Source organism: Podarcis tiliguerta (genome assembly GCF_965153285.1).
Source record: "Podarcis tiliguerta genome assembly, chromosome: 11".
Taxonomy (NCBI): domain Eukaryota; kingdom Metazoa; phylum Chordata; class Lepidosauria; order Squamata; family Lacertidae; genus Podarcis; species Podarcis tiliguerta.
In genome coordinates this window covers 15,607,045-15,751,223 of record NC_139544.1, presented here as the reverse complement: position 1 = coordinate 15,751,223, position 144,179 = coordinate 15,607,045, and the positions used below count along the sequence as shown (strand labels likewise).

Genomic DNA, 144,179 nt, shown 5'->3' with positions numbered 1-144,179 from the left:
TGTGATAAAAAGCCTTCTGTTTCGACCGCCAAAACTCTCAGGGGTGCATTTGCAACCGTTTCGCACCATTTTTGAGGGAATTCCCGAAAGTCAGATTTTTGATGAAATTGTGACCCCGGGGCTTAGGCATTTTTTCAAAAAAATATTTTTCTTCTGGTTAAGTTGTCGAAGGCTGATTTCTTTTCCTGTGATGAAAAGCCTTCTGTTTTGACCGCCAAAACTCTCAGGGGAGCATTTGCAACCGTTTGGCACCATTTTTGATTCATTTGGAGAACGTCAGATTTTTGATGAAATAGTGACCCCGGGGCTTAGGGATTTTTTCAAAAAAATCTTTTTCTGTCGGTTATGTAGTTAAGAGCTGGTTTCTTGTCCTGTGATAAAAAGCCTTCTGTTTCAACCGCCAAACCTCTCAGGGGCACATTTGCAACCGTTTGGCACCATTTTTGAGTGAATTCCCGAAAGTCAGCATTATGATGAAATTGTGACCCCGGGTTAGGGATTTTTTCAAAATATCTTTTTCTGCCGGTTAAGTGGTCGAGGGCTGATTTATTGTCCTGTGGTAAAAAGCCTTCTGTTTTGACTGCCAAACCTCTCAGGGAAGCATTTGCAACCGTTTGGCACCATTTTTGAGTGAATTCCTGAAAGTCAGATTTTTGATGAAATTGTGACCCTGGGGCTTAGGGATTTTTTCAAAAAATACTTTTCTGCTGGTTAAGTTGTCAAGGGCTGATTTCTTTTCCTGTGATGAAAAGCCTTCTGTTTCGACCGCCAAACCTCTCAGGGGAGCATTTGCAACCGTTTGGCACTATCTTTGAGTGAATTCCCGAAAGTCAGGTTTTTGATGAAATTGTGACCCCAGGGCTTAGGGATTTTTTCAAAAAAAATCTTTTTCTGGTCCTGAATGGGGTAACTGTGCTCTGAATGGTGTAACTGTGCCCCCGAAGGACCAGGTGTACAGCTTGGGAGTCATTTTGGACTCACAGTTTTCCCTGGAGGCACAGGTGAGTTCTACTTCCAGGGGAGCTGTCTACAAGCTCCATGTGGTATACTGGCCTACCAGCCAGTTCACTGTTTTGCCAGAGTGGTACATGCTCAAGTTGTCTCCCGCTTGGACTACTGCAATGCACTCTACGTGGGGCTACCTTTGAAGGAAACTACAAGTAATCCAGAATGCAGCTGCCAGACTGCTGACTGGGAGCGGCCGCCAGGACCATATAACACCAGTCCTAGAAGATCTACATTGGCTCCTGGTACATTTCCAAGCATAATTCCAGGTGTTAGTGCTGACTTTTAAAGCCCTAAATTGTGGATTGTGATACATATGTAGCAGTCAAGTACAGCATTCCTTGTTTTCCTAGAGTGGACATGCAGGAAAATGTTTGGTCCATTCAGTCGAAAACTCCCTGTTTCCTCTTAGCTGGAACATCCTTCCTTTGCATGTGACTGAATGTGGGCGTGACCTTAACTGTCCAAGTAACAAAAGGACAAGAGACAGCACATTCTCTCTCTTTTTGACTTCCTCCATCATTGGACCAGCTTTTTAGCTAGAAATGCTCTGTTGGCTTTTAGCCAACAGAGGACACTGGGATTGTCCCCATATGGGATAGATTCACATACCTATATCTGTAACTAATTCTGCCTTCAGGAAGCCCACTGTGAACTGATGCGAGTAAACTTCTTTTATATGCTTTAAACAAGATTGTGACGTGTTTATTCTTTTAAGAGGGATACCTAATAGTGAGAGGCTTACACAAGCCCGCAATCAGCTATCCACTGTGCATTTAAAGGGGGAATGTAAAACTCTTCTAAGTAAAATAACTTGCTAGCGCAAGTTAGGAAGGATATTAATAAACAATATATCCTCTCCTGCCTCCCTGAACATTCCCACATAAATGTCTTTGGCCCTGTATACCTGAAGGAGCCCTGTATACCTGAAGGAGCCCTGTATACCTGAGCCCTGTATACCTGAAGGTGCAGGCAAGGAGGCTGAGATCAGAATCATCTTTATGCTTCCTAGTAAAGGCTGCACTAAGAGACCAGGAACCATGATTAAATGTTGCCTTGGAGCCAAGCTTGCAGAAGCTATGAGAGGGGCAACGAGACACACCATTGGAGTATAATGTTTTGCACCCCCTCCATTGCAGGCTTCCAGGTGTAAATGTGTGTTAATAAACCATATTTCCCAAAGACACCAGCCTCTGCTGTGTCTCGATCTTCCCAATGGGAAAACAATTCTGGGTAAGTGCCTAGAACCCCTGGCGTCTTGTGGAGATTGGGGTGAGGTGCAACAGTAATATTCCATCTCTTGTCCATCTCTAAGAGATATCCATGTACTGAGATGAGCTGTAGGAAGTGATACAACAAGCATTGTCGAGTCATTAAGTGGTTGGGAAAGAGTGCTCAGTCCATAGCTGTCAACTTACAGATTTGAAAATAAGGGACCAGCAGCCTTGAAAATAAGGGATCAGCAGCCAAAATAAGGGATTTTCTGGGCACGGGTATGTTCAACTTCTGAGCCCCTCCGAGCCAAAGGCAGAAAGCCCAGCCAGCAGCCAAACGAAGCCTCAAGCGGTGGTTCCCACAGCGCAGCAACCCAGCAAAGGGGATGCAGCAAGGTAAACCACCGTCACCTCTCCGCTGGGAAGCGCTGAGCAAAAGCGAGTCCCCAGGCAACGCGGCTGATTTGATCGGCACAAGGCATGCAAGCTCCACCCCCCCCAGTCGTTCTTAGACTCCTTATTGGGTGAGCAACGCAGCCAAGCCTCCCTCCTCCCTGGCCGGCAGGGAGGGAGGGAGACGAGCTGATTCCTTTGAAACCCGGGAAATTTAAGGAACATCATCAATAAGGGACAGCAGCGGGACACGGCACTGGGATAAGGGACTTTCCCGCCAAATAAGGGACAGTTGACAGCTATGGCTCAGTCCCAGCTGCATAAACATCTTGGATTATCTGTTGGTTTCTAGGAACACCTTTCTCACTTAAAAAAATATATTCGCTGTGTGAACCAATAAATGAGCTAGCCGTACGAGGAGATAGTTCCCGCTATACTTTTTCTATGCACATATCTCTTCCTCCATTCTCTTCTCCTCATTTCCTTTGGAGGACAAAGAGAAGGAGAGAAATGGAACAAGGGACAATGGCAGAAAAGATTCAGAGATAGAACTTATCCCCTCTGTGGTCCTTGCCTTCTCTCTCCTGTGATGATTCCTCAATGGGCTGTTTTTGAAGAATTGGCCTCTTGATTCCGCTCCCTCTAAAGTTGTTCTTTTGAGGGGGGGGGACCTAGGGTTTTCCCCTGGCCTGCTAGTAGTTCCCTCTTGCCCTTATATGATATCTTTTTGGCTTACAGAAGGATCAGAAGTCACTCCTGAAATTCACAAATAGAATAAATGATAGCACATAATTTCTCTTGGAGTTTAGTTCATTTATATGAAAATGTGTATGTTTACATATTCAGATGAACTGTTTTGCTCCTTTATTCCTAGGGAAAGAGTCTTAAAAGGCGAGGGTGTAGGAAGGAATTAGTAAATATTTGAACATTTAAATTCCACCCCCACTCCATTAGTCTAGTCCATACTCGCCAACCAGTTTTTACAGTGCTCTTAAAAAGAAGAGTCTTTAATACCATTTGGAATTTTTATGGCATTGCACTCCCATGGGAAACAGTCAAAAGTAAATTTACAGAAATTATTAAGAGCCTGGGAAAAAAACACAGTTACAAGCTGTCAAACATAAAACAGTATCTGGCTATTACTGGAAGTATTTATAAAACCACAGCTGTGGAATAAAAACGTATGCATTTAAGTTTCAGTACAGGAAGCACTGTGGTTGTCTTCAGCGATAAACAGGAAAAAAACACTTTCTGGATGCCTGTCAAATGCAAATATATTTCTCTGAGCAAAAATTAAAAGGGGTTTTAAAAGAAGAAAAGGGGGAGTGGAGTTGTTGAAATCAACAGAATGCATAGCTGAATTCTCATACCCACCAAGTGTCCTGGAAAATATGGGACATCCCATTTTTTGCAAGCAAGAACACAATGGCCATTTTGAGTGCTGCTGTCACCTATGCTGTACTTTTGCATGCCGTGCTCTCTCCCCGAAAAATGCTTTTTCACAGCAAGATCATGGCACAAGTCACATGACTTGCCCAGGGGTGTGTCCTGAAAGATGCTAGTCCCAGTTTCTGAAATTAAGAAGTTGGACAGTATGAAATCTGGGTTTCTAAAAGCATCAAGGAAGTCCATCTAAAAAAGAGAATGAAATGTCCATCTATACCCTGATGAGGCCCTGACTTCATACCTTAAGGACCAAGAGGGATTCCTTATTCAGAGGTGGACTTGGGAAATCTTTGGTAATATTGCACCCTGTGTGAGGCCAAAATCTGGTGCCCCAAAATGGATCTTCCTGATTTTGGGCTCCCTTGACCCAGCGCCCTGTGCAGCCTTCACCACCCTAAACCAGGCACGGTCTTATGTTGAGCTTTCTATGCCATTCAGGGTACAAATGTTGCAAGTGCTTATATGTAAAATGGTTTAACATTAGGAAATGCATTTAAACAGGTACCTTCAAGCTTTTCAGACCCAGGACCCACTTTTAAGCCAAATATTCATTCAGGGACCCATTTCCTAATCGTTTACCCTATATTTGCATGATATTCATGCTCCCATTGCAACCTACTTTGCATCAGGCTGTGATCCACTAGTGGTCGCAGCCAGCACTGTCTTTAGCATATGCACTGCTGGGGTGCAAAGATCTGCCCAGCGCCCCCAAATTTATTTAGCCCCCAAATTAACTTTTATTATGCTTATGTCATAATAAAACATATTTTTTTTTATTACGCCTTATCTCTTGTTTATGAAAGAAAGGAAGAAAAAGAAACAAACTTTTTTATTTGTTCATTGATTTCCAATACACTTATATTTAAGTATACAACAACACCACACTTAAACTTATAAGTATTGTTTAGGCACCTACTTAGGAGAAACATCAGTCATGTCAAAGGTGCCACTGACCCCGCTGCCGCATAGCAGCTTAATAATAATAATAATAATAATAATAATAATAATTTATTATTTATACCCCGCTCATCTGGCTGGGCTTCCCCAGCCACTCTGGGCGGCTTCCAAAAAAAATTTAAAATACCGTAATACATCAAACATTAAAAGCTTCCCTAAACAGGACTGCCTTCAGATGTCTTCTAAAAGTCTGGTAGTTGTTGTTCTCTTTGACATCTAATGGGAGGGCGTTCCACAGGGAGGGCGCCACTACCGAGAAGGCCCTCTGCCTGGTTCCCTGTAACTTGGCTTCTCGCAGTGAGGGAGCCGCTAGAAGGCCCTGGGTGCTGGACCTCAGTGTCCAGGTAGAACGATGAAGGTGGACCGAGGCCATTTAGGGCTTTAAATGCGTAACATAATATTTTGAAGTAAGAGTTAATTTCGCGTGCATGGCGCCGTTGTGAATGACACGCACAGTCATTGAGTCTGACAAGCGCCACCATGAATGAGAAGCGCCGCCACTGGCGAGGCGCGTATTTGGTAAATGAGTGCACAAAGTCAAAAGTCCTTTAGTGAAACAGTAGGTATACATTTCGGTAATACATAGGTATATATGTATTTTGTTTTTCTAGCTGGATCAGAATTATTTATTATTTCATAACAGGTAGATAATTACTGTAAGAGCATAGGCGACTTCAGCGGTGGGTGCCTGGCGCCCCCCAGAATTTGGCACCCGGGTGCCCCACACCCCTTGCACCCCCAGGTAAAGACGGCCCTGGTCGCAGCCCACCAGTTATAGACAGGTGTTTGAAAATACTATTTAGAGACTCAATATACCTGCCAGTCACTGCTGACTAGCTACTCGGCTGATTGAGAAGAAATGATTCTCAAAGGTAAAGGTGCTGATTTAAAGGAAGAAACAACAACCACTTGTGTCCTCAGGAAAGTTTTCTTCACGTGTGTGTGCTCCCCCCCCCCCCAGTGAGGTCACCCAAAACCAGCCTCTGTGTCTTTATAATAACATTCATGCTGTTTAAAGTTGAATGGCTCCTTTTGCTTCCCAGCGATGAATTTAGTCCCAGTTGTGGTTGCCTTTTAAAATGTAAATACTCAGACAAAAGGTGACTACAAAGATATCCTCGCAGTGGAATGATTAGCATTATCTGTCTTCAGGAAGCGGGGCTGGGGGCTGGGGAGATGAAATAAATGCTCCCTTTCCCTGAAGTCCGTGGCAGAAGCAATGCATATTCTTCTGAGAAAGGAGCTAGTTAGGCGAAGGTTATACAGAATGACTCCTGGCAGACAACGCTCTCTGTCCCGCTTTCTCTCTTTCCCCCTCATCTGAAATTCATGAAGATGAAGTGCTGCTTTTGTTTCCCGTCTCTGAGATGAGCCCCACTACTCTTGCCAAAAGCAAGCTAACACGGCGTAATTGTTTTTCATCTAAATTGCATGTCCAACCTGCTTAGTCTTCAAAGAACATTGATGATACAGCTTTGATACCCAACAGCGGACTGACAATGTACAGGGCACACACGCAGATGGTCATGATGAGCATTTTTAATCATCACTTTATCTTTTCAGTGTGTGCCTGCGAAACAATGGAAGGGGAGGGAGAGGAGCCAAGTGCTGGGAGGAGGAGGGAGAGCAGGACACAGAGGATGCAGGAAGGGGGAATATTCATGAGACCAACGTGCTTCCTTCCCTCATTGATGAGAAGGCCTTTTCAAAACAAACAAGGAAATCGGCAGTTTGGAAAGAAGCTTCCCTGGAGCTGTTTTTAATCTGTTACACTCCCATACAATAGAGAAGGTTACAAAGTGAATGAAAATATAACCAGGGAAGACAAAGGAAGCCCTCTATCCCTATCTGGAGAGTAGGCTGTTTATTTAAGCACAAAAGCAAATTTAGATTAGCTTTACATAAGAATGCATTTGCAAACTGGAATTGCATTATCGCCCCTTCCCTCGCCCTCCACAGCTCTATAACCAATCGGAGATCAAGATTACTCTGGCAGCCTTTGTAACCTGTCGGTAAGTGGTCCGGATGATAAATGAGACGTTAATGTTATGATTTTCTGCACACACACACACACACACACACACCTTACATACAGCCAAACTGTTTAATGATGATGCTCGCTGGTCTCCTTTGCATCACTTGGTGGCAATGCGATTTGGTGTTACCTACCCTAGATGTGATATAAGCTCCAAAGAGGCTTGCGTGAAGTGAATAAAATAACCAAGGAGTTGTTATCTGAATTCATTCTCAGAGGTGGGAAGGCACAGCGGGAAAAGCATGAGGCTTGCATTATTGATCGCTGTGCTCCATTGTGTAATCTGGATCTAGGACAGGAGGCCTGCTTCCACTTTGCTGTTTTGTTCCGGTTAATTTAATTCTTCTTACCCAGTTTAAGCCATTGTTTTCTAATCACGGGCACTATGCGGTACAGAGAGCGGGGGTGGGGAGGGTGGACTGCTTACATGAAATATCCCCCCCCACACACACACACATCTTTTTTGAAAGTTTAAAAGTACATAATTATATGTGCACTAAACATGATGAGATGCAAATAAAAGAGAAAAAGAGAAACAACACCCTTGTAGAAGGGAAAGTAAAGGGGGGTGGGGGGAAACCCAAAACTGTATACTTTACAAAATTGTTATTGTACTTCACCAGATCTTAACCTATCGCAGTATTTGTGAGAATGGATTCCAAATATCATTGAATTTGTCCATGGCAAGTCTGTGTTTATAAAAGAGGTTTAAAGACTCTCTCAAGGCAAATCTTAAAAAAATGCAGTATAAACACCAACAACTGGGAAACACTGGCCTGCGAGCGCTACAATTGGAGAACGGCCTTGACCAAAGGTGTAATGGGTTGTGAAGACGCTCAAACTCAGGACAAAAGGGAGAAACATGCTAAGAGGAAGGCACACTTGGCATACCCTCACCATGATCAGCTCCCACCCAGAAATCTATGTTCCCACTGTGGAAAGGATATGTGGATCCAGAATTGGCCTCCATAGTCACTGACGGACTCACTGTTAAGACTGTGTTCATGGAAGACAATCTTACTCGGCTACGAGTGGTCGCCAAACAAGAAGATATGCAAGTTGTTCATACAGTATGTTGTGAGTTTATAGAAGTCTTCAATGTAATTGTAAAAATGTGGCTCCCCTTCTACGATTGGGCTGCATATATCAAACATGGAAAGGTGGCACCTGGGTTATCCCTGCTGCTTTCTGTAATCACTGCATGAGCCAAGCACGAGAGATTTCTAATTCAAGACCAAGCGGTGTATGCTACAGTGTGCCCATAATATGCAAGAAAGCAACCCTGCTTAGGAGGTCCGGGTGTGTATCTCTGCTCTGTGCAGACCTATAAGAAAAGCAGTATACTTCAAATATTCAGCACACGTTATTGTATTCCCTTTGGGGTCTGTGGAACTGTTGGCTAACTTAGGTCCAAGAAGAGAAGAGAAACCCACCTCAATGACCAAATACCCACCTAATCTTCTCCAGATGAGGCTGACACTGGAAATGCGGGCACTGTACAAGGGTTCCAAGCAACACACACACAAAAGACCAAAGATATGAGAACATAGTAAGAGTCTTGCTGGATCTGACTAATGCCCCATCTAATCCGACATCCTACAACATTCTCCACTGTGTTTCAGTTCCCCAAAGGAACACAGACGCTGGGCGAGTGCCTGGAACCCCCTGGAATCTTGCAGAGAGTTGGGGTGGCACCCAGCTTTTGTAACAATATATTCATGCTAAGTACTGGCGAGTAGAGTCCTGTATATTCCTGGTTGGGGAGGGGGGGGAATTTCAGTACCAATTTGAAAACATCCATTCAAGCGCTGGGCTATCTCCAAACCTTTCATAGGTGGCTCAGATTATTTTAGAGCTATCTTTGGCCCCCTGCTGAAATAAGCAGACAGAAGGGCAAAGGTAAGCAACTGCTGTTTCATTTGAGGACTATTGATCTTATTGACTGGGTCACCAAAGTCCTGCAGTGCATTAAGTAAGGAGGGAAAACTGAAAATTACATTAATTCAAATGGCTAAATCAATATTTAAACAGTGTAGTTAGTGGTAGTTTATTTCATGCACACCTTTAATGAAGCTGAAGTGAACTCAAACGGTTTGAAGGACATCTACTGTATATTAAGGGTGAGTAATTTCTGAAAACATCCATTTCAAGGCCTTCTTATAATAGGGGTTCTTTTCTGGTTTCTGGCTGGCATGTTGAGGTTCCCCTAAATGGGATGTGTTTATCAGGGAGGGGGACTCATAATGTCATCATCTTTTTGTTCCAGAGGTTCCAGACATGGTCCAAGAAGGGACTGTAGCTCAGTGGGAGAGAAGCTTCTCCACTTGCAAGGTAAAAGGTGAAGGCCCCCTGGACGGTTAAGTCCAGTCAAAGGTGACTATGGGCTTGCGGCTCTGTTTGCATGACGGACACCTGTGTCATTCCCCACCTCCCCAAACCTATTAAATGTTTACCATGCAAACCTGTGATGGCCTGGGAATCCGATTCAGAGGCTGAACCTGAGGAATCCCAGCCTGCACAGGAGTCCCCGCCTCCAGGGCCGGCTGAGCTGGGGCAGGGGCTTGAACCTGAAGGGCCCTCACCTGTGCCGGATCCCCAGGAGCAGACACCAGATGAATCCGCTCTGGCTCCGGAGGTGATGGAGGACCCATTGCCTGCAGGTGCTCTTCTTCCAGCCCTGTCAGGGGAAGGTGAGGTTGCCTCTGGGTCCAGTAACCCTCCAGCCTCTCCGGACCTGCAGAGGCTCAGGGCAGAGAGGCGGAGGGAACTAAGTTCTCTCAGGAGGAGTGCTCGCCTTAAGGCCAGGAGAGGCAAGTCACCTGTGGGCCAGGACCGCCCTATGCCTCAGAGGAGATAAAGGCCAGACAGCCCAGTCCCAGGTTGCGGGAGCAACATTGTTGGTAACCTGTTCCTGCCGGCACTCTGACCTGCTCTCCTGAGTTCCACACCCGACTCCTCGCTTTGGACCTCGCTTCGCCCCTGACGGACAGCCTCCTTACCCTCGACCTAGGACTGGGGATGTGAGGGCGATCTGGCTGTGGCATCTGTCACCCCATTGATGATTGATCACCTAGGACCGGACTTAGACCACGCCGCACAATAACTCCCCCCCCCCCCGGGACCAGCACAAAACCGCTCACAATTGGGTTGTTTAACTTGGTAAGTTTAATGTGCACAGGTTCAATGGACAGATCCCATGGAGAAGCAGATTAGGCTCAGAGGCTGCAGCATAGCAGAGACCATCCTGTGCTTCAGTCAGAATTCAGTTCTCGGTCTCATCAACATTACCCAATATGTTGTACGCTGGCTTCAAGTGCCTTTCACCAGTCTCCTTTTGACCATGATGAGTGAGCCTAAATCTGGGGTGTAAGGGACGGGGCATGAGCCAGTGAACCCCTGTGAGATAAAATTCCCATGTGGCGGAAATGACTGGCAGAATCTGAGACCAGGGAGAAGAGTCGGTGGAAGAAGATTAGAAAAAAATTAAAGTATATTTACAGAAATACTGCAAAATTAATGAATGTTAGAAGAATGCTGGAATGAAGTTATATGGTTTTAGCAGAAATGTTATAAAGAATTAAGCAATTGAAATTGAACTAGAATACAAAAAAGGGAGGTGTGAGGAAGTCGATGAAACAAGTAAATGAAAGGTAAAGATATGGAAATTGGATGTGTTTTTAAATGTTTTTGTTTTTCTTGTTGTTTTGATGTGTTATTCTTTTTCTTTTTGTTTTTATTTTTGATGTATTGTTTGTTAAATCCTTTATTGTTTTTCTTTCTTTCTTTCTTTCTTTCTGTAACTATTAAACTTCTAATAAATATTATTTTAAAAAAGAGAGAGATAAAATTCCCATGGAGGGTTCATACCAAATTCTCAATGAGCCAGACTTTATCCAGTAATGCATTACCAGATAGAGTCTGTGAGAGCATTCCATTAGCGCACACCCTATATATAGGAAATATACATCATCAGAGGTGCCAGCTTCTGGGAGGCCAACTCTTTTGGAGGCAAACCAAGGTTCGCAAAAATCGGGGTCAAGCAGTCGGCTCCTCCTGCATGGCAGGGGGTTGGACTAGATAACCCATGGGTCTGAGATGGAAAGAAGATAAAGTCCCTACCAGAGAAGAATGGCAGATGAAGTCAATGGACTATGCCGAAATGGCTAAAATGACTGGAAGAGTCAGAAATCAGGAAGACCAAAAGTTTAATATGGAATGGGGGAAATTGATAACCTATCTTAAAGACCACTCTAAATAGTTAAAATCGTTAGTAGGATTGGAATATCACTCGTAGTTTAAGGTTTGGATTACCATAAAAGATGTGGGAGGAAATGATTAATAATAGGACCCGCAAAGGGGAGGATGGAAGTCCAGGAGATTCCTTGGAATCTTCTTTTTATGATTTATGTTTGGTATATCTCTGTAAAATTTTAAGTTGAAAAATCAAATCAAATCAATCAATCAATCAATCAATAAGATAACCCATGGGTCCCTTTCAACTCTGAGATTCTATGACTCCTGCGGGGGAGGAGGAGGGGGAGGAGGAGGAGGAGGAGGAAGAGTGGAAAGTACCCCCCCAGCGCGCGCCAGCCAGTGGTGGTGGAAAAACCTCCAACCATTGAAGTCATGTTGTTCAGCTCCACTCCCTGGCTCCTCCCAATCTCCCCCACAAGTTGGTGCCTCTGTATATCATCTTAGTTGTTTCTATTCCAGCCCACCACCTGCTGCTGCCACCACAACATCTCTCAGCTAAGCATAGTTCTTGAAATTGGTACTTCTTCAATCCGAGCTTCTTCTCTCTCTCTCTTTTTTTGCTGCACTTGCATAACCCTCCTTGCAACTTATGTGGAATTGTTTATCACGCTAGCAGTCAGCCATTAAGGTCCTCCTGAACGGGCTCTTACCAGTTTTGTGGTCAGGCCACACTCTTGCGTAGTGAGATTGGCCTTCCTGGGAATGGGTCGCGCAGAATCTCCACCTCACCTCCGAGGAAGACTGCTGCACATGTGACATCTTCTCACGGATACTATATTTGAAAGAAAGCATGGCAAAGCAGCCCTGAATATCCATTACAGTGGACGCTTGGGTTGCAAAAGTGATCTGTGCGGGAAGCATGTTCGCAACCCACAGCATTCACAAACCACAGTGCTGCGTCTGCGCACAAGCGGGTTACGTTTCAGTGCTTCTGCACATGCGCAAAGCACAATTTAGCGCTTCTGCGCATGCGCTGAAACCCAGAAGTAACCTGTTCCAGTACTTCCAGGTTTGGCGCAGTGCGCAACCCGAAATTGCACAACCCGAAGCATCTGCAACCCAAGGTATGACTGTATAGCTGGCAATAGTTGAAGGAAACTGGTGCAGCACTGATAAACATTTAAAAGGGGCAGGGAGCAGCCTGTTATGTACCATTATGCTGCATAGTTTAGTTGTTTTGTTAACAGTGTTACATAGATGGTAATTGTTTTATTTTTGATTGTTTTATTTGTTCAGTATTCTATACGATCCATGCTGTATTCGTGATGTTCTATTATGTTATTTTTATCTTTTGTTTGCAAGCCGCTTTGGGATTTATTTGAATAAAAAGCCGGAAAGGAACAAAATCAATCAAACAATGTAATATTGCACACTATAGACATCGTATTGCAGATTTCTGCAGAATCACCAGGTCCACTTGCCTGTTCGTGTTTCAAAAATGGATCATATAAGGGGGAGAGGGCCCAATGCAATCTTTGCAGAGCTAATATTTTGGTGCCAGAATGAATGCAATGTTTCTGCCTGACTTCCATGGCTCCTTGGCACATTAGTTCATGGTGGTGGTGAGGAGGGGGGTAGTTTCTTTCATACTCTTCCATCTTTGAAAGCATCCACTGTGGCCTAATTATTTTCACTTAAAATGCTCGTATCGTCCTCTTTTTTTAAAATTCATGATTCTTATCAGCATGCTTCAGAAAGGTTTTACAGCTCCTTTGAAGATTTGTTAGGAATCGCGCGAGTAAAGGAAGCGTCATGTTTTCATAACGCCTGGGTCCTGGGGGCTCTTGAAAGACACAGTAATTGTGAATCAAGGAATAATACGCTCCTATGAAATGAGTTTTTAATTACTGCAGTGCACTGAGATGGTTCACTGGGGCCATAAATGTCATAGCAGAATATATTGGCTAACGCTGCTCACATCTTCTCCTAAATGCAGACTGAATTCCTTTCTTTTGTAGATTTGCAAAGTGGCAAAGGGTGAATTCATGGGAATTGCTCCTGATTTATCCTGTGAGAGCCAGAGCTTTCATTAGGTATCGCATGCTTTTGTTGTCATGTTCGAAGTTGTCTTCTGCTGCCTTTTAATGGTTATCTTACAGGGTGTCATGCAAATGTTTTCTGACCATTAAGCATGACCGCAAAAAGCTTTATATAACCTCACAGGGTTCTTATGAAGATAATAGGGGGAAGAAGACTTTGTACGCCACTTTGGGCTCCTTAAAAGAAACCTTCTCAACACGCTGCAAGATTTGCCATGTTATGAAATGGTGGCTGCAATAGTGAAGCGGCCGTGGTTTCGCCTAGTTACACTATTTAAAGAACATTATCTTAATATTTGTGGAATGTGGGGTTATAGATACCCCTCTAAGTATGGGTGTGGCTGTATTTGCCGTGGTAAAATTCGGACCTCTGGAGAAGCTGGAAACATGGCTGTGAAAATTTATGCAGTTTGATATTTGACAGCCTTAATACTGTTATAGCGGGGGGTGCGGGAGCAGTCTAGATGATGATCTGTTTGACATTAGAATCTATGAAATGAAAGCTGCTGAACGACTCAGACTAGTCCCTTTGTCAGGTTAAGTTGGCCAGTTAAGTGGTCCCATCAGCATCTCAAAAACTCCTCTAGTTGCCATAGCGACAGCTAAGTGATGATGCTGTAGAAACATTGTAGGCATTTCCTCCATTCTCCTCACCAGGTTGGAGGCCACATCACCCTAGGATGGGAAACAATAGGCCAAGCGGGGGATGAGAGTGTGCAAGTTTGGGCTGATGCTGAAAAATGGAGGCACAAGGCCTTCTCTTGCTCTGTGCAAGACCCCAAAGCTGTGGCTTGGGGGTCTCCCTGGGAACTTAATTGGGGGTGGAATCTGCTGGAGTGTTAATGCTGTGACACCCACCCCCAAATCCTATACTGAGGTTGTATATGTGTGTGAATAAAACCAAAAATCCTAATGACACCACAGTCCCCATTGAGCTTCATTCCAAGGAAACGGAACCATAACAAACACATTAGTTTTTCATTGTTTACGCCAGGCGTCAGCAAACTTTTTCAGCAGGGGGCCAGTCCACTGTCCCTCGCACCTTGGGGGGGGGGCGGACTACTATATTGGGGGGGGAATAATAATGAACGAATTTCTATGCCCCACAAATAACCCAGAGATGCATTTTAAATAAAAGCACACATTGTACTCATGTAAAAACACGCTGATTCCTGGACTGTCCGCAGGCCGGATTGAGAAGGCAATTGGGCCGGATCCAGCCCCCAGGCCTTAGTTTGCCTACCCATAGCTTATGCCAATGACTTAAAAGATATATGTAGTTTGTTTGGGGTTTTTTGCCATCCTGCCCTGCAGTTTTTCTTAATGCTTGTGGGTTTGCCCACCCCAACCCAAGAGCTTTCCTTTCAGCAGAAAATACTGTATTCATTAAAATGGAAAATCACAGTGCCTGCCGCTTAACTGAATGTAGTGGGAGAAAGAAGTGATGTCTTAGTAGGCAGCGCGATTCCGTGATCTCCCTGACAGTTTCCCTTTTGTCTGGTGCAAAACCGAGGCTCTCTTGACGAGGGAGTGTTGCACATGGAAATGAGTGTTGCTTGAGGAGAGTGAGTTATTTTCAGTTATCATTAAAATGATACACCAGGGGTTTGATTTACATAAAACCTGATTAAATTTAGTATCTGCTCATGTATCGCTGCTAAATCAATGTCACTTCATCAGCGCATAAAGATTACCTTCCTTGTTCCTCCCGTTAGAGCACCGAAATCCTGCCTTTCCTTTCTTTATTATTATTTTTTAAAGAGCAGAGCTGCATGTGCAAAGCCCCAAGTTACAATAGCAGGAATCGCCTTTTTTTATTATTATTAATTTCTAGCCTTGATGATTACAGCCAAAAACTAGAAACGAAAAACATGGCTCTGTTCAAAGACTCAGATAATGGAGAGTAAAGGGGCCCTTAAATAAACGGAGCTATCGTTTTTTAAACATGTGTTGGGATGGTTTTCTTGTTGAATCTTGGGGGGGGGGGGGGCGAAATAGACATTTACTTTATCCGTGACTGGTGTCAGGGAGCTGACAAGGAGAACAGGTTGTTCACAGATCAGAGAAAGACAGGGAAGCACCAGCTAACCTGCAGTTACAGTGGTACCTCGGGTTAAGTACTTAATTTGTTAAGGAGGTTCGTACTTAACCTGAAACGGTTCTTAACCTGAAGCACCACTTTAGCTAATGGGGCCTCCTGCTGCTGCCGCGCTGCTGGAGCACGATTTCTGTTCTCATCCTGAAGCAAAGTTCTTAACCCGAGGTAATATTTCTGGGTTAGCAGAATCTGTAACCTGAAGCGTATGTAACCTGAAACATATGTAATCCGAGGTACCACTGTAGTTTCTTTATTAAGGAAGCAGAACAGAGAACATACGGAGACTTCTGAGTTGCTCGCACTGGCTTGTAGCTTCCCCACCACCACCAGTCTCTATCCCTCTGTGTCAGGCCCCTCCCTCTGTCTACAGCAGGTTTCCTCAAACTTGGCACTCCAGATGTTTTGGGCCTACAACTCCCATGATCCCTAGCTAGCAGGACCAGCGGTCAGGGATGATGGGAATTGTAGTCTCAAAATATCTGGAGGGCCGAGTTTGAGGAAGCCTGGTCTACAGCCAGCCGCAAAGGATCCTCTCTGTTTCTGCCTGGCTCTCTGCTTGGTGACATGCAATAGTTTGTTCTGGGAGTGTGGGGGGCTTATGGGCTCTAAGCCAGTGATGGCCAAACTTGGCTCTCCAGCTCTTTTGGGACTACAACTCCCATCATCCCTAGCTAACAGGACCAGTGGTCAGGGATGATGGGAACTGTAGTCCCAAAACAGCTGGAGGGCCAAGTTTGGACATCATTGCAAGCAGAAAAGCTATCAGTGTGGCTCTGTGGTGGAGTTGCCAAGCCTGATTCTTGTCTCTGCCCTGTGCTGAGGCCACTGTCTGTTTCCTCCTCTTCATCATCCTTCATGCTCCCAGCCTCCAGTACCTCCCAGCACATCCCCTCCTCTGGGGTGTGGCTGGTTTCCCCCCACCAGGAGCCCAGGTCCAGATACTCTCCCTCTGTGCTATCGCTGGAGGCTCTGGGTCAGGTGGTTTCCACCATTCCTCCTCATCCAGCCATCTGACACCTGGTAAGTTCAGTGTTGTATGTTACCCCTGATCCAGAGGTCATGAGGTCCACAAACCTTTCCATAGAAAAAAAATCTGTTTTGACAGCACTAATTATCCAAATCAGCACCCCAAATAAAAATTATGGCTATTACTGCTGAGAAAACTTTTCCACTGGGTCACAGCTAAAGGGTAGAGCCTTTGTTTTGTACACAGAAAGTCCCTTTTGTCCCTGGCATCTCTAGGCCAGGCCTGGGAAAGATTCCTGAAGTAACAACAACAACAACAACAACAACAACAACAACAACAACAACAATAATAATTTATTATTTATCCTCTGTCCATCTGGCCAAGCCTACCCAGCCACTCTGACGGCTCCCAACAGAATATTAAAAACATGATAAAAGATCAAACATTAAAAACTTTCCTAAACAATGCTGCTTTCAGATGTCTTCTACAAGTCAGAGAGTTGTTTATTTCCTCGACATCTGATGGGAGGGCATTCCACAGGGCAGGCGCCACCACTGAGAAGGCCCTCTGCCTGGTTTCCTGCAACCTCACTTCTCGCAGTGAGGGAACTGCCAGAAGGCCCTTGGAGCTGGACCTCAGTGTCCAGGATGAATGATGGGGGTGGAGATGCTCCTTCAGGTCTACTGGGCCAAGGCTGTTTAGTGTGAGAGCCACCACCAGTTATTGTACAATATGAAATTTGGCAGACCAAGGATTTGGCCGTGAGCATCCTTCCTCTCACAGGCAAGCATATGAACTTCTTGACCTCTAAGAGAGGTGGTTTCTTGTGCAACCTTATACTTCATCTTACAAATTAATAACTTGTCGCAATGGACTACGAACTGTAGGTATTCATCATCTTTCCCCACCCCTCAATGGCTGAATTTCTGATTTCATTTGCATATCTGCTATTCCTTCACAGGAAATAAGGCTGGACCGGCTACATTGTTCTCAAAAGATGTAATCAGCTAGAAGAGCAACAGCAAAATTGAAGGCAGGAGCTCCTCTTTTAATTTGCAGCGAGTGCACCTGAGAAGAAGACGAGAAGTTCTTTTTACCAGTAACAACACAGCGAACTCAATGTAATGTCGTTGGCAAGACGCCTCTCATAACATGCTCTTTGTTGCCATTAATCTGTGGCCTTGCCCCGAACAGCGCTAGGCATCCAGGAGAAAAACTATAATGGAAACATGTAGGTTTAATGAACCAGGAGCATTGTCATGCATTGCAGAACAGCTACAAGCTAGAGCACGGTTGAGGAAACTTTATGAGGCCAAGGGCCACATTCCCATCTGGGAAAGCTTCTGAGGGCCACATAGCAGTGGTGGGCAAGGCTGGAGGCCAAAGCAGGGGAAGCAGCAAATGTAATTTTACCTTTGCTGCAGTACCCTAGTAGCTCTCTATACTGCATCCAAGCAAGTAGGAGGTATCGTCATATTATACTTCAAGGGGAAGGGGGTGGGTTTACTGATTATTATCATTATTTTATGCATTTTGCGTTTTTATGTTGTAAACCACCCTATGATCTTGGGGTGAAGGGTGTAGAAAGAGCAACCCTAACAAGTAAAATTAGATATCAAGAAAAGAGGATTGGAAACTATTATTACGTAGATTGTTTGAAAAATCATTGTAAAAATGTTTTTTAAAAATGAGTCAGTTTGGAGTAAGCTCAGCAGTTAATCATTGCATGGAGGAAAATATAGACGTAAGATTGAATAGGGAAAAATGCAGAGCAGCAACTGTTAATTTAAGGAAACTATGGAAGGATGGAATGGAAGTCAACCATATTCTTTCTTCTTCTTTTTTCTGTTTGTATTTTGGAAATTTTATTTGAAAATGAAAAGGGTACGATATAAATGTAATAAATATATGAGGACACATTCCACCCAGGCAAAAATACTCCAGAAATTTAGGACGTAGGGCTGGTGTTGCCTGCAAAGAATGCAGGAAATTCAGGAAAGGGGGGCCAGAGAAAATCCCAAAGGCCAGACAGAAATGCATGAAAGGGTCCTGGGACAGCGGGTCCCAGTTTCTGCATCAGAGCAACATTATTCTAAGGGAGGCTTACTCGCCCTCGGGAACCACTGGGGACTCTGCAACTACAATACGATGCAGAATGCAGGGAGAGTGACAGGGGGCGCTGAATTTGGGGGTTGTTGTTGTTTAATGTTTAAATTTTTTATTTTTTACCAACAACCAAAACACAAACAGTGACACCTCCCAGGCGGCTGATACATTGGGTGTACATAATCAATATTAACATATTCAAATCAACCATATGTACAGTTTTATATACATTAACACTCCTCCATCCACAAGGTTTATTTAACTTTTAACATTTTAATTGCCCCAAATTGTTCAAACCTACCCAAATAATTCAATATCTTCTCAAACCAATCTTCCTTTTTCTCGTTGACCTTAAACCCTTTCATTCTGTGTATCTTCACAGTTAGATATTCTAAAATTATAATATTATTCAGTTTTTTCCTCCATTGGTTCACCCCTAGCTCTTCTGCATTTTTCCAATTATTCGCTATAACCTGCCTGGCTGCAGTTACCTTCAATTTTACCCATTTACATTCCTCTTTTGTTTTTAACTCAGTGCTACTCAGACTAATAGGGACACGGGTGGAGCTGTGGGTTAAACCACAGAGGCTAGGACTTGCCGATCAGAAGGTTGGCGGTTCGAATCCCTGTGGCGGGGTGAGCTCCCGTCGTTCGGTCCCTGCTCCTGCCCACCTAGCAGTTTGAAAGCACGTCAAAGTGCAAGTAGATAAATAGGCACTGCTCCAGCGGGAAGGTAAACGGCGTTTCCGTGCTCTGCTCTGGTTCACCAGAAGTGGCTTTGTCATGCTGGCCACATGACCTGGAAGCTGTACGCCGGCTCCCTCGGCCAATAAAGCGAGATGAGCGCTGCAACCCTAGAGTCAGCCACGACTGGACCTAATGGTCAGGGGTCCCTTTACCTTTACCTTACTCAGACTACTAAGAACAATTAATTTAAATATTCCCACCTTCCTACCCACAATTCCCGATATTTCTATACCAATCTGTTTCCAAAATTCATTAACTAACGGACGATCCCACCACATATGACTGTACATTCCTATCACTCCATATTGCCTCCAACAATTCTTCCAGATTTTGTAATATGATATAACCTTACAGGTGTATAATACCATTTTTGTAAAAACTTCAACTCCTGTTCCTGGATTATCCTAGAGGCCGCAACAATGGGTGGTTGCCGAAAGATTCTTTCCCATTCTTCATCTAAAATCTGTTCCAGAATTTCTAACTTCCAATATTCTTTCAAACTTTCCTTTGGTGATTTCGTTGGGGGGGGGGTTGCACAGGGTGCCCCTGACATTTAAGACCCTTGGATACATCACTGCTCTGGTCCCATCTAGTAAAGGTAAAGGGACCCCTGACCATTAGGTCCAGTCGTGACCGACTCTGGGGTTGCGACGTTCATCTCGCTTTATTGGCCGAGGGAGCCGGCGTACAGCTTCCGGGTCATGTGGCCAGCATGACTAAGCCGCTTCTGGCAAACCAGAGCAGCGCACGGAAACACCGTTTACCTTCCTGCACGAGCGGTACCTATTTATCTACTTGCACTCTGACATCCTTTCTAATTGCTAGGTTGGCAGGAGCAGGGACCAAGGAACGGGAGCTCACCCCGTCGTGGGGATTCGAACCGCCGACCTTCTGATCGGCAAGTCCTAGGCTCTGTGGTTTAACCCTCAGTGCCACCCGCGTCCCTTTGGTCCCATCTAATTCTCTCCAATTCCATTTCACTCAAATCGCTTCCTAGAACTCCACAGCCTGTAGCACAGATTCGTGTCTGGCGTGTCAGGTTTTAACCAGGGCACCTCTTAAAAACATTTATTTTAGCAAAGAGTCAACTTAAACATTTCTTTGCCCGAAGCAGCAGCAAATTACACGCTCCTGTTTGTTGACAGCTATGGCAACATTGTTAAGAAATGTAAAGGAGCACTTATCTCGCCACATTCATACGTCCAACTGCTTAACATCAGGCATAACGATTTTCTGAGAATTTGATCAAAGGCGTGGAGTTTTCCACTCTCTGTGACATCCTTTCAGTCTTTGAGGGGGGGAGAGGGGAACCAGCCCAGAATGCATACCATATAAAATTAAGCCTCATTTTAATTATCTTGCTGCCTGTTTCCCTGGCTTAATTAACTTTTCTGAGTGCTTTTCTTCACCGTGTTGCAGGCTGGATCCATTTTTGCCTTATTCAGCATTTCCTCCTTTCCTGCTGTCGTTCCTAGGACAACGGAAAGCTTTTTACGGCCCTAATTGCTATGCCAAAGACAGAGATATGAGATGTGAAAGACAAGCTGTAACAAAAATTGGGGGAGTGCAGCTGTGCATACTAATGGAAGGAGAGGAGTCTACGTGTGCTGAGGGGTAATCCCTTCCAGCCTGTAAATGAACTGACTTTAAATATTTAATTATCTTGTTAAGTAAATTCAGATTACGGGACTCAAATCCTAGTCATTACAGGTCATCAGGCTGTTTTAGACGGAGTACAAATTGACTGGTAATAATCTGTGGTGATCAAATAAGTTTAGAATAAAATAACACCAGGTTTACATACTCGAGCTTTTTATTCCTAATATCCATGCAGATCCTCCTGCGATTTGCAAAGGCAGGAGTTAACATCTAGGAATACAGCTTTGCATATCGGGTTGGGGAATACAGGTCAGAAGCTGGTAAGAGTTGTTAGAAAACAGACGCACAGTTCTGCCCCCTGAATTTCACCTTCTGCTTCGGGTACATAAGCGGTTCTTCCACTTTAGCTACCTGATAAGTACGTATATCAGCTAGTCAAGCCACTATTATTTTTTCATTTTAATATTGAACTGGTGCCGTATTATGGCCAGATTTCTTCCAGTGAAGCAAAGCAATGCTCTAAAGCCCAATTCCGATGTCTCACAGAGCCACTTTTTGCTCACACAGATGTTCCCAGCATTGCCATTTGCACCAGGAGTGCAACATATGGGGGGGGGGGAAGCTTATGAATCTCAGTCCACACAGTTTCAAGAGCTTGGTCTGAGGACTGCCAATGACACAGGGCCCATGAGTGCATTTGCAAAGTGGAGAAATTATGGTGTGCACCACACAGATTAACACACAGCAGCTAAGCCAAGCACTGCATCCTAGCAACATTTAAACCAATGAACGCCAGAGATGTTTACGGTTGATGTTTTTTTAAATTGTGTTTTGTGGATATTTAGGGATTGGTTTTATTAAATGTTATAGGGACGTGGGTGGCGCTGTGGGTTAAACCACAGAGGCTAGGACTTGCCAATCAGAAGTCTGGCAGTTCGAATCCCCGTGACGGGGTGAGCTCCCGTTGCTCGGTCCCTGCTCCTGCCAACCTAGCAGTTCGAAAGCCCGTCCAAGTGCAAGTAGATAAATAGGTACTGCTCCAGCGGGAAGGTAAACGGCATTTCCATGCGCTGCTCTAGTTTGCCAAAAGCGGCTTAGTCATGCTGGCCACATGACCCGGAAGCTGTACGCCAGCTCCCTCAGCCAATAAAGCGAGATGAGCGCCGCAACCCCAGAGTCGGCCACGACTGGACCTAATGGTCAGGGGTCCCTTTACCTTTTTATTAAATGTTGAATATTGTAAGCCGCCTTGACTTACTTTACCAAACTGCGAAGTATACATATTTAAATAAATCAAATAAATGAATTGGCTACAAGAGAAAACTTTCCCCAAGTCTAATTTCAGCAGAGTAATGGGTGGCAGAAAAGATTTGGCAGGCATCAGGGAAGGGCGAATGTAGACCTGCAGGCATCACATCAGTGACCCACAACCTTGACCACGAAACAGCAAGAAAGAGGTGTTTTTTTCTGCTCCGTACCATATTCCAACCCACCCGTTCTTTTTTACATCCAACATTACAGGCAAAGTGAGAGAGTTTGGATTTGATATCCCTCCTTTCACTCCCTTTAAGGAGTCTCAAAGCAGCTAACATTCTCCTTTCCCTTCCTCCCCCACAACAAACACTCTGTGAGGTGAGTGGGGCGGAGAGACTTCAGAGAAGTGTGACTAGCCCAAGGTCACCCAGCAGCTGCATGTGGAGGAGCGGAGACGCGAACCCGATTCCCCAGATTACGAGACTACCCCTCTTAACCACTACACCACACTGGCATTCCACCCTTGCTCCCAACCCTCCATCCAAATTGGATGCCAGGACTGTGCCTACTTTGTAAACACAAATTCCATGTGCATTAAATTCTGAACCAACCTGAACAGTGAAATAATCCTGGAAACAAAATGCCGCTTGGCTGAGATCCTATACACCCTTATTCAGGAATGCGCCTCACTGAACTCAATGAGGCGTTATTTATTTTATTTTATTTTATTTTATTTTATTTTATTTATTTTAAATTCATTCACACCAATAATATTCTTGCAAATATTAGAATTTTACACAAGATTCTTCCGAGTCTTAGGACTTCCCTCTTCCACTGCATATTTTAAGTCCATCCTGCTTTCAGTTCTCCGTTATATCCAAAGTCTTTGTGTCATTGCAAGAGTTACGGTGGTACCTCTGGTTACGAACTTAATTCGCTCCGGAGGTCCATTTGTAACCCAAAATCATTCTTAACATGAAGTGCCCTTTTGCTAATGGCGCCTCCTGCTGCTGCCGCGCCGCTGGCACGTGACTTCCGCTCATATCCCGAGGCAAAGTTCGCAACCAGGAGCAACTACTTCCGGGTTAGCGGAGCTCATAACCCAAAGCCTGCATAGCCAGAGGTACCACTATATTTAAAGCCTGCCAAAGAGTTCAAGTGTTTACAGTGGTCTTTTAAAGACAACCTATATTTGTCCCATTCTCTGCTGAAGTTTTGATCTGCCTGATTTCTGATTTCCCCGGTCAGTCTTGCCATCTCTGCATAATCCAAAAATTTCATCTGCCGGTCTGCCCTCGTGGTCTCTTGTCATCCTTCCAGCTCTGGGCTAGCAGCATCCTTGCAGCTGTTGTAACGTACATAAACACTCTTTTCAGATCCTTTGGTTTCTCTGCGCCTACAATTCCTAACAAAAAGGCTTCTGGGTTTTTTTTAATTTAAAAATAATATTTACTAAAAATTTCCAATCAAACCAAATTATATATTCCAAATTATACAAATTATCCAATAATCAAACATATCCCAATGTTATGCCTAATTATAAATTATTATTATTTTTTAGCTATCTTCCCATGCTTCGAGATCGGAGGGAATCCTAATCATCTCATATTTCTACTGCATTTCAAAATATTACAATAATTCCCTTAATACATTCTGATGTTAATCCTTCATTATTTTCAACAGCCTCTGCGTTCATTCTGCAAGTGAGTTTAAGTCCAAATAAAATGTTTCTGTGTGGATTTTGTCTTTACTCTTCTTCTTTATAGTCCAAAACTGTAGTCCAAGATTCCCCTCTGTAAATTCACATCCTCTCTTCAAAAACTGGTGTTTCTGCCAAATCAGTCCAAGAGTCTTCCACTGCAGGTAGCTGCCATATCGACACACAGTCCAGATAAAATCAAATCATGGCGTCTGCCCAATGTTGTTCCTTAACCAGCTGCTATTCAAACATTAACTTTTCCCGGGGAGGGGGGTTACCAAGTAAACTGGAAGTACAAGTATCGACTTCTGGTTTTTTAACAAAGGTTATTTTTTTAAAAAAAATTCAATTCATTATATATCATTTCCCAGAATTCCTTTACCACTTTACAATTCCACCACATATGGTAAAAGGTTCCCCTCCTTTTCCTTACATTTCCAACAGACTTTTGAACTTGCCCTATACATTTTCGCTCATTTACTACGGGTTAAATACCAGCGATACATCATTTTCATATAATTTTCTTTCAATGTGTAACATGCTGTAAATTTCAAATCCTCTCTCCATAGTTTTTCCCATGCTGCAAACTGTATATTATACCCAAAATCTCTTGCCCATTGAATCATAACTGATTTAACGTCTTCATCTTTGGCAAACCCTTCCAAAAATCATTTATACATTTTAGAATGTCGTTTCACATTATTTTGTAACAGCCAGCAGGTTTTGCAAAAGAGCCCTTGCAGCTTTTCGACCTCTTCAGTGGGCAAGGGAGGCACCAAAACGACAACCCACAACATGCAGCTCAGGAGAAGGCACATTTCCCAGCAGACCGTGTGGCCGAAAGTGAAGTAGGAACCCTCTTCGGCTACCTTCTACAGCCAGAATGTGTAGGGGCACTTCTCGACACACAGCCTTCCAAATTTCAGCTTGAAAGCTCAGTCCATTGAACTGAAAGCAGCTCCAGCGGTAACCGAGGCTTGGAGGTGGAGAGGCACCCCTCGTCCAACTTGCGCCCTTAAAATTTTTGCATCTGGGGCAAGTACCTTCAGGGCTGTCTTAAGTATATCCAGCGCTGGTTTCCCAGAGTTGCTGACCTTTTTACAGCACTGACGGCAGCTTTGTGGGGCTGGAGGAGGCGGGCAGCGGCTGGAGGGCAACTCCTCTGGCAGGGAAAAGGCGGAGGCTCCGGCAGCGGCGCTGCTTCAGTTAGGCGGGCGAGGGCGGTGAGCTGATGCTGGGAGGTGCCATGTCCAGCCTCTGTCTCTTCCTGGTGCCCTCCAGAACTTAGCGCCCTGGCACCCCGTGCCACTTGCCTCTATGGACAAGACGGCCCTGAGTAGAATCATAGAATCATAGAGTTGGAAGAGACCACAAGGGCCATTGAGTCCAACCCCCTGCCAAGCAGGAAACACCATCAGAGCACTCCTAACATATGGTTGTCAAGCCTCTGCTTAAAGACCTCCAAAGAAGGAGACTCCACCACACTCCTTGGCAGCAAATTCCACTGTCGAACAGCTCTTACTGTCAGGAAGTTCTTCCTTATGTTTAGGTGGAATCTTCTTTCTTGTAGTTTGGATCCATTGCTCCGTGTCCGCTTCTCTGGAGCAGCAGAAAACAACCTTTCTCCCTCCTCTATGTGACATCCTTTTATATATTTGAACATGGCTATCATATCACCCCTTAACCTCCTCTTCTCCAGGCTAAACATGCCCAGCTCCCTTAGCTGTTCCTCATAAGGCATCGTTTCCAGGCCTTTGACCATTTTGGTTGCCCTCCTCTGGACACGTTCCAGTTTGTCAGTGTCCCTTCTTGAACTGTGGTGCCCAGAACTGCACACAGTACTCCAGGTGAGGTCTGACCAGAGCAGAATACAGTGGCACTATTACTTCCCTTGATCTAGATGCTATACTCCTATTGATGCAGCCCAGAATTGCATTGGCTTTTTTAGCTGCCGCGTCACACTGTTGGCTCATGTCAAGTTTGTGGTCAACCAAGACTCCTAGATCCTTTTCACATGTACTGCTCTCAAGCCAGGTGTCACCCATCTTGTATTTGTGCCTCTCATTTTTTTTGCCCAAGTGCAATACTTTACATTTCTCCCTGTTAAAATTCCTAGTGGCAACCTGTATGCTACACCACTGGGAAAGTGACAAGGCAAAAAAAAAAGCGCTTGAAAGTGTAGACCATGCCTGGAAATCACGGAGGAATTATTTTGTACGGACAAGCCCTTGCAGTAACATCCACTTGTTGAATTATATTATATTGTTTGCCAACAGTCTTCTAGGCACCGCATGCACAATAGTAGTTGAGCTATATTGTGCTCAGGGGGCCCACTGTCTTTCTTGGACGGGCAATGGAGGAATGGAAAAATGAGGTCAGGAACCCAATCTGAAACAATAAAAAGGGATTTCTTGAAGCCAGGTGACAACGATTCAGCCAAGGAAACGGCCTCTGCAGTCCAAAAGCATTCGGATTTCATCACATTTTGAAGTTTTAACGTTGCGGCTGCTTTTGCTTTTCGGTGTCTCTTGGCTTTTGACAATGTCCAGATCAAATTTCATTTGAGCTCTAAATCACGCCGTCTAGTGCTACATTTCCTTGTAAATCGTGGAGAGCCTGCCTCTGTGATTCAGATAAAACAGTAAAAGCGCCCACAGAGAGGGAATCCATTTGTCTCGCAGAAATCCGCAAAGCCCCCCTCCTTCCGTGGCTTGATTGCAAGACAACACTAAATTAGCGTCTTGGTCTTTGCACATCAATTAGACAAGGCATCGACATCACACAGCCGAGTGTGTTACAGTGGAGTTAAAAGGCAGCGGCTTTTGTGTTTTCCTACAGTGACCTCTGTCTGAAATCCCACTAACATCTGGTTATTTACAATTCAATCTGCTTGGAATCGTCCTGTTGGCTGCCAAAGCACTCTCTCAGCATCACAGAACCAATTAAGGCCACCATAAATAAGAGCAGCCCAGAGCTGAGGGGAGGGATGTTGCCTTATCCGTTGCTCTTGTCCGGCAGCATTCGATTTGCTCAAAGTGAACATTAACAGCGCTAGTGTCTAATTGTGTTCAGCTGCCTGGAAACAATTCCCTCCCATTGCCAAATCTTCGAGCTCGTCTTTCAATAAAAAAGAAAAGAAACATGGGGTGGAGAAATATGGCGCTTGGGTGGTTGGGTAGCATCCTGCAGGTTTGGGAAGGGTATTCCCTGAGCGAGGAAATCTTGCAACACTGTGCCCTCCTAATAACCAAGAAGAAGCAGGAGTCAGGTCAACTTCAGTGATTGTATGTACAGTGGTACCTCAGGTTACATACGCTTCAGGTTAGACTCCGCTAACCCAGAAATAGTGCTTCAGGTTAAGGACTTTGCTTCAGGATGAGAACAGAAATCGTGCTCTGGCGGCGCAGCAGTAGCAGGAGGCCCCATTAGCTAAAGTGGTCTTCAGGTTAAAACAGTTTCAGGTTAAGAACGGACCTCCGGAACGAATTAAGTACTTAACCTGATGTACCACTGTACTTAACCTGAGGTACCACTGTATCTTAAAAAACAGATCAGTGGCTCTGCAAAGCATCTAGGACTTGCTAGACAGGCAAGGCTAAGTGTCCAACTCATTTCCACTCAACTACAGAGGGAATCGTTCCCAATGAGACATGGAGTTTTCCCAGACCCTCCAAGTGTCCCTATTTTCCAGGGACAGTCTCAGATTCATGGAAGCCACCCAGGTTTCTGATTTGATCATGGAACGGCATGCTTTTCCTTAGGACGTCTCAATTTTCATCGGAGAAATGTTGGAGGGTATGGAGTTATCCAACCCATGAGCCATGTAAAGGCAGCCCTGTGTATGGAAGATTTTTAATGTTTAATGTTTTATTATGTTTTTATATTTGTTGGAAGCTGCCCAGAGTAGCTGGGGCAGCCCAGTAAGGTGGGAAGGGTATAAATAGAAGAAGAAGAAGAAGAAGAAGAAGAAGAAGAAGAAGAAGAAGAAGAAGAAATTTTCATTGGAGAAATGTTGGAGGGTATGAGTTGCTATCACAAACCAGACATGTGGTTTCTTTAAGGGACAGGCCATACACACTAAAGGTCACTTTCTATAGCTTCCCCTGTTCCCTTGGGTGGTACTGTATATGGCCACTAATGGGCAATTGTTGCTATGTCCTCCATCAACACAGGGCTGTAAAGAGTCGCCATACACTACATCAACACATCTGAACCCCAACCCAACCCTGTCCGTGTCTTTGAGTACACAAGGCTGCTGATTCATGGAGTCGTTGTTTTGACTCCTAACATATTGGGAGCAAGTCTTGCCCAGATCGGAAAACGATGGTGGAAATCATTTTGTTCAGCAATGAATGCTGTTAGATCTCATTTGGATTAAAATAATAATAATAATCCTCTCCTGCAGCTCATGAATTTTGTGCGCCTGATGCTCAGAAGCTGCCCGGCATCTTTTTCAGGCTGGCTGTAGCTCTTAATAGAAAAAAAAAACCCATTGTGTTCCATTTGTCTAAATGCAAACGCATCATCCGCTGAAGCCACTAAGAGCTTATTGGATATGTTCGGTTGAGTCGAGTCCGCTTCGTTTCGCTTCTGCCCTCATTAGCAGGTTGTCTGGCAGTCAATGGAAATACAATAAAACCTCTGAATTTCAGTAGGCAAGAAAAGGCAATGCAGAGCTAAAGAGAGCGAGAAAAGTAAATCAACCCGAAAAACACCTTTACATGCTCAACAATTTGCCTTTTTTCTGTTGCTATTACATAGTTATGCCCTATTCACTGGAAGTCTTTATTGCAGCCTATCATTTTACAGTCGCATGGAGGTGCCATCCAGTTCATAAAAGCTATCGGCAGTTGTCACTGATTTCTGTTTTCTGCATTCGTTTCCTGTCGTGTGAGGTACGAGGACATTTGAAGCTATAACCAAAGCTAAACGTAAGCGGTGAGAATTGCATGCTATCCTGCCAACACTTATTATAACTGCTCCAAAATACAATGGAAAGATCTCTAACTGTGCTTTCCAAAGCTGGTTTTTATCACTGAGAGCCCTATAGTGTCTGATTAGAATAAACCACATGGATTTACACCATCCTCCTTGTACTTAAAAATAATGCATTATCTGTTGCAGGTACACAATCGGAATCTTTTTAATATACTGGATTTTTAAAATTGTGCAGTGAATGTTAGAAAAGGAGAGGGGGACTATAACTTTGTTGAGACAAGGAGGCTGAGTAAGATTGTCTTCCATAAACACAGTTTTAACAGTGAGTCTGTAAGTGACTGTGGAGGCCAATTCTGGATCTGCATGTCCTTCTACAGTGGGGACATGAGTTTCTGGAAGGCAGATGATCACAGTGAGGGTTTGCCAAGCGTGTCTTCGTCTTAGCACGTTTCTCCCTTTCGTCCTGAGTTCGAGCGTCCTCAAAGCCCATGACACCTTTGGTAAAGGCTATTCTCCAATACTAGCGCTCACAAGCCAGTGTTTCCCAGGTATTGGTGTTTAACTACATTTTTTTAAGATTTGCCTTGAGAGAGTCTTTCAACCTCTTTAAACACTTTCCATTTTTAACTTTGGAATAAGTAGATGCTTTGGAAGACGATCATCAGGCATTCGCACAACATGGCCAGTGTTTCCCAGTTGTAAGTGTTTATACTACTTTTGTTAGATTTTCCTTGAGAGAGTCTTTGAACCTCTTTTGTTGACCACCAGCATTATGCTTTCCATTTTTAAGTTACTTTGGAAGACGATCATCAGGCATCCAAACAACATGACCAGTCCAACAAAGCTGATGGTGAAGAATCATTGCTTCGACACTGGTGATCTTTGCTTCTTCCAGTACACTGGCATTAGTTCGCCTGTCTTCCCAAGTGGTGTGTAGAATTTCGGAGACTCCGTTGATGGAACCTTTTGAGGAGTTGGAGGTAACTTTGTTGAGACAAGGAGATAGACTGAGCATCACTGAGAGCACAGGCACCGGTTGGCCCCCAATATTGGTATCTTCCAATGCTACACTGGCCAGACTGGTGCCTCCTAGCGGACAGCTGCCCCAGCCTCTGAAGTGTCGGGAGATGGCACTCAGGCTGCTGCAGTCTTCTGCTAGACTGTGCCAATCCCGCTGAGCCCTCTGATAAGGAATATTGAGGGGGCTGGTGACACCTCTGCCCCCTAGAATTGGAGTGCCTGATTCAGATCAAGGGAGAGCTGGCCACTGGATGATCAGCACTCCAACATGCCTTATAATAGTAACACATACAGTAGACCACTGCTTTACTAGCAAAATCTGAGATCAATTGGTTGCAAGTATGGACTCTTTCACTGCAATAATGTACAGACTGAAGCAGTCTATAGTACTAGACCAGGGGTCAGCAAACTTTTTCAGCAGGGGGCCTGTCCACTGTTCCTCAGACCTTGTGGGAGGCCGGACTATATTTCTTTTGGGGGGGGGGGGATGAATGAATTCCTATGCCCCACAAATAACCCAGAGATGCATTTTAAATAAAAGCACACATTCTACTCATGTAAAAACACCAGGCAGGCCCCACAAATAACCCAGAGATGCATTTTAAATAAAAGCACACATTCTACTCATGTAAAAACACCAGGCAGGCCCCTCAAATAACCCAGAGATGCATTTAAAATAAAAGAACACATTCTACTCATGTAAAAACACCAGGCAGGCCCCACAAATAACCCAGAGATGCATTTAAAATAAAAGAACACATTCTACTCATGTAAAAACACCAGGCAGGCCCCACAAATAACCCAGAGATGCATTTAAAATAAAAGGACACATTCTACTCATGTAAAAACACGCTGATTCCTGGACTGTCCACGGGCCGGATTTAGAAGGCGATTGGGCCAGATCCGGCCCCTGGGCCTTAGTTTGCCATGTCCTAGACTTTGGCTCGTTATCAATTTGACTCTAACGATTGATGCGTTGACACTTTAGTTACAAATTGGCCTTTTGTTACCAACAATTGCCACATTTTGATATGGATTTATGCTAATTTTCAACACATCAGCCAGAACTGTTTTTATTTTGCCGGGTTGGACTTCTTTGGTATTACTGTGCTGTTGCCCCACCTAAGCTTCTTTTTGCATCTTTGGTTCGAGATATGAAATTTGCCTCTCAAATCCAAATTCGTCACAATTCAAATAAACGGGCTCACCACACAATTTTGCCAAGCCAAATTAAATGTGATACTTGAAGAGAACAGTAGATGGCATAACTACACTGTGATGTTGAGGGAAGCTTTGGCACGGCTTCTTGTTCTCAATAGGAAGAATAATAATCCCGTCACTACTAACCACTTTCAAGTCTTGTTGATTCTCATAGGAGAGAACTGAGCATGGACTTAACTCTCTCATTGAAATCAATAGGAGTTTAAACAGTTTATCTGGACTGTTTGCAAAACTATTTTCCTTTTCATTGAACCATACAGACCCTGGGCAAGTCACTGAGAATAAAACCAGGCATTTGTTGTTGTTGTTTAGTCGTTTAGTCGTGTCTGACTCTTCGTGGCCCCATGGCCCAGAGCACACCAGGCACTCCTGTCTTCCACTGCCTCCTGCAGTTTGGTCAGACTCATGTTTGTAGCTTCGAAGACACTATCCAACCATCTCGTCCTCTGTCGTCCCCTTCTCCTTGTGCCCTCCATCTTTCCCAACATCAGGGTCTTTTCCAGGGAGTCTTCTCTTCTCATGAGGTGGCCAAAGTATTGGAACCTCAGCTTCACGATCTGTCCTTCCAGTGAGCACTCAGGGCTGATTTCCTTCAGAATGGATAGGTTTGATCTTCTTGCAGTCCATGGGACTCTCAAGAGTCTCCTCCAGCACCATAATTCAAAAGCATCAATTCTTCGGCGATCAGCCTTCTTTATGGTCCAGCTCTCACTTCCATACATCACTACTGGGAAAACCATAGCTTTTACTATACAGACCTTTGTTGGCAAGGTGATGTCTCTACTTTTTAAGTAGACCAGGCATAGAGACTACCAAATCAAATACCATACCCTCCAACATTTCTCCAGTGAAAATAAAGGTAAAGGTAAAGGGACCCCTGACAGTTAAGTCCAGTCACAAATGACTCTGGGGTTGTGGCGCTCGTCTTGCTTTACAGGCTGAGGGAGCCAGCGTTTGTCTGCTCTGCAGACAGTTTTTCCACGTCACATGGCCAGCATGACTAAGCCACTTCTGGCGCAATGTAACACCGACAGCAGAGCAGTGCATGGAAATGCCGTTTACCTTCCAACCGGAGCGGTACCTATTAATTTACTTGCACTTGACGTGCTTTCAAACTGCTAAGTTAGCAGGAGCTTGGACCAAGCAACGGGAGCTCACCCCGCTGCAGGGATTCGAATCACCGACCTTTTAATCGGCAAGCCCTAGGCTCAGACCACAGCACCACCCGTGTCCCAATGAAAATAGGGACATCCTATTCAATAATACTGATAACAATAACAATAATGCCCCACCCATCTAACTGGGTTGCCATAGCCACACGGGGCGGCTTCCAATGTATATGATAATGCTATAAAACATTAAGAACTTCCTATACAGATGTCTTCTAAATGGTGTATAGTTACTTATCTCCTTGGCTCAGGGGTCACATAACTCCATACCCTCCAACATTTCTCCGATGAAAATAGGGACATCCTAAGGAAAAGCTTGCCAACAAAGGTCCGTATAGTAAAAGCTATGGTTTTCCCAGTAGTGATGTATGGAAGTGAGAGCTGGACCATAAAGAAGGCTGATCGCCGAAGAATTGATGCTTTTGAATTATGGTGCTGGAGGAGACTCTTGAGAGTCCCATGGACTGCAAGAAGATCAAACCGATCCATTCTGAAGGAAATCAGCCCTGAGTGCTCAGTAGATTAATGGCCATTTAAATGCCTAAAGGTTTATTACTGATAAATTGCCTAAAGACAGGCATTGTTTTAAACGGCTATTGTTCTTTTCATAAGCACTGTATCCTACTCCTAACAACACCTTATGTACACAATATAGAGCACGAAACTATTTTCCTTTCTTTAAAAAAAAGAAAGAAAGAAAAATCTCAGGATTTTACATAAACAAAAGCTGTCCATATATTTAATGCAATTCATTTTTGAAAGTTGAAACAAAATGTTAGCATTTGACAGCTGAGTTATTATGAATTCATTATTTCTTCTTCTTCTTCTTCTTCATCTTCTTCTTCTTCTTCTTCTGCAATCACTCGTAGCCGAGTAAGATTGTCTTCCATAAACACGGTTTTAACAATGAGTCTGTAAGTGACTGTGGAGGCCAATTCTGGATCCACACGTCCTTCCACAGTGGGGGCATTAGTTTCCAGGTGGGAGTTGATCACGGTGTGGATTTGCCAAGCGTGCCTTCCTCTTAGCACATTTCTCCCTTGCGTCCTGAGTTCGAGTGTCTTCAAAGCCCATGATACCTTTGTTAAAGGCTGTTCTCCAATTGGAGCGCTCACAGGCCAGTGTTTCCCAGTTGTCAGTGTTTATACTACATTTTTTAGATTTGCCTTGAGACAGTCTTTAAACCTCTTTTGTTGACCACCAGCATTACGCTTTCCATTTTTAAGTTCGGAATAGAGTAGTTGCTTTGGAAGACAATCATCAGGCATCCGTACAACATGACCAGTCCAACGAAGTTAATGTTGAAGAATCATTGCTTCAACACTGGTGATCTTTGCTTCTTCCAGGACACTGATATTAGTTCGCCTGTCTTCCCAAGTGATGTGTAAAATTTTTCAGAGACACCGTTGACAACCTTACTATATGCTTGTGAAACATGGACCACTTATAAACGCCATCCATTATATCATCATTATATTGACAGCACATCCTTCTATCCTTGATTTAAAGCTTATATTAATACATGTTAATGTGGATTCCAGCTATTTAAGCATTCTTTGTACATGAGTATGTATTGCTTTCTTGGCATTATTGCTCATTTAATTACCCCAGATTTCAATAGTTCATCCTGTGCGAGCATCAGTGGAAACTCTGGAGCTCTAGGTGTAACTGTACTCCCTATGGCATAAGGCAAGACTGACCATTCACATGGGAAGGAAATTAACCTGAAGAGCCAAATGGCTTTGAGAAGTTTCTACTGCAGCTAGCTATGTGGCAGAAGAGACAAGCCACTTTAACACCTGGCATGCCTCTTCAGCCAAGTTCACAAGTTCTCAAGTGCATAAAACATGTTAAAATCACCTACTTGTTCATAGAATCATAGAATCATAGAGTTGGAAGAGACCACAAGGGCCATCGAGTCCAACCCCCTGCCAAGCAGGAAACACCATCAGAGCACTCCTGACATATGGTTGTCAAGCCTCTGCTTAAAGACCTCCAAAGAAGGAGACTCCACCACACTCCTTGGCAGCAAATTCCACTGTCGAACAGCTCTTACTGTCAGGAAATTCTTCCTAATGTTTAGGTGGAATCTTCTTTCTTGTAGTTTGGATCCATTGTTCCATGTCCGCTTCTCTGGAGCAGCAGAAAACAACCTTTCTCCCTCCTCTATGTGACATGCTTTTATATATTTGAACATGGCTATCATATCACCCCTTAACCTCCTCTTCTCCAGGCTAAACATGCCCAGCTCCCTTAGCCGTTCCTCATAAGGCATCGTTATGTTTCTCCTCCTCTTGTTCCTTGGTGGTCTAGGCTTGCATCTCTTTACAAAATTAGAATTATTTTTGAAAATGCATCTTGTGGACAAAGTACAATCAAGTGTGTTAGATAATTGCATTATATTGTGCACAATTCATAATGAATTGGATTCCTTCCTAACTAGAAGCAAATCCATCATTAGTACATTATCACCGACTGGAAACTGTGATCGAGCATAAGCTTTCCATCAGCTAAGACTTAGAGATTGTTATCACAATTCATTATGAATAACTCCATTCACGATCATCAGATGTGTTGATGAATCAGTCATACTATGCCACGCTTTGAGGCTTTTGTATGAGTCACTGCTTACAGAGGTGGTGAGCACACAAACACCCCCCAAAAAACATGAAAGATTTGTTTCAGAAGGCATATAACTCAGCTGACAACTAGGACTCACCTTTCCTACAGAAGAAACGGGATTATTATTATTATTTTAAAAAACGAAATCTTCCCACCACTCTTCAGAATAAATAGAAGATTAAGTTTTGTGTAAGTCGTTGGGTATTATTTTTGTCCAAGCCTTTGAAAATCCCCTTTATTATTTTCCCTAGGACATATCCATCTCCAAACAGTGCTTGATAAACCGCAGGATGTCATAACCATCAGATTTGATGGATAAATACTCTGCTATATGTCAGCTTCTTTTCAACAGTGTGCAGTTTGTCTAGATAGATTGATACCGGCAGGCTTTTCAAATCACTCCTTCACAGTTTTGACGCAAGACCTTGCCTTCTTGTTGGGTGTTTCTTTGATCCGGCAACTGTTTTGTACGTTTTCTCTTTAAGTATCTCCGTTCCAGCAGAGACATGGATTCTACCATTTGGTAGAACTTGCAATTTGCCCTCCAAAGTAAACATAAGTCTTTGTCTCTGTGCAACATAGATTGTCAAGCTAGGCTTGTGTATTGAAAATATCTGTATTCCACCTTTCTATATATAAAAAATCAAGGCAGCCAACAGCATCAGAATGATCAAAACAAGCAATCAATGAATTAATGGACAACAGCAATACATGTAAAATATTTGTGCCACCTTTGTTGTGCAAATAACACAACCTTTGTTGTTTTGTTGCCACAGGGTAACCTGTCTACCTATCTGGGAGTTAAAGCAGAGCATCGCCTCATATGGGTAAGGTCTCAAGGCACATGAAACCAAGCCTTATGAAGAATGGTTGAGGGAGTTGGGCATGTTTTGCCTGGAATAGATGAGACTGTGAGGAGATAGGATAGGCATCTTCAAATATCTTAAGGCCTGTCACATGGAAGAGGGAGCAAGCTTGTTTTCTCCTGCTCTGGAGGGTAGGACTCAAATCAATGGCTTCAAGTTACAAGGAAGTCTTAGGATTCTTTTCCTGTGTTGCAGTCATGGGATTGTTTTTATCACATGATGGTGTATGTTTTCATCCCACATTGTGGCAAGTGATGGAGACAGGATGTTTGGATTACTGTGTTTCTGTGATGTAGGACTTTTGTCCTTTGTTCTCTCTTTCTTTGCTGTCTGATACTGAAGAGGAAGGAGCTGTGTTATGATGCTCCAAGTGTATAAATGTAAATAAACATCGTTTAGCCAAAATGCTGCGCTACTGAGTCTGAACGCTGACTGCCTATACTATGCTGATCCTAAAGTGTGCTGATGCCTCTGAGGTATCAGTCACTGTGATGTTTGGGCTGGAGAAAGATTTTAAATCTTCCGAACGAACCACCAGGAGGGAGAGACATGCCAGTCGGGCATGTGTCTCTGCTGGACTCCTACTCGTGTGTAGGACCTCCTGACAGAAAGGAGATTCCAACTAAATACAGTGGTACCTCGGGTTACATACACTTCAGGTTACATACGCTTCAGGTTACAGACTCCGCTAACCCAGAAATAGTACCTCAGGTTAAGAACTTTGCTTCAGGATAAGAACAGAAATCGTGCTCCGGCAGCGTGGCAGCAGCAGGAGGCCCCATTAGCTAAAGCGGTGCTTCAGGTTAAGAACAGTTTCAGGTTAAGAACGGACCTCCAGAACGAATTAAGTACTTAACCCGAGGTCCCCCTGTATTAGGGAAAACTTTCTGACAGGAAGAGCTGTTCAACAGTGGAACAGTCTCCCTCGGGAGATTGCGGACTCTCCTTCATTGGAGGTTTTTAAGCAGAGGTTGGATGACCATCTGTCATGGAAGCTTTGGCTGAGATTTCTGCATTGCAGGCGGTTGCACTTTGAACTAGATGGCCTTTGGGGTCCCTTCCAACTCTACAATTCTATGAAGCCACCACTTTGCTAAAGCTAAGCAGGTCTGGGTCTCATCAGTGACTGGACTAGAGACATCCTGGGAACCACTTGTGATTAAACATTATAGAACATTATATTTAATAACCTTTAGGAGATCAATGTAGATCCAGCTCAGAGTTCTTATAGTGTTAAAAGAGAGCAGGTCTCAGGCTTGTAAAGTACAGTGGTACCTCAGGTTACAAACACTTCAGGTTACAGACTCCGCTAACCCAGAAGTAGTACCTCGGGTTAAGAACTTTACCTCAGGATGAGAACAGAAATCGCGCGGTGGCAGCACGGCGGCAGCAGGAGGCCCCATTAGCTAAAGTATTACCTCAGGTTAAGAACGGTTTCAGGTTAAGAACAGACCTCCGGAACAAATTAAGTTCTTAACCAGAGGTACCACTGTACAATGCAACTAGATGGACTTATTTTGCCAAAACATTGCAAATACTAATAAGCATTTTTTTAAAATGCCGTTTGGTTTATGATACTCTGTGTACTCTGTTTAATCTTCATTTGAATCATGTTTGAGACAAAACTGATGAAAGGCTTTAAGTATTGGAACGAAACGAGCAAATAGCAAGGGATGTTTTGTGTGGGAAAGCATTCCACATTGTGGAAACTTCCTGGCCAGCTTAAATGCTCAGAAATGCTACCAGCCTCACGGCATAAATGCAATCGAACCTCTGGCTCTTTCAAACTGCGTTGATATTGATCGCTGAAGGGGATGCAGCTTTCCAATTCCTCAAGGCGTGTGTGTGAGAGGGAGGGAAAGAGAGAGAACAACCGAGAACGCAGACACAGTTGCACACATGATTCATCTTATTGGACAGACATTGTTTTATTGCTGCTGTCTTGTGCTTGTATATTGGCCCCAGAAAAAAACGTTTCTCTATACTCCATACCTTCCTTAATGGAAGTTCTCTCTGTCTCGACGGGCGTGAAGTCAGGACTAAAAATCATGTCTCTTTACTTCAGGTGTGAGGAACCTGTAGTCCTCTAGATGATGCTAGGCGATGGCTCCTCTTCTCCCAGACCATTGGGGGGGGGCACAGCAGGTATCCCATGCCTGCTTTACTTGAAGATACCTTCATGCAAGCTTTGTCGTGAGATATACCAGCCAAGTCAAAACTCATCTCCGAGTCACATAAAGCTTTGTGCAATCTGGCCAAAGGCAACGACTTGAAGCATAGTCGCCTCGTGTTCTGACTCCAGGGCTAGGCCCCAAAACAGTTTTCTGCCAGAAGTAAAGGACAAGATGGCATTCCCTCCCTATTCCACATACGGAAGCCAGTCCTCAAGGTGGGCTCCTGTCTGCCACATCTAGTCTTGAGGCATTGATGGGTAGGTCTAAGGAAGCCCCTGCTCATCTTCTAGACACCTTCTTCGTGTGCCTCCTCCATGAGAGATCTGGAGATTGGCAACATGAGAGCAGGGCCTTCTCTGCAGTGGCTCCCCATTTGTGAAATACTCTCCCCAATGAGGTTTGGCTGGTGCCTTTAGGCACCAGGCAAAAACGTTCCTCTTTAACCAGACCTTGGCTGATTGACATTCAGTGCCTGTGCTGGCCCCGTGGGCTAACTGAGAGGCGAGGTCCAAGTACAGTCTGAGGTCGAAGGTGCAATAGGGAGGCAGTCCGTAGAAGTTGAAGCTGGGTGCAGGGCAGGGAGTCGGGTGAGGTCAGGAGCTCCGGCACGAAAGCAGGACAGGATTCAGGCAGGAACTGTCAACCAACAATGTTGCTCCAGCAACTTGGAACTGGGGCTGGCTGGCTTTTATCTGCCCCGAGGCACAGGGCAGCCCCGATCCTCAGGTGACTCGCCTCTCCTGGCCTGGAGGCGAGCACTCCTCCTCCGGGAACTTAGTTCCCTCCGCCTCTCTGTCCTGAGCCGCTGCAGCTCAGGAGAGGCTGGAGGGTTACCGGACCCAGAGGCAGCCTCAGCTTCCCCTGACAGAGCTGAGAGTGGAGCACCTGCAGGCAATGGGTCCTCCACCCCCTCAGGAGCCAGAGCAGACTCAGCTGATGCCTGCACCTGAGGATCCAGCACAGGTGAGGACCCTTCAGGCTCATGCCCCAGCCCTGGCTCAGCTTGTTCTGGAGGTGGGGAATCCTGTGCAGGCTGGGATTCCTCAGGTTCAGCACCTGAGTTCCGAATCCCAGGCCATCACAATGCCCTTTTAAAATGTGTTGTGGAAGGGAAAATTATTGGGTTGGTTTTGTTTTTATTATGTATTTTCTGGTTGTTTGTTTTTAATATGTTGTGAACTGCCCTGAGATTTCTGGTTATAGGGTGGTAAACAAATCAAATAAAGACAGACAGACAGACAGACAGACAGACTGACCAGGGGCGGAGTAAGGGGGATGCGGTGGGGGCGGGTTGCCCCGGGTGCCAACACTGAGGGGGGTGACAAAATGTTAGGCAGCACTCACTGCGGGGCCTGCAGCACGCCTGAGCCTTGCGTCTCTCCTGGGAGTGACGCTGTGGCTTGGGCGTCCACAAGCTTCGTGCTGCCCCAAATGGTCCACCCGCTGCCTCCCCCTCAGCTGTAGGGCGACTGAGTGGCAGGCAGACTCCTCGGTGGCCCCACGGAGCGCCCTGCCCCGTCTGGCCCTGCCCCTGGGCACAGGGCACAAGCGCCGCCCCAGGCACCCAATCGGCTTGCTCCGTCACTGTGACTGACTGACTTTCTTAAACATGGGTCCCAGGTATTCTTCATTTCCCATCGCCCCTGACCACTGGCCATGCTGGCGAGGAATGATGGGAGTTGTAGTCCAACAACATCTAGGGACCCACGGTTGGGAAAGGTTGGAATTTGGGGGATGGCAAGCAAGGAAGGGCTCCAACTCAGGGCTCCTCTTAAGAAAAAATAGAAAGCAAGGTGGAATCCAATTGTGCATCTCCTGTAGTTTTTGAGTCTGACCTTGAGTTCTGAAAGCTCCTCAGATTCTTTGGTAGGGGTTTTCCCCAGCCCTGTGCCAACCTTTGATACAACATGTACTTTGCTACTTAGCCTTGATCTCACCGAAATCAGCGGATTTAGCAGGGTTCAACGGGAGGCAGGATTTACCAGTGCTTAGAATACCCAGACTCAGTTTACTGCACAGATTTGGCAAACTGTGTTTAGCAATGCCGCTCTGTATAGAAGCGGGTTAATGAGCCATGTTGCGAGAGTACAGCTTTCAAATACTGCTTCGTTTACCAAAGGAATATGTTTAAATAGCTCGATTTCTTAGCCACCTTAGCGGTATATTAGTATTACTAATACCTAGGTCTTAGTACTAAGTAAATAAGGCTACCTTCAGACAGGTACACAAGAGGCATGTGACATTGTTCAAATAGGTAACTTATTAACTCATAAAGAAAACTCCTTCCTGAACTAGGTTCAGCATAAAAATTGACATCAAATATCAGCAAACACCTGTGCTGCGGAAGGATATGTCTGGGAACAGATGAGAAGCATTTATTCTTTTCCCAACGGCCATTTAATTTTGTTAAAATGGTTAAGAAGATGCATGATCTACAAGACTTGGACTTTCATTTTAAGCGACGGTCTCGCTCCCGCAAGTCAAGCGATGACCCTCCTCCCCTCAGCGCTGCCGAGAGTACTGGATCGGTGTTCATCAGGTATGTTTAAAAGATTCTTTCCAATCGTTCCATGAGTATTTTGACCTAATGGTTTATAATTATGACCTTACCGATGACACAATGGATTATTATCTACTGCTTCTAAGTGGGTCACTCAGTGTAGCTGATACATTTCTCCTGGGACGTTAATGAAGTTTCAGTTTTGCATCAAGGATCAGGCCTTGCCAAGCTCGGATTCTGTAAAGGCAGACCCCATAATTAAAATGTTTAGGGATAACTGAATAGAGGCAAGCTTTTCTGACACACCCCATTTAATCTACGCAGCAGTTTTAGAGAGTTTGGTCTCAGTTGGATTCACACAAGCTTCATTTTCTTTTTTCAAAAAAATGTATTAATTTTCCTAAAAAAAATTTAAATGAACAGACATATAAACAAACAAACATAAATCTCCACCGTATTAAATCAAGCTTAGTTACATTGTTAAGTGACTTCCTCGTGTCCCCCTGGTTGAATTTCAATGTATATCATTTTAACGGTTTTCCAAATCCAATATTCTTTAAAAATTAACTTAATCGCTTAACATCTTTCTTTCTTTCCAATTCAACATTAAACATATTGATTCATCACATTACATATTTAAATCCTAAACCTATCTGGTATTTGCAATTTTTTCCAATTAGTTTAACTTAACATATTTAACTAAATTTAATCCATTCTTCCTGGTACTCCTCCTCCTTCTGGTGACGGACTCTTCCAGTCAGGACGGCTAGCTTCGAAAAGTCCATCATCTTCATCTGCCAATCTTCCACCGCTGGTACTTCTTGTGTTTTCCAATTCTTAGCTAATAAAATTTGAGCAGCAGTTGTGGCATACAAAAATAATTTAACATCTTTCTTGGGCAATTCCTAACCTGTTATTCCAAGAAGAAAGGCCTCTCTGGTTTTTTAATAAATGTATATTTCAACATTTTTTTCAATTCATTATAAATCTTCTCCCAGAAGTTTTTCACCTTGGGGCAGGTCCACCAGATATGATAGAAAGTACCTTATTTTTCTTTACATTTCCCACACAAGCTTCATTTTCACTACCATAGTAGATATGACGGAAATAGGGGTGCATGGAGAATTTGATCTTTATTCATTCCTACATGAAATGAACCTATCCACACCTCTCAGACTAAGGTACAGATGGGAATCATGCTTTCAACTAGATTTTGTCATTTTCTGGCTGTTCTAACAGTTCGTGGGGCTTTAAATATATAAATAGTATGCATTTATATGTGCATTCTGGTTTCTTTTTTTAAAAAAATGTATAATGTACATTTGCGTTGCCAAATTTCAAAAAGTGAAAATCCGGACACAAAGGTTGTTGATCTTTTTGAGTTGTTGAGCTTTATTATTATTAAATTCACCCAAATCGACATTCCCAACGTGGGTGGCCATATGTCTGGATTTCCCGGACATTTAACCATTTTTCTCCCAGACACTGTGCGAAGGCCAAATACCAGCTATGTCCGAGACATATGGCAACCCTAAGTAATTCAACCATGGAACAGAACTGAGTAAAATACATTAAAATGACAGTACAGTGGTACCTCGGGTTAAGTACTTAATTCGTTCCGGAGGTCTGTTCTTAACCTGAAACTGTTCTTAACCTGTAGCACCACTTTAGCTAATGGGGCCTCCTGCTGCTGCCATGCCGCCAGAGCACGATTTCTGTTCTCATCCTGAAGCAAAGTTCTTAACCCAAGGTACTATTTCTGGGTTAGCAGAGTCTGTAACCTGAAGCGTATGTAACCTGAAGCGTATGTAACCCAAGGTACCACTGTAGTGGATTGGAAATAAGCAAATTATCCCATCTCTAGAGCTAATGTGGTCTAGCTCCCCAACCCACAGTACTGCCATAGCACCCAAAAGGTGAGATGTGGACCGAAATAATTTTTGATTTGGATATCCCAGGTTACCAGACACACTGGGGGTACCTTGCCCAAGCCCCTCTCCTCACCCCCTAAAAATGCTGGAGCTGGCACTTTCTAGTGCACTTTAAATCAACTTTGTGATGAAATCTAAGCCTACTTCACAGGTAGCAGGAATCAGTTTCACGGTTGCACTGTGAAGCTTCCACAAGCAAGAACTTTGGCATCCTTACATAATGCTATCAAACTGTTGATGAGACACTTTGATATTGCTGACGTCGCAAATGTGAGAAATTGTACAGAAGCAAATATTCCGTCTCCCCTCCCAAATTAGATGTCTCGTTCGAATCAGCTATTGAATATCAACAACTGCCAATAACGCTGAGAAATGCAATCATTTCTGTGTGCTTTGTGTTGAATCAGCAGCGGGCAATTCAGTCGAGCTAAATAAAATGGGCACCAGCTATCTTGATAGAGGCTGCAGCCGCACAACATTTTATTCTAGAATCAATAGAAAGTGAGTGCTTGCTTTTTTATATCGTAGTCCACACAAAATCTAGTTCTATTGCATATTTTTGCTCTTGAAAAGTGTTTCTTAAAAAACTAGTTTTGCTGTGAAAATAAAAGTTCGTTGTTTTACCCCATGGTGTGTCCTTTTGAAATGGGCGCACCTGCCCATTGATGCTATAGGTGGGAATATACCAAGACCAGAATCACCGCTTCCTTTCTCCACCTGGGGCATGTGTAAGAAGGAAAAGGCATGGATGACCTAATCATGGGAAGGGTTTCCAACTCCATATCAATTAACCACACCTTGTGGACAGCAGGATCTAGAAGGTCCTGATTCCTACCCTCAAACAAAAGACTTGGACTCACTGTTCAGGAAATCCTGAGAGTTGTATCAAGGAAGTTAGCACATGACCTTTGCATCTGCTCAGGCTACAAGTTGAAGGCTCAAAAGATACCTTGGCAGAGGCTAGGATAGGTAGCTAAGCTTAAGCTTGAGCAAAAGAACCCCAGAGCATTACACACCCAGTGCTTTTTTCTGGGGGTACGCAGGGGTACGCATAGCCCTAAACATTTTGTGAATCTTTGTACTTTTGTTCATTTATTGTATTCACTTTTCCCGATTTGAACTATAAAATGGTGGTTTTCTTGAGTCAAAATGAGGGTACCCCTAAACTTTTTTTTTTTTTAAAGGACTGGACACAGCCCTCCCACTTGTTTTAAAATGCTTCTCCCAGTCGCCACTTGAGCAATCTCCACCCTCACCTAAGAATCCTCCTTGCCCTTGGGCAGATGCCGCCATTCCTGTCTCATTTCGCTTGGCATCACCTGGGGCATATGTTGAGGATGAGCATGAATAATTCTGGATTGATTTAAAAAACCCACATTTTTGTGCTACAGATGGGTTAGTGCGTACACAGCCTTAGAGTCTGATCTGCTTGTGGTTTATTTAAAGTACAGTGGACGCTCAGGTTGCAAACATGATCCGTGCGGGAAGCACGTTCGCAACCTGAAGCACCGCATCTGCGCATGCGCGGGTTGTGATTCGGCACTTCTGTGCATGTGCAAAGCGTGATTTAGTGCTTCTGCGTGTGTGCAAGTGCCAAAACCTGGAAGTAACCCGTTCCAGTACTTCTGGGTTTGGTTCAGTGCGGAACCTGAAATTGCACAACCTGAAGCGTCTGTAACCCGAGGTATGACTGTATTGTATGGTGTATTCGCTGTACCTATGGACAGTCAGCGTTCTCAAGGTACTTATGGAAGTGAATTGTGTAAAGTTTGCAACGCAGTGTTGTTTGGGCCTTCTGCCAGTCTTGGGACTATCACAACTCATCCTGAAAGGAATGAGATATATACCAGTCTTCCTCCACCACTTAATGAATTTCCTTCTGTTACCCTGTACCCTCAAGTATAAAAAGGTAACCTGGCTGTTGCCGTGAAAGCTGTTAACCTTGAAAAGGGGAATTGAATTTGTCCAAACCACACTAGAAAAGCACGTTCAGCCATGTATTTCATTCTCTAGCAGTAACAATTTTAATTCTGCACACAGACAGCCAAGCCAAGCAGGTAATCAAAATAAATTAGAAAAACCCTGTCCTCTGATTCCTGGTAGATATCTTTGTTATGTTGCTTTCCCCCCTAAACTACAAGTCACAGACCCTACATATTAGTTAAGGGTGAACTCTTCCATACGGTCGCTCTTTCTCTTCCTTCCCCAACTTCCAGCTGCTCAAAGTACTCTCAGAATGCCGTTTGCAATCCCACCTTGGGAAAGAAAACCAATTCTATTAGAGTTGCGTAATAGCCAATCAAAACAGCGTGTTTGGCTCCCCTTTTCCCCTGCTAATCAATATATAGCATTTTTATCCTATGCCTTCTCATCAAAAGACTTGGATTTCTCTGAATGAAGGCATACATGTACACACAGAGAGAGATGCACACTAATTTGTTGATATTTGCTATAGCCCAACAATCCTGTTTCATTATAGCAAATGCCTGACCTGCTCTGGATCCTATAACCAGGGCTCTTTTTCTAGAAAAAGAAGTGTCGGAACTCACCATGAACACCTCCCTTGTTCTCTTGGAATGGCTCCTACATGAGAGGTGCCGGAATTGAGTTCCGGCAAGTTTTGGCTGAAAAAAAGCCCTCCTATAACAGATAGAGCAGGGGTTGGCAACCTCAGGCCACAAGCGGCCTATGGGGGTTGTTTAACCAGCCCATGGACCCCCTCTGCCCACTCAGGGACCCCCACCACCTGCTCAGTTGGCTCCCGTGCGCCATGCTAAACCGGCGTAGAGCAGAGCGGGGACCGCCTTCTGCGATGCTGGCTGGCTTCCCATTGGCTGCAGGAAGGTCCTGCAGCCAATAGGAAGCTGCGCACGCCTCCTCCGCACCGGAAGGAGCACCGGAAATAGCATTTGCGCATGCGTGCGTGCGCACTCTCCAGCCCATCACAGCGTCTGCAGGACCGTGAACCAGCCCAAGCCACAAAAACTTTGCCGACCCCTGGGATAGACAGATATAACTCTAGAAATCGTTTAACTGTTGTTGTTTAGTCGTTTAGTCATGTCCGACTCTTCGTGACCCCATGGACCAGAGCACGCCAGGCACTCCTGTCTTCCACTGTCTCCCGCAGTTTGGTCAAACTCATGCTGGTAGCTTCGAGAACACTGTCCAACCATCTCGTCCTCTGTCGTCCCCTTCTCCTTGTGCCCTCCATCTTTCCCAGCATCAGGGTCTTTTCCAGGGAGTCTTCTCTTCTCTTGAGGTGGCCAAAGTATTGGAGCCTCAGCTTCAGGATCTGTCCTTCCAGTTAGCACTCAGGGCTGATTTCCTTCAGAATGGATAGGTTTGATCTTCTTGCAGTCCATGGGACTCTCAAGAGTCTCCTCCAGCACCATAATTCAAAAACATCCATTCTTCGGCGATCAGCCTTCTTTATGGTCCAGCTCTCACTTCCACACATCACTACTGGGGAAACCATAGCTTTAACTATACGGACCTTTGTCGGCAAGTTGATGTCTCTGCTTTTTAAGATGCTGTCTAGATCGTTTAACTATACAGATAATATTTGAAACCTATCCACACGGTGCCACCAGACAGATACCCTTGAGAATCATCATGATTGTGACCTGAGAAAGATAGAAAGAAAAAGAGGCCATCAGGTTTGCCTCCTGGATTGTATTTTTACCTTCAGCATCTAGCAGAGTTTACGTTGCTGTTTTGGCCTTACCCAAAAGATGTTTCTAGCAAGGGCACTATCATTTATACAAGTGCACATCTTGACATGTCTCCACCATGATGAAGTATCTGCGACTCAGGGATGGAGACAGAATCAATCTAAAATGGCTGTGGTGTAGCAAGCAATATTTGTCTGGATCATGCCCAGCTGACCTGTGTCCCAAATAATGAGACTTACTGTGCGAAAATCGATTCTGCTGCACTCTGATCTCATTTCAAGGGGGCTAATCATGTTGGCTGGCGTTGCAGCAAACTGCCAACCATTATGATCTATTTGCTTCATATGTTTATTTATATACTGCTCAATACTGAAACAGCCTCTAAGCGGTTTACAAAAATAATGAATTATTTGTCTCTCTCTGTAAATACATATATATATTATACATGTGCATGCACACAAACATCAGTTAATGGGGGGGGGGGGAACGGACTGCAATACAAAACAATAAAATTCCTCAAAAAGCAAAGAACAAAACCCTGCAGCATATTTTGAAAACCTCTTAAGATTCTCCTGCTGGTAAAGGCATTCGAAATAGGGTCCTCATCGCTCTGTATCAAGTATGTTCTCCTACTTGGTTTTATTTGTTTTTTAACATAGGCAGATTCCTTTAAATAATAATAATAATAATGAACCTTCTAAAAATACTTTTGAAAAGATGGAAACATCCCCGTCCAGTTCGTAATCCTATTTTAAAGGTAAAGGTACCCCTGACCATTAGGTCCAGTCGCTGACGACTCTGCGGTTGCAGCGCTCATCTCACTTTACTGGCCGAGGGAGCAGGCGTACAGTTTCCGGGTCATGTGACCAGCATAACTAAGCCGCTTCTGACATGGAAGCAGCACATGGAAACACCATTTACCTTCCCGCCAGAGTGGTACCTATTTATCTACTTGAACTTTGACGTGCTTTCGAACTGCTAGGTTGGCAGGAGCAGGGACTGAACAATGGGAGATCACCCCGTTGTGGGGATTCGAACCGCCAGCCTTCTGATCGGCAAGTCCTAGGCTCTGTGGTTTAGACCACAGCGCCACCCGCATCCCTATCCTATTTTAGAATACTGCAAAGGATGATTTTTGTAGATTTATATGTGCTTTCTGAAAAGGTTGGTTTGTCTCTAGGGCAGGATAAGCTTTAGTTGCTGGAATTTATTCAGTGCATGGATTGGCTGCAGTAAGCAGGGCTTTGCAATGTGACCCCACGACCCCCTTGGGCATCCTTATAACATGTGGGGGGGCATTGAGTCTCAGACCTAGGTTCCAACCCCCATTCAGTGACGAAAATCACGAGGTGACCTTGGGCCAGACCTTCTCTCTCAGCCACTCCTATGTCACAGGAGTTATTGTGACCATAAAATGGGATGCTGTTGCCTTGAACTCCTTCGAGGAAAGGTGGGCTGTAAATGGAGTAAGTGAATGAATAACATGATCTGCCAATATATAGCATGTGATGCTGTTTCATAAATTCATCTTGCTACGTGTATGCCAATTACTCATGCTGCAGGAAACCAGAGCCAGTCATGGATTTTCTCAGGATCTTACAGTACAGAGAAAACAATGCCCATATCTATCTGTGGTATTAAGTGCATGAACAGGCACATCCTAAATGTTCGATGCATTCTGCTGAAACTACAGGTTTTTTTAGTTTTAGTTCAGGTGTGATGCCCTTTTCTCTTATTTTTATATTACCTGTGGGCAGTCACATCCATTCTTTGAAGTGTAGCTGATTAAGAGTTCGGTTTTCTCAGTTACTCAGAAGCACCGCTAAAAAAATAATATTATATCCTTCTTGCTATGCAAGTGGTTACTCCACACAACTGTATTCGCAAATCTTTGATCTTCTAAGTAATTTAATGAGAGGATTTCAGGCTGGCCAAAATCCATACCTTTGTCAGCTATGCGACAGGCAAATGATCCGAGGCAGTAATTAGATAAACAGCTGAAAACTGACAATCAGGGGCCAATGAGGGAAGAGAAAGGTATTCATTTCTCATATATATTTGATTAGTGCTGCTGAAGAGATATGAGTGGTGATGGTGAATAAGGTTAAGACTCCTCCAGCTCTCCTCCTGTAGTATTCTTGGTATTCAAATACCGCATATATCTAACTAATATCTCCTCAGTCATACGTATCAGTTCCTCTTCTCCAGAATCCATGAGTAATGCCTGCGCACTTTCTAAACCGAAATCCTAGATGCTGACATCTCAAGCCTTGCTCCTACTTCCAAAGGGAACATTCTTCTCCTTTTGGGCATGCCTTTAAGTAGCTTTTTTCCCCTTCAACCTGGTGCATTCATGATATTTTGGACTACAACTCCCATCAACCTCTGCTAGCATGGCCAATAGTTAGGGTGATGGTCATTGTAGTCCAACAACATCTGGAGGGCACCAGGTAGAGAAAGTCTGCTTGGAAGAATAGGGTGAGCATTCTTCTGCCTAGTTCCATTATCATTACCATGTGAGTATCCCACATAGTGGGTGGTGCTGTGGGTTAAACCACAGAGCCTAGGACTTGCTGATCAGAAGGTCGGTGGTTCGAATCCCCGCAACGGGGTGAGCTCCCATTGTTCGGTCCCAGCTCCTGCCAACCTAGCAGTTCGAAAGCACGTCAAAGTGCAAGTAGATAAATAGGTACCGCTCCGGCAGGAAGCTAAACGGCGTTTCCGTGCACTGCTCTGGTTCACCAGAAGCGGCTTAGTCATGCTGGCCACATGACCCGGAAGCTGTACGCCGGCTCCCTCGGCCAATAAAGTGAGATGAGCGCCGCAACCCCAGAGTCATTCACGACTGGACCTAATGGTCAGGGGTCCCTTTACCTTTACCTATCCCACATAAGGAAAGGAGACAGGAAAGGAGGGTAAGGGGAGTGCACAGATGACAGTATAAAGAACATAAATTGCAGGTAAGCAAACTGTCCTCCCCTCTGGGTGTTCATTTTTCTGGGCAGGCAAAACTGGGAGATCTGGAATGCCTAAGGAGCAGAGCAGTTTATGGATGACAGCCCTATCAAGAAGAGCATTTGTCTATGCGTTTGAGTCCAATGCACAGTGTTTCGCAGATTTAGATAGATTTGATCAAGCAGCCTTCCTCCAGAGCTCCATGACTAGGAATGTTCTGGAGAAGGTAAAGTAAATGTTTCATGGTTGTTAATGGAATGTCCTCCAACGAGGCAAGGAGAGGTTGTTCTGCCAACTCACAGCATGTGATAGTGGAAACAATCCAGTGGGAGGGAAGTCACTGTGGAGAAGTCATTCAGGAGAAGTGTGATGAACCTTTCATGGCTCACCATAACAAATCAATAGGGTTTTTCCCTGTCATTGGAACGGTTCCATCCTGTCATAAGGTCCGGAGCCTAGGGTCTGGAGAGCATGTTGATTATTAGAGCCAGGCAGGAGAACTGGAAGGAGAAGACTAAATGAAAAATAGAGATGATTTTAGGAACAGTGAACTAGATGTCAAAACGCTTTTCCCTGGTAGATGCAGCGCTATGGTGAGTAAGAGAGTCTGAAGCATAGGTCACATGACCTCCTGGTGAGTAAGAGAGTCTGAAGCATAGGTCACATGACCTCCTGGGAAAGGTGTTAGGTATGGGCAACACTAACTTGAAAGAAAGGAGACAAAGGTTGCAGGTAGACAGAGGTTCAAAGTGTTTCCATATCAGTTGGATAAGAACTAAGGACTAACTCTTAAGCAGACCTGAGCCTATTACAGGGGACCTCAGGTTGCCAGGGCCTTTAAAGAAGCATTTAACAAATGGGTGCACAAACACACTGTGTCTTTCCCAAGGAGGCCAGAATGCAAAACCCCCCAAAAAACCCAACACTACTAAAGAGGGCAGGAGAGAAGAATACAAAGACTTCCAGTGTGTACAATGTGAACATTCCCTCCAACATATCCAGGCCAAAAACTAGGACTCGCATCTTCTGGGTTGCACCTCTGCTCAAGTCATGTGATCCCCATGAGAGTATGGAGCCCCCCAAAATTTTTTTGGGGGGGAGGCGCAGTGCTGTCACACATGAGCCCAAAACCCCAAAATTGGATGGCCTGATTTAAGGGGTATCTGGCTCTTGAGGGGTATGATAGTCTAGGACAGAATTCTGTCAATGTGATGGGACCCGGCAAACAAATGAGAATGGGCTCCATCACAAAACATATGAAGGCTGTCCATCAGAAGATTCCACTAGGGCTAGATCAGGGGTGGGTAACCTCAGGCCTGGGGGCCAAATGCGATCTTCCACGCTTCTGTATCTGGCCCTCAGGAACCTCCAACGCCATACCTCTTCCCAAGTTACATCATCTCTACCCAGGCTATTCCCCTCACTGGCCCTGTTTCGTGCCCTCCTTTTGCCTGCTTGGAATGTGTCCTTGAGTTCTGATAATGGCTTTTGTTTGCCTGGATGAAGGATCTTGCTGTTCTAGCTTCTGGCTTAGCCCCTCCGTCCCTTCTTCCACCTCCTGGAAAAGCCCCCAAGAGCCGCGCGGAGCGTGTGTGTGGCTCTTGGGGGCTTTTCCCCAAGTCAATGACGGGCTGCCCTTCTCCGTCCTCGGGGAAATGCCTGCAAGCGCCGCACACACGCTCCACACAGCTCATGAAAGGGAGCGTTGAGCAGAGCCTGGGATGCATACAGGCTCTGCTCAGTGCTCCCTTTAAAGAATTTTTTTTCCTTGCATACCCCCTCTAAATACTAGGTGCATCTTATGGTCGGGTGCGTCTTATGGAGCGAAAAATACGGTGCGTAGAAGGTAGAAGAATTGCTAGGTGAAGGAGAACCGTGACTGGCATTGTCATATATGGGGTAAACATATGTGGAGAGGTCTTCTTATGGAACCAGTTGGCATCCCGCTAAACAGGTTGGCTATTATGGTTTGCTTCTTAAGTTTCTAGAAACAGTTTGTAATAAACTACTAACAACCGTGAAATGTTGAAGTCAGAATTTGTCACCAGCATCTGTGTTATATCTCCCTCGGGCTCCAGGAATATAAACAGAGCAGAAAGGTGATCTTCAGAATAGGAGACAAACCTAGTTCTGTGACCAAACATTGTGATGTCCTATTTGCGTGTATCTATTTGAAAACATGTGCACTTGAAGTTAGAAATGCATGGCAAAAAATTTCTTTAAGATCCATTTGAAAACCATGCCCGAGAACCAGTGTTCAGCCTGCCAGAGGTGGTGGTGGTGGCTCAGCTTGTGTTTCTGGAACAGTCTATACCCCATGCGGCACAGAAAATCGCTTTCGCAGCTGCAACTTTCAAAGGTTGTCTGTGTGATGCAGCACAGGAATCTGCTGTTCAATGAAAAAAGGACGGAGAATCTCACCAGATGTGTCCCGAGCCCTTGATGTGCCTAAAGCAGCTCTTTCGGATCCTGGCAAAGAAACAGGACCCCAATTAAACTGATCAAGACCTTTCAAGATGATGCCCGTTTTTGATCATTCATTGTGCAGCGGTTTTTCAAATGCAGCATGGGATAAACACCATTCCTGAAGGCAGCACTTTCAGTGCAGCAAAATCACATTTCTCCAGCACTGTATGCTGCAGTTTTGACTTCAGAAAGTTTGTTAGAATATATCCACAACAGGAGGAAGAAGAAATGCACTACAAAATTAGCTACAAATTTACAGAAATGATACCTGGCATTTTATAGTCCTTTAGCTTGCCTTAAATTATTCCTCATACTGTAGATGTCTACAGTGGAGCTAGTCTCTCCCTTGATGAACCATAACCTCTAGATTTCACCTTTTAAATACGATAGATTTCTAGCATTTGAAAAACCTGAGATGAGACAAAACATACTCATTTCTTCTTCTCATTATTTTTGAGAAATTAGCCTCACAAAATCTTAGAGACAAAGACTTAATTGTGCATCTTATAACTGCAGCACGTCTTGCTGTTGCTAGACACTGGAGGACATTAAACGTGAACCTATATGAAGTTTGGTATGCTTATGTCTGGGAATTACTGTCTTTTTCGCTCTATAAGACGCACCAGACCACAAGACGCACCTAGTTTTTGGAGGAGGAAAACAAGAAAAATATATATTCTGAATCTCAGAAGCCAGAACAACAAGAGGGATCGATGAGCAGCGAAAGCAGTGATCCCTCTTGCTGTTCGGGCTTCTGGGATAGCTGCGCAGCCTGCATTTGCTCCATAAGACGCACAAACATTTCCCCTTACTTTTTAGGAGGGAAAAGGTGAGTCTTATAGAGCAAAAAATATGGTAATTTTGATGGAAAAGTTAACAGAAAGGGTACGTGAAAGAAAACAACGTGAGAAACTACTTAACTTTTACTTAACGTGGTCCTCCTTTATTAGCTATGCATCAAAGACAGAACATGCATTTAAACAACCTAAGACACACGGGAGCATGTGGAATGATATTTTTTAAACCAGCAACTGTAGAAATAATTTTTTATTTGATTATATTACTAACATAATTACCTGGACGTAGTTGGAGCTGGTTTTTGGAGGGGGTTAGGGGGAAACTGTATTTGATTGCTTGTATTTGATTATGTGTTATTCTTATATTCAACTAATAAAATATTCAAAAAAGAAAAGAAAAAGAAATTAGCCTGCTCCCCCTTTTGTTTTCTTTTTAATCTCCCCCTCCCAAAAACATCCTTTCAGAAGCCCTTGTTATTCCTTAAGGCACAAACCATCTATCAAAGACTGACTTGATAATTCTGCCTTGTCTGATTTGAATATAAAATGCCAATTTATCCATGTACATAACACCCTATAAATATTGGCTTTCCGCTGTGTGGCCTCACCACCAGCTCCCTCCCTCCGGTATGCACAAAGCACTTAGGGAAGAAGCAGATTTGACGGCAGTCGCACAAAGATAAGATAGAGCGTGAGCCTCTGCTGCTTAACATTCTCCAAAGTGCTGTGCAAATGATAGAAATTCCTGTTGCTGACTCTCTGCGTATGTTGGAAGGCTTCGGGGAGAAGCAGGACTTTGTGCCAATCTAACATTCTCCAAAGTTCAGAGCAGATGGGTTAAGACCTCACGATCCAAAATTATGCAGGATTTCAGAACGGCTATGAAAAACGGGTCTCAGTACAAGTAAAAAAAATTAAAATGTAACAATGGTAGATTTGTTCAAACGGGTACTGCTCAGCCCTGTATGTAGAATTGCTATATTCTAATCTAAATCATGGCTACAATGTCATGCTAAGTGGGTGAGATGCAATTTTGTTAATCATCTAGATGGGCCGTTTAGGGTGTGGATTGCTCGACTGAATAGGGGCTTCCAATTGTGCTGCATTGGCTTTTCACAGAGATGTTTTCCCTGCATCCATAATACATAGGCTATTAAGACTACATAATAATACAGCTACTATTGAGCTGCATAGTTGCGTAACAAGATCTTGCCGCAGAATAAAAGCTCACAGTTTGAGAAGATTTTCCATCTGCATTGGCAACTGCTCAGTTTCCTATTTATCTTTTATAAGACTCTGCGGGTTTGAAACTTAAGGCCCCTTTAAAACATTAATTTTTTAATGGCCGTTGAATGGGGAGTAGTTCATTGACTTCACTCCTCAAAAATCTGGAACCCCGTGTAAGAATCCATCTTGTCCAAATTTGCACAGGTTCCAATCCATGGATTCTCCAAGTGGTGGCATTGCATATAAAGTTGCCAGGTTCAGCCTTTAAGATAGGGTTACCAGACGTCCCCGTTTCCCAGGGACAGTCCCCGGATTTACGAATAAGTCCCCAGACAAATTCCATCCCCGGAATGTCCCCGGATTTCATCTAATGTCCCCAGGGAACGCAGCCTATTGGAGCAGCCTCCCAACTTCTGGGAAGGGAGGCTTCACGCTGCCTATCAGAGCTTGCGTGCAAGCAGGAAGGGGCAGGGATCTCTCAGTTAGGCAACAGGAAGCCTCCCTTCCCAGCTGAGGGATCCCCGCCCCCTCCTGCTTGGACGCAAGTAGAAATGGGATTGGGGCTGCTCTGATGGGAAGGGAGGCATCACACTGCCCAAGCCTTGCTGCCCCCGCCGTTCTTGGCCCTTCTTCTCCACCTTCTATGTCTGACCTGGCTGAATTGTCTCTTCTGTACATCTCTTAAAGAATCACCATCAGGATCTGGGCCTGGCAGTTTCCACTTCAATTCTGCATGTCTTGTGCCCGTTTTGCAGTACCTGCAGAGGACCAGTGCAAATGGAAATGCTGTGCATCCATAACTCTGGATATGAAACTGAGAACAGGCTGTGGGATTGCACGCTTGCTTCCCACTCTCCTTCGAAGTCTTTTCAACTACTCAGTTAATTTAGAGACCTGATTAGCCCTAATCCGTTATTAACACCAACAGGGACATCAATGCCCTATCCAGCATTCATAGTGTTACTGGTCACCCCAATTGCTGCTGGGCAGTAGCAGGATTCCAGGGGTCTTGGCACATAACCAGGGTTTGCGTTTCTTGTGGAAAATGAGGCACAGTGGAGACTCATGTGTTTGTGAAATGTGGTTTATTTTACACTACAGTCATACCTTGGGTTGAATTAGCTTCAAGTTAAGTATTTTCGAACTGTGCTCCGCGGTGACCTGGAAGTAATGGAGCGTGTTACTTTTGTGTTTCGCAGCATGCGCAGACACTCAAAATGACATCATGTGCATGTGCAGAAGCGGTGAAACACGGCACGCGCAGACGCACAGTCACGTCTTACATTTACTTCAGGATGCGAACGGGGCTCCGGAACGGATCCTGTTCGTATCCAGAGGTACCACTGTATTTAGAACCTGAATCTTGACACAGAGAGAAAGAGTTCACAACATTTACATCTCCAGAGGGGCTTGTCCTTCCCAGCAGGGCAACATTGGATCAAGAGGCATCCTAAGCGCCATCGCTGTATCGTGCTGTAACAGCCTGCTCCAACCAGCCAGCATTTCTGCCGCCCTTCAGTCTCTGCATGGAGTTCTTCCTGCTCCTTCTTCCCAGAAAATCCCTGCTCCCCAAACCTCTGTTGTGAAAGGACACCCTCTTTTCCTGGGATGTCATCATGCCCCCTTGTGACCCTGACAACCTGTCCCTCTCAATTCTTCTGTTTCTGTCCACTTCTCAGCTGCGGGAAGAACGGCGCCTGCATGATCAATCGTTCTTAATGGCCCGGTACTTACGTTTTTCTTGTGCTTTTCATAAGGGCATCGCTATCAGCAATCTCCTGAACAGGAGAACTGGTTCAGCCTGTATTTTTCACAGGCCTGGCATCTTCCCTTCATATTCCAAAAAGCAGCTAAATTCTACCCTAGCTGGATTAGCTCAGTTGGTAGAGCATCAGACTCTTAAATCTCTGGGTTTTGACCCCCATGTTGGGCAAAATTTTCCTGCGGTCCCTTCCAACTTGACAGTTCTATGGTTCTATGACCCTTTATTAAAATTAAGTATATGGAGAGTCTGCCACCCCCCCAAAAATTCATAACAATGCAAATGTATGAGAACTCCAACCATAGAACGAGCACAGGGAAATAGCCAGGGGGGACAGGGAGGGGTAGCTGCCCTCCCTAAATCAATAAAAAATACATAGACTAACTGAGGCTCTGCCCCCCCCCCCCAACAAAAGGCCTGCCTTCCCCCCAAAAATCCTGGCTATGCCCATTCCCCTCCTGTCCAAAGAAGGGGGGGCATCAGGTTTATATTGGCAATGAGCAAGACACAAAGAGGAAGAGTCTCAATATGTCTGATGAATGGGCTTAGACTCTCCCTTTACACCTTTTGTCGTCTGTAGTGGAAGCACATACTTCATGCAGGAATAAGCACATGTCCTGGCGCCCTCCAGACATTGTGGGATACAAACCACATCAGCACCAGTGAGCCTGCCCATTCCATAGCCCATTCCTCAGCAACGGCCTCTGGTTAATGAATGAGAAGCAGTCCAAAATTGGGCCTGCAGTAATATCCAAATGAGCCAAGAATCTTCCATGCTACCCAGAGTATGGATACCCGAAGAGCAATTGAGAAGGAGCTCTCTAAGGACCGATAGCCGCTTTTGCAATCTGCATGATCTTTCTGCTTTTGTCGTTCATAGGGATTTAGTCTTTGCATATTCCCAACAAGCAAAGACCAAATTAATTATTTTCACAGACTGTGTATTTTCACCAGCTTTCAGTTATTTGTATAGCAGGGGTAGCAAACATAGTGTACTCCAGATGCAGCCATCGTTCCAGACCTTTGGCCAGACTGACTGAGCCTAATGGGACTTGGAATCCAACAACATTTGCATAGCACCATGCCAGACCCTCTAAGTATCCCTGTTTTCCAAGGAAAGTCCCAGATTTACAGAAGCCATCCCAGTTTCTGATTTGATTCTGGAATGTCCTGCTTTTCCTCATGACGTTCCTATTTTCATCAGAGAAATGTTGGAGAGTATGGTAGGGTGTCCCTGTTTTCATTGGAGCAATGTTGGAGGGTATGGAATTATGCAACCCCTGATCTGAGGAGATAAGTAACTACACAACCTTTAGAGGACATCTGAAAGCAGCCCTAGTATACAGAATTTTTTTAATGTTTTTATATAAGTTGGAAGCCACCCAGAGTGACTGGGGCAACCCAGTCAGATGGGTGGGGTAGAAATAATAAAATGATTGTCATTATTATTCTGGGATAGGATGTCCCTGTTTTCATCAGAGAAATGTTGGGGTATGTCACGCCGACTACCCCTGCTGTATAATACACTACACAATAGCTGCCTGCAGCCTCTGTTTGTCGGAGAGCACTGCAATGACTGTTAATTTATTACTTGCAATGCTTAGCTTCCTAAGGGAAGAGAGGTATTTGGATGGACTTCGTATGAGTTCAATGAATCTATATACAAACACAATGGAGATAAAGCAGGGTTAGCTAATCTGTTTTATTGGACCAATAGTACAATTGTGCAGACTATTAAGTTTCAAAGTTCTTTGCAGGACCATAGTGGACAAAGCAAATATACTAAGAATTAAACTATTCTGATAGGCCCAGGGCAAATACTCTTTTATGCATCTGTGCTGGGGGTAGGGGCATCTTGACCGGGGCTCCTAGCAGTCAGACACCAAACGTTGTCTTCTGTGTCACCAGCACTGTCTTCTGACTGCAAGCCTTGCAGGCTGAATGTTGGCTTCAAGAGGCCATCTAGGTTTCAGTAGCTGCCTTCCTGAATGTCCAGTCAGTTGACGCCATGGGATAGGAAGAGCTCAGTTGGGTTTGTTTCGTAGATATGGAATGGCCCGGCTTCTCAGCTCTCCTATGAAGCTCAGAGGGGTTTCCAAGCGAAACTCTCTATAGGCACTCAGTCTGAATGTGTGAAGGGGAAAGGCACAGGGTTAGCTCTCCCCCTCAGTGATGCTATGCACCAGGTACACCCCTGACCATAATCAACTTTAGAATGAAGGGAGCTGCTTCACCTGCCCATTAGGGCTGGGCAATATATTGATATATCATCCCGAACAGGTTCAAAGTCCATATCATGATATCGTTTTCATAATTTCTGACCTGGCAATATATTGTGAATCATGATGTGCGTTAGAGCTGGGAGATATATCGCCCCCAACTGGTTCAAAGTCCATATTTCATGCTTTTTTACCTGGCCTATTTTGCAAATTAGGATGGGTGGGTGCTATGCCACAATGTTAAAAACCAGCACTACTGCACACAGGGTTTCCTCATTGTTGAAGGTTCCCATTCCCATGTTGGAAATTCTATGCGCCAATTAGCATCAGCGGGGAAGGGCATTCAAGAGCATCACTGAGGGTGAAGGGCTGATGGTTCCCACTTGCCGTTTCACACATTCAGCTGAATCCACGAGGAGTGCTTAAGAGCTAAGTGTATTATATTATTAGTATTATTATTATTATTATTATTAGAATTAGAATTTGTAAACCGCCCTATACCCAGAGGTCTCAGGACGGTTCACAGAACGAAATCAAAATATAAAACCACAAAATACATAATCAAAATGAAAACAATAACACCCCCAAGTGTATAGAATTGCAACTATACAGCAAAGCAGAACAAAGCAAAGCAGAATGAAGCGAAGTTGTTTTAAGTCCTTCAACGTAAACTCAGCTGAGAGCAGCAGGACTTGAGGAATATATCATCACAGAACAAGGAGACCCTGTCCCCTCCAGAGATGCCTCTCATTTTACTGTCATCAAAAAACAATTTGTGAAGGAGGAGGGGGAGAATAACAATGTGACCTCACAATCCAAAAGGCCGGATGGTGGAGAAGAATGAACTTTCCCCCTGTCCATTGCAACCATAGCACAAAAAAAGTATTTTAGAGACTTATGCATGCTAAGTGAAATACCGTTATTATACTGTAGTTGCTCAATGTATGTAGGGGAAATAAATTTTATTGCAAGACAGGGACAAACAATAAATAAATAAATGTAACAGGAATATGTAAGAGTATGTTCTGACACATTATAAGCCACATACAAGGAGAACAAGAAAAACGAGCCACAGGAAATTGCACATTAGGATATGCGTGACTCTGCAATGGATTCAATGAAGTTACATAAGTGTTTTAAGGAACTTCAAGTGTTTAATGAGTCATTCACAAGCAACAGTATATTCAACAGCCAGCTGGATTTGGGTGCTGGTTCCTTTAAATGACTGGATTATATTTATCTTTTTACATTAATTCAATACCATTTTAATACTGTATGTTGATACACCATGGGAACCTCCTGAGTTTGTCAGTAAGATGCCAGTTTTAGAAATAAATAAATGAAATATTGTTGAAAAGTTGGCGATCCTCTTAACCCTTATTTTTGGATGTGAGAGCATTCCCAAATTCTTTCATCTGGAATAAAACAGACATGGGGCTCAGCTACATTAGTAGATATATATATATATATATATATATATATATATATATATATATATATATCAAAAAAATCCAGCCCTTTGAATGTGCTATAAACATACAAAACCAGATGGCATCGGAGAGCAAAGAATGTTTCTTTGCAATTTTACATAGCATTTTTTTTTCTTTTGTCTTCTTATAAATTCTGATTTATTTATAGTGCTTTTCCCCCTGTATGGGATGAGGAGAAATTGCTGAAAAATTCTTTTCAGCATATGTCAGTGCTTCATTAATTCAGTGAACAAAGTCAGTTAACTTGATGATACAACACAGTTGTACCTCGGGTTAAGAACTTAATTCGTTCTGGAGGTCCGTTCTTAACCTGAAACTGTTCTTTACCTGAGGTACCACTTTAACTAATGGGGCTTCCCGCTGGAACCGCGCTGCCGCCCCGCAATTTCTGTTCTCATCCTGAAGCAAAGTTCTTAACCCGAGGTACTATTTCTGGGTTAGCGGAATCTGTAACCTGAAGCGTCTGTAACCTGAAGCATCTGTAACCCGAGGTACCACTGTAATGCAAATAGAGTACTGGGGATTCTGCTTCCTGTTTGTCGCTGCTGGCACAATCTCAAGATTAAAATGATTTGCCAGGTTTTACCCAAGATTGATACAAGCACAGTGTCTAAGGCTGCAGTCCTATAGTCACCTTCCTGGGAGCACATCTCATTCAATGGACATGTTGCGGAGCATAATTTTGTCATCGTTATTCACACTTTCACATGTGTACAGCCATAAGTCCATTCCATTCTATGCCCACATTCATCTGCAGATTTTTAAATTGCTTTAGCTTTTAAACACCTGCTGAAAACTTTTCTATTCCGTCAAGCTTATCCAGGCAATAAAGAATAAATCTCTCCACAATGGTTAATCAATGTCTGTTTTTAACTTTTTAATATGGTTTTACAATATATTTAAGTATTCTTGACGTAAGGCACTTTTTATGAAATAGTGGTCTATAAATATTTTAATAAGTAAAATATTAACAATAATTTGTATTTACATATGTATCAAATATGACTTTCCAAACAGGTTTTTTTATATATATTTTATCCCAAAATAAACATTTTAAAAGTTGTTTTCATAATGTTTTGGGCGAAGAACTATTTCAGTAGAAGTAACCCGCAACTTAAGCGCATTTAACTTGTGCACATTCAGCTTTACAGGCTTGGCAAAAAAGGGGAAGAAAATCAAAATGGAAAAAAGACTTTAGCAATCCCACTCACCATTGAACCCAATGTATTATGACAATACCTGGTTTTGGCTTTAGGCACTATGCCCAGAACATAACCCCAGCATAAGTCGAGAGTCACCTGTATTCAGGAAAAGTCTTATGGAGAACTATTTTTCAGTTCATACATTAGCTGAGGAGGTTGGGGGCTGGGTCAGTTCAATTTGCAATATATGAATTCCTCAAGCATCCTCAAACTGGTGTTGTGGAAGCTATGCAACCTGGTGTTATTGAAGCAACTGAAGGTAATGTAATCCAGGAAACAGTAGCATGATCAGATATGACATTCATCAAGGAGTGGAGTGGGGTTGGGGATCAGAAAATGCAACCTTGTGGATTCCTTAAGAAAAGACACAAGGGCCCCTATTTTGATTTCTGATAGGGCTCTTAACAGCCCCCTGGTGCACAAGCAATTAGTGTCAAGCTTTTTCTGGCATAGAGATATTTTAAAAAGGAGAAATTCACCTGTTTAAAAAGCGTTTGGTTCTCTAGCAGCTGTTAGGCAAAATGCATGGGCAGGGGAGAAATGGACTTATAATGAAACCAGGCTAATGACACTTAGCCTGAGAGCAACATCAATACACATGCGTCTGTTGACATTGTGTCATTCAAGCCAAGTTGGATGTGAGCACTGTCTACCAGTTTAGCTAAGTTCAAGGTGCTGGTGGTATACAAAGCCCTATACAGCTTTGGACAAGGTTATCTAAAAGATCATCTTACGCCTTATATATCCAAGGGGTTACTCTACTCCGCAGGAGACGGTCTCCTGAAGATAGCATCTTATCAAAAGGTCTACTCTGTAGAATGGAGAAACTGAGCTTACATTTTGGAACATCTTCCCATGACATACCATGTTTTTAAATGCCTGTTTGTGGGTTTCGGTAAAGGGTTTTTGTTTTGTTTTTTGATAAAGGTTTTTTAAATCAACAGTTAACAACAAATGAATATCCAAAGATGAAAAACTGTAAAATAGGCATGAGTTGCATGTGAGTTAAAATAACAAACTCCAAGTGAAGACCATTGGTGTTATCAGATCATCAAGCATAGCTTCAGATTTGCCATTAGGGTTGGGTTGAAAATGGCGGCTCCTCTTTATATGTCACAAAAGAATGCCCAATCGTATAAAAAGTGTCTTATTGAAATCTCAAATAACGTGTGATTTTCTCTGCTATGGCTATATCCCAGAGTGAGTGCTATCAAGCATCCAGCGCAAGATTTTGGGCTGTTTTCCACTGAGTCGCAATTGCTCTTTGTGCTGCCAATATCGTATATATTCTTTTGACAATGTATCTGCATTGGCATCATCCGAAATATTCAGTAACATTAATTTTGGACAACAAGCAAGTTTCTTTAGTAATACTTCCCAACTTTGTCCAAATTAAAATTCCCCAAATCCCTATTTTCTTCTGAGAAATGTTGGAGGGTTTGGAGTTATCCCACCTCCATGCCATCTGAAGGCAGCCCTGTATGGGGAAGTTGCTTTAAATGTTTTATTGTATTATTAATTATGTTGGGAGCTGCCCAGAGTGGCTGGAGCAACTGGAGGGTATGTCCCCATGCTTGTATTGTGGAAGCGCTTTGAGGTGTTTCACCGGAAGCAATCCAGAAATGGAACTAGGCTTCCCACATGCCAGGCAATTCCTGGTTTTCACGTGTAAACACGGTGTCAGGGGGGGAAACCTGGAAGTTGAAAATCACAATTTTGGCGGGAGGTTTGGGTTTGTACCCAATTTTGGTGGTGCTTTCCTTAAATAATAATAATAAAAAGCAGCTCATCAACTTGTTGGAACCCCTAAAAAAAGGAAACTTTGCAGGTGCCTGGAACTTTATTTTTTGAAATACGGCAACCCTAAACCGAACGAAATAAGCAGCTAGGGTTGCATATTTCAAAAAGTAAAAACCAGGATACCCCCAAAAGCTGTTGAGCTTTTTTCTTTCTTTTGGGGAAGACCCCCCAACATGGTTGAGTTGTGGGGGTTTTTCTGGAAACCCCCAAAATGGTTGTGCTTTAGTATCTTTCTAGGAAACCCTGAAAGCTTTTGAGGTTTATTTATTTATTTTTAAACCCACCCCCAAGAAGTTGCTGAGCATTTTTCTTTTCCCCTCAAAAGCGCCATCCCCCTCCTCAAAAAAAAAAAGGCGGGAAAATCCGAACGAAGGCCCTTCCCCTCACGAGGCCTTGCCGCAGCCAAAGGGGACAGCTCGTCCCCCCCCCCCCCCAAAAAAACCGCCGCCTTCTGGAATGTTCTCGCGCGGTGAATACCCGACATGCCCCGCGCTGCCGCGCTCTTCCCGGGCACGTTTTGGGCCACCGGCTCCCTCTCAGAGGAGCTCGTCGGGCCGGTTTCCTTTCTTCTTCCTCCTCCTCCTCCTCTTTCCCTCCAGCCTCGCCGGGACTCGCTCTGCGGGTTGAGAATGGGACGGGCCTTCGGCGGGGCTTTCCCTCCCTTTTTCCTCCTCGGTGGCGAACGGAGACCGGTCGAAACTCGCTCAGGTTAGCGAGGCTGAGGCGCGCGCGGGGCGGTGGGGGGGGCGGGGCTGCGAAACTTCTCCTCCTCCTCCTCTCTCTTTCTCTCCTTCTTTCTTTTCTTCCTCGGAGGATGCGGAGCGTCGTGAGGTGACAGGAAGCAGGGAGGAGGGGAAGGGGGCGAAAGTTTCTAGCCCCCGCCAGAAGTGGGTTGGCCGTGAGGGGACAAGGGGGAAACAGGGAGTTCGGCTTCCCCTTTCCGAATGGTGCTCCTCCTCATGACTGACCTCCAGCACGACGGGGCGGCCGCCGCTAAAAAGGAAAAAGCTGCCTTGACCCAGTAAGTAGCCTTTCCTCACCACGTAGCTGCAGCCACCTGTTCCCCTCGCCAGGCTGGCCATCTTTTCCCAGAGGACGCTTCGGACGGCCGCTCAAAATAAGTCTCTCAAAGTTGGACCCCTGGGGGGAAAAGGGGGGACATGTGGGGGACGGGGGGGGGAGGACACATGGCCACCCTGTCACAAGGGGATGTGCGCTTTCTTTTTGGGAGGGTGGGGGAGAGAGGAACCTTTTTGAGGGGGGGGACTTTGTGGAAAAGTTATTTTTAAAATAAAAAAAACCATATGCAAATACTTTGCCATTAGCAATAGCTTTGATGAATCATGGTTGACCATTAAACACACACCCACACCCCTGCATGGTGGTGTATGTTAGGTAGCTCTCTTTTTTTGCGATTTTGCAACAACTGCGCAAAACATAACTAAAAAGAGCTCAACAACTGTGCCCCCCACCCCCCAAAAAGGAAAAAGTTCAATGACTGAGCAAAACTACGAAAGCCCCACCCCCCAAAACAAGAGAAAGCTCAACAATTTGCCAACTTTTCTGTACGGATTTTCCCTGTTTGAAATATGGCAACCCTGTCTATGATTATCCTTTAATGCTGTGTATTTTAACACTCCTTCTATGTGTGTATGTACACACAAACACACATACATCCTGAGTTATTAGCCTTAATGCCTCTCTACTGTTGCTGATATTTCAAATGCTGCTCACATTTTTGTGCAATTCTAATGGCTCTTCAGATGTTCTGCAAAAGCATTCCAATCCTCAGACAAGTTTTCTGCGGACTACTCTGCCACTTGTCTGACTTGACGTTTGTGTTCTTTGTACAGAAGTAACTTCTCAGAACTAAGCCACAGCGCTCTCATGCTGGTTTTGCCAGTGTTTGTGGGAATTGGTTGTTGTGGCAATTTTTGTTCATGTTTATATTTAACTCGTTTGGGGGCCACAGCCCTGTCTGGCTATTTGTGTAGTTCAAAAGGTTGCCCAAATTGGTTAGTACAGAGTGGTTTTGATTTGTCACAGCAATGAAATGGGATGTGGTGCTCTCCCCCAAAGAGGCTGCAACAAGATGGTTTAGGTGGTTTGATGACTGTAACAGTGGTGCTCCAAGCTTGTAGTGGGATGGCATGTAAAAGTCCATTATGCTAAGTTTGGTTCAGTCTGATGCCACATGTTATGTACATAAATCAGTAACTTTTCACTGGATAGTTCTTCATTGCAAATTGGCTCCATCATAAGCACTGTACATATTTACCAGGTGATAAGCATTCAGACTGTGGCTTGATTTATGATCCATCTCACACGTTTGCCAGTCGCCACTTAACACTTAGTAATAAATAGACACAAACGTGCTGTTCCTTGGTCTGTTTCTTACATAGAGAACTGAGGCTTGGATTGGGTTGGGTGGCATCGTAGGGATTTGTTTTATATTCGGACATATACGTGAGCACAGCGTAAGAAAGCTAAACTATACAAAGCTCTGGGTAGGTAGGTAGTATGGCAGCTTGAATTGATGCAACAGGATGCCTCGTTTATTTGGACACTGATTTAAAACTGTGACAGCAAAGGAAATACGTGTGTAGACATGTCCTAGATAGTTGACGTTCATGTCAATGGCTAATTCAGCTATAATTAAGTTATGAATTAAATCTTGCATTCTCTGTAGGATTTCTACCCAGTTGTAAGATGTAAATCATCTGAATCATCGACAGAGCTTAATTTGAGATATGGCACTGGCTGGGATTCAGGATTGTCTGGAATCTGCCTTCTGCCTTTGTTGCTACTCCTCTACTTGGCATGTTCAGTAGAGGCATTTGATAAATTCGCCGTTTCCTGGCTAAGTTCTGCCATTAAAAACAGCTTAACAGTTTCTACATTTAATTTTGTTTAAAAAGAGACACACAGTTTCTATACTGTATGTGTGCTCTTGTTTTAGATAGCCCCAAACACATTGTCTGGCAGCAGAGGCTTGTATCTAGAAGAGGCAAATAAAATAGACTTGCACACTTCCATTCCATTTGCCAGGCAACCCAAGGAAAAGTCTCTTTGGTACAACTTATGGTTGACACCTTAAGTCTGCAAGGCTTAGGTCAAATGCTTGTCTGGCAACCTTCAGGATAGGATTTAAGGGACTGGTAGAAACCTGCCTTGAGAGAGCCTTTGAGTATTGCTTGTAATGTTGTGGTGGGCATCCTGCAAGAGTGCTGAAGAGTAATTCAGGGGGAGAGACTAACTACTGATGTAGGGACAATGGGGCAAAATACCCCCACTGCATCCAGTGCTGTTTGCAGCAGGATCTTGGATTGTGTTTTCCAAAGAACTACCATGTGTTATTTCTTTTAATGGAGGTAGTTCAAATTAATAGGTCAGTTTTTGTATCCTGTACGCACACACACACACAAATTGAAATGGTGAAATAATCAATATAATTGATTATTTGGGGGGGGAGTCCCCACCCCCATCATTCAGCCCGAACACTGAGGTCCACCTCCAAAGGTCTTCTGGCAGTTCCTTCACCGCAAGAAGTGAAGTTATAGGGAACCAAGCAGAGGGCCTTCTCGGCAGTGGCACCCACCTTGTGTAATGCCCTCCCATCAGATGTCAAAGAGATAAAGAACTACACAACTTTTAGAAGACATCTGAAGGCAGACCTGTAATGTTTAATGTTTTATTATGTTGTTATAGGTTGCTAGAAGCTGCCCAGAGTGGCCGGGTGGGGTATTCCATTATTATTATTATTATTATTATTATTATTATTATTATTATTTGCACTGGGGTCAGTTGATGGGCTTAGTAGTGCCAGTGTATTAAGATTCTAATACTCACAGCACAAATATATCTCATCAAGCACTAGATGGGAGCCACTGAGATAGATTTCGGAGACACAAAATTTAAATAGCTTGTGTGTAGAAGAAGGTGCACAAATGCATGCACAGATGGAAACAGTAGCTTGCATATGCATGAATGCCTTATGCGAACACAGGCTATAAGCAGCCTATAAAGGAGCAGCCACAAAATATAAGAGGGCCCATCCATCTCTAGCTCCCCTGTAATCCAAGCCCTGAACATTAGTGGATCTTGATAGGCAGCCAGAATAAGTGAGGCAGTGTAGATCTGGAGACCAGATTGCCCTTCTTACAAAGGGAGACGTGGTAGAAAGATCCTTGCAGGGCGGGGAGATATAGGGTCCTTGGATGTAGATGGGGCCAAATGGTGCATCCCTATACCTTTCTAGACATCAGGTGGGGCATCAGCACTTCCAGGTTTTCTAAGAAGATAACTTCAAAATGGAGTTTGGTAGAGGATCACATCTGTCAATTTCTGTCCCCTGTTTACTCTGTTATTCAAGCATGCACTAGATTAGTGGTGATGGTGAAAGAGCCAGAAGGTTCATAGCTTACTGCTCTGCCTTTTATCTTCTTTTATCTAGCTCTTGTCATTTCCTCCTCTATCCGGATAAAACCTGTCATGTAGAAGACTTCCACTTGTCTGAAAAAAGCTCTTAAAGAGTATGAATGCCTAACATATTTGTCTCAGGAAACTTTACCGTGTAAAAAAACCTGTCACTTGAAGGTCAGTTTCTCTCTGCGAATGTGAAGAATTTCAAAGCTTCTTGTAAATTTAGTGGCTTGCCCTGCTGCTGCTGCTGCTGCTGCTGCTGCTGCTGCTGTTGTTGTAACGTATGGTCAATCATGTTAGGCTTCCACCTCTGTGTCCAGTCCAGATGAGGTTACAGCCTCAGGTGGAGAGAGGTAGGCGTTTAAACTCTAAATACAGCAAATCATGCCTCACACTAGAGATCACCAGTTTAATTCCAGGTGTCATCTAAAGTGGCAGGTGTTTACTTGCAGGCTGTGTTCCTCCTATATTTTTCCTGGCAGGTTGTGCAGAGAACTACATACACAACTAAGCTTTTATGTCGTCTTGGAGCAAATAATAATAATAATAATATTAAACATGCTGCTGTCAATTTGTAGTTTGATCAGCGCTTGGCACATTCTGTAGTGATGGCCTACTTAGGCTGCAATCCTAGGCACAGTTAGCTGAGAGTAGCAATGGAAGGATCTGTCAATTTCAGTTTATCGTTTTTCGAACCTTAAATTCAGTTCTGTACATTTCTGCAGCAATTTGCGAACTTTCTTTTTTAAACTCCTCATGCAAATTCTTCAGATTTTTAGTATGAATTTATCCTAAATAAACACATTTATTGTATGCAGTTTTGACTAATGTACACATTTTTGCCACCAATTTCTCCAAATATATGTTATTTTAACTAATATATTCATTTCTGTGCACAATTTCTGCTAATATTGAATGGGGGGGGGAATGGAAAACTGGATTGCAAAATTTAGATAAGTGCAAATTTTGAAAGATGGCTATGTTTTAGTTCTTGTATTGCTTTGGAAAGTGGGAATTTGATAAATTCAGCTTTAAACGTAAACTGATTTGAATTTCTCCCTGATCCCTAACTTTGAGGAAATCCTACTGAATTCAGTGAGACTTACCATCTAAGTAGGTGTACACAGGATTGCACTGTTAGACAACATGTACATGAGTAGCCAACTTGATGCCACCCACGTGCTATTGGACTCCAGCTCTCATCAGCTCCAGAAAACATGGTGAATGATCAGGGGTGGCAATCCAGCAGCAAATGGAGGGAATCCAGCAGCAAATGGAGCTGAAAATGAATGAACTACAGCTAAAATGTTATGTTCATTTTTCACATGGTCTGGTCCTTCCCCTGCCCACCTCCCTAATATTCTTAAGAGGGTCTCTTCTCCGGTCTTTGGAAAGTAGCTGGAGGTGGGGAAGCAGAAAAGGGACCTCTTTTCCTTCCACTCTGCAGTTTTAATCTGAAATCTTAGGTGCAGTACTTCGCCCAAAGCTCAAAAACTGCTTGCACTAGTGAAATTCCCTGTTGCAAAATGCGCCTAGAACAATAGGAGTTTTGAATATTGAACTAAATTTAGGGGCACCACTTACAGGGCACATGAAAAGGCCACAGACAGTCCTTTGCTGAATATTTGTCACTATAGAAGACGCTCTTACTGAAATAAGTTAATAATATATTTGGTATTTGAGCTAGTCCTCTTTCCAATATAGAAACTAAACCACTACCACCCAAAAAGACCAGGACAGAAACATCACAATTAATTTGGCATATAAATCAAACAAAACTCCCCATGTTATTATGTATCAGGTGCTATTAATATACATGGAAATTTAACAAGTAACATACGAAGTCACTGGGTCAAGGACTTTAAAAGTTGATAGTGAAAAAGACAGAAGTTGGGGAAGGGAAACAACAACAGGGAGAGGAAGACATGAGAGTAGCTAGGATACATATTTACATCTCAAATATTTCCACAAACCTAGTAGCATGTAGATTGGTTTATGCACAAATGATCTTAAGAGTGCTTGCCTCCCTCTGCCCTGTGTGTCCAGCAACATTTGAAGCAGGAAAATTCTGCTGTTTATGCAGTCTGCTACCCTACTAACAGTGTTTTGAATCAGGCTCTGTTCTTGTCATATGAGCAAAAGTAAACAACTGTGAAGAAACAACCCCACCACAGATACACACAGAAATTCCATTTATAAAGTCAAACAACAGCAAGTGGAAACTCAGCTCATGGGGTTCCACACATAAGGGTCCTTGTTAGAATTTCTTTAAACCATTCACTCTAATTCTGTTAAATCACTTGACTGCACTTCTATATCAATGTTTACTGTAAATATTCCATAATATTCTATATTCTATCCATCTATAGTGATACGTTGACTATATTAAATAATTGCTATGTTAAAAATAATCAGGTCATATGAGCATTGTATTTTATTTGGAGCTCCAACATCTGCCTGCATGATTGGATCTGATGCCTGTGCTCATTTTGGTCTGCCATTCTTGCTAGAACAGTCAGCAGGTATGGGGAACCTGGGGTCTTCCCAGTGGTTCTGGACTCCGACTTCCATCAGCCCTAGTCAGCATGGACAATGACAAGGAATTGTGAGAACATCTGGAGGGCCACAAATTACACATCCCTGGAGTAGGACACCTTAGCATTCAGGTCACAGGAGCTGGTGTGAGAGCACTGCGGTGAATATCAGAGCTTTATTCTGCTGCATTTCCTGCAGATCATGGGAACACATTAGTCAGCTGAGCAGATGGGATTCCATTGACCCATTACTCACAGGCATACTTCTCAGCTTTTGCTAATTATATGTTAAGATGCTCACTTCATTGTTTCGAGACAGAAAAGTTGTTTTAGTGTCTGTCTGGTGTGGTTTTACACAGAAACCAGTACAGTGGTACCTCAGTTTACAAACTTAATCCATTCCGGAAGTCCGTTCTTAAACTGAAACTGTTCTTAAACCGAGGCGCGCTTTCCCTAAAGAGGCCTCCCGCCACTGGTGCCCTTCTACTGTTCGGATTCCGTTCTTAGACCGAGGTAAGGTTCGCAAACCAGGACACTACTTCCAGTTTTGCGGAGTTCATAAACCAAATCATTCGTAAACAGGACTGTTCTTAAACCAAGGTGCCACTGTATCTTGTTTGTTGCAGTTATACCCCACATTTTTCTCCAAGGAGGTCAAGGTGGCATACAGAGTTCACCCCTCCTTATTTAATTCCCACAGCAACCCTGTGAGGTAGTGACTAGCCAAAGGTCACCCAAGTGAGCCTCACATCCAAGTGAGGATTTGAACCCTGATCTCCAAGGTCCTAGACAGACTCTATAACTGCTATGCCACACTGGCTCTGACATTTTTTGGTGAGTCTCTGGTTTCAAAAATTTTGTTGAGGTGTTGTTTTTGTTTGTATTTGCATATATCACTCAAGCAGATTGCCTACTGCCTTGATCCATTCAGTCTGGAGAATCCCAACAAACATGAACTATTACACTGCAATCCTAAACATAATGGAACTTCTGAATAAACACACACAGGATTGCACTGTTAGTTTGATTTGTGTTCTTTTAAATGAGTTGTTTATTTATATCTGCATTTGGATGCACGTATAGCCCTAGTCATGCATTTACTTACATGTAGGACTTTTGTGTGCAGCAGGTGGTGTGGAGTTGTGATTATAGCCTTGCACATGCATTGTAACGCTGTTGCTTCTCCCCACTTTTGCATGCCGAGTGCAAGTGTCTGAACGGAATCTTTCATGAAAGCAACTGTTTGCCTAGAGGGCATCCATGGAAGCAGCTGGGTATGTCACTCAGCTGGAGTCCCTATTCACAAGCAGATGCTTGTGCAAAGGTTTTCAGATCTCCATGCTCAACATGCAAAGGTTGCAAGTGGGGCCAGGAGTACACATGAGTAAATGCATGAATAGTGCCGTCCCAGGTCAAGAATTAAGAGGTACTCCTGCTGCTTAATTACTATGTGTCTATAATGTAGTTAATGTGCTGTGCATCTAATGAGCAGCTGCCCACTTAATTCCTGAAACCACCTCCACAAAACCAATCTCTTAAATGGTTATGTGTTTCCTTCAGGTTGTTTCATCTTCTCCTTTCCTACAGAGAGAGGGCATGCTAAATTGTTGTGCATGTTTCAAAGGATCGGCTTGTATAATGGATACTGAATTTGGCTCTGACATTGTCACACAAATAAAAGGGTCACTTCCTGTATTCCATCTTGCAAACAAACAAATTCTTGTTCATCTACAGTACTGGATGAGTTACAGAGGAGAAACAAAAATAAATTTCAGTAGAGATTTGAACATGTATACTACAGAGACCAATGTAACAGTCAAGCAGCCTAAACAAAAATATCACTGACAGTTGGGGTTCCCATCCCCATGTTGAAAGCCCTATATGCAAGTAAGACAGCTCCCTGAAGACTAACACTGATCACGTATTGGTTGGGGAATGAGCCCAGCTGATACAGCAACATCAAAGGGGTGGGACTCCCCGCATAAATTCCCACTGGCACCTTGGCACTTTTCAGTCTGAATGCCTGAAAAGGGATATAGTCAGACCTGTTGTGAGCCATGATATAATACCAAAAATGTGGAAAATATAATTTAAGAATCACAAGAGAAACTTTTCTTTCAAGATTTGTAATATTGAATGGGATTGGATCAGTATTAGAAATTAGCCAGGTGTGAGGCTCATTTTGTGACTGGCACAGGTCCAGTTGCGACCGTGTAGAGATTTCTGAGTGCCAGGTTGAAGACTGGGGAAAGCAAAACGTCACTTAGAGAAGGATCTGAAATATTTTCCTTGAGGCTTGAATTTGTTTTATTCTGGATTGTTTTGTTTGATGTTTTAATGTGTTTTAAACGGCTGTGAGATTCGTTCTCTAAAATATAAAGTCATACAAATGATAACAACTACAACAACCAATAATTTCCATCAGGTGGGCAGGAACAGGCGCATAGACATTCCATTGTGGTGACCGTAACCTAGGTTTAAGGTGCCATTTAGTGTTTAGCTTATATATCTGAGTTTCTAACACTGAATTGAATCATGGTGCTTGTGTTGTAAGTCTGTACTAGGAACCCAAAATGATACACTGACAGTGGCATGGATTTTACATTAGATCTTCCCTAAGAAAAAGGAGGGAAAGCAACAGGTTTGAGGAGGGCCTCAATGAATGAATGGACGCCTCACTCTGAGGATGGGGTCCTTCCTCAGAGTGAGGCATTATTGGTGAAGTGGCCATGGAGACCACATCTGCCACCACTAGTTTCCCATGACAGTGTCAAATGCATCTTGAAATTTAAATTTGAACCAAGATTTGCCACCCTCACAATGTAGAAGTGGATCCAGGAATCTTCACAGCCACTATCCCCACGATGCTTTGCTCTGAGAAAGGAAGCTTTCCTCAGAGTGAGGAATGGTGGTTCAGGAGAGCCCTGTTAGAGTACTGGTGCTGGCACTTCCTTGTGGGTGTCAGTGACTATAGTAGCCAGTGGGGAGGCAGCCAGCTATGGTGGCAGTGACAGGCAGCCCCATCTGTGTTGGATGGGAATCCAGCTTGCCACTCTTCTCATTTGCTACCTGAACCATGAGGCTACTTCATTATAGTTTGGATAACTATTTTTAAAAATCCATAAATTTTGGATTGTGGGCAAATTTCACTGAAATCTTAACTTTGAAGAAAGCTTTCCACTTTGTAGTTTGTTGCCTCCTGTAAATGTATATGGATGTCCTTTTTTGAATAGTCCTTTTATTCACACATCAAATTATTAGCATGCTTTTCAGGTGTCTTAATATAAAATAGATTTTATAGTTCCTGATGCTTTTCTAAAATTAAAGAGTTAGTGAGTTGTTATTTTCATAGCCTTAGTTAAAAAAACTGGTAACTTTTAGTGAATGCATCTTCACTGTAGGCATGTTTCCACTAACTAGTATATCTGCAACGTACATATTGTATTAGGATGTGAAAGGCTAGTGTTTCGTTATAGATTGGCTGTCAACAGTGGCATGTAAGTCTTTGGAAATAGTTGACAGTTATATCCTGGAGCAAGATTTACCCATGATGTATCAATTTCCTCTTTTTACAAAATACTTCATTATTTTGTATGAGTTATAAATTTCACTTCCTGTTTAGATAATTTTGTGGGGTTTTGTTTTTTTTTTAATTGCTCACATAGATTGCTGTTGCAAAAGCTTTTGTAATCCTGGCATTAATGTTACTCTATAAGTGAAGAAATGTCTTCCCATTCTTGGATCAGCTAATTATTCAGTCATCATTTTAAATTATGATAGTTATCTGTGAGTTAGTATGTGCAGCTTCACAAATACAGCTGCTGGACAAATAGGTGCCTATCCTACAAGGTATTTAATGAAGGTTAAGAGCAAGTTACCTCATATGCAGAGCAATAAGATTAATTTATACAGGGGTTATATTTAAAAACAAAACATTAGTTTTGGATAAAGATTACATTTCATGAAGCAGGGGCATTCTTTGAGCTATCAGGGTTTCAGGAATGGATTTCCAACTTATTTTTGTATTTTAAGGACACCCCCTAATTTATTTACCCATTTAAATGCCATGTCAGGCATGGATTTCCAGTTTATAGTACAAAAGGCATAAAAGAGGTTCCAAAGAGCTAAAGAGCCTTCAGCGTACATGTGCATAAACCAGGGGGTGGAGGGGGGGGGTGTCGTCCTCCTCTTCTGCATGATTTTCTGCATGATTAATCCAGCATGTTTTACAATCCACACATTATCGGCTAGGTTCCACTGTGAAAAACAGCATGCCTCTTTGTGGAGAAGGTCAACCAGGTCTAAATCAAGCTGTTTTGACTTAATGGAATCAAGGACAGGATGCAAATGCAAATTTTCTTGTCTCTTTTCAATGAGAATCGCTGGGATTTGCACTGCAGGTTTGAATAACAAATTAAGGGTTACATGTCTGTATCTTTTCCATTGGATCTTAATTCTTGCACAGGGGTATACCTGCCTGTCCCCATCTGTAAGTTATGATACGCTGCTTCCAGCACAATTTTTGTAGAGAAAGAGGTGTCAGAAGCACCATGAATACCTCCCTTGTTCTCTTATAATGGCAATGGCGCCCACCTGAGAGGTGTCGGAACTGAGTTCCAGTGAGTTCCTACTGAAAAAAGGCCCTGGCTACTTCCAGTATTGTTGACTAGACTGTACAAAGATGTGCTTTAAAAAAATTCTTAATCCTGATATTGACTGATTAGGTGTTAGCTAGCTGCTAACAGAAGGGCAAGGAAATTTCATGGAGAGAATCCATGGGTGGGAGGAAGGGCCTTCCCCTTTAAGATTCTGCTCTCAACCTTGCTCATCCCTTTTTCTTCATTGATTGCTCTTTACTCCATCCCTTCCCCTGAGCAATTTTAGGCTGCTACAAAGGAGCAGGGATGGAGAACCTCTCACCCCAAGCCACAGGCCTCACTGGTCTTGCTTCACACCCTCCTGGGCTGGAATGCATCACTGAACTCTGATAATGACTCTTGCTTCCTGGATGGAGGATAGAGAGGTGTGTGTAGAAACTAGTTCACTGCACAGGGGTAAAATTTAAATCCATTGCTCCACCCACTTTTATTTCTTGCACCACCCACCATGAGTATGTGCCTCTGAGAAGGGTATAGAGCTCCTTTTAATATGCACTTTAAGCTGCTTGCATTTCCATTTAAGTAGCGACATCCACATGACATCACCCTCAAACAGCTCCTGTCCCTTTGGTTTTCCCTTGTAAATTCAGATTTCCCTATTCCAGCGGTTCCTTTTGAAAAATATATCCAAACTGCTTTTCCGACAGTGGATGCATTGCCTTGATCCCCCCCCCCCCCCCCATTCCTGGATGTGTGCCATTCCTGAGCAGACACAATTTTTCAGCTGATTCTTATGTTCATGCCCTGGTTGTGCAAAACTAACACATTCAGATGAACAGATTGTAAGGTGCAGACAAAGACAAAAGGGAATAGCTGCTGGTCTGGACAGGATCGAGCAGGTTTGATCTTCAACTTCAATTTGACCAATAAGGTCAAATCCAAAGGGAGAAAATGTGAATTCCAGCAAGTGTACACAAGCCCTTAAGCAGCAACATCCTAGGCTTTGCGCCATGACACCCAGTAGATTCTATTCAGTGACTTCATTGCTTCTGCATCACTATGCATCAGCAGAAAAAGTAAGAGATAGGTCAAAGGTAGGTGATAGCCTGCAGCACTCTCAAGCCAGTTAAAAGATAGGTGTGGAAGGCAAAGCATTTTCAATGTAATTCTGGTTGTTTTACCAGAAGCCATAACTTCCTTTGTCCCATCTATCATGTCATCTCTTCCAAACGTGAAGTGGATCAAGCAGATTCTTTATATATTGGAGCCAACACCCTAGCCTTGGTAACTACTTGTCTGCAGACGTTTTAGTTACAGTGGTACCTCAGGTACTTATTTCGTTCCGGAGGTCCGTTCTTAACCTGAAGCACCACTTTAGCTAATGGGGCCTCCTGCTGCTGCCATGCTTCCGGAGCACGATTTCTATTCTCATCCTGTTCTCATCCTGAAAGTTCTTAACCTGAGGTACTATCTCTAGGTTAGAGGAGTCTGTAACCTGAAGCGTATGTAACCCGAGGTACCACTGTACTAATTCCAACAAGTGGTACATTTACAGCCTTATATCACCTAATCATCCTGAAGCTGCAAAAATAATTCCTAAATATGAACTTCTATTCATATGGGAAACAAACAAAAACTTCTTAATACATAAAATATTTTTTTTAAAAACTGTTGTTATTGAAGTTGAAGCATTCTCTTAAAGTTGAGGCATTCTTTTTCACAGTGCATGTCTTAAAATTACAATACGTTTCCTGTGATTTTTCTCGTTCCCTTCTGTTGCATTACAAGCATCAAGCAAAAATCAAAATCTCAGTTCTGCTTTCTCATAATGCTTCTGAAAATTATTGTCACAAAGTTCAGTTGAAGTCCCTGAAGAAGAAGCTACTCTGCAGTCCTTCAAAATAAAATAAACTTATTTTTTTATGACTGCAGTATCACTAAGTAGCTCCAACCCATTCAGAAGGTCTCTAAAAAGCACAAACAAATTGGATGTGATTGGGGCCATCATGTTTTTAAATGTTTCATTTTGTACATTTATGTCCCATCTTTGGGGCCACATACATGGCATTCCTAGATGTCTCCCATCAGGATTACTGTGGTATCCTGTCCTCCATTGCTGTATTTATTTTTTAAGACATTTTTATCCTGTTTTCCAGTTACAAAATCAAATTGTAGGCAGCTTGCAATAAAAACTTTAATCTCAAGATTTTAAAAAAACAAAACAAAACAAACACCCAAGCCTAACAATACAACAAACATGCCACGGATATGATTGACTCTCAGTGCAATCCTTTGTGAGGTTACAAAGTAATCACATTAAATTCAATATGGGGCTTGCTTTTGAATGAGTAAGAAGACTAATTTTATTCACCTTAGAAAACATACTCTCTGAAGCAATGGCAATCATATTGTCTAGTGAGAATGAAAATATTCAGCTTTGACGTTGTGCCATTTGCAACTTGGGTTACGAATCCCACAGCTGAAAGACTGTCTGCCAGTGGAACTGTTAAAGCTTTTCTATCTCAAGAGATCTGAAAGGAGAAAGAGAAAATGTAAGGAAGCTGCTTTTCAGTGAACTGTTGGTTGTTTTGTTCCTAGAGAATGAGAAACACTGAATCAATTTCTATTGGTAAAAAAGGATGCAAGCTGTCAAGTTCCAGAGGACAGCACTCTATCATTTTTCATTGTCATTGAGTGCAAGTATGATGAATTCTTGAGCTTCAGCTCTTTTCTTGAAGGGAACTTGACTCAGTGTACCTGAATGAAAATGTTAGGGAGGAAGAGACGAATGGGTTGGTTGGTTTTTTTGTCCCTGTTGGTTGAAATGACCACCCTGACTGTGAAAAGAATGACCATTTGAAAGCCGTAAGTAAGCAGAACCTGCCAAAGTTCATTTAATCATAACAGAAAAATTTAACATGCTCCATTTTACCATGTCTCTTTACCAGTCACTAAAGCAGAATTATTCAAGCTTGGTCCCCAGATATTGTTGAACTACAGTCTCCATCATCCCCAGCCAGCTTAGCCAGTGATCAGAGATGATGGGAGTTATAGTTCTAACAACATTTGAGGACCCAAAGTTGAAGAAGGCTGTACTTAAGGATGCATTCGTGAGAATGCTTTTTTGGTAGTAGGTTCCACTGAAAGCAGTTAGGCTTGCTTCCGTGTAAATAAATGCATTAGCATTGAGCATAGTGCATATCCGAAGCTTTTTGCTGCCTTAACTGCACTTCAGTCTGGATCTGCTCCTTCCCTCCTTCAAATTAGTAAAGTGATTATATGCTGCAGACAACCTTTATAGGCTGCAGACTTAGTGAGGCGGCTATCTCTTCTCTGATCTTTGCTGGGAATTGCAACCGGCAGCTCATGTTGCTTGGGACAGATACAATATTTGTTCACTACACTAGCAAAACAAAGCCGTCTTATTTCAACACACCCAGTACCTTGCTTTATTTGTCTTTTCACAAGTCATTTTACCTTCTTTCCTGTTTGTACTGGCAATATTCACACACAACAAACTCCAGAATGTTTTCTTTACAGATATACAGACAGGGGTCTTTCTGCTATGATAGCACACTGTGACTTCTAAGGCTATTGTTTTAGCACTTGCCCTGCCAAGGTGGCACCATGGGGCGGGGGTGTGTGTGTGTGTGATGATAGAGGAAAGCAGGAATTGGTGTCTGAGTTCTGCAGCAGGAGGGGGCACTATTTAGTTTTTGCTTCAAGCAGCAAAATGTCTTGGGCTGGCCTTGTTTATTCCTGTTTTTTTGTCTTATATCCAAGAACAACTGTTGTCTTCAGTGCAGCAGCAGACAAAAAAATCTTCCTACTGCACGTTTCCCAAGAATAAGCATATTTGTATTTCACAATGATGGCCCCATTCCACGTTTCTTTTTGAACATCCCATTGATTTCAACTGGATTATCCCCAACTAAAATATGATTAGGTCTGCAGTATTAGATAACTGATATTTTCGATTATATAAATATTTAAAAGTGCTTCGGATCATAGAACCAGAGTAGATCAAAGGTGGCAGGAGCAAATCTCCACAGTGATAAGCAGCAGTGCAAAGTTCCAGCTAGCAACAAGAGAACTGAACTAGCTGGTGTGTACATACTGCAGTTGGTATAAAAATGTTACATTTGTTGTGAAAGCATGGTCCAAAATCCTAACTAGATAAATAGGCAGGCAGGTGCACAATTTCAGTATTAGATTTTAGGGTGATGGGTCAGGATTTGCTTTGTTTATTAAAGTTTGCTTTTAAAATGTAGAAGACTTGGAATTTAAGGAATTATGCAGTGGCACTGATGATAAATGTCGTTTTCCTGCAGTTCAGAAAGTGAAAATGGGACAGAAGAAAAAAAGAAGAGCGGGAAACCATATCCTGGGCTGTCACAGACATCACCAAGTGATCTTGAATGTTTTGAAGACCAGAAGAAGGTTATAACTTCACGGTAATAAAGAATCCAAATATACAAACTTTTCAGTAGTGTAACTCTTCCAAAGAAAGCTGTTAAACACACAGTTCCAGAGGATGTTGCTTTTGCAGTCCCATTTGGACCACTGCCAATGTGGTGTGGGGCTCAGGAGAGTTTGAAAGGCTGGTCCAGATGGCCACCAGATCCAGACTGGCCAATGGATACCTGTCCCTGCTACAAACTGTAGTAAATAGAGATGAGTGGAGGGTCCCTAACTAACCACAGATACATCCCCTTCATCTCAGTTATTAAACATCTGGGTTTAATTCTCTTGAACACATAAACCTGAAATTGATATCATATGGGTAACCAGTGATTCTCAATCTATAAATAATCTTCAGCTTTTCACTTAATTCTGCGAAGGCGTAGCTTAGTAATTAGAAACAAGGGTAATAATGCCATACAAATCTGGAAATAGGATTTGGTGTTTTGCCAGTTGTTTAGATAGATATTCATGTTCTGTGTTCTTAACATAAGATCTCACTGGCTGATAGCTCTTCCGTTTGTCCTATCATAAGCTGGCCCAAAATTCTATACTGTACCTATGTAATAATATATGTGTGCCATTACCGTACTCATCTTTCTGTACATCCATTTTGCATATACATTTCACAGTATTGTCATCAGCATAGTTTTTGTAAATGCATTCCTCCCTGCCCAATTTGTATTTTCTTCCTTCTTCTCTACATGCAGCTACACACATCCTCAATCTGCTCCCTGATGGAAAAACCTCCATTATGGATGGAGCAACTAGCTTTCTTCTCCCCCAGATGAGATAAATACCAGGGCTAAACCTATTCCTATAGATCATTAATGGCAGTAAGGGACCATTATCAGTTAATTAGGGCTCTGGGTTTGAATTCATTTGAGCTCATATAATGAATGTTGCCTGTGTAAAGGAGGAGTCTTCAGTCATAGGCTTGGCATCTGGTGTCCACTCTCCCCAGTACACCATAGGCCACATTGTACTTCAGTGATGGTTTCCTTAAAATGTGTAATTTACATGAATGGTTCTTGTGACTGAGCGGGTGTTTGCAAAGCTTCCAGTAGCAGTCATTTGAAAACTTCAAAATAAGCATATTGGCTCCAGATCTACCTACTATTTCTCTGGATTTATTTATTTTTAAAGTGTGGTGAACACGGGTATCAAAGGTGAGCTGATTATGTAAAAGAACTCCCCCTGAGATCTTTAAGGGTAAGGTGTTGTTGGACTGCAGTTCTTATCAGCTCCAGCCAGCATGGCCATTGGTCAAGAATGATAACTGTTGTCCAACAACATCTAGAGGGCCACAGGCTACCGATCCCTGCAGCAGAAATGCTGCCTGTGAGCTTTTTAAAAAAGAAAAACCTCATTTTGAAAACTGTTATATGCATGGGATGTTGCCTTGCTCTAGGTCGAAGACAATAGTGGATAATACCTTCTTGGCAACAGATGGCAAGAACGTCTCAAAGCCCGAAAGGAAGAAGAGTGCCTCAAATCAGGTACTGGAGAGAATCTACTTGTTTGGGATCCAGACCCTGCAGTCATCATCTGAGGCCCTTCTTCATGTGCCTCCACAGGAGGTCCGGAGGGTGGCAACACAAGAGTGGGCCTTGTCTGTGGTGGCTCCATTTGTGGAATGCTCTCCTCAAGGAGGCCCACCTGGCACCATCATTATATATCATTAATTGCCAGGCGAAAGTGTTTCCCTATAACCAGACCTTTGGCTGATTAAACATTCTTGTATGGGCTTTTAAATGTGTTTGGGGGCTTGGTTTGTTTTTGTTTCACAATATATTTTATATTCTCATTTTATATTTTTATGTTGTGAACTGCCCTGTGATCTTCTGATGAAGAGCAGTATTAATTTTTATTTTTAATAAATACCCACTTTAGGCAAAGTGTATTACATGTTTATGTTGGCTGTATTATTGTGCCAAACTACAGCGATGACCTCAAGTATTTTTGGACCTTGTGCAAAGTATCAAAATAATTCTCCCTCAGACATAACAGTGGCATTTTGGGCCTCTGACCCAATCGGTTATCCATTGCCTGGGACTTCGTTCCCGTCCAATAATATTAGGCCCTCAAACTGTACCTCTGTTCCTGAATAGCATAATATAACCCCAGTTCCTACATCTTCTGCAGAAAAGGGACAGTTAGTTGCTTAATGCAAAGATAGACATCAGCTGGTATATATAGTAATGTTTATGCAGCAATAACCAAAATGTATCCATTTGTTTCCTCAACTTTAGTTTAAGGCAAATGCTCACTTTCACAAGCTGTTTCTGGATGTCCCGATTGATGAACCCTTGAGAAAAAGTAAGTTGAATGCTAAATTTTTTTCCCTGTTTTGTTACATTGAATTTTGTGTCACACTAAGCCTCAAAGTTTTTGCAAGAAATTCTATTACTAGCTAAAATATTAGTGAGAGATTTCTGGCCATCAACACATGAATTTGGATGTTTAGTTTTTGATAGTCTCTTCTAGTTCATAGCCAAGATGTTTGCTTTCCCAAATATAATTCAACGACTATCTTGTATTGAGTAGCTTTCTCCTAATAGATCAGAGTTCAGCTACAAGAGATTTAGGATATGATCTAAAGCTATTTGACTTTTTCAGAGTGATTCTCCCTCCATGAATAACAGCATTTACATTTCATAGACAGTATTTAATACATTGCTTACAGCATTGCACAAGTGCAGCTGTTAGATAATATTGTACTTGTGACCCTTTCAGATTTTACCTGTGCATTACAAAAAGAAATCTTGTACCAAGGGAAGCTATTCATATCGGAGAACTGGATTTGCTTCCATTCTAAGGTCTTTGGCAAAGACACTAAGGTAAAGTGTTATTATTCTTGCCTAATTCTTTTTTTAATATGGTTGGGGTGATGATATAAATGTTAATGGAAACAATGGGACACTTGTAGAATTAGAAAATTAAAAAGGATCCGGTGGTTTCAGCCCCACAACCTGTGGTGAAATAATGTTGAATTTATTAATAGAAGTGACTATATCAATTGTTAATACAGCATTAGGTCTACAAAAAGAACCACAAATCACCTGACTAGTCTTCTCAGTTCAAGATGTTTCTCTCTGGAGAAGCTGAGTTAAGGAAGCAGCATACTGCTTCCCTTCTAAGCAAGGGTTTAATTGGAGATGGAGCAGGGTGTGACTTGCATGTTTAGTTGTATATCTCACAGTATCTTAGGCAGCAGATGTCAGCTGCTTTGTGACAGGTCTATGCAAGAACCAGCTTTCTCACAATGGGTTATTTCTCAGTAACCATGAAAACTACTGGAGCCAAGTTACCATCTTTATACTCTAATAACTGATACAATCTCATTTCAGATTAGTATACCTGTGTTGTCAGTGACACTGATAAAGAAAACAAAGACCGCCCTTCTAGTGCCAAATGCCCTGGTTATAACAACAGTCTCTGATAGGGTAAGTGCACATTTTGGGAGAAGCTTCTTAGCACCTTTTAATTCCCCATTTTGTTTTGATTTAATAAGTTTAATAAATAATAAAATTAAAAATACCCTGAACCAACGTTGTGGAAAGAGTAACACTCCCCCTGTAATGCAGAGATTTACAACTGGTGGTCCCTCGGCAAAATCCAGCCACCCAAGAGCCATTCTCTGCAGTTGTCTAACTAAGATAGTTTTCGGGCTATGTGGTATGGTGGTGGCTGGGGCCCTCAGGAATGCAAGCATGTCAACTAAATCAGTGGTAATAGAGATACAGGCCTATTTTGCCCCTCCAAGTATGTCTAGGAAAACTAGCTGTTGGGCAGGCTTATCTGAGTGTGACCATAGGATTGAGATATCCTAGTAGTGGTCAGCTTGTAGGGGGAACTCAATACTGACAGCAGCAATCTTGGATGCAAATGATCAAGGCAGATGATAAAAAGTAGCTTGCCATGTTGGATGACACACAATGACTTTTATGTGCCTTTGTTCTTAGCTAAAGCAACTATGGCAGTCTCCCCAAATGCTGAATAATAATTTTGGTGGTTTTCTTTTCAGTACATGTTCGTGTCCTTTCTGTCCAGAGACACTGCTTACAAACTATTAAAATCAGTTTGTCAACATCTAGAGGTGAGTGAAAACCTTTTTCAGGTGTGTCTCTGTGTGTTCTCAGTATTAGTAGTTGATCAAATGGTGTCATTTCAAAATGTGTTTTCAGGATGTTAGTGTTGGCAACAGTCCCAGTCTTCCTTCTCCAGAAAATAGCTTCCGGGCAAATCGCCCGACAACTTTACCACTGGTAAGTTTTGTTTTTTAATAAAATTAAAAGCAAAGAACTGATGAGGAACAATATGAAATGGCTATGAGCCAATATAATTTTCAGTAATAAGATTTTTGTTTTGAGATAGTATTGGAGGCTTTGTAGGAAATTCCTTTCTCCAATTCTGGCATGGGCCAGCCTTTGCCAACCTGCTGTTCTTCAGACATTTCAGACTACAACTCTCATCAATCCCAACCAGAACATGCTGGCTGGGGCTGATGGGAATTGTAGTCAGAAACATCTGGAGGGCAGTGAGCTGACAAAGGCATTAATGGACCATTTCATGCATGATGCACACCTGCATGTACATTCTGAACTTGATGTTATTAACATTGTTGAAGACTTGGTGTCATGATTACTGAAAGCTTACTGCAATCAAATGCTTCACTAATTGCTTACTTGTAAAGCTCCCTGGTCAACCTCTGGCAAGTCACTAGGGCTCTATTCCAACATTCATCATGAGTAACTTGTACAGAGATTTGAAAAGAGAGGCTTCCACATGAACAGCTGTTCATGCATAGGCTTCCACATGATTGATACCAGTCCACAGTCTTGATTGCATGGACAAGTAGATGCTCACAGAGACTTCCCCTTTCAGATGTCATTGTTAGCATGTGGACATCAAAGATACATCCTTTTTCATGAATTCAATGTGGCGTATCAAATGTAGATGCATTTTCCCCTTAAATGAGCTAATCAGTGTTTTATGTATTTGAGTAAGGTGGATCACACTGTTTTTAGATCTCGTTCTGCCCTTTTCCCAGGCAAACCAGATTTTAAGCTTGAGGTTTACATGAATATCTTCAGGTATAAAAGCAATAATTATTCAGAATTTTCAGTCTCCATATAAATTGAGCAGAAAGCTATCATAGATCTCTCACCGTGGCCTGGTTCTCAAGACATAGGTTTCCAGGACCACACAAAAATGTGGGTTCCTGGAGAAAAGCTTGCAGCCACTTTCCCCCTCCCCAGTCCTATGATGCCCTGAAATAAGCCCAGGTGTGGCTTAATGGGTCACCTGAACCCAGGCTTGTGGTTGGTGAAAAGAGAACTTAACCAAGAGCCCTAGTTTGGGCAACAAGCTAAGCCAATTATAAAAGAATGTAACTTCTAGTACATTTGTACTAAGAGTTTAAATAACATCTGGTGAAGCTCTGGAGTCCTTTCCAACTGTATTCCAAGAGTTTCGGGTGAATTAAGTTATTTGAAAACTAGATTAGATTGAGAGAGCTTGACTTGACGGATCAAAATCTTTATGGAACTGCAACCTAAGTTTTCTATTTTCTACTGTGCCACATTGCTTTAGATATGCTTATTATTTGTTACTATTGTGATGTTATTGATCCATATTACTGAAAATGACATTTGGGGGGGGGTGGCTGCAGAATATTGAACAGACCGTTAATTCTTAACTAACATTTCTGGTGCATCTTTTCTTCAGGATTTCAATGAAGATTTTTCTGAATTGGATGGCATCATCCAACAGCGCAGACAAGAGATGGAAGAATCCAGCAGCACTGGTTCTCAAACTCCAGAACTGGAAGCCTTCCAAGGTTTGAATAATAAACCGTTTCTTTACTATCCAGAAGCAGAAACTGCAGCCTTTTATCTAGGAATTTAGAGCACTTTCCCAGAGGCTACATACACTCTGTACATTTAAAGCTCATTACTTCCTCCAAAGAGTCCTGGGAACTGTGCTTTGTTCAGAGTGATTGAAATTATAGCTCTGTGAGGGGTAAACTGCATTTCCCAGCTTCCTTTCGGAGATGCCATGTGCTTTAAATATGCTTTAAAAGTATGGTGTGCATGGAGCCAAAGAGTGGGAAATGTGGTTGTTGTTTATGTAGTACTTTTTAATGTGCAAAAAGCTTTAAATTCTTTGTAGTGGTTTCAACACATATGTAAGATCTGTCCATATAAGGCCTGGTTTTTATTGTATGGAGGGGAGGGGTCAGGCACAATTTGACACATATTGGCACTTGTCCAAGAGAATTAATAGGTTAGTCCCAACATGCTCTGTGTAAAATCACACTGTGGATTGAAGTATTAGCTATTCAGTAGCACCAAGAGAACATAATTGTGTGAAGCCTCATCTTGAGGTTGCAAATTCATTTTTCAAGCACTTAGGCCAAATCAATGTCTTCTCAACATATTCATGCTGATCAGGAATGCTGGAAGTTTCTTTATACCATGTCAAACCATTGTTCCTTCTGTCTCAGAGTTGTCTACATAATGACTATCAGTAGATCTCCAGATTTCTGCCAGGTCTTTTCCCAACCCTGCTTGGAGACACCAGGGATTGAACCTGGGACCATACAAAACACGTACACTACACTGAGCTACAGGCCACTTCTTGTCAGTGTTTTGATCAAACACCTTCATACTTTTTGAAGCCACCACCACCGGACATCTCCTCTCTTCCCACCTCCCACAAATGTGCAGAATCCAGGCAAACCATTTTTGCCTCTTGGAATCCTGTGCTGAAGTATTATGCAGACTACACTAAAATCTTAATCAATCTGGTTGTTAAGCATATGATCCATGGTTCTGACAACCACAAAAATTATGGATGTACGACACGTCCTACTGAAATGAGGCTAACTTCACAGTAATGTTTATGCACCTGCATTGCACTTTGTGGTGTTATGCAATGCCTTAAGTTGTTCACAACTCCCATTATGCCTGATAATTGGCCATGCTGGCCGGGAATGATGGGAATTGTCATCTGATAACATCTGGAGTACACCGCATTGGTTATCCCAATACTGCATGCATTTGTTTTTAGTTTGAAATGCTTGTTCTTCAACAGATTACCATGTTGTTGAGACCCAGACTCATCTGAATACCTCCAGGGTGGAGTCAAAGGCTGTCCATACAGATGTTAAGGCTAAATATTTGTGTGATGATAAAATCAGGAATCTTCCAAGAAATGGTAAATAGAGCAAATCCCCATTTGAAGCTGGTGTTGTGGGCTAGGCTGATAGATCCAGGCAGGGTTGGATTTCAGCAATTAAAAATGACCATAGGTTGAATCCAGAAATGGCCTTCTATATGTGGAAAGTATCTCCTGCTCACAGAGAGGCTCCCTATATTACACATTGTGCAGAACACTGGGAGTGAAAAGTGAAATTACTTCTGCAGGTGTTCTTCTACTTGTGCAAGAATTTATGCAACCTCTTGCCCAAGCAGAAGCCAGAGAACTGCTACAGAATCTACCTCTGATAGCACTAACTCATATGAAAGTATTTGTCAAACAAAGCTAGCAGCTGCTTCTCTTCTGCTCACATTTTTGTGGATCCAGCTCACAGTGGCAAAATAATAATAATGTATACAGACTTTCACAGTTTTATTTGATCTTAATTTTTGAGGCAAAATTCTGGAAAGATGCAGGAGATGATCACATATGCAAACCTCCCGATAGAATATGACATACAAAGCAGAAAGGTGAAAATCAGCATTTTGGTAGTGAGAATGCCTGTTGTGGGTAGGAAGTGAGGAAGGAATGGGCAAAGACTGCACCCATAATTGGAAACTTCTCCCAGCTATGTGTTCCTTTGGTTTACAGCTGGAGTCTACTTATGACACCAGATCTTGCTCTGTTCAGGTTCCACTCCATGTAGTACAATCATAGCCTTGCATATTTCTAGAATTCCTTTCTTTGCCCCACTGTTCTAAATAATATTCCATTCAGATCAACTTACAGATTGGAATGCTATCTTACATATGGCTGAGAACATTAGCTCATCAGTCGATTAACCACATATTTAAGCTGTAGTTTTTAATCAAGACTTCCTTAGGTATAAAGGTGCCCAGTGCTGATGGCTTAACTCTAAACAATGTGCTCAGTTGATTTAGAGCATAATCATATTGCATAATAGACCAAGCCAGTTACCCTTCATTAAGTGGCTTCAGAGCATAACCTGAATTAACATATTGTAATATTTTTAATTAGTGAGGAAGAAACAACAACAACAGTCAACTTGCACCCTACAGTCATTTGGCAGTTGTTGTCTTATGGAGCGTGTCTGGTCGTATCATTTTCAGATGCTTCAATAAATATTTTATTCTTCTCATAGCTCCTCCTCCTAGAATCCTTGGAGTCCTTTACAGAGTGAATTACCAGAAGTTTTTGACTGTGAACCACATACTTATTCTCTATGCAATTCTGTAAGTATATATAACCCATTCCCCAAACTGCAAGGTTGCAAAAGCAAGACTCTGGGAAACTTTGCTGGCTTAAATCTGGGATGCTTTCAGAATGCTGGGCTTCCTGTGGCTAAATAAATGGCTTGCACATTCTCTCTCCCCCCCCCCCCCCATTAGCTGCACACCAGTAAAGAATCTGAATATGTTCCACAGTACAAGTTTCCATTGCGGAAAATGGAAGCAAAAAATGTGTGACCTTTATAAATTGCTCAGAGTTGTGTTATATGGATAATAGGCTTATGCGATTTTCTAAAAGCATTTTGCCGGACTCCTGGAAGCTAACTGAAAGGAGATTGAGAGATATTTTAAAAGACCATGGGTGAATTGAAACAGCCAACAACATTGCAAACCAGGTTGCAGATATGTAGGTTGGTGGAGTAGACAGTAGTAGAGCTTCACTGTATATATTCTGCTGTCTTCTGGGGTGATATCAGCTGGTTCCCTGGCTGCAGCAAGCAGTGGAGGGTTAAGCACCATTGCATCTTTTAAATAAGGCATAGCCACCTTGCTGCCCTCCTGATGTCATTGGACTACAACTCCCATCATTCTTGACCATTGGCTGTGCTCGCTAGAGCTGATGGGAGTTCTAGTCCAACATTATATTCTGAAGTTCCCCACATTAGCCACCTCTGTTGTAAAGGGTGAAGATCTGGATGAGTTTATATTACCAAATGGAAAACACTTGAGGAAAAATACCTGCAATGTCACTCTGAAAGTCTTTTTGCATGATTGAGCTTTGCTGTCTGAAATTGAGGCACATCAGCTTAATGGGGTGGAAATTTAACTGTTAAATTCCTAATGTTACATGGCTAAATGAATGTAACAGCAATTTGCTGTGTGGTGATCAAGTGTGTTTTTTTTGTCCTCAATCCACCTCTCCTACAGTGTTTGTGTACTCATTTTCTCGACTTTCTACATGAGATATAAAATCTACATTCTGGAAGAGCAGCTTGGCACCATGGCTTCCTATGTGGATTCACATCCCCATGCGTAAGAACGATTTTGTTGCTGGAATCGTCTTTATCTTTCCATTTTTAATACTATAGTCATCCTGCTAGACCTAGCTTCATCATCATCTATCCCATAGTTTCTCCTCTGGAGTTAGGCTTTCATTCTCTTCTTCAAGCAGTCATTTTAAATCTGCACTTACATGAGAGCAATTCCCATTGCATTTAATAGGACTTTTTCTGAATAAACATGTATACAATTGCATGTGCATAGTGCACATTATTTTTGGCGTTTTGATCTTTAACTGACATGAGGTAAAACTGTAAAATTTAATCCAGTGCTATATTTCTGTACATTCTCATTCTAGTTGCTTACCTCACTATCTCACAAAACTCCAGACATCTCCTTTGTGCATTTTTAAATTGTCTTCTGCTTCCCTTTCCCACATTTACTCTCCATTTCAGATATCCAATAAAAGAAGCTCTAGGATCTCAACTGCCTCTTAACATTGTTGGTCTCTCTGAGGAGTTAACAGCTAATCTTATCAAACTGGAAAAGGTGACTAATAGAGAACTGTGTAACTAAGAATTGTTGCGCTTTAAAAAAAAGTGTCCCAAGGTAGCCAGACCTTCCAAGTCCTAGAAGAGGGATGGGGAACCTGTGAGGTTGGACTCCAACTTCCATCAGCCCCAGGCAGCATGGCTAACAATCAGGGATGATGGGAGTTGTTGTCCAACAACATCTGGTGGGCAAAAGGTTCCCCATTCCTGTCCTAAGAAACAGCTGCTGGTATGTATGAGCATGGGAAGTGAAATTAATGTTTATAAGGGTGGCATGGTGCTTAACCACCATTCCCAAACTCTTAGCGCTGCTTTTGTGCCAGCCCATTTGGCAAAGTAGTGGGGGAAATTCCTACCTGAAGGTTAGGGGAACTGGATCTACAGGCTACTTTGACAGGTGGTAGGGCTGCCTACTTGTCAGTCGCCTGATCTCATCATGAGAGGCAAAGTGTTTTCCTTTGCTTATATGTCTTGATTTCAAACCATGGTGGTCAAAGGAAATATGAAACTGAATTGTGCAAAGTCTTGCAAGTCTCACTTTTTTCCAGAATTTTCCAGAATTGGCTCCACATAGCAGCTCCGAGTGGCACTAATCCCAGTGGGGCTTGCATTTGGTGCCAACTTAAACGGCGGTAGATACACGCCCTGCTTGACAAGGAACAATCTCAGGTGCACCTTAAGATGGCTAGATTCTTCCTTTGCAGCTGCATCCTTACCTGTCACACACCTGCCCTAGCTCCCAAAGCTCTCGTGAGTTTTATTTACAAATAATTTTCATAATTTATTACGGCTCACTATGAAAGAGCTCTTTGTGGGAATGATTTTGCATTAGCAAAACGCAACATAAGACTTCCACAGAGCTTCTAATCGTTACCATGGCACTGAGGCTTCTACGGAGGACAGAAAATTTGCCCTTGTGGAGAGCTGGAACAGAACACGTTAAGCCCTTTTGCAATGTGCAAACGAGCCCTTCATATTTATATGACAAACTGCAAAGCCTGCCTTTCTACTTAAAAGAAAAGCCTTAATCAGTCACCCTGTTTCCCAAACAATGTTGTACTTCCAATGGACAGGGGCTTTATTTCTGCCATTTGTTATCAGGAGATTTGCTTGTCTAGTTTCCTGCTCCCTGCAGATGGTACCCATTTAGGTTCATTTGCTAACAGTCGAAACAAATGAACTTCTAACCTCTACCAGGGAGATTGAACGGAGCCTAAAACTAGGTGTGGAGGCCCCTTCACACTGCAGTGTACAAATCTCAGTTACAATCAAGTTAATTCAGACCGAGAGATTTTCCGCTGAGTACTTTTCTATTCGGTGTTGTACTTCCCCAAGAATAGTTCCACATCCAAAATTCAAAAAGTTACGTAATGACGTGGTTCAGAAACCACAGAACACATTGTCTATTTGCTGCTGCTTTTCTGCAATATGTTCACTAGTATAGTTAGAGGCAATAGACCAGAGATGGGGAGGCTGTGGCCCTTGAAATGTTGCTGACTCCGCTTCCATCAGCCCAAGCCAGCAGGACTAGTGGTGAGTTGCAGCATCTCAAAAGGCCACAGGTTCCTCACTCCTGAAACAGACAACAGAAAACTTCTAAGGTATTTCTGTTGCCCATCAACAAATACTCAGCACACAAAGATGAACAGAATCTTCATAGACCTTGGGGAAGAGGCACTCGAAGCATGCTAGTTGACCTCAGGATACTTTCCCCAGTGATTCTCCATTTAAAAGCATCCCTGAGAATGGATAAGAACTGTTTGTGCAAACCATTGCTTCAGAGTTTATAGAATTTAATTTACGGGCTGCTTGGATTTAACTGGATTGAGTGCCTTGACTTCATAGAGCATACTCCAGTTAAGCAAAGCGTATGACACTGGGCTGTTCATCTGTTGTGCAAGTGGCTGCAAGTTTTATCCAAATCCTTTCTCTTGTATTTTTCTTTCCTTATTAAAGATCCAAAGCAATTTACAAAAGCTACTTGAAGATGGCGAATGAGTTGCCAGCTACCTTCATTCGTACTTCGTTTCCTTCCTGATAAGCAACTCCAAATGTGACATCAGACTCTGCTGGCCAGGGTGTTATGTCCTTCAACTGACTCCAAAAACTTCACTCTCCACTTGACCGTGGAAGTTTGAATCTGTGCAATAAAGTGTCTCTATTCAGAGGATGATGCCTTTCTATTACCTATAACGTTGTGAATAACTGGGAAGACTGATCTTGGTGCTTTGTTATAGTACTTAAATCCACAGTAATTCTACTTTCTTTGTGTGACTTTCAGACTTAATATTGTGTGACTAAGAGTAATGCTTGGTGCGGATGTATCATTTGCTGTACAATCATGTCTGGAAAGTTATGTGTCTTTCACATGCATGTATTGCCCAGCTCGTTTCACTTTTCTTTTTTTGCCGAAACAGAAATTGGGCACATGACCGACGTGTTAAGCAGCAGGACCCAATGGGCTTCATTTTGCGAGGTGCTGAGCAAAACACCGTTCCCACTTTGCTCATGTTCTTCACTGGTAGGAGGGGACGCATTCCGTGCAGACTTGCCAAATGGCCCTATTCTGCATGCCATTCTACTGTCAACAAAATGTAGCAATGAGTAAAGTTTTTCTGGAAGAGCATCCATTGCTAATGGGCCACCCCCCCCCCTAGTCAGAATGTTCTTGAAGGCTCATTAGCAAGGCTAATTGAAAAGCTGACAACCCTAGTTGCATAGGGTTGGTCCAGATGATGGATGGGTGCGTTAAACTTGGTCTGGGCCTAACCCATAAATTTTACTGGAGCAGGAATATACCAGCAGCGTTTAGCCCATTTAACTGGTCTGCAGATACCTAAATTAATAATTGCTTTCATGTACTTAATTTCTGTATCAGGATATCTGACACCTAATTACCGTATTTATTTTTGAAAATGCACTTGAAGTACTCGAAAAACTGACACAGTTCAATTAATAGCATACCATATCATATATATATATGGAATATCACCATCGTACAATTTTGTTCATTAAGTTGATTTCTATGGAAGCTGAAGTGGGATGTCAGACCCTTTGCCCTTACAGACTCAATGAAGTGAGGGTGTCTGGATTGCCCCCAGGTGGAATAATTTATAAACTGGCTAAAGCTGCAGTCCTTCCTGAGTAGGCATGGTTAAGATTGCACTGTAAATTGGCCAACTTGGATTTCAGTTTAGTCCCAAATGAAGGGTTTTTTTTAAAAAATAAAATCATATTGACTCTAGGTACATGTGTTACTAGGTTTGGGGATTGCAATCTGTCATTTCATTGTGTTGCTTTCATTCACTCTGTTGGAAGAATGGCTAGCTAGTGATTACAAATTCTCAAAGATTATGTGATGGTATATAAATTCATTTTTTATTAATAATAATAATGGTAACTCCATGGTATTTTGATCTACAATGGAACCATTGTTTTTAGTGCTGTGTTGGCAATTTCTCCTGCATTTATTCCAACCATTTCCCATCAATGTGAAAAGGAATTGCATTAGGACATTTCCAAATGAATGAAATTTTTTTTGATGAAATACTCTTTGGAGAAGGGTTCAGGCTTCGGATGTGCTTACCTTACTTTTGAGGTGTTTGCAAGTGTCTTTCAGTCCGCAAACCATCTCAACACTAGTTTGCACTTCTGCAGCCTTCCTGGGTGCCTGCACTTCAATTAAAGCCCAAGGTAAGACATGAGGTAAGTCCTCACATGGGACTTTTTCATCAATAAGTGCAGGCAGCCAGGGAGGCTGCAGAGTGCTGAAGAAATGTTCCCTGGGAATGAAAAAAAATTCCACATGCACCACCCTTAAAATTAGCTCAAAACCCTGTATTGACTGAAATTCTACGGAAATTTTCAAGTACCCTAAGAATAGGACAGAAAAATGGAAGCTTCTTCTACAGAAGAAACAAATTTTTGAGAAACTGAAGGACAAATAGCAACACAGCAACACTTTTTGCCACTAGAATATCCATAGCCCATATTCTGCCGCATACTACTGTCTTCACAGTGCCTTACCAGTGAAAAACCTGGTAATTCATTAGTTTTAGCCAGATGAGTTGGTTCATATTAATATTATTTAAAATAACTCTGATCTATAAAATACAGTGTTTTCTTTACATAGTAGAGAGACTACCTTATCATTTCTGTGAAATGTAACTTATTCATTTTTAAAATAAACTTTCTAAAACTGCAGTGTGTGTGCGAGTATGTATTCAAGTGTGTCTAACCTGGAAGCTAATTCTGCACATGGTTAGCTGATGGCAATCTGAACATGAGACAGAAGGGTGATAATGGCTGCAAAAAAAAAAAAAAGAGGCCAGTGAGATAAAAACCTGCTTTAAGAGAACCATCGTTTCCAGGGAAGGGGTGTAACAGTTCTACTTAATTCTGCTCATGCCATCTGAAGTACTGAGACCAGTTCAGGCTGCCGTACTTTAAGAAGGATATAGACAGAAAGGAATAGGTTCAGAGGAGGGCTCTGAGGGTGGTCAGCACTATGGAAAATGTTGAAGGCACAGAGAAGGCTTAGCTTGGAGAAGAGAGTGGGAATACGTTAGCAGCACTCTCCAAATACCTAAAGGGCTGTCACATAGAAGAGGGCAAAGACTTGCTGTCTGCTGCTCCCAAGGACAGGACTAGATCTAAGAGGCTTAAGTTACAGGAGGATGGATTTCTGCTGAAGCTTAGGAGAAACTTCTTCACGATAAGAGCAGTTCATCAATGGGTCCAGTTACCTAGGGAGGTGATGAGATCTCCCTCACTGCAAATGAATAGACATCCTCTGGGTATGCTTGAGCTCTGGATTTCCTGTATTGAGCAGGGAGTTGGACAAGACACACACACCCCATTCTTTGATTGTAGCATTGGGTCATACAGAGATATGAAGTGTAATAGAGGCCTTGGGAAATATTCTACGTGCAAATGAAGTCATCTGTGGATGCCAGGCAATTTTATGTAACCAGAGTTTTAGAGAAATCGTTTCCGAAGACAAATATTGCAAATACTGTTACTGGACTACTGGGATAGCTCAGTCCGTAGAGCATGAGACTTTTAATCTCAGGGTTGTGGGTTTGAACCCCACTTTGGGCAAAAGATTACTGCATTGCAGGGGGTTGGACTAGATGACCCTCGTGGTTCCTTCCAATTCTAGGATTTCTGCTCACAAGCAGCTGCGAGCACACTGGGATTCTGTGCAATTGCAGCAAAGGTGTGGAATGTGGCATTGGGAGACAAATTCAGACTTCTAAATATCCCTGCTCTCCCTTTTTTAAAAACCTTGCCAGGACAGGCTTGAGAGTGTGCTGGCATCACCTGGTAAAATAACAAGAGTTTTGGACTACAAAGTTTAAACAGGATTTCTGATGCCTGCTGACTCGATAGTCTTGCTAGTTTCCCCTTCCATGGCCATCATAGACAGAATGAGTAATGCAAAAGATATGTAAATCAGCTTAATGGGGGGGGGGAACAGCTATGCAGAGCTGTAGAATTTGGCTCTTCTTGGCACATAATTTTTAAGTTATTTTTTTAAAAATAGGTTGAGTCACACAAAAGCTGCAGGTGGAACAGAGTTCGCCTGGGAGCCATGTTTCTTTTCATGATATTGCCTTCCCATCATTGAAACCCAAGATGCCTTGCACCTGACTGGGTTTTACCATACTGATGCAAGTCACATTGTGGATTTCCAAGATGTCATTTTGCTGCTGTTGAGCAAACCAGGACTGGGCGTAGAAAGTGGCCTTTGTCCTACATGGCAACATTCCAGCAAAGGTAAGTCCAAATGGGAGCAAACATGTTAGGTAAGGATATTGTGCAATGGCAAGATCTGGACACTGACTTAATCGTTATGTATTTAAGCTTGCAGGTGTGTTGCACTTTAAACAAACTGCATGAGCCCCAGCAGATGCAGACAAAAGACGCTTCTAGATAATAGCGTGTAGACTTCTTTGGTTTAAAAAAAGCTACCACCCTATTTAAACACAACTCTATATCTCTCAATTTCCTTGTATAAAGGGCATTGACAATTCCACTCAGAGAATCCCACACCTGGAATACTGTGTCCAGTTCTGGGCACCACAATTTAAGAAGGATGTTGACAAGGTGGAATGTGTGCAGAGGAGGGCAGCCAAGATGATCAAGGGTCTGGAAATTAAGCCTTATGAGGAACTGTTGAAGGAGCTGGGTGTGTTGAGCCTGGAGAAGAGGAGACTGAGAGGAGATAGGATAGCCTTCAAATATCTTAAGGGCTGTCACATGGTAGAAGGAACAAGCTTGTTTTCTCCTGCTCTGGAGGGTAGGACTCCAACCAATGGCTTCAAGTTACAAGAAAAGAAATTCCAACTAAACATCAGGAAGAACTTCCCAACAGAAAGAGCTGTTCCAACAGTGGAACGGTCTCTTGGGAGGTGATGGACTCTCCTTCCTTGGAGGTTTTTAAGCAGAGGTTGGGTGGCCATCTGTCATGGATGCTTTAGCGGAGATTCTTGGAGGGGGTTGGACTAAATAATAATGATAATTATTTGTACCCTGTCCATCTGGGTTGCCCCAGCGATTGTGGGTGGCTTCTATCATCAATAAAAACATAAGACATTATGTTCGAATATTTACAACTAGCAAAACTGATGGGAAGAGTTAGAGGAGTATTGAACCAGAAAATATATGGAGAATATTTACGGATTATATAAGATCATATTGTACCAACCACACCATATTAGCAGAACTTGAGTGATACTTGTACACACAACAAATACCGTTTGTGGAGTAGATGGGAACAATATTAAAGAATATAAAACTGGGGGGGTGGGGCGACTATAAACAGTACAATGAGAATGATTGGAAGACTCACTTTGTCAGAAGTCTTTTTTATTTAAGTATTAATTAGGATGATTACTTTTTTATGCACATAAATCTGCTTTATCTTTCTTTTTTCTGTATTTTTTTCTTAATTGTTTGTTCTTTAATTTTCTTTTTGTAGTATGAGATTGTAAATTCTTTGTATATGCGTGTAATTTAAATTAATAAAGATTATTTTTTAAAAAAATAAGACCTTAAACATTAAAAAGAAAAACTTCCCTATACAGGGCTACCTTCAGAGGCCTTCTAAAAGTTGTAGATATTTATCTCCTTGACATCTGACGGAAGGGCGTTCCACAGGGTGGGTGCCACTACCGAGCTGACCCTGGGGGTCCTTTCCAACACTACAATTCTAGAATCCTAGGTAGTTTGGCCTTTAGACCAAATGTGGCCAGTGAGGCAGTGCAGATGGCACTCCTCTGTTTCCCAAGATAGCAGGTCCCTGCTGCTCACCGGAGAGAAGAAGCAGGGCACAGGGAGGGATCTGTGGTGTATGGCAGCAATGCCAGCCTGATGCTCCTGCCATGATGGATTTTACTGAGCTCCCAATGCCTGGCCCTTCTCTGTCTTGGTAAGCAGCAGCAACCCACTGCGTTGGAAACCAAGGAAGACAACAGAACCCTACCCATGTTCTCTTCTGCAAACAGAGCAGGCCTTCTGAAGCCCACCTCACAATACATTTCATAAACCAGGGTATTATTATTTTTCTGGCCCCTATCTTAGAAGGCGGTCTCAAAAGAATGAGGTTTTGTTGATACAGTTTACTGTGGACCACCTTTGTAGCTGGAAGTGGATGCACCTGGGAGATTACTTGCAGCCACCGCACTAAATACATGTGACTGGTGGTAGTTGTGCTGGGTTTGTTAACTCTCCTTGAACCCTTCCAAAATGAAAACATTGCTTAATTTGCGCTGCCATATTCTCTATCAACTACAGTGATACCTCGGGTTAAGTACTTAATTTGTTCCGGAGGTCTGTTCTTAACCTGAAACTGTACTTAATTCGTTCCGGAGGTCCGTTCTTAACCAGAAACTGTTCTTAACCTGAAGCACCACTTTAGCTAATGGGGCCTCCTGCTGCTGCCGTGCCACCAGAGCCCGATTTCTGTTCTTATCCTGAAGCAAAGTTCTTAACCTGAAGCACTATTTCTGGGTTAGTGGAGTGTGTAACCTGAAGCATATGTAACGTGAGGTACCACTGTACCTATGGTGGCATTCTGCTCTGCTTTTTCTTACTGTTCACGACCAGTAAGATCTGCCTTTTCTGGCATTTGTTGTTGTTTTTATGTAGATCTCTATTTCTCTATTGTCATTATTTGCTTAAAAATCTCAAAGCAGTTCACAGTATGCACAAAACCATGAAAATCAATAAATAACTAGTTAAAACATCCAAACAGTCACATCATCCCAACAGCAGCAGCAGCAGCCAGAACAACAAAAATCAGTATCAACAGTCTGAAAATGCTGGGGTAAACTGAAATATCTATGGCTATTTGCAAAAGAACCCCATGGTTGGTGTTCTCCAGATCTCCATATGGCACTCAGTTCCACAAACTGGGCAGCACAACTTGGAAACTGAGGTGTTTCAAAACTTGGTTGCCATCAAGCATTTTGACCCCAGTCTCTCTTCTGGCATTTGTAACATGACAACGCTCCTAACAAAACTCAGATTCCAATAATGGGTTTGGCTGTCAAGCTTTAAAATTATACCCTGCTGCCGCACCCACAGAAATAATTAATTGGTATCACATATTTTTACTGCTTACGTACTGGCACTAGGAGGTAACAGGTGTTGACATCAGTTGCTCAGCTCGAGGTAAACAAGCACCGATTAGGTAGGACCTAGATCAGGGGTCAGCAAACTTTTTCAGCAGGGGGCTGGTCCACTGTTCCTCAGACCTTGTGGGGGGCCGGACTATATTTTGAAAAATAAAATGAATGAATTCCTATGCCCCACAAATAACCCAGAGGTGCATTTTAAATAAAAGCACATTCTACTCATGTAAAAATCCCAGGCAGGCCCCACAAATAACCCAGAGATGCATTTTAAATAAAAGGACACATTCTACTCATGTAAAAACACGCTGATTCCTGGACTGTCCACGGGCCGGATTTAGAAGGCGATTGGGCCAGATCTGGCCCCTGGGCCTTAGTTTGCCTACCCATGACCTAGATGGAAGCGAGTTACATCAGCCATGACCTGGAGCGATATTACAGGTCACAAGATGCTTCGGAAATGTCTCTGATGCTGACCTTCGATAGCTGTGCAGCAATTAAAAGCAATTGCAATAGAGATGCAGACTGGGAAAGACCTCTGCTGAAAGGCTGCCCCGATTCCTATATTGTACAGAGTAGACCTGATAATATGGTACCTGAAGAGCACAATGATTGATTGGTGCAAGATGGTCTTTCAGGTAGATCACAACAGGCAGGCAACTGAGGGGGAAGTGGTCAGAAGCATAATCTCATATTTTTGATCTGATCTGATCCTTGTATTTGTGTCTTTTTATTATTATTATTTATTATAAATACAAAAAGTGAAAAAAGTAACATAGAAACACATAGACAAAAAATAAACTGCTTTTTACACAAACAAGAATAATACCCACCCCCGTGACTGGCCATCACCACTGCTTCCTTCCACCCCACCTTGACTTCCGTACGTTTTAAATTTAATACCAAACATTGCAATCTTGTGGTTTGCTGCATTTTGTTCTCTTTATAATGTGATTTATTAATAGGTTCTGTTACACTTTATTTGTGTCTTTTGGGGAAGGGGCAGGAAAGCTCTACTCGGGTTAAGAACTTAATTCGTTCTGGAGGTCCGTTCTTAACCTGAAACTGTTCTTAACCTCAGGTCCCACTTTAGCTAATGGGGCCTCCTGCTGCTGCTGGGCAATTTCTGTTCCCATCCTGAAGCAAAGTTCTTAACCCGAGGTACTATTTCTGGGTTAGTGGAGTCTGTAACCTGAAGCGTCTGTAACCCGAGGTACCACTGTATCTAGTTATCTATCTATGTTAGATAGAACACTGTCCAACCATCTCGTCCTCTGTCGTCCCCTTCTCCTTGTGCCCTCCATCTTTCCCAACATCAGGGTCTTTTCCAGGGAGTCTTCTCTTCTCATGAGGTGGCCAAAGTATTGGAGCCTCAGCTTCATGATCTGTCCTTCCAGTGAGCACTCAGGGCTGATTTCCTTCAGAATGGATAGATTTGATGTTCTTGCAGTCCATGGGACTCTCAAGAGTCTCCTCCAGCACCATAATTCAAAAGCATCAATTCTTTGACGATCAGCCTTCTTTATGGTCCAGCTCTCACTTCCATACATCACTACTGGGAAAACCATAGCTTTCACTATACAGACCTTTGTTGGTAGGGTGATGTCTCTGCTTTTTAAGATGCTGTGTAGGTTTAGGAAAGTTTTTAATGTTTGATATTTTATCGTGTTTTTAATATTCTATTGGGAGCTGCCTAAAGTGGCTGGGGTATAAATAAATAAATTAATAATAATAATAATAATAATAATAATAATAATAATAATAATAATTGTCATAGAGTTGGAAGGGACCCAACGGTCATCTAGTCCAACCCCCTACAATGCAGGAATCTCAGCTAAAGCACCCATGACAGATGGCCACCCAAACTCTGCTTAAAAACCTCTGAGGGAGGAGAGTCCACAACCTCCCGAGGGAGACCGTTCCACTGTCAAACAGCTCTGACTATCAGAAAGTCTTTTCTTGATGTTTAATCTGAAGGTTATTGTTTTGCTGTTTCTGTTTTAGCTCCTTACTTGTGCTTTTTTTATTGTATTTTTATCTTGTGGACTACCCTGAGATCTTTTGATGTATATACATGCATTCTTTATATCGGTGTCCAAAGACCCACAAAAGCATTTTCAAAAGCAAAAGAAAAGAGAATTACAGAGAAAGCTTTCGAAGGTGGTCACTATGTTTTATCCGGAGCATGTGGGCTTCTATTTCTTATTACTTCCGAGAGGAACTGGATATAAATCTAATAAATAAAATAAAAATAAATAAAATAGATGGACAATCCTGACAGCTCTCTTTCCATTTAGGGAAGTTTTTAATGACTGACGTTTTAATGTAATTTGTATTTGTAATCTATTGTTGGAAGCCGCCCAGAGTGGCTGGGGAAACCAAGCCAGATGGGCGGGGTATAAATATATTATTATTATTATTATTATTATTATTATTATTACTACTACTACTACTACTACTACTACTACCATTTAGCATGATGCTCTCCCCAGAAGGGTCCACCCCACACTTCATTCTCTGTTTGCTTTTTCGTGGGCACCAACAATTTTTATTTTCCGATCAGTGTTTTTAGGGTACTACTGCTATCATTATACAACATTTGTCTGCTAGGCTGTTCTGTTTATAACTCCTCCCCCCCCCCCTTAAGCTAGTTGCATGGGTTTATTATTTATATTACCAGGCTTGATTGTTTTTTAATAGAAAAGTAGGATAAGCAAGGAGCAAAATGCTACCTCGCTTAAGCAAGTTTATTTCAGCAGGGGACTATATCCACTCTCCCTAAACAACTGTGTTGAGCTTTGACAAGATAGATAGAACAGATGCAGGTCAAGAATGTTAAGGCAATTGCCAGTTCCTGTACTCTTAAATAATAGGATTTGATGAGGTAATTTTCCATTGAGAAGGCATCTTGCCAGTGCTTAGCAGGAGATTGGAAGGCAATAATTTGAATGTGCTGCCAAGTGAAAAATTAAAAATTAACTCTCTCCTTTGTGGTAGTCACAGATATGTGGGAATGGGTCTTTCCAATATAAAAGCGGAAGAACTGGAGGCTGCAACCTATGCCGAACGTTAGCCTGAAATAAATGTGTAGAATTAGACATAACCCTTGCCTCGCCAGCATAATGTCTGAGGCTAAAGTGTTATAATAGTACGAAAAACAGATTGGTATTTTATCAGGGAGGTGAATTATTTCACAACTTAATTTTTCCAAGATTCGTCTGTGTGTCAAAATAAAGAAACTGAATACCAATGTGGCACAATGGATAATAATAATAATAATTAATATTTTTTTATTTATACCCTGCCCTTCCCGGTTCAGAAAACCAGGCTCAGGGCGGCTAACAACAAATTTAAAACACTTAATTAATGCAACAGCATAAAATACAGTATAAGACGTGAATAACAGTAAATTCAGAATTCAAAAATCAATTTAGGGAGAAAATCCATCCAATAAACATTAGATGATCAGCAGGGCTAGCTGGCTAAGTTAGTCCTATTTGGACCAGCAAGGAGACCAGGGGAGAATTAGCTGTGGGATCCCAGAACGGGTAATCTTCATAAAAAGGGGAGAGGGAGGGAAGGAAGGGTAATAAAAGATCAGGCTAAGTTCAAATTGAAAGCCAGACGGAATAGCTCTGTTTTGCAGGCCCTGCGGAAGGAAGTTAAATCCTGCAGGGCCCTGGTCTCATAGGACAGAGCATTCCACCAGGTCGGAGCCAGCACTAAGAAGGCCCTGGCCCTGGTGGAGGATAATCTGACTTCCTTAGGGCCCGAGACCTCTAAACTATGATTATTCATGGAGCTTAAGGTCCTCTGCAGGGCATACCAGGAGAGGCGGTCCTGTAAATACGAGGGCCCTAAGCCACAAAGGGCTTTAAAGGTCAAAACCAGCACCTTAAACCTGACCCTATACTCCACTGGGTGCCATTGCAGCTGGTAGAGTACTGGGTGAATATGCTCCCATGGCAAGGACCCCGTGAGGAGCCTCGCTGCAGCATTCTGCACCCGCTGGAGTTTCTGCGACAGTTTCAAGGGCAGCCCCACGTAGAGCGAGTTACAGTAATCAAGCCTGGAGGTGACCGTCGCATGGATCACTGTGGCCAGGTCGGGGTGGGAAAGGTAAGGACCAACTGCTTAGAAAATATAGAGAAGGGAACAGTTTGCACTCTGGTCAATTGTTCGTGTTTGTTACTCAGTGGTACTCGAATGCATGGTAAACCTCTCACTCATCACTAAAAAAGGCTGATTGCTGAAGAATTGATGCTTTTGAATTATGGTGCTGGAGGAGACTCTTGAGAGTCCCATGGACTGCAACCTATCTATTCTGAAGGAAATCAGCCCTGAGTGCTCACTGGAAGGACAGATAGTGAAGCTGAGGCTCTAATACTTTGGCCACCTCATGAGAAGAGAAGACTCCCTGGAAAAGACCCTGATGTTGGGAAAGATGGAGGGCACAAGGAGAATGGCACGACAGAGGACAAGATGGTTGGACAGTGTTCTCGAAGCTACCAGCATGAGTTTGACCAAACTGCGGGAGGCAGTGGAAGACAGGAGTGCCTGGCGTGCTCTGGTCCAGGGGTCAGACACAATTAAACAACTAAACAACAACAACAACTAGAATGCATAATAACACAATAAAACCCTTGGCAACTTGACCCTTCCATGGTCAAAAGTCAGCAAAAAAAAGAAAGGGAGACAAACACACTTTTGGTGTCCGTCCCTTTGATGCTTCTGAATGCTAGTTTCTGGAAGCCACGGGAGAAGGAAGTGTGGGGGGGATCAGATCCTGCTTATGGGTTTATCAAAAGAGGCATCTGCTTGGCCACTGTGAGATCAGGATGCTGGACAAGATGAGCCATTCGCCTGATTCAGCAGGACTTGTCCTTATGCACTTACCTAGCTACATATTACGAAAGGCATAAAAACAGATGTACTGCTTCAGACCGGCTGAAATCAGTCTACTTGGAAACTTTGAACGTTGCCTTCAAACACTGCTGTCTTCAGATAATATGTCATAAAAATATATTATGCCATCACCGAGGCAAAAGTGCCATAAAACGAGCAGATATTTAAATATGTCTTGACACAGAAGTAACATCATCCTGGGAAGGCTCTATTTGAGGGGATTTACCTAGTACAGTCATACCTCAGAAGCTGAATAGAATCCATTCCGGAAGTCCGTCCGACTTCCAAAACGTTCAGAAACCAAAGCGTGGCTTTCAATTGGCTGCAGGAAGCTCCTGCAGCCAATCGGAAGCCGCAGAAGCTGTGTAGGATGTTCAGGTTACAAAGAATGTTCGCAAACTGGAACACTCACTTCCAGGTTTGCGGAGTTTGGGAGCCAAAACGTTCGAGTCACAAGGCGTTCGTCAACCAAGGTACGACAGTAATTATTTAGGGAAATTAAGATAATGCCTTAGTCCTTCGATAATGTTTCACATTTCCTCTTTCTGGCTACTTATGTTCCCCTACATTTATCAGCTGAGTGCCATAAACATGGTTATTATATTTATTAAAGTCTAGGACTTTGAATCTGTGCAGCCGAGGGGCAGGCAGCAATTCTGTGGGATTTCTGCTATCAGGCATAGGATTGTGCTGACAACGGATAAACCACTTAATATCTGTACCTTATACTTTCTCTATCTCTATTTGATGCCATTTCTTGCTATAAAGGCATAGGATTGTGCTGACAACAGATAAACCACTTAATATTTATACCTTATACTTTCTCTCTCTCTCTATTTGATGCCATTTCTTGCTATAAAGATGCGAGCTTTTAATCAAGCGCTTCGATTTGCCTCAGCAAGGCTAGGGAGGGCATTTGGCTCGTTCATATACAGAATTCTCGCTAGCTGCCACTCCTGTACAAATACAGTCAGTAAATCCTTGAGTAATCCTTCAGTTTGCTTTTGGTCCACCATTTCAGGAAGTTTGAATGCAGAATGCACACCGCAAGCCGAAAACTAGGGTGTGGAGAGGTCTGTCCTTGCTGCTTTTTCCATATCGCAGAGCTCTACCACGCCGTGGGTTTTGGAGCTAGTTACAGTGGTAAATGAGACATCTCTTGCCTCTCTTCCTCGGAGAGCCGATTAATAAAGAGTGGCAGTTTTTGGTTTATGCCGCAATGTTTTAAGATTCATCTGCAACCAGAACAGGTAATAAAAAGAGGCAGAGCACAATACATGGATGGACCAGAGTGACATTTAAATTACAGTCCTCAGCAGAGAAGGAAACATGATCGAACTGATTCGAGTGAGTTATCTTGCCCAGGGCAAGAGGGCAAACAAAAACATGACCCCTGCACCCCTTATATAACCCACTAGCTCCACCTCACACTTGGACCTAACCTGCAGACACACATTGAACAACAGAACTTTCCCCCTGCTCCCCAATCATGAGATGTTCCCTGCCAGGGATGTAAAAGGTAAAGGGACCCCTGACCATTAGGTCCAGTCATGACCGACTCTGGGGTTGCGGCGCTCATCTCGCTTTACTGGCCGAGGGAGCCAGCGTACAGCTTCTGGGACATGTGGCGAACCAGAACAGCCCACGGAAACACCGTTTACCTTCCTACTGGAGCGGTACCTATTTATCTACTTGCACTTTGACGTGCTTTCAAACTGCTAGGTTGGCAGGAGGCCAGGGATGTAAGAAGGCACCAATTTCCATTCTCACCAATGTTCATTGCACGCAGCGCTGTCTCTCTTGTGCTGCAGTTCGGCTTCTAACAAAAACTATGCCGTTTGCCTCGCTGCCCACGGTGGGGGAATTTTACATAGATGTTACATTATTCTACATTTATTTTGATGCAAAGGTAGGCAAAGGTGAAGGACCCCTGGACTGGTTAAGTCCAGTCAAAGGCAACTATGGAGTGGCAGCGCTCTTCTCACTTTCAGGCCGAGGGAGCCAGCGTTTGTCCACAGACAACTTTCCGGGTCATGTGGCCAGCATGACAAAACCGCTTCTGGAACACCATGACGGAAACCAGAGCGCACGGAAATGCCGTTTACCTTCCAGACACAGTGGTACCTATTTATCTACTCGTGCTGATACGCTTTCGAACTGCTAGGTTGACAGGAGCTGGGACAGAGCAATGGGAGCTCACCCCATTGCATGGATTCGAACCAGCGACCTTCCAATCAGTAACCCCAAGAGGCTCAGTGGTTTAAACCATGCCATGCAAATGGGGTAGTGGAAAGTCATCAATTACACACTGTTTGCAGGCTGAAAACAGCAAATGCCAATTGTATTCACTGGGTTGGTTTCCGTTCTGGACTTAGTACACAAAGTCCGTTCCCATTTCCATCGGAATTCTCCGATATTCCTATTCTCTGCCAGTAGCTCCACAGAGACTGCCGGAGTGGCTTGATCATTTGTCCCAGCAGTACAGAAAAGCACCATGTTGCAGAAACATATCAATTCTTCAACAGCAAAGGCAGGCACAATACATGCTTGCCCAGTTCACCAACCCAGTCATTAGTTTCTAAGCACAAAACTAGGCAAAGGATTGCAAAGAAGCAAAGCCCTCAGGGCACAGCTTGCATTCTCACCAACCTCAATGTATTTGTTCGTTTTTCTAGCCTCAGTCAAGCAAACGTGTCTCGCTTTTAAAAAGAAGAAAAAAGAAAGGTGTCGGATTAATTGGTGTTCTAAAAGAACTCAGAAACAGAACTGAGACAGGCCTGGTGACTTTTGCTGAACAAACAGCAATAACATTAGCACCAGCACTTTCTGGCAGATTGCCTGTTACATGGGAGTAAGCAAACACACCTGTGTATATTTGCCAAAACAATATGGTGTGCGGTTCATGGCGGAAAACGGCTGCTAGATTGCAGTTAAACCTAAAAAAGCTGTTTTCATCTTACTTGTTGGAGCTGCGGGTATGTGCAGAATGATATTAATCAACTGAGACTTAAGCTGACTGAAGTAGATGTAATTATCAACTAAAAAAAAACACAAACCAATGTCCCCAGCTGTGCTGGAACGTACAAGAGCTCATAAAAGTAGAGGCTTGCATTTCACACATCTGCCTTAATGAATGCAGAGGCTGATCCATTGTGACCTCATGAGAAGAAAAAGAGAGAACCGAGAAACTAACATTCCTCCTCCTACGGATCAAGTATATGTTTCCCACTGACCAACAGTGACACCTAAAGGCTACAAAAGAATAACAGAAGAAACTATTAGCACATCGCAGGACTGCTGTATCCTCATCCTCTAAGCTTGATTTTTCATCTAATCTATGGATATTAACACACACACCCCAGATTTCTATCCTCATTCAAAGGTTACTGGAATGACCAGGGAGTTATCCGCTAACACCTTGTGTAAAGGAATGAATGGGGAACAGCATAATATTGTTGCAGCTACTTCCTATTTTATTCTAGAGTGATAGTTCTCTTAGCCTATTTTGGAGGCAGAGGTGGGAGATTCTCGTAGCACTTTAAGGAGTAACAAATTTATTGCAGACCCTCCAAGTGTCCCTATTTTCCAGGGACGGTCCTGGATTTACAGAAGCCGTCCTGGTTTCTGATTTGATCCCAGAATGTCCCGCTTTTCCTTGGGACATCCCTATTTTTATCGGAAACATGTTGGAAACATCTCTCTTTTCTTTGGAGAAATGTTGAAGGGTATGGGATAAAGCGCAAAGGTAAAGGACCCCTGACAGTTAAGTCGAGTCGCGGACGACACTGGGGTTGCGATGCTCATCTCGCTTTACAAGCCAAGGGAGCCGGCGTTTGTCCACAGATTTTCCGGGTCATGTGGCCAGCATGACTAAGCCGCTTCTGGCGAACCAGAGCATCGCACAGAAATACCATTTACCTTCCCGCCGGAGTGGTACCTATTTTTCTACTTGCACTTTTTGGGCGTGCTTTTGAACTGCTAGGTTGGCAGGAGCTGGGACCGAGCAATGGGGGCTCACCCCGTTGCGGGGATTTGAACCCCCAACCTTCTGATCAGCAAGCCCAAGAAGCTCAGTGGTTTAGACCACAGCACCACCTGTGTCCCAGGGTATGGAATAGGATGTCCCTGTTTTCGTTGGAGGATATGTCATTGCAGCATGTATTTTAACGGAGTAAAGACAGTTATTTAGCAAGTTATATTCTCCCTCTCTTTCAAATGCACATGCTCACTCTGGAAATGTAAGCAGCGACATCCGTCAAAGCCACAAATATAAGATACAACAATGTACAGGCTCAGATAAGTGGCCAATTCATAACCTCAGTAACCATTCTCAGCTCCTCCACATGCAGCTGCTGGGTGACCTTGGGCCAGTCACACTTGTTTGAAGTCTCTCAGCCCCACTCACCTCACAGAGTGTTTGTTGTGGGGGAAGAAGGGAAAGGAGATTGTTAGCCGCTTTGAGACTCCTTAAAGGGAGTGAAAGGAGGGATATCAAATCCAAACTCTTCTTCTTCTTCTTCTTCATTCTTGGCTATAATGCTGCCTTTCTAGCAATGCTAACATAACATCCACCGTATGAAAGATACCCATGGCACCAACTAAGCCCAAATTAAATAGAATTAAATTTGCCGGTGCATTCTAGATCAGCAATTTCATACCAGCTGCAGCATCGAGACAATGTAAATTGACTTCCAAGCCACAAATGTGTTCAGCCCAATGATTTGGTTAGAACTCAAGCACGTGGCTGCTACCTGCAGAAAGGATTGTAAAGAAATAATAATAATTAGTCCTGGGCTCTCTGCATCAGAGGGAAATGAAAACAATAGCTTTGTTCAGTGTTCACAAATAAGGATATGGCAGCAATATTGGGGGAGGGGGAATAATTTGCAACCAACCTGGAATATAATATTATATATATATATATATATATATATATATATATATATATATATATATTCTGGGGAAATGAGAGGAACTATCCTTAGCACAATTATAATTTCACGGGGAAAGAAAGCAGGACTTGTTGGTCTGTAACAGTGTTGGAGGACCAGCCTCCTATTGACTACACTAGGGATGGGGGGGGAGAGTCAGTGTGGTTTGCATTTTAATGGGAATTAAATTCACACTTTCTGAAACGTGCAAAGCAAAATGGAGTTTTCCTCTGAAATGTGCGCTTTTCTGAATTTTGCAAAGCAGTTCTCCAACCAAAAATGGGAACTAAAGAGGTTTCTGTGTTAGGGGAAAGTGTGTGTGTGTGAATGTGTATCTCAATGGAAATAATAGAGGCGAGGAAAACATTATCAGGGATAAACGCTTGCAAAATGTGTATATTAGGAGAAATGCACACTAAATTATTGACAAATTTTGTGGTGTCTGGGTTTTTTTAAAACTCAGAAAAGGATGTGAAAATGCGGTAAGCTGAATGTTAAAGTTGGAAAAATTAGGAGAGAAGACAGATTTGTCCCATCCCTAGACCAAATTGATAACATGACATGGTGCTATTTCAATAGCAATGGCCACCAACTTGGGGGGGGCTAGCCCTTCAAATATTTTATTGGGGGGCAAAGGGACCTTGGCACCTAGGAGTTGGCGCCTATGACAGCTGGGGACTCAAGTTTGAGAAACACAGAGGGATGTCTGTAAAGGTCAAAGTTGGGGGAAGGTTTTCCAGTTTGGAAGTCTGATGGTGCTGTGTTTTAAATTATGTGGAGTTAACTGCATGAACTGCATGTGGAGCTAAGATTTCTCAATACGAGCCATTGCCCAATGTGAGGGGGGTTGAGGAAGAGATGCAAAGCATTTACTCATCTTGTCGTTTCAATCACAGGTCAACCAGAGGAAATAAATAATAATAATTAATGATAATTAGCCAATAAAAAAACTATGCTTACAACAGCAATAAAATTTTATCACAAAGTAAAAATGGCATAAACTTTGGAAGCTGCAACAGCAAATCTTTGCCACTGCTAAAGGGGTTTTGCTAATACAAGAAGCCAGAATAAAGTTAACTGCAGTGGAAACTCGGTTGTCGAATGTAATCCCTTCCGGAAGACCGTTCGACTTCCGAAATGTTCGACAACCGAGGTGCGATGGGCTGCCAGCAAAATCAATTGAGAAAATTGAGAAGCGCACCTTGGAAACCGTTTGACGTCTGAGGCGTGTTCAAAAATGGAAGCAATTACTTCCGGGTTTTCGGCTTTCAAAAACCGAAACATTCAGCTACCCAAGATGCTCAGAAACCAGTTTTGCTGTATTTGCAAAAAGGCAGTCATGCTCTCCCTCCGTGCGATTATGATGGCATGAAGGGTAATGTTTGCGTGTGGCTTTTGTGGGACGCAAACAGATATAAAGCAAAATATGGGACAAAACACACTGGAACAAACGGATACAAAAAAACACAACAACTCCCTAACTAACCCGGCATACTTAAACACTCTATCTGGATAGCGCAGTTGGTTAGGGCATGGTGCTGATAACACCAAGGTCGCAGGTTTTGGACTTGTGGCTTACAGCATCCTACACTGGGGAACAATTTTTTTGTTGTATTGACACCTGCAGTTGTTCTAACCTAATTTCGACGTGCTGATTTCATATCTGAAGTTGTTTTTGTTCTGTAAGCTCTAGGGGTTTTTTTGCAATTCATTTCACTTTTCACCATAATTTTTGTTTTTCACAATGCAAGAATTCAATATTTTATTAAACACATAGCCAAAGTAGTACAATATGAGTATGAATGTAAGTGACTTATATAGCATTGAACATGGCATGTATAGCATTGAAAATGACACGTATATCTATGTACATTTAAAAGGTAAAGGTACCCCTGCCCGTTCGGGCCAGTCTTGACAGACTCTAGGGTTGTGCGCCCATCTCACTCAAGAGGCCGGGGGCCAGCGCTGTCCGGAGACACTTCCGGGTCACGTGGCCAGCGTGACATCGCTGCTCTGGCGAGCCAAAGCTGCACACGGAAACGCTGTTTACCTTCCCGCTAGTAAGCGGTCCCTATTTATCTACTTGCCCCCGGGGGTGCTTTCGAACTTCTAGGTTGGCAGACGCTGGGACCGAACAGCGGGAGAGCACCCCGCCGCGGGGATTCGAACCACCGACCATGCGATCGGCAAGCCCTAGGTGCTGAGGCTTTAACCCACAGCGCCACCCGCGTCCCTTATCTATGTACATTTGGAGGTATGCAAAAAAATGTATTCCCTTGGGATACACAGTATACTGGGGAACATTTTTTTTTTCCATTTTCTGTTGCGTGAGGTTTTTCAACTGTTCTTATATGTTCTTTCAGTGCTGATTTCAAATCTGAAATCGATTTTCATGTGCATGCTATAGTTACCTTTCAATTTCTGACTTTTGCCGATATGTCATATTTACATATTTCAGATTTGAAATCAGCATTGAAAGAACTTATAAGAACAGCTGAAAAACCTCATGCAACAGAAAATGGAAAAAAAAATTGTTCCCCAGTGCTATAAATCATGGCATTAGCATGTAAAAAATGTTAGCACAGATGTTTTTGAGACTACAATTCCCATCATCCCTGACCACTGGTCCCGCTAGCTAGGGATCATGGGAGTTGTAGGCCAAAAACATCTGGAGGGCCGAGGTTGAGGAAGCCTGTGTTAGCAGGTAACCGAGCCGGTAAACAGTTTCTTGCAAGAGTTTTCCTGGGTGCAAAACCACTTCTTGCACTGTGTTGCACACGGTGGAGTGTCTGTTTCGTTGACCAACCTCTAAAAGATGCCAGGGGAAGAGAATATTTCCTTCAAGGTCATCCTGTCAGAAAGCAAATACAGTGCTGGCCGGTGAATTATTGATCGTCCGTGTAATTCAACACTCTGGATTCACTGCTGTTATGTGCTCAATGGCAATTGAGCAACAGCAGAAGACGCAGACAGCAGCTGCACGAAGTGGCAAGCAGCTCCTTGCAGCGCATAATACGGTCGCAGCTCCAGGACATATTTTACAACTACTCAAACAATGCTCCTCGGGGAACAATGATCAACTAGCAGCAACTGCAGTTTGTAATCTACTCAATAGCCTCTGATAATTAAACCAGAAATTAAGGATCATCAACTTGTTTACAGTATCTCTAAACTTGTCTTTGTTTCATTAGCGCCTCATAAATACTGCTCTTCTAAAAAAGCTTATCTGCAACGTTGGAATCCACGCCAAGAATATTTGCTGAAGGCCGCTTTTGAAAGGCCTCTTCCCACTGGAATGGTTGCAAAAGCTATCTAGCAAACTAAAGTGCTGTTCTTCCCTGAGGACACTGTAAAGCCAAGAGGTAGAATTTGCCTTCCCTATCCTTGTGCCCTCCAGATTTTTCGGATGACAACTCCCATTGGTCCCAGCCAGGATGGCAAACTGTCAAAAGGATGATGGAAGTTGTAGTGCTAAAAAGCCACCCCAAGGAATTTTGAGAATCAAAACATTCCCCCCCACACACACCTGCCTAATTTGCTTACATGTAGCTGCAAAAATACAGTGATACCTCAGGTTACATACGCTTCAGGTTACAGACTCCGCTAACCCAGAAATATTACCTTGGGTTAAGAACTTTGCTTTAGGATGAGAACAGAAATCGTGCTCCGGCGGCGCAGCAGCAGCAGGAGGCCCCATTAGCTAAAGTGGTGCTTCAGGTTAAGAACAGACCTCCAAAATGAATTAAGTACTTAACTCAAGGTACCACTGTACCATCCTTCCGTCAGAAGGATTGGCTATCCCTAATCAGAATTACAGATGCTGTAGGATGTTCAGAATTGCCCACAAGAACTGTAAAAACTGATGGTGACAAAGAGGTCCTGGGACTTCACCTAGTTGCTAGGCATTCATTCAAGCTTAGATAAAGCTGCAATAGTGAGAACCAGAAGGCCAAAGACAAGCAAATTGCAATTTTGGATGCATGTTGAGCTTGGAGCATTTCTTCAGCAATGCTTTTTAGACGCAATAAACCTCCTTCCTCAGCATGCTGAAATAATCTCCCCTCCCAAAGGCCTGGTAACCAAACTTTCTGCAAACAAGACCATGCCCTCAAACATTTCTCTGATGAAAATAGGGACGTACTATTCCACCACCACCATCATAGTTTTATTCTTTATAACTCGTCCATCTGACTGGGTTGCTCCAGTCACTCTGGGCGGCTTCCAACATATATATAAAAATGCAATTAAGCATTTAAAAACGTCCGTAGGGTTGCATAGCTCCATACCCTCCAACATTTCTCCTATGAAAATAGGACTGCCCTACCATACCCTCCAACCATTCTCTGATGAAAATAGGGGCAAAAAATGAAGATCATGGCCACTGGTTCCATCACCTCCTGGCAAATAGAAGGGGAAGAAATGGAGGCAGTGAGAGATTTTACTTTCATCATGCGAAAGGCTGGGCTGGATGATTCCCAAGCCGGAATTAAGATCGCTGGAAGAAACATCAACAACCTCAGATATGCAGATGACACAACCTTGATGGCAGAAAGTGAGGAGGAATTAAAGAACCTTTTAATGAGGGTGAAAGAGGAGATGGTCTGAAGCTCAACATCAAAAAAATGAAGCTCATGGCCACTGGTCCCATCACCTCCTGGCAAATAGAAGGGGAAGAAATGGAGGCAGTGAGAGATTTTACTTTCTTGGGCTCCATGATCACTGCAGATGGTGACAGCAGTCACGAAATTAAAAGACGCCTGCTTCTTGGGAGGAAAGCAATGACAAACCTAGACAGCATCTTAAAAAGCAGAGACGTCACCTTGCCAACAAAGGTCCGCATAGTTAAAGCTATGGTTTCATAAAGCTGGACCATAAAGAAGGCTGATCGCCAAAGAATTGATGCTTTTGAATTATGTTGCTGGAGGAGACTCTTGAGAGTCCCATGGACTGCAAGAAAATCAAACCTATCCATTCTTAAGGAAATTAGCCCTGAGTGCTCACTGGAAGGAAAGATCGTGAAGCTGAGGCTCCAATACTTTGGCCACCTCATGAAGAGAGAAGACTCACTGGAAAAGACCCTGATGTTGGGAAAGATGGAGGGCACAAGGAGAAGGGGACAACAGAGGATGAGATGGTTGGACAGTGTTCTCGAAGCTACCAGCATGAGTTTGACCAAACTGCAGGAGGCAGTGGAAGACAGGAGTGCCTGGCATGCTCTGGTCCATGGGGTCACAAAGAGTCAGACACGACTAAATGACTAAACAACAACAAGGAGAAGCGAGACATTCTGGGGTCAAATAAGAAACTGGAACAGCTTCTGTGAATCCAGGACCATCCCTGTAAAGGAGGAACACTTGGAGGGTATGCAAGACTGCCACTTCCTAGGGCTGTGTGTCTAATCTGATTGAAGCCCACATCCCCAACCAAACTGGGTTCAGTCCAGGCTTGGCCCGGATTGGATTGAGGAAGCCCTCCTGGAGAGACCCAGGGTGGTCAGGGAGCAGGGAAAGAAACAGGGAGCTTCCGCAGGGTCTGTGCTGGGAATCTGTTGAGGAAGCAGCAGGACTGGACCCAACCAATCCTTGCGCCTCTCACCACCCAATCTGATGTTTTGTTTTTTTGAACCCCAATTAAACATGTGGTTGGGAGGGGGCAAAGCATCTCCTTCCTCTGCCCTGCTCCCAACCACATGTTCAATAATAATCTCCACCTCCGAATGTATCTTTAGCTGTATGTTACCCAAGGATTTATTTCCCTCTGAGGTATTAAAAACTGGGAAGAAGTTACTACTGCTGTGAATAGCCATTCGTCTTATGCACGGGTAGGCAAACTAAGACCCAGGGGCCAGATCCAGCCCAATCACCTTCTCAATCCGGCCTGCAGACGGTCTGGGAATCAGCGTGTTTTTACATGAGTAGAATGTGTTCTTTTATTTTAAATGCATCTCTGGGTTATTTGTGGGGTCTGCCTGGTGTTTTTACATGAGTAGAATGTGTGCTTTTATTTAAAATGCATCTCTGGGTTATTTGTGGGGCATAGGAATTCATTCATTTTATTTTTCAAAATATAGTCCGGCCCCCCACAAGGTCTGAGGGACAGTGGACCGGCCCCCTGCTGAAAAAGTTTGCTGGTCTTATTCTTTGTACAAAATGTAGTATAAACACCAACAACTGGGAAACACTGGCCTGCGAGTGCTCCAATTGGAGAACAGCCTTGACCAAAGGTGTGTCATGAGCTTTGAAGACATTCGAACTCAGGACGAAAGGGAGAAACGTGCTAAGAAGAAGGCATACTTGGCAAACCCTCACTGTGATCAACTCCCATCTGGAAACCTATGTCCCCACTGTGGAAGGACAGGTGGATCCAGAACTGGCCTCCACAGTCACTTACGGACTCACTGTTAAGACCGTGTTCATGGAAGACAATCTTACTCAGCTACGAGTGATCGCCAAAGAAGATGTTGAGAGCAGTATGGTTTTACATAGAACTCGTTTTAACTCTGTTCTGGTCACCCTCTCTGTTCATGGTGAGTTCCGGCACCTTTTTTTCTAGAAAAATAGCACTGCATAGAAATATCACAGGCCTTCAATAGCCGGTTTTATTTTATTTTATTTTAAAGAAAAAGGAGGGAATTTCATCTCACCGCAAGCAGCACACTATGAGCACAAAAATTCTGCCTAATCCCAGAGTATTTTTATTTTTATTATTACTTTTCAGCACACTGGAGAACCCAAGTAAATAAATAAGCAGGTCGATCAGGATAGCAAGAGACGTAGCAGTTTTATTTCTCCATTGCAACTGGCTACATAGGAATCTTTTCCAATACACTTTGGCACAGTTTAGTTGTGCGTGACCAACGCAGCAGGCACAGGCGGAGTTGTAGAATTTTGTCATGATCTAAGATTCAAAGAGATACAGGTGCTTCGCTGGAACTCAAGTACAGCGTCAGAGTCCCAGATACATGATTAAAATGTGTGCAAATATTCTGCCTAATTGGGATTTCTAGAAAGGGACTCTCGGGGACATACCTGGGGGTCGACAAAATTGGCCCGGGGGGGAGGAGCTGGGGCAAAAATCACCCCCCAAAATCTGTTTCCAGTCGTCTGTGTAAGATTGGGAGCTGAGCAGTAGGAGCAATGGCAAGGTGGTTTGAAGGCAGACCATTACGGAGTGCATGATATACAGGCATACCTCGGAGATATTGCGGCAAGCCGAATTTGCAATATGAAGCAAGTCACACAATTTTGAGGCGTTTCCCAGTGCGTATAAAAGTGATGTTTGCACCGTGCTATAGTCTATTAAGCCGGCTCGCCTGGCTGCGGGGGCAGGAGGGGGGGGGAAAGCTTCAACTTCACTTCTGCGGCCAAAAGTGGGGTGGCATATGGGGTGTGGGGCTTCCTTACCTTGGAAGTGGCCAGGAAAAATATATGCAAAGGGCCATGAATTGAAGCGCAATGAAACGAGGTGTGCCTGTATATTTGTGTTGCGATGCATCGAGAGATCGGACGTAGGAGAATGTTCCCGTCCTACTCACACTGCAACACAATGACAGCTTTTTTGAGCCTTCCTCCTCTCCAGACCCTTTTGAGTAGTTGGGTTCCGTAAAATGTAGTCATTTTTGATACGGCTATCGCGGCAAAGGGATTTGGGGCCAGGGGCCACGAGGGACCCTCGTCTCCGGGGACACTGGAGCAGTCAAGTATCCTCAACGCCACATGATTGCAGGGAGTTCCACGTCCAACATTTCAAATGAACAGGGACTTGATTCTTCAACGCAAAGTTCAGCCAGGGTAGCACATTTGCAAGGATGCTATTGGAACTTGATTCCTTGAGCCAAAGGCAAATCCTTGCTGTAGTTGATGGTGCTGAAAGATAAACAGATAAAGTAAAAGTAACTGGCAGAATCAGAGACCAGGGAGAAGAGACGGTGGAGAAAGATTGGAAGAAATTTAAAGACTATTTACAGAAACACTACAAGATTAATGAATGTTAAAATAACATCAGATTGAATGTATAAGGTTATTGGAGTAAAACTTTAAAGATTAGAAGACCCAACATCTTAAGTTCTAAGCATTGAATAAGCTATAATAAGACATTCAAATTAAGAAAGGAGGTTAAATATGACAGAGGGAAGGGATTTGTTGTTTAATTGTATGAATTGGAATACAGGGAAGGGAGACTTGGGGAAGTCAGAGAAACAAGTTAATGCAAGATCAATATGAAGATAAGACTGTTTTTATTTTTGTTGTTTGTAGTATGTGATGTTTGTGTAATTCTGTATGTTTTTGGTGTATTGTTTGTTGTTTTTGTTTTGCTTTGTCGTTTCTTATGTAAAATCGAATAAAATATTTATATAAAAAAAAAGATAAACAGATAAAGTAGACTTGGTCATGACAAATAAATTATTATTATTAATATGTTATTATTTGTACCACACCCTTCCGACTGGGTTGCCCCAGCCATTAAGTAAAATATGCAGGTTATAGGAGCAAAGGAAAAGCCAAGAACCCTGCTGGATCAAACAATTCGATCAAAATTGAAGGTTATTTATATAGGCAGCTACTGCGGCCCGTGTTTTGTTAGCCCCAAAATGGAAAACAAGCCAGGTCCCAACAAAAGAAGAATGGCAACTTAAACTGATGGAATATGCGCAGCTTGCAGATGTAACATATAGAATAAGAGAAGAAGAAGAACATACGTTTAAAGAAGATTGGAAAATGTTTATTGAATATATGGGGGGAAATTGTGTACATGTGAAAATGCTGGCAGCATTAAGATAAATTCAATAGTGTAAATAAGTTTTGATGGATGTATTAATGGAATACTGAAAGGTTTAGTTTATGTAAAATATGCAGGGATTTATGCTGCACAAAAGGAACCAAGGAAAGTGAAGAGAAGTCATCAATATTTTAAGGTTGTTTAAATGAATGTCCTAAATTGTAAAACAGAAAATTTAATAAAAATTATGTGAAAAAAGAAATTGAAGACACTGGGCTTTTAATGTTTATAGCTGCTCTTTAAAATTATTTTTGCATAATCAATTGTTTTAACTGCTTTTAAAGACATTTTTATATTGTAAATCACTTCAGGATGCTTCGCATAAAGTGATTAAGAAATGAAACTACTACTACTACTACTAATATTAGTAATAATAATAATAATGTATAACATTAGTTTTTCTGCTGCCATTTTTAACATAGAACATCTTTTGCAATTCTGTGTTCCGTTGTTGCTTTTAGAAGCCATTTACTGTATTTGCATTTTCATTCAGCATATCATATGGCTTCAGGATTATCTCGCACACCACTCTGGATCTGTTTGGCACAGCGATGGAGAAACTGCAGCTCTCCAGATCTTGTGGGACTACAATTCCCATCAACCCTGACCACTGGTCTTGCTGGCTGAGACTGATGGGAATCGGGAGGCCCAACATTTGGGAAGCCACAAGTTCCCCATCCCTGAATTAGCATCACTGAATGGGATGCAAGTTGCTGCTCTGCTGTTAACAACAACAACAACAACAATTTATTTTTATTATTACAGTCGTACCTTGGAAGTCGAATGGAATCCGCTCTGGAAGTCCGTTCCAAAGCATTTGAAAACCAAAGTGTGGCTTCTGATTGGCTGCAGGAAACTCCTGCAGCCAATCGGAAGCCGCAGAAGCCCATCGGACGTTCGGATTCCAAAAGATTCCAAACCAGAACAGGATTCCAAACCAGAACAGTCACTTCCGGGTTTTGATCCGTCGGCAGCCAAAATGTTCAAGAACTAGGCTGTTCGAAAACCAAGGTACGACTGTATTGTTTGTTTGTTTGCCCACAATCCTGTTCCCCACAGCAGGCAAGTAGATCTAAAAATACTCTCACAGACATAAGGAGAATGTGGATTAACCTGAAGCAACTTCAAACTAATGTCACAGTTTTGGGGGGAAAGCACTGACAGAGTTTCTGCCAGAAAAGTTCCTGCCAATACACATCTCTGAGCTTGCCAGGATAACAAGGACACATGGGCACACAAACGATGAAAATAAACAAGTTGGATTTACTCCTGAGCTGAATAATGCAGATGTAATTAATTCAGTTATGCATATACATTAAGCTATACATTAACAGCTCCCTCTAGTGCTGTGCTATCACACTAATGGAACAAGTCATACAGCAACCCACACTCTGGCATAGGAGTAGTTTAATTAAAATAACACTATGAAATTAAGGCCTGGTTAACTACAATAAGAATTCCCCCCCCTTTTTATTTTTTTTACACAGTATCTTTTTCTGTTTGGTTTTCTATGGGGACTATTTCCTCTGCTTGTTCTCCTTTTTTGCGTGTCTTACCTCACTCTGTGCACTTGTGATTTTGTACTTTTTATTTTCAACCAAGCATATAACATTAAGGAAAAGAAATGAAACGACACAAAATTATAATCCAATTCTCAGTAAATCAGGGTCAGGTTAGAGGATGCGCACATGCATTTAGCATGCCATGTTTGTTACTTTTAAAATAACAGCTGCAGGGAGGAGGGCAGTGGTGAACGCTGACATTTGATTTTGGATCTTTACTCGGTTAATTAAATTATGTTTTTTGCGTTCTTTCCCCCTTTAGACTTACAGTTAAGGCTAAATTGTGGTTTGTTTTGCTTATTTGGCTTTCCCCTGAAGGGCAACTTGGATAATATTTACACAGCCATAACCCCTGAGCTCTTACCAAGTGGATCGCCTCATATATTGCTTCCACGAATCGCTGCCAGATTCCCTTCCGCCTCCAGTATGTTTATTACCGCCTAGGGAGAAGGGGATGGTAAGAGATGTTGCAGGTTGAAAACCAAGGAATGTCGCTTTGCACTTCTCAAAGAAGCTCTTATCTAGACAGGCTATAGAAACATTCGGCCTCTTTCCTCTCCTCACTGAAGGCTAAACAATCTCAGCATCCTCTATCCTCCTGAAAATGCCCATGTCGCCTCAAATTCACAGCTCTCATGATAGCAGGGATTTCATCGTAAAGCCAGCAATATTCAGTACATTCTTCCAACTAGAGAACAAAAACCTTATACAGTTGTACCTCAGGTTAAGGTCTGTTCTTAACATGAAACTGTACTTAATTCGTTCTGGAGGTCCGTTCTTAACCTGAAACTGTTCTTAACCTGAAGCACCACTTTAGCTAATGGGGCCTCCTGCTGCTGCTGTGCCGCCGGAGCACAATTTCTGTTCTCATCCTGAAGCAAAGTTCTTAACCCGAGGTACTATTTCTGGGTTAGCGGAGTCTGTAACCTGAAGCGTATGTAACCTGAAGCATATGTAACCTGAGGTACCACTGTACAGAAATTGCATCGAAGAGCAGGAGTGCCTAGGCTACATATTTTTTTCTACAGATATAGTGGTACCTCGGTTGTTGAACGTAATCTGTTCCGGAAGACCGTTCAACTTCCAAAACGTTCAACAACTGAGGCACAATAGGTGGTCGGCAAATTCCACTGAGAAAAATGGAGAAATGCGCCTCAGAAGCCATTTGAATTCTGAGGCGCGCCTGAAAACGGAAGAATTCACTTCCAGGTTTTCGGCATTCGGCTTCTGAATCGTTCGGCTTCCGAGACACTCAAAAACAGAGGTTCCATTGTACAGTGGTACCTTGGGTCTCGAACCTAATCCATTCCAGGAGTCTGTTCGACTCCCGAAACAGTTCGAAAACCAAGGCGCGGCTTCCGATTGGCTGTACGAGCTTCCTGCACCCAAGTGGAAGCCGCGTCAGATGTTTGGCTTCCAAAACACGTTCACAAACCAGAACACTCACTTTTGCTGCATTCAGAAGCCGATTTGTTAGGGAGCCAAGCCGTTCGAGTACCAAGGTACGACAGTACTCCAAATACTCCAACAAACAATTACTCCAAAACTTGGAATAAGGCATCTTTTTGACTTGCGCTGAATAAATAGGAACATTTGCGTTTGATGTATGTCGTAACTCTGAAGCCCTTCCTTCTAGATCAGTGATGGCCAAACTTGGACCTCCAGCTGATTTGGGACTACAATTCCCATCATCCCTGACCACTGGTCCTGTTGGCTAGGGATGATGTGAGTTGCAGTCCCAAAACAGCTGGAGGGCCAAGTTTGGTCATCATTGCTCTAGATGGTGCCCAATTTATTACAGCCTGACCGTGGGGTGGGGTGGGGCAGACAGGATCCATCTGTACATCAAAATACACTACGAATACCCTGGACTAAAGCTGGGAGACTGGAGGGATCCAAAAGAAGACACAATTGTGTAGGTAATCTGTAAAATATGACTACCCCCATCTATGGATCTGCATGGAAATTTAGGAACTTTCTGTAGGTCCAACAATTTTTTTGGAGAAGGGATGGGGGGACATACCAAAGGCACCTCCAATTTCAGCCCCACTGGTTGGAATATTGACGTTTACAATGCCACAGTCTGATCCCTTTGGCCTGTAAAAGAAGGAAAACCGATTACCAAAGCAGACGTCAGTCTCAAGTCTCCAGAAGGACCAATCTCCAACAACGAAGCTGGAGTTGGAAATCTCACCTAGGCAATGTTTGAAGAAGATGTAAATACCCCGCCCTCCAATAGAATATCCCCCACCTTTGTCCACAGAAAAGGGAAGAGCCATACCCGAGCCAGCGGAATATCCTGCCCAAATCTTTGGTAAAGATGCTGCTGGAGAGACCTTGTTTTACTTCATTGTTCCATGTGAAGGCTTCTTCTTCCGTCTGGAAATGAAAGTGCACATTGTATACCTGAAGGAGCGTCTCCACCCCCATCGTTCAGCCCAGACACTGAGGTCCAGCTCCAAGGGCCTTCTGGCAGTTCCCTCCCTGCGAGAAGTGAGGTTACAGGGAAGCAGGCAGAGGGCCTTCTTGGTGGTGGCACCCACCCTGTGGAATGCCCTCCCATCTGATGTCAAAGAAACAAACAACTGACTTTTAAAAGATATCTGAAGGAAGCCCTGTTTATGGAAGTTTTTAAAGGTTGATGTTTTATCGCTTTTTAAATATTCTGTTGGGAGCCGCCCAGAGTTGAAACCCAGCCAGATGGGCAGGGTACAAATAATTTATTTTATTTTATTTTATTTATTTATTTTTTATTAAAAATGAACATATGAACATGGCACTGCAGCTGTTCGACATGAAACTAACATCTCCATATAAATGAGGGAAGGGAAGGATTTTCCAGACTCTCCAAGCCCTCTTCCTTGGAGGAGGAATATAGCGTTGTCTCATGTGGCTCTTTGCGGTTTTTCAAATTCTGTCTCTGACTTGGAGCACTGAACATTTAATGGTTCTTTCAGACCAAAGTATTTTCTTCATTTCCTTTGCTTCTCAGCTCCCTGTTCTTCCAGCCCACCCTTCCTTTCCAAATTATCAGTTATTTTACTCTTTTTTGAATGCTCCTGTTGTTGTTTTGTGAGAGCAGTACCATTCTAATTAAAGTGCCCTGCTCCATCCTCCCAAATTTTCATAGTCCTCTTGGTTGTGTGTTGGAGCTCAAGAGTTTTCGCCCTGAGCTCTGGTTTTCCAGAGAGGAAAATTAAGGATGCCCCAAAATTGCCTGACACAACCCAAGGAAAACCTTGGGTTACAGATTGGTTGCAAGATCACCAGTTACACGGTATGTTTAAATTAGATAGAAAGAACGGATTTTTGGACCAAAGCTCACAATCTGAAAAAGAACTCTTGCAAAGTAAGGATAAACGTTTGTCTAAAATTTATAGTTTTCTATTAGAATGGGAAATGAAAAAGAATCTTGTTAAAGCTTCAATGACACACTGGGCAATAGATACAGGACACAATATAGATCTGAAACTCTGGAAAAGTGACCTGAAATTTACTGCATGTTATTCAATGAAAGAACTATTTGAAAATGATTCATAGATGGTACTTAACTCCAAGTAGATTAGCTAAGATTTATAAAAGAGAATCAGATAAGTGTTGGAAATGTAACGAAGTGGAGGGAACGTTCTTCCACATGTGGTGGACGTGTAAAAAGGTAAAAGAGTATTGGGAAATGATCCATAATGAATTGAAAAAAATGTTTAAAAGTACTTTCCCCCCCAAAAAACCCCCAGAATCCTTTTTGTTGGGGATAACCCAGACTGAAATTCCCAGGTGTCAGAAAAGGTTATTTATATGTGAAAATTGTGGCCCGTGTTTTGTTAGACCCAAAAATGGAAAGTGAGAAAGGTCCCAACTAAAGAGGATTGGCAATTTGACAAAATATGCAGATTTAAGATATAGAATATGAGAGCAAGAAGAGCACACGTTTAAAGAAGACTGGAAAACATTTATTGAATATATGGAAAATAATTGTATACAGCTGAAAATGCTGGCAATAAGATAAATTCAACAGAGTAAATAATTATAGATGGATGTAGAAGTGGAAAACTAATTTGAATGGTTATAGTAAAATATACAGGGACGTAGGGTACGTAAAATGGACCATGAAAAGAGAAGAAGCAAAGTCACTGGATATTTTACAGTTTGTAAAATGTTTCTTTGAAATTGTAAAACAGAAAATCTAATAAAAAATATTAGAAAAAATATATATTGTCTGACACAACCCATGCTATGGCCAACACATTTAACACCATTTGGTGACAAATGTCCCTGAATAAATGTCATCTTAAAAATACACCAACTCAATGTTCTGTTGCCAGCTGCCAATCAAAACTTGAAATGATTTCAAGGTTTCCAATACTCGGATGCTGACTCGTGCAATTCAGCACCATTTTTAGGGGCCATTAATTTCCCCTCCCTTCTTCATGATGCTACCACCTTTGAACATGTAAAGAAAGAGAGTCTTTAACACCCAAACTTACCTTAAATTTCATTACGTACAAAATAGGGACAAACGTCTCCGTCTGCACGATCGGCGCATTATGTGGAAGGCCAGTCACAATGGTCGGCTCAACATAGTTTCCGGGACGATCTATAACCTGGAATGGAAAAGGTGGAGAAGAAAATGGCACCAGTTGTTTTTGGGCAAGACAGATCATACATTAAATGCCCGATGCTGATGGACTACACGGAATTGGCGGAAATGACTGGCAGAATCCGAGACCAGGGAGAAGAGTTGGTGGAAGAAGGTTGGAAAAAATTCAAAGTATATTTACAGAAATATTGCAAAATTAATGAATGTTAGAAGAATGCTGGAATGAAGTTATATGGTTTTAGCAGAAATGTTATAAAGAATTAAGCAAAAACTGATTGTTAATGGGCCAAAGTGGAAAAGTTAAGGTTAGATTGTGTTAAGATAAATTATAGAACAAAAAATTGAGAAAGATGGAAAGGATTTGCTGAAATAGCTAATTGAACTAGAATACAAAAAAGGGAGGTGTGAGGAGGTTGATGAAACAAGTAAATGAAAGGTAAAGATATGGAAATATTGGATGTGTTTTTAAATGTTTTTGTTTTTCTTGTTGTTTTGCTGTATTGTTTTTTGTTTTTCTTTTTATTTTTGATGTATTGTAAGGTATTGCTTTGTTCTGAAAAAAATAATTATTGTTTCTTTCTTCTTTTCTCTGTAACTATTAAACCTCTAATAAATATTATTTTTAAAAAATAAAAATAAATGCCCGATGCTCCAATGCGATTACATTGGAGCATTTCACTAAAACGGCTTGCTTTCAGCAGAACTCGTAACCTCACAAAGACAGTAGATTCCCCATCAACTTTGAAAAGCCCATGGATATCAGTGGGTGCATTCAGAGTATGACTACCAAGGAATTTCACCTTCTAGGCTTTACGGTGGAGCTTTGTTTTAAAATTATCCGTCATCCAGAAAACCCTGATCAGAAATAAAACTAATCATCGACCCATCCTGCAAGCAGATCCTCCAAGAAAAATAGTGCACCATTGTTGGGAGAAACACGTTCAAGATGACAGCTTTAACTTTTTTTGTAATCGCAGGGAAAATATAGAGAGATTTTCAAGTATTAATGAGATTAATCACCTTCCCACCATAGACCACAGAGCCACCTTGCTGTTTGGCCTGGGTCACGGCATCAACATACAACTTCACCGCTTGCTCCGTGTGCAGAGGGCCATAGAGGGTGTTTGCTGCAAAAAATAAAAGAAAAGTGTACATTTACCACAATGCCTACCGCTGTGTCGTCTTGAGAACTGCACTTTATTTCTTCATCTATTTGTCATGCCATAAAGTTCTATATATTCCAAGATTCTAAGGTGCCATTCTTCTCTCGAAATAAAGACAATTAAGAATTCAAAAGAGGGCTGGACATAATATAAAGAATATATGGGGGAAATATTATAACAAGAAAATAAGTGTAGCAGACCAGGGGAAAGAAATACTCAGCCGTAGATGTGACAAAGGTAATGAACATAATTTAGTAAAGTAAGAAAATGCAGTCAAAAAGACAACAGATAGGAAACCAGAGAAAGGGTGGAAGGGGGGTTAAAATTAAGGTTTATAAGAGTGAATTAAATTGGAGGACCTAGTTATGCTACTATTATTAATTCGAGATATATTATTTACAGAAATGTTTTATGCTTATGTGATTCCCCCCCTTTCATAATACCATGTGTTTGCCTGTAACATACTATGCACTAATTATATGATAAAACAGAAAAGCAAATAAACATGTATAAAATGTATAAAACATGCATATACAGTGGTATCTCTGGATACAAACAGGATCCATTCCAGAGCCCCGTTCGGATCCAGAAGCAAATGTAACTAGCAACAACACGTCTGCGCACGCACGCGTCGCTTTTCGCCGCTTCTGCGCATTACATCATTTTGAGTGTCTGCACATGCGCGTGCGGCAAAACCCGGAAGTAACGCACTCCGTTACCTCCGGGTTGCCGTGGAGCGCAACTCGAACACGCTCAACATGAAGCATATTCAACCCGAGGGATGACTGTACAGTGGAACCTCAGTTTTCAGACGTAATCCGTTCTGGAAGACCCTTCGAGTCCCGAAATGTATGAAAATCGAAAACTCAATATGGAAGCCACCTGAAAGGTTCAACTTTGGAAGCTTGTTTGAAAACGGAAGCATTTTCTTCCGGGTTTACGGCATTCAAGTTCTGAATCATTCGTCAACTGAGACATTAGAAAACCGAGGTTCCACTGTATATGTTGTACAGTGGTACCTCGCAAGACAAATGCCTCGCAAGACGAAAAACTCGCAAGACGAAAGAGTTTTTCGTTTTCTGAGTTACTTCGCAAGACGAATTTCCCTATGGGCTTGCTTCGTAAGACGAAAACGTCTTGCGCCTTTTTCTTAAAACCGTCAATGCATTCCTATGGGAAACCGTCAATACACAGTGGTGCTTCGCAAGACGAAAAAATTCACAAGACAAAAAAACTCGCAGAATGAATTAATTTCGTCTTGCGAGGCACCACTATATATGTATATAAAAAAAGAACTGCACTATAGACCTGGCCAATCTGGCGATAGATCGTTGAGAACCAGATTTCAATCCACATCATGATAACTGGTTCAAAATTTTGCCCCAACGATCCACCACTCGAAACCAGAAAATGCTTTTGTCTGTTGCTTTTTGCCTGCTGAGCTCTCCCCAGGCTCCCACAGGGAGCAGCAAACCACAGAACAGAGGCAGACCAAGAACTTTCCTCTAGCTGTGATGAAACTTGCTGGGAAAAAGGCTTCTGTGCCTCCGCTGAGCTGTTTAAAGAAGCCCCGCTGTTTCGCGCGAACAGAACAACAAAGTGGTTTGTTCAGCTGGGGCACAAAAAGGTTTTCTTGCCTCCGCTAAACCGTTTAAAGAAATCCCTCCAGCTCATGAGATCAACAGCGGTATCGGGGCTCACTTGGCTGGGGGGGCGGGAAGCTTAGGTGGGGAGGAACGAGGTTGCCATATGTCTGGGAAAACCTGGACATGTCCTCTTTTGGGGACCCAACATGGTCATCTGGGCAGATTTCTACATTAATTTTTTTCCAAATTTTAAAATTGCATTTTCCACAATTATAACAAATATAACATAGAAAAAAGAAAAGAAAAAACACAAAAGAAAACACAATACAGTACTAAAAAAATAAAAAAAATCTTAAAACACATATCCCTTTAAAACCCAATTTCTCTTACATTGCTAATTGACTTCTTCAGATCCCTCCCTTCTGAATTTCACTGTATCTGCATGTAACAGCTCTCCAATATCATTCTTAAACTAAAATTATTTCCAGCAATTAACTATCTTATTCTCTTTTCTTACTGTTATAAATCCAACTTACTTGCAATTAAATCCTAATTTAATCCTAGGCCTATTTGGTGCTTTCAAGTGACTTCTAATTTTTTATATTACCAGATTTCTACATTTTAAAGGAAATGTCTGGGGGTTTTTTTGTGGGGGGCTCAGGCTGGCAGCGGTTTGTGCTGTCCTCTTTTTTGCTCTTCAAGATACGGCAACCCTAAGGAGGAAGAAGCAGCCAAGATACGTTCCAGACATGGTGATATATCAGCATATCAAGGGATTCAAGCTGCTGATATATCACAATGTTGAAATCCAGATAATGCCTAGGACTGTTGCACTGTGAATAGGATCAGATCTTTTCCTCTTTTTTTTCTATGCCCCTTTTTATTCAAATGAATCGAATCCCAAAGTGGCTTACAAACAGAAGATAAAAATAACATAATAGAACATCACGAATACAGCATAAATCATATAGAATACTTACCAAATCAACAGGAAAACAATCCCAAATCCCAAATAAAACAATTACCATCTATGTAACACTATTAACAAAACAACTAAAAAATAAGCTAAACATCAGTTACACCATGGGTAGGCAAGCTAAGGCCCGGGGGCTGGATCCGGCCCAGTCGCCTTCTAAATCTGGCCCACGGACGGTTCACGAATCAGCGTGTTTTTTACATGAGTAGAATGTGCCCTTTTATTTGAAATGCCTTTCTGGGTTATTTGTGGGGCAAAAGAATTCGTTCATATATTTTTTTTCAAAATATAGTCCGGCCCCACGCAAGGTCTGAGGGACAGTGGACCGGCCCCCTGCTGAAAAAGTTTGCTGACCCCTTAGTTACACCAACTCAGTATAATATAATATAATATAATATAATATAATATTATATTATATTATATTATATTATATTATATTATATTATATTATAATATAATATAATATAATATCATTCACAAAGTATGGCACTATTCAGATCTATAAAACAGTATTAACAACATTAACAAAATAGCAACAAAACAAACAAAGCCCTGTTGAAGTTGTATACATGCTCTCCCCTTCACCATGACTCATAGACTTTCTTCTTTAACCATTATATACATATATAGAGAGAGAAGTTCCTATTAGCTACGCTTGGCCCAAGTTGGAGATGCTTGAAGCAATTTTCTTGCGCCAAAATGCAACTTCTCACTCCTAAGTAATAGAAGCAACGTTTTGGGCAAGGCATTTGGGTGGTTCAAACCCCCCACACACATGTGCACACAGAGTTTCTTCTCAGACACCTCACAGGTAATCCTGTAAGGAAGAGGCAGAGCTATGAAGAATCAACCCCCCCCCCCCCCCGAAATGGCAGTTTGGGAAGTGGGCAACTGTTCAGTTCTCCCAAACTCCAACGCCAACCAAGAACCACCACGCAATGCTTCCCAGAGCAAAGAGGAGCTCTTACCGTCCCAAGGATCTCCAATACGGACTTGTGCGTACGCCTTTACAAGTTTCTCCACCACTTCATCGTGGATGCTTTCATGCAAAAACTAAGAAAACATTAGAAGAAAAAAATAGGTTTAAGATTGGCAACAGAGGTGCTAACTTCCAAGGTCCTGCAGAGAACAATGGGGCTGCTAAAAGTTTGTTCCAAATGTTGAAAATGCCAATACAGTCGTACCTTGGAAGTATGACCTCCAAAACGTTCGAAAACCAAAGTGTGACTTCCAAAATGTTCGAAAACCAAATTGCAGCTTCTGATTGGCTGCAGGAACTTCCTGCAGCCAATAGGAAAGCGTAAAACGTTTCCGTGGAAACAATTGGAAACCGTGGAACGTCGGACGTTCAGCTTCCAAAAATAGTTCGCAAACCGGAACCCTCACTTCTGGGTTTGCGGCATTTGGGAACCAAAACGTTAGAGAACTAAGCTGTTCAAAAACCAAGGTACGACTGTAAAGTACTTCCATTTTTATGCTGTCCTCAATATCAAACTAAGTTATGGCAAGTTCCTCTTTCTCCCCAGATACATACTGAGAAATGCACATTCTATTTCTCAACCAGATGGCGTTTTTGAGAGCTGGCAAATTCTTCCATCATCTCGGGGTAAAATTGCCAAGACGTTTAAAGGGGAAATTAACAAAGCCCAACGTATTCACACAGCAGCAGCGAAAGGCTCTAGAATCCAGTTCCTTTTGCATACAAAGGGCTCTTCTTTACGCGGCAATTGGCCTGGCAAACCATAAAACAGCATTTGAAGATCTTCGGTCTGCCTAAAGCCAAATAATAGCACTTTGAGTTAAAACATTTAATCAAAGACTTAGAATACAGTGCACATTTTGGTCTTTTAGGAAAAAACGTGGAATTATTTCTCTGTGAACAATCAAGAGAAAGCTAGGTACTTCTCCTAAATCTCTCTAAAACCCATGAGGTTTTAAGTAACTGCTGACTTAAATGAGATGTGCCAACATTTCTGCTTCACCTATTGGGTTTTATTCATTTGCATAAGCCTGCAATTCAGAACTGTATTTTCCTATTCATTGTGAACTGGGGAGATCTGATCAGAATTTAAATAACCTTATTTCAAAAGCGAGCAGGAATAACGGGAGACATCAAACATCACGCACAAGCAGACATCCATTAATAGAACGGGTCTTTCCTTTCTCCTCCTGCAGCTCCAACATCCCAAAATACACCTTGAAAAGCTTAAGGACCCTCCATAGGAGATTTGGAAGACAGGTCAGGGGGGAAGGAGGGGAAATCTTGTTCTACAAAAATCCCCCTTTGAGTTTAGAACTAATGGTTTTGGAATAAAAAAAAAAGAGTATTAAAAGAGCATTTGGGATTTCCCCCAGGCTGCTATGAAGCCTGTGATCTGTTGGCTAAGCATGGCTCATTTGGCAAACAAAATTTATCCAATGCTTGAAAGATTGGGGGGGGGGGATGTATCATTTTTACAGAACCGCCCCAATCCAAACTGTGCTGGAGACAAATTTAAAGAAAGATAATCGCTTCGGAATTAACCAGAGTTCTTCTGGTTCCATTCTTTGCTAAACGGCCTTCTCGGTAGTGGCACCCGCCCTATGGAACGCCCTCCCACCAGACGTCAAGGAAATAAACAGCTATCTGACTTTTAGAAGACATCTGAAGGCAGCCCTGTTTAGGGAAGTTTTTTATGTTTGATGTTTTATCGTGTTTTTAATATTCTGTTGGGAGCCGCCCAGAGTGGTGGGGGAAACCCAGCCAGGTGGGCGGGGTATAAATAAATAAATAATAGTTGTTGTTGTTGTTGTTGTTGTTGTTGTTGTTGTTATATTAATGATGATGGAAGGCATACATGAACGACAACAAACGGAGCACTCCATCATTATGATGTGGAGTATTTTCACATAAATTACATAATACTGCAACAGGAACATACCTAATAGTTATGTAATGATTCATTGAAAAGTTTCTTTTTTCTTTTCTTTTCTTTTTTTTAAAAAGAGGAACAATAAACAGATAAACAATAACAACAAACTTAATTCTTCACAAATCCAACCTTTTAAGCATCTTGGTTGACTTCCTCAAGTCCCTCCCTTCTGAGTTAAAAGTAACAGCTTTCCAATATCATTATTAAACTAAAAGAATTTCCAATTATAGTCCATCTTACTCACTTTTCTTAACATTCTAAATCCCATTTATTTAATTATAACCTAATTTAATCCTAGGCCTATTTGTTTTCTTTCAAGTAATTTCTAATTTTTTTTGTTTCAAGTGAAAGAGCTCCCTTCCAGCAGAACAGGCAGCCAATCGGATGTCCGTCATTGAAAAGTTTCTACGGGCAGTCAGACCGTTACAGAGTGACCAGTGCTTAAAAATGCTGATGCACTCAGACGACAACTCCTTGCTGGAACTGGACAGATATTGTGTTGCTCAGGCAGAAGGGGAGCAACAGGCACGCACAAACACAAGAGCTGCTCCTAACAGGTGGAGGCTGGTCCCTTAGGATAGGCAAAGGCAAACTCGGCCCTCCAGATGTTTTGGAACTACAACTCCCATCATCCCTGACCACTGGTCCTGTTAGCTAGGGATGATGGGAGTTGTAGTCCCAACAACATCTGGAGGGCCAAGTTTGCCTTTGCCTGCCTTAGCACAAACCAAGCTCAGTCCGTTGTCAGCCAGGCTTACTCACTTCTTTTTCCTTAGTGGCAGTGTCGCCCTTTGCACAATTCCAGCAAGGAGGACGGCCAAGAGGGAGTCAAAGCGATAACTACCAGGCTATGACTACTGTTAGGCTCTGGCTCCACTGAGCTGTTGGCCTGCCAACCTACCAGCCCCAACGGGCACAAGCAGTGCCAGATTTACGTATAAGCTAAACAAGCTCTAGCTTAGGGCCCCACTCTCTTGGGGGCCCCCAAAAAATTAAAGGCAAAAAAACCTAGATGTACATTTCAAAAATATAAGATAAAAAAACAAATAAAATAAAACCTACATACTGCAACAGTGTTTTGGGTTGTGTAGGCTCCTATGATGGAAGTAATGGGCCCCGCCTGCTTGCCTGCTCCCTAAAATATCACTGGTTTGCTGATTTCTATATATAGGGTCCCTACATTCTGCATGGACTGGCTGCATGGCAACATATCATGCAGCTGCAGACTGCAGCACAGCACAGTTGAATGTAGGTCTAGCTGTTGTACCTGTTATCTAATATTAAAATACATATCGTGGTACCTCGGGTTACAAACACCTCGGGTTACAGACTTCCGCTAACCCGGAAGTAGTACCTCGGGTTAAGAACTTTACCTCAAGATGAGAACAGAAATCGTGTGCCAGCAGCGGGAGGCCCCATTAGCTAAAGTGGTACCTCAGGTTAAGAACGGTTTCAGGTTAAAAACAGACCTCTGGAAGGAATTAAGTTCATAACCAGGGGTACCACATTTTATTATGTGCAAATGGCTTTAGATACCTATTAGGTCCATAAAATACCATACAGCATATATTCAACACAAAAAACAGCAGCAATTTGTTGTTGACAAAGGACAGCTGGACATATAAAGGGCCCCATTACCTTCAGTAGCTTAGGGCCTCATCAAACCTAAATCCAGCCCCGGGCACAAGCCACAACTGTTCCTAACGCCACTGCAGGCGTCCGACTACCATCCGAACAGGCGTTTGGAGAAGACACGGAAATCCCAGCGCTTCTTACCAGCCTTCTGGCAGTTGTGCATCTCTGGCCTGCTGTCCCCACAGCCGCAAAAAGGGCCGACGGAATGACCAGCTGAAGGTCGGCATCGTCGAAGACTGCAAGGCATTGAGAAGATACAGAAAGGGGAGAATTCAGATGCAACTAGGGAGACGGAGGAGACTCACACTCACAGAGCAGTCAGTCAAGAAGCATGAGGGAAGAGCGATGGCAAAGATGCCTCGAAAACTCTGAACCCAAGAGGACAAAAGCTTTATAAAAGAATGGGAAAAATTTTATAAGTTGTTTAGGAGACCACTGTAAGCAGATGGAAACATTGGCAGGATTTTGATTTCACTTGTTTTGTAACGAATACCATGGACAAGATGGAATGATATAAAAGTTAAGAGTATGGAAGAATATGCAGTTGTAAATGTTCAAAATGGGACCCCATAGAGGGGGCGAGGAGTCCCAAGATTCGGAGGAATCTCTGTATGTGGATATATATTTGGATTTTTACAACTTTGTACTTGCAAAACCAAATAAAAATGATTTCAAAAAAGAAAATAGCATTAGGGAAGAGAGAAGCAGGTTTTGATTCTGAAAGCATTCAATGGCCTTTATAGGCAGTAGCAAAACACCTGAAAGGCCTCAGAGTACAGAATTGCCAACAGCCACACACATTAAAAAACTTTTAAAGGTAAAGGGACCCCTGACCATTAGGTCCAGTCGTGACCGACTCAGGGGTTGCGGCGCTCATCTCGTTTTACTGGCAGAGGGAGCCGGCGTACAGCTTCCGGGTCATGTGGCCAGCATGACAAAGCCGCTTCTGGCGAACCAGAGCAGCACACGGAAATGCCGTTTACCTTCCCGTCGGAGCGGTACCTATTTATCTACTTGCACTTTGACGTGCTTTCAAACTGCTAGGTTAGCAGGAGCAGGGACCGAGCAACGGGAGCTCACCCCGTCACGAGGATTCGAACTGCCGACCTTCTGATCGGCAAGTCCTAGGCTCTGTGGTTTAACCAACAGCGCCACCCGCATCCCAAAAAACTTGTAGGTAGTAGTTAAAATCACCAAACATAACTAAGTTCAATCCACTGATTTCAACTCTAATTTTTTACTCTGAGTAACAGCTGAAAACCCCCTTTTGTTTTGAATCAAGGAGAATCGCCCAGTTCCCCGCGGATCTGGTGAGACAGGTACACAGTGGAGTATAACTGGATAGTGCAAAACATACACTGTACAAAAAAGAGAAAGCAGAAACGTCTTCTATAGGGAACTTCTGGCCCTCTGAACTGCAACTCCAATCCACATATAACAGCTCTGCAACCATTCTGCTCCTACCATTGATCTGGAACTGTAGCAAACGCCACAAAGCAACTGGAGGTGCCATCTAGCCCCTGACTTTATGCTCAAGAAAAACAAGGGTACCCCAGTTTTTTCTCTGGAATCTTATTTGCTGGCATTAGGAGGCCAAAGAGGACTCTGAGGAATTTTGGACAGGAACGTGGCAAGTAACAAATGAAGCAAAAGACCTTCATTTGGTGGAGTGAATTTGAAAGGAAAGGCTATTAAGTGCCACTTCAAAACACATTTTGAGCACCCTCTTTAATGTAAACACCAGCAGCTCATCATGAAGCAGAGCCTGGGTTTCAGTCAACCACATGGACTCAAATTTCCAGGAAAATCCTAAGTACGTGCAGCAAAGCCATTGGCAATGCACATTCACTCAGCCAGAGACCGGCTTTAACGTTTAATGAAAATATTAATTACCTATAATAGCGTTGTTTCCACCAAGCTCCAACAGAGACCGTCCTATTGAAATAAAAAAGCTGTAAGCCATTGAATATTACCCACAATCCCTAGCTAGGAATATGCCCTCCTCACGCCCGGTTGTCATAATGACTTTGCCGCTTTGAGCGGGTATTTTTTAAAATAAAAAACAACAACCAAGCAGTGTGTAAAATTTATGGACTAAATAAATAAAGAGGATCAGAAAAGAAGAAGGGAGTCAAAGTTGTTGTTGTTTTAAAAAGCAGCTTCTTCTGTAAGCTGAAAAAAACCCTTAATGTAGGCCACAATTCAGAATTCCTTTATGTGCATGCAAAGGACTTGTGCATGATGTTTCTTGTAAGAACATAGGAAGAGTTCTGCTGGACCAAAGCTAGCACTCTTTCCACTTGCAGCAGCAGCAGCAGCAGCAGCAGCATTATTATTATTATTATTATTATTATTATTACAGTGGTGCCCCGCAAGACGAATGCCTCGCAAGACGGAAAACCCACTAGACGAAAGGGTTTTCCATTTTTCGATGCGCTTCGCAGGACGAATTTCCCTATGGGCTTGCTTCGCAAGACGAAAATGTCTTGTGAGTCTTGAGATTTTTTTTCGCTCCCCACCCCCTTTTGCTAAGCCGCTAAACCGCTAATAGCCTTTTAGCAGCTAATCCGCTAAGCCTTTAATAGCCGCTAAACCGCTAATAGCGCTAATCCGCTAAGCTGCTAATAGGGTTGCTTCGCAAGACGAAAAAACCGCTAGACGAAGAGACTTGCAGAACAAATTAATTTCGTCTTGCGAGGCACCACTGTATTTTTATTATTATTAGAATTTGTGTACTGCCCTTCACCTGAAGAACACAGGGCAGTTGACAACATAGAAAACTGTAAGACTCCTTGAATTCAGAAGAGATACTGGATCACGATACGCCACTTACCAAATCTCTCCTGAACCACCATCGCTACCTGCTTGCCAACATTGGTGCTGCCAGTGAAGGACAAGAGGTCCACTCTTTCATCTTTTGCCATCGCTTTGCTACAGAGGACAGAGGAAGATTCTTAGTCAGTGGCAAAACAGGTAGAATGAGGAAGTATGTTAGGGTGGGAGGAAGGGGGAGCCCTGCCTTTCACTCTCAAAACATGTTGCATTTGTGCCAATTAAATGTATAATTCTTGTGACACTCCTCAGCCATCAACTTCGCTATTTGTCTAACGGAAAGTCTGTATTTTTAACAGCATGAACAAGCTTCCTTCTGCCGTCCCATGCCATGTGTGCATTCATTTTTCCGAATCTATTGCGTCTTTTGTCTCCTACGCTGCATTTGATCGCATCACAATCAGAACTCTATGGAATGCAAATGGCAATAACAACGAAGCAAAAGAAATATTAGCCGTAAAACGCAATTAAAATTCATGCTGGATCTAGCCCAAAGTTATGGCAATTGCAGAAAGATCATAAAGTGGTCCACCAAGAAAGATCATTAAGTGGTCACCAAGACCACCAGCGATTTTCAAATGGCCCAAGGGGTAAAATTTCGAAACCACCGCTTTAGCGTTCCGCTCTGCCACTCAAAGATTATGGAGCACGTATATTTGAAAGTTTTTGTATCTGGAGGGAAAGCACACCAATTTGCCACAAGACAGCTATTCCTTTTAAGTGTGCAAAATTGAACCTTGAGGAAGGTTCAGAATGGCTCTTAGAATGAGTGATCAGGGACAGGTGTGGTTTCTTCCTGTAAATTCAAATTCCTAGTGAAGCTGACATTTCTAGCCATCCTATTTGTGATAGGGGTGCACAATGCAATCCTTTATCTGGAGTGAGCCCCGCCATACCCAGCGGAATTTACTTCCAAGCAGATATGCAGGGGACAGCGTGGTTGTGTCAAATCTAGGTCTACTGAGGGGATGGGTTTTGCTTTAGTAAGGAGATCACAGTTTAAGCGAAGCCTCGCTCTTGTTCTGATGCAACGAGTCAATAGCGTAGGAAACATTTGCAGCTGTAGATTAAAAGGACCGTTAAGAGGTTAATGGAGATTTAACAAGATCCACCAGACTATATTCCCAAATTGTGCATAAAAATACCAAATGTTGCACCTACCCAATATCCGCCCCACCACAGACCAGAGAGCAGATAGCACCAGGCAATTTGTTGTCCTCCAGAACCTGGGCAACTATTCTAGGAAACAAAGAAAGAAGATTCATTAGATGTCCTGATGGTTCACTGGCAAAAGGATTACACGTGCAGGACATAGTGACACTTGACGTTTCATCACCTTGCCAAATGCACAGACAAAAAGGTTGTATTCAACGGAGAGAGCTAGCTAGAAGCATGCACAGAACAACTTCGGCTTAGTCAACAGGACTTTCCTCTCCTTCCCCCACATTCACCCCCTAAATCTGTCCTGGAGGGTTTGTAGAAACCCCCCAAAATGAGATGTGGAACTATGTGGAGAAGAGGCAGCTCATACATGACCTTCCAGTGGCCGCTGGGACCATATAACACCGGTCCAGATAGACCTGAATTGGCTCCCAGTAAATTTCCGAGCACAATTCAAAGTGTTGGTGCTGACCTTTAAAGCCCTAAACTGCCTCAGCCCAGTATACCTGAAGGAGTGTCTCCATCCCCATCATCCAGCTCAGACACTGAGGTCCAGCTCCGATGGCCTTCTGGCGGTTCCCTTACTACGAGAAGTTACAGGGAACCAGGCAGAGGGCCTTCTTGGTAGTGGCACCTGCCCTGTGGAACGCCCTCCCGTCAGATGTCAAGGAAATAAACAACTATCCTACTTTTAGAAGACATCTGAAGACAGCCCCGTTTACGGAAGTTTTTAATGTTTAATGCTGTATTGTGTTTGTAATATTCGACTGGGAGCAGCCCAGAGTGGCTGGGGGAACCCAACCAGATGGGTGGGGTATAAATAATAAATTATTATTATTATCCACATTCCTCCCTAATGCAACCAAAGTAGGGAGGTTGACATAGACCTCTAATTCCAGACATTACCAGAGAAGCCCAAAATGCAAGTTGCAGCGAAGGCGGCACTCAGGCAGCTTCTTAAAACAATGCAGAAGAATGAACAAAAGACAGAAAGGAAGCACAGAGGTTCTAGTGATAGAGGTAAGTGAAAACTCACTTTGTAACGGCGACACTAACGAGCGACGTTGTGGGAGCACCTTTCCTTTGGAGTGAAACAAACCAGGAAATATTATTCTTCCAAACTGTTTATTTTAAATTGAACATTGCATGATATTTTAAGAAACTGCTACATCAGAATGCCTAAAATTACCTAAAGCAGTAGGTTATCAACTTTTCTTTTTTTCTTTTCATCTTAACAGGTGCTAAAATGAGAGAACTCCAAAAACAACATGCAACTCTGAAGTAACAGCCCACCAATGTTTGGTTACTTAAGGCTTGGGTACAGTGTTAGAAGAGGGACGCGGGTGGCGCTGTGGGTTAAAGCCTCAGCGCCTAGGACTTGCTGATCGCATGGTCGGCGGTTCGAATCCCCGCGGCGGGGTGCGCTCCCGTCGTTCGGTCCCAGCGCCTGCCAACCTAGCAGTTCGAAAGCACCTCCAGGTGCAAGTAGATAAATAGGGACCGCTTACCAGCGGGAAGGTAAAGGGCGTTCCGTGTGCTGCGCTGGCTCGCCAGATGCAGCTTGTCACGCTGGCCACGTGACCCGGAAGTGTCTCCGGACAGCGCTGGCTCCCGGCCTCTTAAGTGAGATGAACGCACAACCCTAGAGTCTGGCAAGACTGGCCTGAACGGGCAGGGGTACCTTTACCTTTTACCTTACAGTGTTAGAAACTCAGATGTATAAGCTACATGCGAAATGGCTCCTTAAACCAAGCTTACAGTCACCAAAATGGAATGTCTTGTTGCCATCTCAGGGCAAGACGGCTCTAAAGTCTTGTCTTTCAAACGATGGACCGACTGTGATTGATTCTCAGTTAAGCATCTGGCTAGTTCAGATGACAACCAGCTAGTTTAGGAACTTCGAGAACTTAAAAGAAAAAAAGTCACTTGATCCAGGGGCAGACCAACTATCTATTGGCCTGTTCTGACCTCTTTCTTAGCAGTGACGTGGACCATTCATAATACAAGAAAATTCTTCCCAACTGGAAGCAGTGAGGTGGGATAAGTTAAAACAAGCTACAACAATTAACTATAATCTCATTCACTACTCCTGCTCAGGCTGCCCAGAAAAAGCATTTTGGTTCCTGAAATTCATTCCGATTGTGCAGATAAAATATAACAGATAGAATCTATAGAATGTGTTGCTAGTGTGTGAAAACAGTCCAGATCTAATGATCCCCAGGCAGAGGGTAGAGATGTCCAGCATCTTCACTTGGTCCCAAGTATCCGATAGCCAGGGTACCTAACCAAATAAGCATCATAATCTTTCCATTGTAAAAATATGACTCAGTAGTTCTAGGCTATCTTAGCTGCTGAACAGAGATTCAATAAAGAAATGGAAACAGCTGCTGCTTTAAGTACATTCCAGAGAACTGCTGTGTAGGCGAATAAATACTTAGCATACGGAAGGGTCGGGGAGCTTGTGGCCATTCAGATGTTTTTTGTTGCTGTTGTTTAGTTGTTTAGTCATGTCCGACTCTTCGTGACCCCATGGACCAGAGCAAACCAGGCACTTTTGTCTTCCACTGCGTCCCGCAGTTTGGTCAAACTAACGCTTGTAGCTTCGAGAACACTGTCCCACCATCTCGTCCTCTGTCGTCCCCTTCTCCTTGTGCCCTCAGTCTTTCCCAACATCAGGGTCTTTTCCAGGGAGTCTTCTCTTCTCATGAGGTGGCCAGTTGCTAGACTACAACTCCCATCGTCCTCAACCATTGGCCATGCTGACTGAGCTCATGGGAGTTGGAATCCATCAACGCCCAGTTTCTGCATCTGCGGTGCACAGCTTTCCAACAACCACGAAATATACTCAAACGGCGCAGCGCCCGTTGTTAAATTAGAGGCCACCAGTTAAAACCGTCACCATAAAGTAGGACAGATCAGCTTACCAGAGGCAGACGTTGCCACAGACCATTGCAATTGCGTTGTTCCAGCCATAAACTGCTACAGGGAAGTTGAAAGCTGTGATGATTCCTACTAATCCCAAAGGATTCCATTGTTCTATTAAGGCATGCCCAGGCCCTGCAAATAAAAAGCCAAGGAGAGGACATTTGATGAGCACAGAATTTCATTTCTTCTATTTATCCTTCTCATTATCCAAGGAACTCAGTGTACACAAGACTTAGCCAAATTCCATCCCCACAAGCACGCTGTGTCGTAAAGCTTATTGTGATAGTTTTTTTGGGCACCGAGCTTATTTTAGTAAATAATCGGACGGCAGAGCCCTTCCCCTCAAAGCACAAAATAGCTCTGTTTGCATAGGATGAGCTCTACAAGTGGATAAGGCCGAAACCAGCTTGAGTAAAGAGTCAGGCTCCCTCCCTCCTCCGGCATACTTCGGAGGACGACTTTGACTCAGTTCCGCTTTTAAAATAATCTGAACTTATTGCTGTGTTCAACACAGAGGCGCTGGTTCAATACAGACTCTACTTAGCTTAACAAGCCAGCCTGAGGAACCATGGTTTGAGTGCATTAAACCATGTTTCGGCACTGAGCGCAAACCAGCACGAAAGGAGCCTAATTCAATGGTTGCTCCCAATTTAGTGGTCTTTACAAGCATGGAGAACAGCTTTCCAACAGCCATGAAATATACTCAAAAGGTGCAACACCTGTTGTAAGTTAAGAGGTCACCAGTTACTGTACAATTTCATTACTTTTTGAGCCAAAAAGTGCTTACAGGCATCTTTTATATAATCTGAAATAAGATCTCTTTTTGAAAGTACTTTAAAAGTACTTCATATAAAAGTACTTTAACTGTATTGCTTGAAAAAAATGATATTTTTTGTAAATATTATTTATTGATTTTTCACAAAAACAAAAAAAAACCCATAAATTTATTCACCCGTGGACTTCCCTTCGATGGTTTCCAGTGTTACACATAAATACCACATATTTCACATATACTATTCAATACATCCATTTCAACCTATTTACCTGTGCTGCTTGAAAAAAATCATAATGCCAGCTGCAAGGATTTTCACTAGAACCACAGTACATGGGGAAGTGGGGGTGTGATCCTTCATTCTCTCAACGCAAGGAAAGGGTTAAACCTCCCACCTCTGCTCACTGAAAATTGGAGCGTTCCTAGCCGAGTAATTGAAAAGTCAGCACCCAACTGTTAGCCATGCAATGAAAGTTATATCTGTTGTTATCTCAAGGCTGCAATCCTGCCAGAAGAGCTTATTTCTTCCTAGTTTTGTATTCTGAGGGGGAAGCAAGGTTTGGCAAGGAGAATCTCACGCTTGCATCCCGTTTATTTGTGCATTTTGAGGAGTTATACAAGGTGATCCATAGGGATGATAACTTATTCCGCTGGAACCAATGAAGGCATCGCTCAGCCTGCTCCTTGGAGGAAAATACAAGAAAATACAAATTTTCTTCACTGTGCCAACATGCTCAAGATAACAGCCGTGAAATGCAGCTGCAAAGTTGACAGTGCTGAGATTTTCCTGCCCTGGGTTACTTAATAGCATCCAGTATGTATTCAGAGAGGGACTTGGGTGGCGCTGTGGGTTAAACCACAGAGCCTAGGACTTGCCGATCAGAAGGTCGGCGGTTCAAATCCCCGCGATGGGGTGAGCTCCCGTTGCTCGGTCCCTGCTCCTGCCAACCTAGCAGTTCGAAAGCACATCAAAGTGCAAGTAGATAAATAGGTAAGGTAAACGTACTAGCAGGAAGGTAAACAGCGTTTCCGTGTGCTGCTCTGGTTCACCAGAAGCGGCTTCGTCATGCTGGCCACATGACCCGGAAGCTGTATGCCGGCTCCCTTGGCCAATAAAGCGAGATGAGCGCCGCAACCCCAGAGTCAGCCACGACTGGACCTAATGGTCAGGGGTCCCTTTACCTTTACCTATGTATTCAGAAAGATAAAAGGGAAAGACACATGCTTACTTTCCGAAGGCAAGACAGGTCCACCAATCATCCGGGATAAGCCAACTGCATAATCGCAGACATCCACATATTCTTGGACTTCGCCAACACTCTCAGCAGAGATCTTCCCCATCTCCAAAGAAACCTGACGGTATTAAGGAAATATGTTGGTCCTGTTCAATCACTGAATAGGAAATATTCTACTAAGCCCTATATGAATCAGAGGCAAGGAACTGCACCGACCAGTGGGCTGGATCCCCATCCCCTCAGTTCCCATGCGTCAAGTCTGACAGGCAGGCAGTCGATCACCTGCTGTCAAAATGGCGCCGGGTGGTACATTTTGGCCCACACAGTTTGGAATCGAATTGCGAGGGCAAAGCAGAGCTCTGCACTTTGCAAGCTCAGTTGCAGATTGTCAGGGTTTGCAACCCCACGGTATTCACACAAGCGAAACTGTATCATTTCTTATTTTACAGATGTGGCTGTATTTTAGACATGGTCCCAAAACTTTCAGCCAGAGCGATTACTGTCGCAGCAGCAAACCGTACCAGATTTCCCAAAACATTGATTTTCTTTCTCAGGGCATCACCAATCTGTCTCACAATTTCTCCTCGTTTGGGTGCAGGAACCTAGACAAAGAAGAGAAAAACGGGTTTAAGCCCAGTCTTACGATACACTATGGCCTTTGTTCCAAACCGTACGTTTAAATAACATGCAGCCAGATAAGGCGATCTCTATTAACACCATTGAAAGTATCAAAGTAACTTATCCTATCAGTTTTAAAAAAATATCGTGGATGATTTCTTGAGTGACACAACTTGTCTGAATTCCAGGGAAATCCGATGAAAAATTTATTTGGTATTTCAAAAGCTACAGATGCTTCTGAACACTTCCCATTGTGTGTGTGTATCTATATATATTTGTGAGAATGCATAAGACAATTGAAATAAATCTGCATGTTGAGAGATGCAGATGCTTTTCAAAAATGCAAGTGTGTCAAAGTGCGTCTTTAGTTCTTCAAAAGTTGTGGCTTCCCTTTCTATGACCCGCATCTTTGAAATATTGGTGTTGCCGTTTAGTCTTCTAGTACTAATGAAGTCACAGATCTATCACACAAACTGCCACCTGTAAAGCACAACTCTAATAGCAACTGCTTACAGTGGCAGCATAAGGCGTAAAGCATCAGAAAGAGGACTCACACAAATTGAGGCAAATGCATCAGAATCTAACGGCGTTGCTTAATAAAAATGAGTTTAACGAGTCTGTGGCTCATCAAAGAATGTCCCCCGTTTACGCGCATTCAGTGCTCGCACAACTGTGTGTAAGCGCATCGTGCCGAACCCAGAAGTGACTTGGAAACATCAGGAAACCAGGCAGGGGGCCTTCTCGGTGGTGGTACCCGCCCTGTGGAACGCCCTCCCATCAGATGTCAAGGAAATAAACAACTATCTGACTTTTAGAAGACATCTGAAGGCAACCCTGTTTAGGGAAGTTTTTAATGTCTGATGTTTTATTGTGTTTTTTAATATGCTGTTGGGAGCCGCCCAGAGTGGCTGGGGAAATCCAGTCAGGTGGGTGGGGTATAAATAATAAATTGTCGTTGTTGTTGTTGTCATCGTCGTTGTCACTAAAGGGGCAGAACGGGGGTCATCGTTTGCAGGCTTTTTCAATGGGTTTCAATTACACACAATTTCACCGACCTGCGAGGTGCTTCTGAACATAACCCCTGTGTAAACGCGAGGCTGTCTGTATTTCAGAAAAATATTAAGGAATTCAAACTTACCTCTGCCCATACTTTCCAGGCTTCTTTAGCTTTCTTTAGTGTTTCTTCATAGTCTTCGATACTGGCCTGTAACAATATATATTTTTAAATAAACAAGAGTCACAACGTTTGTAATTTTTTGACCCTTGTAGAAAACACCAATGGAAAAAGAATGTACCCAACCAGCAAATTCTAACTCTATGGAAGAAGATGGTGCTATTTGGACATAAAAAGCTTCAGAACCTTTGGAAATAGTTTGCCTGAAGTGGTAGAATAAAAGAGGAAATATACCACGAACCCATTTCTGTGGCGCAACCACCATTTCAACACATGTGATTTAAATCCAGCAGAGGAAGGGAGCGTACAACCATAAAATTTCCATCTTCCACTGCTCTCAGCTACTTTTCCACAGCCCCTCCCCAATTAGCTCTACTGACATTCCAAACCTAGCCTTTGGCTATTCGAAGAGTATTGCAAAAATTTCCAGTGTAGCATTTATCTATAGATTGATCAAAGAAAGAAAGAAAGACCCTTACCTGACGAACTCTGGCAATTGGCTGATTGTTTGCAGGGCAATATGTCGTCACGATCTAAAGAGAGAAAGATATGCCAATCCCCTTTAATCACCAAGAACATAGCTTCTTCTCTAGCTTTAAGGATTAAGGTTCAAGAGTCACTTATACATCGGGAAAGGACATAGTATGGATGGTCCTATATCTCAATCTGAATACACTCACCCTGATCTGCAGCGGAATGAGAACCACAATCTGCACACCAAAGCAAGCTATGGGCACAGTGAGCAGTACCGTTGTGGGGAAAACCCATAAGATGATACACAGATCCTGAGTTTGGATTCCTATGAAGCGGCCTTGCTCTGGGGAGAGATGGTACCATCACACAAAACATGCAGCCTTCCGCTGCCAGTCCCTGGATTGAGGCAATTATATTTATTCTCCCGAGTGCATTTAAGGCCAAATTGAATGGGTTTCACTTCTAAGTAGATTATTAAGACTATGCATAGGGCTGCTCTGTCCATCGCATATAGCAGCCTTGCCTCGGCCCAGTATACATGAAGCGTCTCCATCCCCATCAGCCTAGACACTGAGGTCCAGCTCTGAGCACCTTCTGGTGGTTCCCTAACTCCAAGAAGTGAGGTTACAAGGAACCAGGCAGAGGGCCTTCTCAGTAGTGGCACCCACCCTGTGGAACTCTTCGGATTTCAAGAATTACACAACTTTTAGAAGACATCTGAAGGCAGCCCTGTTTAGGGAAGTTTTTAATGTTTGATATTTTATTGTATTTTTAATATTCTGTTGGGAGCTGCCCACCCAGTCAGATGGGCAGGGTATAAATAAATTATTATTATTATTATTATTATTATTATTATTATTATTATTATTCAGATGTGCACAAGAGTTAGCAGCCAATTATGGATTTTTTCTTGCTTGGTGATCCAGAAGCAGTTCCTACTCTGCCCAAGAGACCAGGCAAGAACCCTAAGTAGCACGTTTCCGTATTCTTATGGTTTGATATTCTGGATATTATAGTATCTTGATATTATTAAAGAGCGGGCTATACATATGCATGATAAATAACTAAGGAAGGCCTACTAGGTCTGGAATTCTTCCCTCTCAACCAGCATCCACCTACAGTGGCCAGGCTAGATGCCTTTGGGAGCCCTCCAAGTAGGGTACCCAAATATCTCCAGAAAGAGAAGATCCAAAGGTAGGAGCATAGCCAAAGGACAAACATTTTCTCAGCCCAACAATATGAATGATTAACGTGTCCCTTTCTCCTGCCGATTCTGGCAACTGGTAAAGGGCAATATATTTGTTAAAAGATAGACAAAATCAAGTGTGTTTCAAAACCACTGAAAGGTTACACATTAAAAGGCAGGCTCCTTTTCCACAGAATATGAACGGGCACAAATCCCACATCATAAGCCTGAGGACATTTCGACTTCCGAAAGCAACCTGGTTGTAGCCGGACTTGGCCATCGCAGAACTTCAGAAATTGCAATTTATCGGGAAATGCAATTGTGGCACCATTGTGCTGCCTCGGGATGATGGCTTTTTCAAATATAAATTGCACCGCAGGGGCATGTTAGACATGCCCCAGCGTGGGCTAACTTGCTACCAACGCTCCCATGTTAATTAACCACAATAAATCACTGTATTTCGCTTCCAGCTAATCTTCCAGCTAATCTTCACTTTTCAGCTTTCGTCTAAAGCGGGGTTTCCCAAAGTCGGCTGCTTTTTGATGACTACAACTCCCATCATGCCAAGCTAGTAGGACCAGAGGTTAGGGATGATGGGAATTGTAGTATAGAGAGGGAGCTGCAAACAGATCAAGACATTGGCAGGATTATCATAAAAACCTGCAGTTTTGAAAACATATATAAGATAGATATGAGAAGAGAGGATTAAAAGAATAAGACAATCCAGAGCATGAAGGAAAGGATGAAAATAAACCCAAGGGACTGCCTAAAGAGGCGGAATGGAGTTGAAAGTAAAAATGTTACAATTATAGCTAAATAATTGTTGCAATGTATATAAATGAAAATTATTTTTAAAGGTTTAAATAATAACAAGCTGCAAACAGATCAAGACGTTGGCAGGGTCATCGTAAAAACCTGCAGTTTTGAAAATATATTAGATATGAGAAGAGAGGATTTTTTAAATTCGTGATTTTCAATTTTATACATTCCAATAATTTTACAATTATTTTAGCATGATAATGTTACAATGATGGCTAAATCATTGTTGCAATCAGGGCTGGATTTAGGTTTGATGAGAGCCCAAAGCTACTGAAGGTAATGGAGCCCTTTATATGTCCAGCTGTCCTTTGTCAACAACAAATTGTTGCTGCTTTTTGTGTTGAATACATGTTATATGGTAGTTTATGGACCTAATAGGTATCTAAAACCACTTACACATAGCAAAACATGTATTTTATCAAAGTAATTGTTGGACTGAAATACAACTAAGTATATTAATATTATTTTTTTTTCTTTAATTTTTTTGGGGGCCCCCAAGAGAGTGGGGCCCTAAGCTATAGCTTGTTTAGCTTATACATAAATCAGGCGTTGGTTGCAATGTATATAAATTAAAGAAATAATAGGAATAAAGCTGTTTCGGGAAACCCTGCTAAAGTCAGATGTCTATGCTCGGGAGCACATGGAGAACTGCAAATCCGTGGCTCGCTCCAAATTTGGCTGCGGTGACTTTCAGGCTTGCTCCCTCCCGTGGCTGCCTACCTCTCCTCGGCCTCCCCAGGAGCCATTGTAGACGCCCTCGTTCTCCTCGCGAAGCCCCAGCTCCTGGAGCCACGAGTAGCGGCCTTGGCTGATCAGCAGCGTCGACATGGAGGCGCTGGAAGCGGCGGAGGCCGAGCGGACGCGTCGCGACAGAGCGCAGAGGCGGAGCGTCGTCCGCAGCATCGCGCCCCCCAGAGCCATCTGCGCGCCGCCCAGGAGGCTGCGAAAGGGGAGAGGATCCGCCACGCCCCCAAAAACACATTCCGAAGGCGGCGATTGGCCCGTAGGCCACCCCGCCCACAGACCAGGCGGAGGCGCGTCCAATCGGCGGCGAGGCGAGCAACAGGAGCTTTCCTCATCCCCGCAGGTGACGCTAGGGAAGGCGACGCCCTTCTCGCCGGTTGTTGCCACGCGTCCGGGATGTCCCGGACACGGCACAGCTGTCTCTAGTAGCAGGGGTCCGGGGAAATCCGGGCGCGCGGCAAGCCGATTTCCCCGGGAAAGAACTCCAAAGATAGGCTTGCCACGAGTCAGGAAAATCCCTGTTTTCTGAAGATCAAGGGGGGGATTTGGGCCGGGAAATCAGGAGGTATGGCAACGCGATGGGGAAAGCAGCAGAAACAGTTCCCCAATTGGAAGATCACTATTTTGGAGGGAAGTTTCTCCCTCCGAAAAAGCCCAACCACTTGGGATTGTTCCCAAAAAGAAAGCTCAACCATTT

General features: G+C 42.9%; 2 protein-coding genes across 4 annotated transcripts; one reads left to right on the top strand and one right to left on the bottom strand.

The window, feature by feature from the left end:
• Window positions 1-40,106: 40,106 nt before the first annotated feature.
• GRAMD2B (GRAM domain containing 2B) lies at window positions 40,107-92,064 on the top strand. 3 transcript variants are annotated; one of them, XM_083404538.1, is made up of 15 exons: window positions 40,107-40,362; window positions 77,729-77,851; window positions 79,270-79,357; window positions 80,111-80,177; window positions 80,595-80,698; window positions 81,209-81,304; window positions 81,886-81,957; window positions 82,046-82,126; window positions 83,589-83,700; window positions 84,957-85,079; window positions 86,224-86,314; window positions 87,239-87,343; window positions 87,766-87,859; window positions 89,818-90,787; window positions 91,054-92,064. In XM_083404538.1, exons 1-14 carry the CDS (start codon window positions 40,235-40,237, stop codon window positions 89,857-89,859), a joined length of 1,326 nt encoding a protein of 441 aa, XP_083260664.1. In that variant the 5' UTR covers window positions 40,107-40,234; the 3' UTR covers window positions 89,860-90,787; window positions 91,054-92,064. The 3 variants fall into 3 exon arrangements, with proteins under 3 accessions (XP_083260664.1, XP_083260666.1, XP_083260665.1); XM_083404539.1 differs by lacking the exons at window positions 40,107-40,362; window positions 91,054-92,064 and adding an exon at window positions 62,589-62,864 and having other exon boundaries at window positions 89,818-90,029; XM_083404540.1 differs by lacking the exons at window positions 84,957-85,079; window positions 91,054-92,064 and having other exon boundaries at window positions 89,818-90,029.
• A 21,030-nt stretch (window positions 92,065-113,094) lies between these two features.
• Window positions 113,095-143,709, bottom strand: ALDH7A1 (aldehyde dehydrogenase 7 family member A1). The gene is made up of 18 exons (XM_083404104.1): window positions 143,459-143,709; window positions 140,739-140,792; window positions 140,224-140,289; window positions 138,989-139,069; window positions 138,462-138,585; window positions 136,460-136,592; window positions 134,572-134,616; window positions 133,536-133,613; window positions 132,376-132,473; window positions 131,436-131,477; window positions 129,684-129,778; window positions 125,964-126,048; window positions 122,291-122,397; window positions 121,158-121,274; window positions 118,955-119,052; window positions 118,697-118,770; window positions 117,038-117,113; window positions 113,095-114,198 (listed from the first exon to the last, which is right to left on the bottom strand). Exons 1-18 carry the CDS (start codon window positions 143,657-143,659, stop codon window positions 114,144-114,146), a joined length of 1,629 nt encoding a protein of 542 aa, XP_083260230.1. The 5' UTR covers window positions 143,660-143,709; the 3' UTR covers window positions 113,095-114,143.
• Between the last annotated feature and the right edge of the window lie 470 nt (window positions 143,710-144,179).

Bases quoted from the DNA above. Each gene is read 5' to 3' on its own strand.
- GRAMD2B (XM_083404538.1), top strand. From the start codon at position 40,235: ATGGTTAAGAAGATGCATGATCTACAAGACTTGGACTTTCATTTTAAG. The intron at 81,305-81,885 runs GTAAGTGCACAT...TTTTCTTTTCAG, and splicing joins TAACAACAGTCTCTGATAGG to TACATGTTCGTGTCCTTTCT. The intron at 87,344-87,765 runs GTAAGAACGATT...TCTCCATTTCAG, and splicing joins GTGGATTCACATCCCCATGC to ATATCCAATAAAAGAAGCTC.
- ALDH7A1 (XM_083404104.1), bottom strand. From the start codon at position 143,659: ATGGCTCTGGGGGGCGCGATGCTGCGGACGACGCTCCGCCTCTGCGCT. The intron at 139,070-140,223 runs GTAAGTTTGAAT...TTCTTTGTCTAG, and splicing joins CCTGGAAAGTATGGGCAGAG to GTTCCTGCACCCAAACGAGG. The intron at 119,053-121,157 runs GTAAGTTTGGGT...TTTCATTTCCAG, and splicing joins TGTACGTAATGAAATTTAAG to ACGGAAGAAGAAGCCTTCAC.